The 144,179-nt window shown below is 46.5% G+C and overlaps 1 long non-coding RNA gene across 5 annotated transcripts; it reads right to left on the minus strand.

Annotated features, from left to right (window-relative positions):
• Positions 1-53,700: 53,700 nt before the first annotated feature.
• On the minus strand, positions 53,701-99,784 carry LOC128332166 (uncharacterized). Of its 5 annotated transcripts, none has more exons than XR_008310590.1 (6): positions 99,525-99,784; positions 96,944-97,199; positions 89,534-89,603; positions 85,819-85,862; positions 85,657-85,710; positions 53,701-55,386 (listed from the first exon to the last, which is right to left on the minus strand). It is a non-coding gene; the product is annotated as an uncharacterized LOC128332166 (long non-coding RNA). The 5 variants fall into 5 exon arrangements; XR_008310587.1 differs by lacking the exon at positions 99,525-99,784 and adding an exon at positions 98,401-99,301; XR_008310589.1 differs by lacking the exon at positions 99,525-99,784 and adding an exon at positions 97,902-98,360.
• Between the last annotated feature and the right edge of the window lie 44,395 nt (positions 99,785-144,179).

The raw sequence follows: 144,179 nt of genomic DNA on the forward strand, positions 1-144,179 counted from the left end.
ATATGCAGACTGACACACTGATTAACACGGCAGTGAAAGGATGCCTGGCTGCAGTGGTAGCAACCCACTTCAGAAGTGTGGATGCTTGTGTGTGAGAGGGTGTGATTTTTGCCTTTCTCCCCTTCTCCTGGAAGCACTGAGCAGACTGAAATTATGTCCCTGAGGGTCATGCAGTCACTTAGTTGTAGAGTCTGAGAGTGTTCATGTATCATCACCACAGCCTCAGCAGCATGGCAAATGGGTGTGTGTGTGTTTGTCCTTTGCCTCAGGTAGCAAAATGTCTTGGTCCATCTCTGCTCTAATCACCAACCAGGGCTTGTCAATTCAGATATCACACCAAACCATACTTGAGCTTCCTTCTCTGATCTGGTGTAGAGTTGCCATGCCCCCCGAAATTCTGGGTTTCACCTGGATTTTAAGCATCTCACCCATATTGCTTAGCCCACCCAGATTCACCTAAGCTTTAGCCCTTGTAGAAGCGGAGTTATGGAGCAAAACGTGCAGTCACTATTCTGCTCAAAAATTATTTTCAAGCCAATTCACATAACTTGCAAATTAGGCACCGGATTTGGAAAGCCAGGATAAGCAACCCTAATCTGGCGTGATGTCAGAACTGGGCCACGGCTCACTTGTCAAGCAATTTGCTTGCTTGAAGCGATAGATAAAAGGATCTGCAGTGAAAGGAGGTCACCAATGTGGTGTTTCTGGTTAATCCATTCCTTGATCCAGGCCAGCTTTTGAATGGTGCTTTAGTTACCTTTATTCCGGTCCTGGGGTAGAGGTGGGGCTAACAAACAGCCAGCAGCAAGAGCACCGAAGGCAGACTGCAGTTGCCTCTCTGTAAATAATATTAAACTGTTAATATTCCTGATTCCACTCCACTGCCTTGTCCTTGCACCCCACAACTCTTTCCTCTTGATCCTACAAGCAACATTCAACCTCCCTCTTGCTTCTGGAAGAGGAGCTTTGGCAGGGATTCCTAGCTTTGAGGGACTGAGGGTTGCTCTCAAGGGCTCCTCAGGTGGGGCTTCATCTTCTGAGGACATAGCCACCTCCTCTGATTGGGAATCATTGTAGGGGTGTGCATGGAACCGCCACACTGCGGTCCGGCACTGGGGTGGGGGGTCGCTTTAAGAGCGGCGGGAGGGTTTACCTATCCCTCCCGCCGCTTTCCTGCCCTGGCGCCGTAATGTAATGAGTAATTGGGGCGGCAGGATACCTAGCTGCCGCCCCTTCCCCAATCTTGCTCTACAAAAACTCCCAGTAATCCTTTGCGTGTGTGCACGTCAGTGACGTGAAGCGTGCGCACAATGGATTACTGGGAGTTTTTGTAGAGCAAGATCGGGGAAGGGGCGGCAGGGAGGTATCCTGCCGCCCCAATTACTCATTACATTACGGCGCCAGAGTGGGAAAGTGGCGGGAGGGGTAAGTAAACCCTCCCGCCGCTCTTGAAGCGACCCCCCACCCCCGGACAGAACCACCCGGGTCTGGACCGGTCCGGAGGGTCCGGACCGGTCCGGAGGGTCCGGACCGGTCCGGAGGCCTTTTCAATGGCCTCCGGACCAGTCCGGGCCAATCCCTAAATCATTGAGCTCGGCGGTTGCCCAGGGTTGGGCTCTGACCTTTTGCCGTTGTACAGAGGGGCTCTGCTTACTCAGGGCCTGAGCATGCAGAGTATCGACTATTGCCAGCCAGACTGGATGGCCCTTGTGAAATGAAGTTTGAATTTAGAGGCACAACTACCACTTCTCCACCAAATTACCCATGATTAGAAATTATAACAACATAAAACTATTGTTTTTGTGTCCCTGTGGTCTGCTTTGATTGGAGCTGTGCAGGCTGAATGGGAGAGAGCGTACAAACCTGTCATCTTTGGGAGGCGGTAAACTGAAATACAATTTTTAAAAAGGAGAGAGGCTGTAATTACTGTGCACATCGGCTATTCATTTAATGAAATCACACACCAGCTTCGTGTTAATAGGGGGGTCTGGAAGGATCTAGGGGCACCAATTAAAATGATAATACACAGCTTTTGTTGATAGCTTTACATTGGGTTTGTTGTCTTTTTCTCTCTTTCATTACTGCCGTCAAGCTGATTTTTCCATAGTTAGCTTGAACCAATTGCAAGTTTACAATGGAAAGGAGATTTGCAGTGAGCATAAATGGGACTCCATTTTCCTTAAGGTTGCCAATGGTTCTGAAGCCAAGCAGGGGATGGCTACTGGGGTGCCAGCAGGGCAGCAAGATACACCCCCCCCCCCGGCCGGCTACTGCCATTGGACGAGCTCCTTGGGACCGCTGTAGCCCTTGCAAAGCTTGAAAGAAGCACGAGGAAAGGAGAGGAGGCTGCTGGCAACCTTCCCTGCTCCCTAACGCCATGGCACGTTCAAAACTTGCAGGGGTTGGTTTTGAAAGGGGGACTGGCCCTCGCCGGGGTATGGGGCAGGACAGCATTTGGTGCCTCGCGTCAGGTGCCACAAAAACTCAGGCTGCTGCTGAAGTCAGGGCTTTGCTTAGCAACAGAGCATGTTTTTTTGTATGGAAGAGCTCCAAGCTTCAGCCCTGCAGGCGTACCCCCAGTCAAAGAATCTTAGGCACAAGGTAAATGCTACTTTAAGCCTAACACTGACAGGGAGTCTGATTTGGTTCAGGACTGTGGCAGTGGGAAAGAGGTCTTTTCATTGTGGTCAGTGTAAAAGCACCCCACCTGTAGTTTTTTTTTCTTAAAATGGACCTACACAGTGCTTAGAACCTTCCTGGGACTGTACTATTTCAGAACGTGAAAGGGGAAATGTATGTTGGAACGTTCACCCCTGTAAAAAGAAATTCTCTGTATTAACATGTCAGGAAGACTAGGCCAGAATGCTTCTCCCTATCAGATTCCTCCTCCTCCTCTCCTCTTCCCTCTCCTCCTCCTCCTCCTCTGATATTAAAACAAAATTTGCTACATTTAATTGAAAATGAGGGTGTTCAGGTGTCTGTTGTTTTGTTTACCAAAAATGTGTGGGCAGACCAAAGAGCTCGCAGCTTTGAGGGACAACAGACCAGAGAGTCAAGGTAGTGGGAAGATCAAAGTGGCATTAGAGGTAGGGTGTGTTGTGCATTGCCTCCTTAAGAGGCAAGCCCAGAAGAAGGCCTCAGAATGACAATGGCCATGTAAGAGAACTGGGGAAACATTAGTTAAGACTAGGAAGGGAAGGGAAGAAATGAATGTCAAAATCTGGGCTTTATTTTTCTTATACCTTTAACTCCAAAATTAAGTTATAAGAAAAAATAAATGTGGAGACTCCTTTAGAGGGCTAATATCTTTAAGTATTAATTTTAAGAAATGATAACAGCTGGCACACTTATTTCTTCTGTGTAAGTATGCTTATGTTTGAATACTTAAGATTGCCCTGCTTTGCGCAAGGATTGCCAGATGCTAACCTGGAGACTCTGCCAATCACTTTAAGATCGGGAGGGGGGGGGGAGAGAATAAGCAGACGTGATCCCTCCAGCCCCATTGCTCTAATGAGCCCTTCTTCTCTTCTTTCCTGCCTGCCTTGGGGTGCTATTAGACTCCGTCTTGTTATAACAGGCATAAGAGGAAGCCAAGCAAAAGGACCAACATTGAGAGATGAAATGTTGCTGATGCGTAGTGCCTGGAATAAGGGAATTTTAGAGCTGGAAGGGACCTTGAAATCTTCTATGCCAGACTGCTGCTCAGTGCAGCAGCTACACCATCCCTGAAGAGATGGCTGCCCAGCCTCTATTTGAAAACTTCCAGCAAAGGAGAGCCCACTGCTGTGTGAGAGAGACCTTTCTACTGTCAAACAGCTCATGCAGTTAGGAAATTCTCATGTCTAGCCTGTGCAATGAGAGCAGCCGAACAGAACTTTCCCACTAACTGCACTGGTGTAGGGGGGAAATGGTAATTTTTGAAGCCTTCCCCTTCTCCCGGAAGCCCTCTGTGCCACCCAGAAATATGTCCCTGAGGGCTGTGCAACCCTCAAGGACATATTTTCAGGTGGCACAGAGGACTTCCCAGGGAAGGGGAAGGTGTCAAAAATTGCTGTTTCCCTCCCTGCTGCACCAGTGAAGTTATCTGGGACATGCTATTAGGCTGTTTTCTCACTGCACCGGTGCATCTTTGCTCTGTATGTCAGCCACTGTATTTATAGTCTGTCCCTTAACCTTTGATTTTACTGTGGTACATGCTTGCTCATGCTCTTTCTGTCCGGGGGTGGGGGGTGAAGGGGCGGTGGGGGAGAGACAAACGGAGCTTTTGCATAACAGGACGTAGATGTGCAGGCATTAACTAACCTGGAGGAGGTCCCAGATGTTGAAGTTGGGGCACCTGCCTGTCCCTTCACCACACAGGGACCATTCCAACTACTGGCAGCATGTGAAATCTCCTCGAAATGTTTATTACCATGGTGGTATTATATTTTTGATGTTGATATGAACGTAGAGTTGCCAACTGACTCAAACTATTCCTGTTTTTCCCCTTCCTGTCCCCCCACCCCTTATTTTCCACCAAATCAAGCCATTGCAATCTCCAAACTTACTCTCAAGAGTCACCACACCAAAAAAATCCTCTTTCCTCCCCAGCCCCACTGACTGTTTTCACTGAACATTTTATAACCTGCCTCCCCTGACTTCTGCAATTCCCACCCCCCTCAATATTTTTTTTAAGGCTGGCTACAGGCCTGTGGAGACTCCAGGTCTATCTTGGTGGGTTGGAGAGTGGGTCTTGTGGAAGCAAGCATGAACTGCCCCCTTTGCTAAGCTGGATCCACCCTGGTTTGCATTTGAATGGGAGACATGTGAGTACTGTAAAATATTCCCCTTGCGTATAGGGGCAGCTCTGGGTAGAGGATCTGAACGCTTGCATGCAGAAGGTTCCAAGTCCCCTCCCTGGCATCTCCAAGATAGGACTGAGAGAGAGAGAGACTCCTGCCTGCAACCTTGGAGAAGCCGCTGCCAGTCTGTGTAGACCATACTGAGCAAGGTGGACCAATGATCTGACTCAGTATAAGGCAGCTCCTTACGTTCTTCCTATATTCCTTTAGGGGCAGCACATAAAATACAGGCACTTTCCTCCCCGCCTCCTTCCGAGTCTTTCCTTGGGGGAGGAAGGATTGCTCAAAGAAGTAGGGACGTTGCAGCGAACGGCCCTGGCTCATTCTGCCCAAGCAGTGTGAGGTCAGTCTTAATTTCCTTCGTATTTTCTCTCCCCAGGAGGTTGCCAGCAACTCAACCAAAGAACAGCTCTCTATAGAATTCCTGTTATTAAAGATGGCTCCTCTCCAGTAGTACAACACATGTATCTTAGAGACTGTTCAAGGAATGAAAGAGAAGGCATTTCTGGCTTGCATCTCTTTTTTTAATTAAAAAAAAAATCCATTGCACTTCCTTGTCTCCTGAGCACAGGAGAGGTGACCTTTTGGTTTCTTAGAAATAAACATAGCACAGGGATATCCGCTGGACCTGACAATGAATTTGGGGTTCAGGTCTGTCTTCCGCCGAAATTTAAGAAATGCCGCCAATATTACTGGCTTTTGACTGGCAGTCATGATTCCATATCTTGGGTCAGTAGTATAATCAATATGCTGTATCAGTTTTTCCACAAGTCATGCTTAAATCTCTTCTGAGTTTCTCTTGCATTATTTATGTTGACCTCTGGCCATTTGAGAAAGAAAGAGGAGGGGCATTTGTAATGCAAATGAGTACTCTGGAAGAGTAGGCTTTTCAGCTGTGTTATAAACTTTACTGGAAAAAGACCCGCTTTATTTATATTTATATTTATATCCCACTTGTCCTCTAAAGGGACCAGAGAGATGTACATGGTTATGTTTATCCCCACAACAACCCTCTGAAGTAGGTTAGACTGCGAGATAAGTGACTGGCCCAGAGTCACCCAGCAAGTATCATGGCTGAACGGAGATTTGAACTCGGGTCTCCTCAGTCCTAGTCCGACACCCTCATCACTACACAATGAGACTATTCACATGAGCAGCCCAACCCAGGCCAGGGCAACCCAGAGTGGGTTGGACTGCTCATGTGGAGCTCCAGGATCGCTCCTGTTCCTAGTGCTGTGGCACCGGCTAGCCTGATTTCTTAACCCAGCATTTAGTCGAGGTTTGTTTAGCCAAGGTTCGTGTGCGCGATTGCCGTGAGGTAAAAGTCCCCCACCCCCGCCCCGGCCAACTTCCATTTCCAGCAGCAAGCTGGGGGAAAGGAGTGGCCACACTTATGCCGCATGGCATTCTGGGACGCGGGAGTGGGGGGGTCCTTCCACTCCCAACATTGCCACACCGTTGCTTGTGTGGACGCATGGTGCGGCAGATGGGAGGGCAGCCACTGCTCATCTGCCGGGGAAGGCAGGCAAACTCTTGTTTCCCCTGCAGCCCTTGGCAGAGGCCGCCAGAGGTTGTGTGCACGACCTCCATATGCGGGCACCATTGCCAGAGAATTTATAGCTGGGATTCCTCATGCACCGTAAAAGTAATGACTGTGACAGCTTTGGAAAATATTCTTCATTCACAACAGCACTCTCTGAGCCACGGAGCAGCTCAATCTTTAGGCTGATTAAAGCTAAGTAAGTATGTGAAATGTACTCACTCGGTTGTTTGGGTGTGGAGCTTGCTGCTACAGATCAGCTTTAGCTTCAGCAACACAATCAACAACTAATAGGTTTAGGACAAACAGAAGGAAGAACACAGTCTGTCACTGGAACTCATTGCCACAAGATGTGCTCATGGCATTTTGCGTAAATGGGTTTTATGGAGGATGGAATGAATGCACTGAGGATAGGAAGTGTTAGACTTTTAGTTATGTAAGTCCCAAGTGAAGCTGCAGTTTCCCTCCTATCTCATGCTTGGTGTTGATTATGTTGTGCCAGCAGTAACCCATTTCTCACGCCTTGCAATGACATCTGTTGCTCTGAGCCACAAAGATCTTTGCTCTAGCAGAGCAAGAATGTTCCATGTGGTAGAAAACAATGTGAGAAGGAGCTGTACCTTCTGTATCTTGGTGTTTGACTAAAAGATAGCACAGTGCATCTTCCAGCAGATCCTGCGATTCCTGGCTCTGCTGTCAAGGTTTTACTACCCTTTTCTGTGTTGTAGTTGAAAACATTAGCTATTGTTTTAACCAAAGCAACTTTGTGAGACTTGCAGGCTCCAGAGGGCTGCTGTAGACTTTTACAGGAAAAGTCAAGCATTTAAAAGCAAGGGTCATTCTAAAGGTTCGGTCTTTATTTGGGGACAGCTTGAGAATGATTTAATAAGGTTAACTTCTGAAAGACAATCTAAAGTCCTCCAGGAGAAATATATGGGCACCACTTCCAGAGAGTTTATAGCTGGGATTCCTTGCCCACCGTAGAGGTAATGACTGCCATGACTTTGGAAAAGATTCCCCATTCGAAACGGCCGTCTCTGAGCCACAGAGCCTACTGAATCCTAAATCCACAAGGAGCAGCTAAATCCGTAGGCTGATTAAAGCTAAGTAAATCTTGAGCCAGGTTCTGTGTTGCCCATTCTTCTGCCTTAACTTGAAGAGAGCATTATGAATGGTGTGCAGTGTTAAGCCCAGTCTGAACTATGCCAGTGGAAATGGAAAAAATGGAAAGGAAGCCTGGAATATGTACCCTGGTGAAAGCCTACAAGGTATTGAAGGGGAAACTTTGATTTTTGGGTGCATTGCAGTGTGGGGAAACAAAGAACACTTTTAGAAAGAGCTTGGAAGAATCACAGCAATCCCAGGTCAAGTTGACCCAACCAGAGGTGACCTAGGTCAGCTGCAACCAAGATAAAGCTGGGAAATTGGATGTAATTTCCTTTGCCAGAGATCTCTGTGTGGTTCTTTGTCACCCTGAGGTGGGCTTCTTCCACTTTTCTGGGAAGTGGGGTTGAATTGTCATGATGGGCAACCAGCCGTAGCATTATCTGGACTGGAGTTCCTGAAGGCTGGTGATAAACTGATTCTGGGCCCAAGAGTCCAGGCACAGGAGGACACCCAGTATTTAGAGTCTTAAAATTATGCAGGAAGCAAAGACAATCTTTATATGGCAGGGGCTCTTAAACTTGGATCCCCAAATGTGGTTGGACTACAACTCCTATGGATGGCCTTCCACTATTGTGGCTGAGGTAGGGATGTGCACGAATCAAATTTTGCTGTTTGATTCAAATTTGAATCGAATCTGCCCTATTCAGTTCAAATTCAAATTGAATCAGTTTGAAACAGGGTCAATTCAGTTCAAATTTGACCCTCTTTTGGCACCTTTAAAGCCAATTAGGGAGCCAGAATGGTTTTTAAAAGGCGCCAAAAAGGTTGCTGAATCTATTCAAATTTTTTTGGATTTGAATCGGGTTGATTTGATTCGAATCGAATGGTCCCTTTTAGGGATGATTTGGTTCAAATTCAAATAGCTCATATCACCTAGATTTGAGCTGAATTGTTTCAAATTCAAATCGATCTGCACATCTCTAGACTGAGGATTCTGAAAATTGTCGCCAACAACATCTGGGGACCCAGGTTTGAGTATTTTTACCCTATAAGATCCCTCTGGGATGTCATTCTGGTCCAGTTGTCAATATACATATACATATACAGCCCTTAATGGCTTGGGTCCAGGCTATTTGAGAGAGCGCCACCTTTGTTATAATCCCTGCTGCCTGTTAAGATCTTCTGGAGAGGTTCAGCTATTGTTGCCACCAGCCTGTTTGGTGGCGACTCAGGACCGGGCTTTCTATGTGGCTGCCCCAGGGCTTTGGAATAAGCTTCCTGCTTAAATAAGAGCATCTCCTTCTCTGTTTGTTTTCAGGAAAAACCTCAAGCCCCTCCTGTTCTCTCAGGCTTTTAATTAGAATTAATTTTAATAATTTTAAAAACTTGTTTTAATAATTTTATTCTGTTGTTTTTATTGTCATGTATTTTAATTTGCGACTTTTAAATATTTTAAATTTTGTACACTGCCCAGAGAGATACATATCAGGCGATTTAAAAAAATGAAAGAGAAATAAATGAATGAATGAATACATAAATAAATATTTATTTGTTACCACAAGTGGAAACAGAACCCTGAACCTATTCCATGTGAATATGGCAGCTGAATATTCTGGTGAGTTATGAAAAAGACAGGCAGTAAGGGAATCTTATGTAGAGGCCTAGTGTTGGGATGAATGGAATGCTCACAAATATTCCAACATGAAAGGGAAGAATCAATCATGAAAAGTTAATGATATGTGTAGTTGCTGTGAGGGAAGTGAATGGTCATTTTGCCTGGAGGAAAATCTCCCACTGAACTTAGAGAAAGGTGTGTGCTGCTACTTCCTAGATGCTGATAAGCAGGGAGGTAAAGGGTTGGGAAGGTGGGCGGGCAGAGGAATCAAGGGCATAGGAACTAAGCCAGAGGGGTCCCAGGAGTCAAGGTGATGAAGGAAGGGGAATTCGCAGTAGGCAGAGAGACATTACCTGAAGTGGGTGGACAGAGCAAAGGCAAAGTGGGTGGAGAGACTGAGGCAAAGGAGTCAAGATGGAGGAACCAATGAGGGGTAGGGGACCTGCAGACAAACACATAGAAGCTTGAAAATGGGGAGTGCTACACATGTTACTGTGTGGTGAGAACATCAAGAAAGCTGCTTGGGAAGGAAGGGAGAACTGAATTGCACCTACCAGTCTGAAATAAGTTAAATCTTTGCTTCCATGTCTAGTAATTAACCCTTATAGGGACAACTGATCTTGCCAATTTTGAAATTCATGTATCCACCACGGCTGGTGTTCCAAGCAATCAGTTTTGCTTTCTGAAGACTGTTACAACATTCTGACATTAACCTTATTATTTATTTATTTATTTATTTAACATATTTTATACTGCCTAAAACTTACGTCTCTGGGCGGTTTCCAACAAAATAAAAGCAACATTAAAACATTAGTTAAAAACAAAAACAAGAAATTTTTAAAAAGACAATTTAAAAATTTTAAAACAATATTCTAAAACAACAAACAAAAACAAACTCCTTGAACCAACACAAACCTTATGTGTTGGTTCAGGGAGCAGGACCTCAGGATAGACTATGAGGCCATTCATACAATCAAAAACTGTTCTACCCAGGTTTGGGAGTTGTGAGTGCACTCAATTTTTGGTTGTGTGTAAGCAAAGGTAGGAGGAAAAGCTACCCAGGTTTTCCTCCTATCTTACTTCCATACAATCACTTCTACCCAGGTTTTTCTCCTACCATGCTTCCACACATCTGAAAATTGGGAGAGCACATAGCTCCCAAACCTGGGTAGAGCAGTTTTTGATTGTGTGAATGGCCTCAATGTCAGTCTAGTGCAGAATTGGACCTTCCACGAGAGATTGACCTCTGGTGGAGGATTTTGGGTGCCATGAAGGGTGGCAGAGTGGGAGATCAGATTGTACTCAGGTGGTGCAGCTTAACATAAGGTTCTCCCAAGCAAACCCCATCACAGTACTGATGCTAATGCTCTTTCTCATTTCAAATAGGTTTACTCAGGAGAACTTCTCTATAGAGCCAGACCCAGATTCATCAGTGGTAGTGAGTGGAGGGGGCGGAGCTGCCATTCAGCTTTGCCATGCCAGCCATCAATATCTATAACTTGGGCCAGCCCTGGTGTGGTGCGATGCTTACACAAGTGTAAGGACCCTGGCAACTACATTGGTATATCAGGCGTGTAACTGGGTACCAAAAAGATTGGGTGCCCACAGCCCTGCTCTTGATAATTAAACTCAATCATCCCTCCTCCCCTGAATAATTATGTTTTTTGAGGTCTCTAATGTTATAATACAGCACCTATGAAGGTGGGAGCAGCAGAGAGCTAGTTGAGGCTAGGAGCTGGGAAGATAGGAACACAGGAAGCTGCCATATACTGAATCAGACCAGTGGTCTATCTAGCTCAGTATTGTCTTCACAGACAGGCAGCAGCTTCTCCAAGGTTGCAGGCAGGAGTCTCTCTCAGCCCTATCTTGGAGATGCTGCCAGGGAGGGAACTTGGAACCTTCTGCTCTTCCCAGAGCAGGTCCACCCCCTGAGGGGAATAACTTCCAGTGCTCACACTTCTAGTCTCCCTTTCATATGCAACCAGGGCAGACCCTGCTTAGCTAAGGGGACAAGTCATGCTTGCTCCCACAAGACCAGCTCTCCACTCCTTGTTCTGTGCAGCAGCCTCCACTGCTGCACTTCCTTTCTGGAAGAGACCATGGAGGAGGGAGGTGGCTGATGGGATTTGAAGCTCTGAGCAATTCACGGGGGGTCCATGCTTCATGGGCCACTCCTAAAGGCACCCTTGCACGTTTCCTCAGTGTTGTTCTTGGAGGATAGGGCTGTCAGTAGTGAGAGCTCAAGATGGGCTCCCTATCAAAACTGGCCTGATATATTTCCTCAATACAATTTCAAAACCAAAGAGGCAAGTTTGACTGCTGAACAACGAACCGGGCAAGCCAAAGATGACGACATCCATGTTACGCATCTTTCTATTGTGCTGCGGAGTTTACTGTCCCTTTTTGGAAAATGTTTTCTTTTGGTGAGGAATAACGGCGACCTGTGATGAATCCTTTCATCTTAGCCATGCCGTGTTCACTATGAACTGCAGGCATTCTGTTTCCTTCCACTTTAAAACAGGCTGTTCATTGAAAGATCTAAAAAGTGTAAACAAATAGTTTCATGTTGCTGGCACACTTTTTTTTTTTAAATGCAGACATCTGGGTTAGAGATGTGAGAAAAAACTTTAAGAATCTGGGAAGGTTCAAAGGCTCACATTATTAAAGTTTTAATAATCTCCTTTTCTGCCCAGACACAACCCCCTGCTAGCTTTTAAATCTCAAAGGAAAATGCAATCTCTGAAGATTACAGTTAATTAAGGTAGAATCTTCCTTGTGAAAACCTGTAGAAAGAAGTACTGGTTCTTTTTTAATTTTTCTTTTTTTTTTTTTGGGGGGGGGGGAGGAAGAATCCAGAGAGCTATATGGAAGGAGGTGAGTGCCAGAAACCTTTTTAGTGCAATGTTTTAATTGAAAAACTTCAAAAGACCCCTGTTAGGTTGCTAAACTGCAAGGTGCAGGGTTTAACATAGTTGTTGTGGTCAGCTAATGGTCTGGTGGTAAAACTCCATCTTGACCATAGGCCAACAATGGTCTGTTGGTGCCCTTGACTGCTAAATCAATTGTATCTCTACCTTGATGGCACTCCCCAATTCAATTTGCCCCACTTTGAACAGCTGACCCTTGGGCCACTTCACAGTCTTCTTTTGGAATATATCTTAGGGTTCTGTGGGAGCTCCTTGGTTGGATCTCCTGAAATGTTTCTTTTTTAAAAAAACAACTGGGGGGGGGTCTTATCTGGATCAGGGACACAGCCTGGGGAGGGTTTGCCAATCCTTTCACCCCACGCCACCGTTGAGCAGCCCTGGTCCAGATTCATTCCCTGCCTAAGCTGCTCTAGCCACAAAGGAGAAAGAAATGTAGACATAATCATTTTGAGCCCGTATCAGGGGCATAACTACAATTAAAAGTGGGAGGGGGGGAGGACAAATGTCCCTGGGCTCCTGAGGGACCCCACTGGCTGGATGACAGCTTGCTTTTTGCTCTCCTCTGCTCACGTCTCTCTTAAGAAGAAGGTGGGGAGAAGCAGGAGCCCCTCTTCACTTCTTGTCCCAGGGCCCAGTCCAACCTCGCTATGCTTCCGGCCTGTATGTTATATGAATACGGATATGGTGAATATTTATATACCACTTTTCAAGAAAAGTTCCCAAAGCAGTTTAAAGGTAAAGTTGCATCGTCTAGTCAGTGTTGACTCCTGGCGACCACAGTGAGATGTGGTTTCCTTTGGTAGAATACAGGAGGGGTTTACCATTGCCTCCTCCTGCACAGTATGAAATGCTGCCTTTTGGCACTTTCCTATATTGCTGCTGCCCGATATAGGTGTTTCCTATAGTCTGGGAAACATACCAGCAGGGATTCGAACCAGCAACGTCTTGCTCCCTAGGCAAGTTACTTCCCCACTGCACCATTAGGTGGCTCAAAGCCGTTTACATAGATAATAAATAAATAGAGAGCCAGCGTGGTGTAGTGGTTAGAGTGCTAGACTTGCACCGGGGAGACCCGGGTTCAAATCCCCATTCAGCCATGATACTTGCTGGGTGACTCTGGGCCAGTTACTTCTCTCTCAGCCTAACCTACTTCACAGGGTTGTTGTGAGGGGAAAATTAAGTATGTAGTACACCTCTCTGGGCTCCTTGGAGGAAGAGTACGATATAAAATGTTAATAATAATAATAATAATAATAATAATAATAATAATAATAAATATAAAGGACAGTGAAGAAGATGCACTTAAAATGGTCAATAACGAGAAACTATTAAACACCAATTAAACAAAGCAGGCCTACAAGAAAGAACAAGTCAAGAGCTGAGCAGAAAAATGGAAAAATAAGGCACTGCATGGTCAATATTTGCACAATATAACCAGAAAATCAGACATCACCAAGACCTGGCAATGGCTTAAGAATGGCAACTTGAAGAAAGAAACAGAGGGTTTAATACTGACTGCACAAGAACAGGCACTAAGAACAAATGCAATAAGAGCAAAAGTCAAAAATCCACCACAAACAGCAAGTGCCGCCTTTGTAAAGAAGCAGATGAAACAATACCAGGGGATAGCAGAATAGTAGAAAAAGAAATAGAAAAAAATCACCAAATACAAAGATCTACAAATGGAAATTGAAAGGCTGTGGCAGAAGAAGACCAAAATAATCCCAGTGGTAATTGGTGCCCTGGGTGCAGTTCCAAAAGACCTTGAAGAGCACCTCAACACCATAGGGTCCACAGAAATCACCATCAGCCAATTACAAAAAGCAACTTTACTGGGAACAGCCTATATTTTGTGATGATATCTATAATAATAACAACAATATTGATAATAAAATTCAGCCATCCCAGGTCCTTGGGAAGGACTCGATGTCTGGATAAAACAAACCAGTCAATAACACCTGTCTGATTGTGCAAACAAGAAATAATATAAGAAAATGCCTCACTGTCCTCAAAGGGCTCACAGTCTTCAAAACAAAACAAAACAAAACAAAACACGATAGACATCAGCAACAGCCATTTGAGGGTAGGGATGTGCACGGAACCGCAGCGGGGAGGCTCGAAGGTGGCAGGGGTTTATCTTTCAGAGCAGGGGAGGGTGCACTTAGCTCTTCTGCCGCTCCCCCCCCCACCGGCGTCCCTGTGTTTCAAAGCCCACCGGGGCGGCAGCATACCTCCTTGCCGCCCCGTTGCCCTAGTCTTCCAGATATGACCCATAAAGGGCCTCGAAACTGCTTCTGTGTACATTCCTATTGGAGGGATGCTGTGCTGGGGGTGGATAGGGCCACCCCCCGCTAAATAAAGCTCCCCGCCTGCTAAATAAAGAGAATCACCGCTATAAAAAGGTGCCCCTCTGCTCAGTTATGTTTCCCCCTACATGGTTAATAGCACCTTTCGAGGGGGTGGGGGTGGGGCGGGTGAGGCATGAGGGCCCTGACATGAGGGGAAAGGCTAAAACTTATCCCCTTGGATCATTGGGGCGGTGGGGCCATAGCCAGGGGCTGCTTCCCCATGAGGCAAGATGAAGCGACAGCCTCAGGTGGTGAGTGTGCCATGGGGTGGCAAATGGGAGCGCCCTGACCCCTGGCAGCACCCACTTGCCTGAGGCCGCTGGCCCCCGCCTCACCTCTGCTGCCGTTGCCTACTCCGTTTCCTTGCTCCTTCACCATCCCACACCCCGCCTCATGGCCCAGGCACCACCCTCTTTCCCCTTAACCGCTGTGTTGCTGTGGAGCTTGTGTCTGGTAGTAAGATCAAGAATTTTAGGAAATTTAGGACCAACAAAGGGAAATACTTTTTCATATGATGCATAATCAACTTGTGGAACTCTCTGCCACAAGATGTGGTGACAGCCAACAACCTGGAAGGTTGTAAGAGGGGTTTGGATAACTTCTTGGAGGAGAGGTCTATCAATGGCTACTAGTCGGAGGGCTAGTAGGCCACCTCTAGCCTCAAAGGCAGGATGCCTCTGAGTACCAGTCGCAGGGGAGTAACAGCAGGAGAGAGGGCATGCCCTCAGTTCCTGCCTGTAGGCAGCACCATCCCTTGGGGTTTTGACGATTTCAGAGCAAATGCCGGTCAGCGCTGCGCCAGTATTTGCTCTGAAACGAAGCGCACGTCCCCGTCCCCTGTGTCAGGCGCAGGGGGCACAGGGCTTGCTTTCCTCCCTCCCCCAGGCAAGCACACATGGTGATGGCGGGTAATTGCAGTGGCCGCCACGTGCACCGCCACCAGGACCCGAGCACGCGGGCAGTCTGCGAGGCTACCCGCCGCTCCCTGACACAGCGGGGCCCCTCCAAACATGGGTCCCGGGGCTGCCACTCTGGTCGCCCCACCCTAATGTAGGGCCTGCCTGTAGGCTTCCAGTGGCATCTGGTGGGCCACAGTGTGAAACAGGATGCTGGACTAGATGGGCATCCTTGGGCCTGATCCAGCAGGGCTGTGCTTATGCTTTTATGCTCTTAATTCCAATTAATACTTGACCAGCAAAGTATAAAAGAATCTTATTTAATTGACAATATTAGAACAATTATGAATCAATCAATATAGCCATGGAGGGCAATAAAACATATATGAAGCCTTCTTAAATAAACTATATTTAACAAAGCTTGTAAAGAGAACAGAAACAGAGTTGTACCATATATGTAGAACTCCAAAATGTCCTGAAACTCCAAAATAGAAGGATCTCAAAAGATGTTGCCCATGAAGTTCTGAATTCATGTGGTTCAGTTCAAGGAGATTCTTTACAGGCTTCTGACGAAAGCCACTCCAACCAAGTTTCTCTGTGTAATATGAAAAAATGCATGGTTGGGGTGTTCCGTGTATATTTTTATATTGCATAGGCAGACTTGGTGGGAGTATAAGGAACACGGACCTTTTTTGCCTGGTGCCTTTGAAGAAGACCAATCACAGCAGAAATGCAAAGCAGAAATGCTCTTTTTGTTGGAACCCTAAAAGGTTTTCTGTCTGTAGAGAGCTTGGGTCTGGTGGCAGTGACTGCCAGAGGGGCAGTTCCTTCGCTGACTGCCCTCTGGTCACTGGCTGCCACAACGCTGCCCAAGCAACAGTGCTCTCTCTTTTGCTCGCTTTTTCTCTTTCTTCTAGCACCAGCAAGCTTAGTATGATGAGAAAGGGGAGAGAAAGATTACTCAGTGCTGATGCTTGCACAGCACACTGCAGCTAGGAACAGAAGCAGCTGCCTTATATGGAGTCAGCCCCTTGGTAGATCTAGCTCAGGCCTGCTCCACCTAGGCCCCCCCTCATCTGTTTTTGGACTACAGCTCCCATAATCCCCAGCCACAGCTGAGCAGCCTTGATCTAGCTCAGTGTCAGTCTACACTGACCGGCAGTGGCTCTCCAAGGTTTCAGCCAGGGGTTTTCCTCAGCCCTATCTGGAGATGCTGCCAGGGAGTGACCCTGCGACCTCCTGCATGCAACACAGATACTCTGCCCCTGAGCTGCGGCCCCATCCCCTAAGGGGAGCATTTTTCAGTGCTTACATATTGAGCCCTTTCTCACAGTTGACAAGAAAGGGCTACAGGGTGAGCAGGGAGGAAGCCTTGAAATGCTTATCTCCCCACAGATGATCCAGGCGGCTGGTCTGGGTGTGGAGATTGCATGCCCAGAGGTGCAGCTGCCGGCCTCTTGGGCAGTGCGGAGGCTTGGGAGCTGGCGCGTGTCGCCCCGCCCCGCCCTCTGGAGCTCCCATAATGCACCGCACGAGTACATAGGAACAAGGGAAGCTGCCATGTAACTGAGTCAGACCGTTGGCCTATCTAGCTCAGTATTGTCTACACAGACTGGCAGTATCTTCTCCAAGGTTGCAGGCAGGGATCTCTCTCAGCCCTATCTTGGAGATGCCAGGGAGGGAACTGGAAACCTTTCTGCTCTTCCCCGAGCAGCTCCATCCCCTAAGGGGGATATCTTCCAGTGCTCACACTTCTAGTCTCCCATTCATATGCAACCAGGGCAGACCCTGCTTAGCTAAGGGGACACGTCATGTGTGCTACCACAAGATCAACTCTCCTTTCCTGAAAATAATGATATACTGAGTAATAATATACCAAGTAATAATAATATACTTTGCGAGTGTGCGGTGCATTATGGGGACCCCCCCCCACAATGCCGGCCAGGAGCTCCACAGTCTCCCAGCCCCAGCGGCTTCCTTAGCATGGTTTCCCCTGCACGTGAGAACAGCCGCATAGTCTCCCATTCAACTGAAAAACAAGGTGGACCCTGCTTAGCAGGGGAACAATGCCTGCTTGCTACCACAGGACCAGCTCTCTCCCCCTTCAGCTGCCGCTGCTGCTGCTGCTGAGCTGCCACAGTCCCACATGCGGACTTGGCCACTGCTTGCAAGCTGGCCTGGCAAGGTAAAGCATGGCGGTTAGGGTAGCGCCATCTCTCTCTCCCCTTTCTTACAGCATTAAGCGTGTTGGTGCTGGAGGAGAGGAAGAGAGGAAGCCAGCCAGAGAGCACTCCCTGGTGACTGGGCAGCACTGTGGCAGCCACCAGTGACCAGAGGGCAGCTGGCCCCACCATTGGAACTAGTTCCACAGCGGTGCAGCCCAGAAGCCCGGCAGTTAAGGGGAAGAGGGCGGTGTGCGGGCCGCGAGGCAGAGGTGGAGCAGCATGGGAGGTAAGGGGTGGAGCTAACAAGGGAGCTAAGGGGTGGGGCTAGCAAGGAGTTGGGCTGGTGGTGGGGCCGGTGCAAGGTGAGAGGTGGCTTGTTGCCATGGCCTCAGGTGATGCCCAACCATCTCAACCTGGTACTGCTAGCTGAGTGGCAGGATATCTCTCTAGCATGCAGAAGGCCTCAGTCAGGTTTTATTCCTGGCATGTCCAGGTAGGGTTGAGAAAAGCTCCTGCCTGAAACCCTGGAGAGCCGCTTTCAGTCCGAGTAGACAACCCCGAGCTTGATGGCGCAAGGGCCCGACTCAGTAGGTGGCAGCTTCCTATGTTTTCTGCAACCCTAGTTTGAACTGGGCTGTTTGATGGATCCATTTATAAAAAGAACAATAACTGGGAAACCCCACCACAGATCTTTATCTTGTGCCACATATAAAGGCAGTTCACATGATTGCTAACTGGGTAGGAGCTTTTCCTTCTACCTCATTAAAAGGCTGGGTACAAGTGCTGGGTAGGATGGTACCTGATCACACCCCCTCCTCCTACCTAGGCATGCATTTTTCTTCCTATCTATCTATCTATCTATCTATCTATCTATCTATCTATCTATCTATCACATTGATAGACCGCTCCATCCAAAGGCTCTGGGTGGTGCACAACAAGTTAAAAAAGACATTCAAACAAACACCATTTAAAACACACTGCTTAAAACAATATGAAAACAATCTTAAAACAATTCAAAACCATGTAAAACCAATTAAAATAAGCTTTGTTTAAAAAGCTTGGAAGGTCAGGCCAAACAAGCAAATCTTTAGGGCAGTCTTAAAGGCCAACAGCGAGCCTAAATTGTGGATATCTGCCGGAGGTGTATTTCATAGGCCAGGAGCAGCTACAGAGAAGGCCCAGTTCTGAGTCGCCACCAGATATACTGGTGGTAACTGGAGACGGACCTCTTCAGATGATCTCAACGTGCGATGGGGATCATACAGAAGGAGGCGCTCTCTAAGGTAGCACATGATCAAAAAGATCAAAAATTGGGAATGCACTCAAATTGGGATAGTCCCAAATCGGGATAGTCCGACTCTCTGTACAAGAATGTGAACTGCCTTATAGTTTGGTTCTCAGTTTCAAAAGCAGTTTACCATGCACCATAGGGTGGGGGGTGGGGGGGACGCTGTTCAATCAAACAAGTCTAAAGCCCTTTTGGACTCATGGAACTAGTTCCACAGTTCTCTCAATCCTGACCTTAGTTTGGTTTTACCTGGCTGTGAACTCAAAGACGCAAGTGCCAAAAAGTGGTGTCAGAACCCACCTGTGGTTGTACAAATCCGTTTGTAATCCAAACGCTGTTTAAAAACTTCCTCTTTAAACAGAAAGAACAGGGGAGGCAGAAAAGTTGCCTCAAGCTGTCTTTTATTTAATTGTTTTGTTTAAATAACTTGTATGTTTCTCTCTACTTTATTTTTTGTAGCTTGTAAGAAATCTTCAGAGATCGTTCTTCTCGGAAAACAGAGCTTCAAATTATTTAGTTTTCCTGGCTCAGGAATTCTATATTTATATGATTTTCCTGTCCTTTACATGCTTTGCTTTATAATAGCAATAATTCTCTCCATCCCGCCTCCCCCCCCCCGGCCCCCGCCTCTCTACTCTCCTAACAACCAATTAGCAGCTGCCTAGAGCACTGAGCATTCTTGGCTACATTGCTGTTCCAGTCGCTTATTAAGTTGGGGGTGGGTGGGTGGAGTGGGGGACTACTAACAAACACACTTTAGAAAAAGTAAATTTGATGTTTAGAAGTCAGCCTTGCCTTACGGTATGAAAAAAAGAGGATTTCTTCACACACACACACACACAGCCAAATTGCAAAGTGTCCAGGAGCTTGTGATGTGGCTAAAAGTTTGGAAGCACTTTCTCTCGCTAAGCGATTCCAACATTTTCTAGCTGCACAATTTATTAGTTTTTGCAGAGGATTTTGGTTTTAGTGAGTCTGTAAAACTGGATCTTACGGATGCTTTCCAATCCCATGTTTACTCCTTGGCTTTGGCAACTAAGCTGAACCTATTTTCACAGGAGGCACTCAGACAGGATTGTTTTGGGGTTTTTTTGGACTACTTGCTACTGATAATTGGAAGAAGGAGGTGGTGAGGATCCCTTCATATGTTACTGGACTGGTGTGGGGCCTGCCTGCTTTCCCTTATGGCAGGGTTAGGCAAACCTGGCTCTCCAGCTGTTGTTGAACTACAGCTCCTATCATCCCCAGCCACAATAAATTATGGCTGTGGGTTATGGGAGTTGTAGTTCAACAAAAGCTGGGGAGCCAAGGTTGTTAGCTGGGCCTTATGGCTTCTTTCATAAAATTGCACAGACACAGGGTTTTTCAAACTTGAGACCCAGATGCTAGGAACATAGGAAGCTGCCGTATACTGAGACAGACCATTGGTCTATCTAGGCCAGTATTGTCTTCACAGACTGGCAGCAGCTTCTCCAAGGTTGCAAGCAGGAGTCTCTCTCTCAGCCCTATCTTGGAGAAGCCAGAGAGGGAACCTGGAACCTTCTGCTCTTCCCAGAGCAATTCCACCCCCTGAGGGGAATATCTTACAGTGCTCACATGTGGCCTCCCATTCAAATGCAACCAGGGTGGACCCTGCTTAGCTAGGGGGACAAGTCATGCTTGCTACCACAAGACCAGCTCTCCTGTTGTTGGACTACAACTCCCATGGGCATTGTGGCTGGGGATAATGGGAATTGTAACCCGACAACATCTGGGGACTCAAGTTTGAGAACCCTTACAGTAATGTTTGAAAGCTTGGAACCATGGGGGTGGGGCCAGTTGCTCGGATAGTTCCCAGCTATCATTCTCCCTGCTGATTGGGCAGTGGTAGGATGAAAAGGAGAACCGATTCAAATGGACCTGCCCACATGGTTTGGCGCTCCCAGACATTTCCATGGCAGTGGGTAGAGGCAACATCCTAAGGGGCCCATTCGGATCCAATCCCCATTGTATCTGTTTAATACTTCACTGTTTTTTGCTGATGAAAATTTTAAAGGAAAGAAAACTTGTGCCGTCGAATCGGTGTCAACTCCTGGCGACCACAGAGCCATGTGGCTTTCTTGGTAGAATACAGGAGGGGTTTGCCATTGCCTTCCTCCCGCGCAGTATGAGATGATGCCTTTGCCTTTGTCACTGAAGTGAGCATCCGCCTCCAGCACCTTCCTATATCGCTGCTGCCCGATATAGGTGACTACAAATATATGTTCACTAGGCACAGTCTGGGAAACACACCAGCGGGGATTTGAACTAACAGCCTCTTTCTCCCTAGGCAAGCTTCTTCCCTGCTGCGCCACCACAGCTGATGATGAAAGTTTTACTGGGACTCAAACTAACTCAGTGGTGAATAGGAATGAAGTTATTTGCTGGAACATCATACAATCTTACCGGTATCCCATACCTGCCCAACCCTGTCTGTGTTCAACCTGGGTGTTTCTCTTTTCCCAAAGTGCACAGTTCCTCAGGCTTCCTTAAAGCATATGCCATTCATCTCCTTAATTTTCTTCCCTCATTCTTGAGATTTCGACTGGGCCATCCTGTGACAAAGCTGTGTATAAAATCTCTGGCATGCAGGCACATAGCTAGAATCGAGCAATGGGAGAGAAATGTCCCTGGACTCTTGAGGGGAGTGGGGGGGGGGGGGGCTGCTGGTTGGGCAGTCACTCACTTTTTGCTTCTATCCTGCCCCTTTACTCCCTGGCATGCTGCTGGCTCCTGACTGCAGGACTCACCTCAGCTTCAAGCCAAGGTATATAGATTTAAAAAAAAAAATGTTTCCAAGCCAGGGAAATGAGTGTGCAAGTGTGTGTGTGTGTGTGTGTAAGTGTCTGCATGCATGGCGAGTGTGTGAGTCAGAGAAAGGGTGTGCCCAAATGTTGTTGGTTTTCACCGCATCCTTTCAGTTATTCTGAAGCAAAGATATGGAGTGGCCAGGCCGGGGGTGGTGGAGTTGTATCTTTGGTGAGGGGCCATCTTCAGTTTTTGTCTCAGGGCCCGCTCCAACCTTGCTATGCCCAGGGGCCTAGTTATAATTGAGCAGATGGGTTCAAAGAACCTGGAGCCCCCAGCTCCTGAAGGCCCCCAGCTCCACACCTCCCAATTTTCTTCATTATCTTCCTCACTCTGAGGGGCTGCCAGGGAGAGGGGCGAACACGGGCCTCCTTCCCCCCTAGCTTATCCCCTGGCTATGCCCCTGCTGGCATGTTTGGACTTAAGTCACAGTGTGTCTCAGCATATAACTCTCCATAACAAGGACAACACAGTTTCCCGCAAAAAGTGCAACAAGTTTCCTTTTTGTGCAAAGAGAAAACACACATCTAAATAAGGATGTTGAGTGCTGACCCATCAATACACAGACCCATTGTGCTGCAATCCCACCCCCCCACCCCGGCTTTTATTAAGAGCTTCTCAGAAAGATAGACACAACCCTTTAAACACAAACACCCCTTCTGGCAAACTGGATCTCGTTTTGAACTTCTGCTCCTTTGAAATATTAGAGTAGTGGAGTGACGTAATCTCATGGCCCGAGCCGTATGAATGAACGGGTGGCAACCAGCCCAGCACGAGAAATACCTGACTGCGTTGCTCATTTACAGTAGGAAATATTTGTACTGTTAACAGCCGTGTTCTATAACAGCAGAAAAACAATCTTGTCAGAAGGCATTTTTCTTTATGGGCTGCAGTGTATATCAGGGTCACTTCACACATCTGTGTAAATCACTAGATCCCTCAACAGCTGTTGGTTTGCAGTGGAATGTGGGAACTGGCTCCCTGGAAAAGCACTGGCCAGTATGCCCACTACCTGTGTGAGTGGCAGAAGGGGGGATTTTTGCTGGTCTCTCCTTCCCCCAGAAGGAGTGCTCTTGGACCCCTAAATATGTCCGTGACATATTTAGGTCGCACACTCTGGGAGACAAATTTATAAGTATCAAAAAGGGCTTCTGGGGCACAAAGAAATTGGCAAAAATTCCTGCTCTTTGCAGCAGGACTCTGGATTATTAAACACTGAGGAGGCGCTTTTCACACAGTGTTTCTGCCCTGTTCATGGAGATACTTGCCGCTGTGTTTGAGGTGACAGTGTGAAGTGATAGCCTCATCCATGTATTAAGTGGAATGCAGGTGGGACTGGGGAGGGTATGGGATCACAGGTGCTCTTCCTGCTGTTGACCTCATTCAGTTTCACATCTGCCCAGAGCCTATGCGGCCAGAGCTTCTTCTGTGAAACCATTTAAAACTAGCTGGGCCCAGCTGGTTTTAAATGGTTTCACAGCTAGTTTTAAATGGTTTCACAGAAGAAGCTCTGACCGCATAGGCTCTGGGCAGATGTGAAACTGAATGAGGTCAACAGCAGGAAAAACAAGACTATAAAAATTATGCAATTAAAAATATTAAGCTAAAATATAAAAACATAGTTCTGACTAAAAAGAGTTAAAATATAAGCATAAGAACTGTACGAAATACAAAGAAGCAGCAGGAGAGACAATCATATAAAAGCCTGGGTAAAAAGCCAAGAAATCAACATGCTTTCTAAAAACTGTGATGGAGACCGAGGAGCGAATTGCCACTAGGAGAGCATTCCAGAGTTTACATAGCAAAAGGTATGTCGAAATGGTTCCCTGTCCCCAAAAGGATCATAATACAATCTAACACACACACACACACACACACACAACAGCAAAGAGAGAAACTGTGCTGGACTGAATAAGGATAGTTGCGCTTCCTCTGCTAAATAGAACAGAGCCGCCATCTATATATTTACTTCTCCTAAACGTACCCGTCGCTAATCCCATGTGTGGCAGCTCTCGTGAGAGCAGCTGCCTGGGAGATAGCGACAGGGACAGGAGACAATGGCGGCGGTCGGCCAGAGGAGGCAGCAGCAGGCTGGCCCAGCCCTGGCTCAACTGGAGGAGGCAGTGGTGGCCGGCCTGGCCCTGGCCCGGCTGCCAGTTGGCCGGAGGAGGTGTGAACCACCTTGGGATTGTTTTAATGCAGAGGCGTAACTAGGGAAAATAGCGCCTAGGGCAAGCACTGAAATTGCGCCCCTGTCCAAACTGGAATGATGGGACTTGTAGTCAACAATATCTGGAAATCCTTGTTAAAAGGAACACTGTACCATCTAGACATGGTTGTTGATCAAAACCTGAAATATGAGCCATCTCTGTAAAAGACTTAGAACAACAGTCAGGAGTTATGTGAGGATTCCAAGTGTCATTTTCTCTGTCTCATCTCATTCTTTTTAAAAAACATGACTTTGTCCTAGAGGATCACCTGCCCAAACAGCCACTAGCAAAATAGGGGAAGAAGAAGGTGGTGGTGGTGGTGGGTCTATAAACCAGTGAATGATTCTTGCCAGCCTTTGTCTTATGATGACTGTTGGCTCATGATGGGGTATATGTGCATTCACCACACCAGTGCTTACTTTGACACCAAGAGGGAGGAGGATACATTAGTTTGCCACACTAGACAGAGGCATTTGCAACAGGAGCAGACAGCCAAGTTCTGCCAGGGCCAAAACCAGCCCCTGCCAGACTAAGAAATCATTGTAATTTGCCCCTTCCTGTCACAAGCAGTGTGCTGTTCTTTTATTATTGACTCTAACTCTCAAAGTCATGGATGGAAAATTCAGGGTCAATTTACAAGAGACACATTTTCTACATGGAAGTTTCTTCTGTGCAGGTGTTGTGCAGAAACCCATGTGTAGTGACCACCAGGGGCATAGCAAGGTTGGAATGGGCCAAGATGAGATTTTAAAATGGGCCCCCAGCCCCTCAAAGTCCAGGGCCTCCACACATCCCAGGCCCCCAAGGATTTAAGTCTGATATTTCAAAATAAGTATGCTGCCTGGAAATACATTTCACTGAATACACACATGCACACTTCACAGTATATAGTGATATCCATTGAGTACTATATATTTGTGCTATTTTTAATGCCTAGAACACACTAGCAATGCTAATTATTAAAATGGCCCCCTCGCTGCAGATTAGCAAAGGAGACTTTCAACCATGCAGGGTGAGCCTATGTTTGTTTTCGCAGAATTCTGAACAAATTCAGTAAAGTTTGATTCCAGGAGGTTTTTCACACGGGGCTTTTAAAGCCCTTTAACACACATCTCCTCTGGAATGGAGGTGCTGCATTCACATGTTGGCCAGATTTACCCTGAAGTCCCTGCAAGTTATTGGAGAGCAGTTCACACACAAGAAAAATACAATAAAATAAAAGCACAGCACATGCTTCACAGTTCTCACTCAGACCTTCTGGGTTGCAAAACAACTTGAACATAAGTGCATATATAAATGAATGAAAGAATGAATGAATAAATAAATATTTGTTCCAGAAGTTTTTGTAATTTTCTGACATGAAACAAGCCACTTATAGGCCTTTTTAGATAGTTTTTGTTTTTAAAGCCAGCACATTTTCCAGTCTGTTTTAAATTAAATATTCAGAGACTTCTCAGTCTCGCCCCACCCACCCCCATATCAAAGCCCTATGGCAAGCAGATCCCTATATACGGGGGTAACCACAAAAAGGAATTCACAGCCTACCTTGCAAAAGTTGTGCTGGATGGTCTGGTCTGCTGCAGGGAGGGTCTGCTGCAGGGAGCTCTGCCAGCCTCCTTCCTGGCTTGCTGGGGCCTGCCAAGTTCAGGCTTCAGGGAGGCCTACTTGGAGGCCTCTCTGGAAGCCCCGCCTACCCGCCGATCAGCTGAGAGGCGGGGAGAGAGAAGGAGCTCTAGCAGCTTGCAGGCTGCTCCGATCCTAGTCCGGAGCTGGAGGCAAGTGGCTGAGGGGCCCTGGGGCTGGGCAGGTGGGCAATGGGGTGGGGGTGGCAGGAACTGGCGTGGTGCCCCCACCTCAGTGGCGCCTAGGGCACATGCTTTGCCTGCCCCCCCCCAGTTCCGCCTATGTTTTAATGAAAGGTGGTATACAAATTTAATAAATAAATAAATAACTGGTTTGAGAACTTCTGTTGAAAAGCAATATATACATATCAAGATTACTTTTAATAAATAATGAACTCCGGAAGCGCAACGTTCCTGATTGTTTCTAAGCATGCATAACTTTCTCTCACTTTAGAGAAGTCTGGAACCCTGCCAGACAGTGATTTTACTTTGGAAGCGCAGGTGTGCATTCACATATCATCCAGATCTACATCGAAGTCCCTACGAGCTGTCGGAGAGCACACAATTTGGGTGTTTCATTGCGCATTGGAGCATAGCCCAATTTATGTCTGGGTTAAAAAATTTCCCCCTTTTTTGCATTAGGCTTTTGGGGCAAATTCGAAATATGAGATATGCCCCGTAACTCACAGTATTTCACCCCTCTTAATCCCATGGTAAAGCCTGCTATCTGGGAAAGGCCCTGGATTGGAATATGGGAGCTACACACAGACCTCTCCCCCCAATCATGTCCTGTTGCACTGTCTGTGTGCCTGGCCATGTGCATAGGCAGGAGAGGGGGGAAACCATGGCTGCATTGAATCTTATTGGGATCCTTTGCCAGTGGTGTGAGAGGATAATATCCATTATCAGGGGTGCAGATCCCCCCACAAACTTTTGGGGAGTCCCCCCCCATTTGAACCCCCCAACCAAATATCCCATCTCTGCCCCAAAAGTGTCTTTGCTCCCCACAAAAAAACATATAAAGGGAGGAGTTGTTCTTCCAGTGTTCCCACTGTCTGCACCTCTGCCCAAATAAATAAACACAAGATACTGTGAGGCACCAGTTTTCCTCCTTAGAAAGAAAATTATGTGGGAAATAGGAAGCAATACTCATGAGCAGAGAACAATGCATATTTATATCATCTTTAAATATCCTTAACAAGACTCCAGGGAAACTTTTAAAGCTGCATACAGCTTAAAATCTCTGGTTACATTTTGTTTTTCTCAAACACTGAAATGCAACCATCTTCCCATTCCATTTGCTATGAAAGCCACTTGGATATATTTTCTTTCTTGAAAAGTGATATATGTATATTCTAAAGCAGGCGTAAGGCAACCTTGGCTCTCCAGCTGCCTCCGAACTCCAACTCTTTCCCAGCCACAATGGCCAACAAGGAAGATGGGAGTTGTAGTCCCACAACATCTGGGGGCATCCAGGTTTGAGAATCCCTGCAGAAAAGGTTCAACAGACAATGCAGCACACACAGCAACTGCATAGAGTTCTGCATCCATCAGGAGAGAGGAGTATGCCAGTCTCTGTCAGGGCATCATGGATCATAATCATGGTCCTCTTCATGAATCAACTGAATTTTTGAATTAAGTATATATGGCAGGTCAACATGCCAGACACTCTTACTCTGGGTCACACTGTGTAGAATAATGAGAGTCATTTGTAGCCAAATACTTGAAATTTATATGGCCATACAGTCATCCCTCACCAACCACTAGGGTTCCATTCTGGCAAAACCTTGCCATTGGCAAATTCGCAGTTGGTGAGGCATTACAGTCTATGGGAAACAGGGGGTTAGGGGACCCACAACTGCAAAAAGGCCTAAAAATAAGGGGGGGGGGATACAAAAAGATTGCTTAAAAATAACAAAAAATCCTGTAATATTGCCAAGAGCCACCAAGAAGAATGAGCAGTTGAACCTCTGGAAAAAAATTTTGGACCCCCCCCAAATCAAATTGGCAAGGGGAAACAAGGTCAGCAAGGGTCACCAAGAGGAATGAGCAGATCCAACCTCTGAAGGTAGCTGAACCCTCCCCTCCCCTCCCCAAAATTGCTGAACCCTCCCCCCATCACTAAAAACCTCACCAACCACGGATACTCGGATCGCGGTTGGCAAGACTGGTCACCATTTCCCATTCGCATATACTCAAAACTGTGGTTGGTAAAACGGTGGTTGGCAAGGGATGAACTGTACTTCAGTATCAGTTGTGTGTGTGTGTGTGTGTGTATGTGTGTGTATTCTACAATATACAACAGGCCATTCAAATCATCTGATCATCAGCTCTATCACTCCACAAAAACCCAACCAACCACAACTTACCTGCACTCTGTCTCTAGTTTTTAATTCATTCAACAGACAATGCCTAGGACTGGGCCTAGGACTGTTCAAGCTCCTGTGGAGATCATACAGGGCCAACTACTCACACAGGCTTCGGCTATAAAAAAGAAACTATTTCCCCAGTTCTTTTACATGGCCTTTGTCATTCTGAGGCTTTCTTCTGGTTTTGAGTCTTAAGGAGGCAGTACACAACACACCCTACCTCTAATGCCACTTTGATCTTCCCATTCCCTTGACTCCCTGGTGGTCCTTCATCCCCCAATCTGCAGAGCTTTTTGGTCTGCCCACACATTTTTGGTAAACAAAACAACAGACACCTGAATGCCCTAACTTTCAATTAAATGTTGCAAATTTTGTTGTAATACCAGCAAAGAGGGAGAGGAAGAAGAAGAGGAGGAGGAAGAAGAACCCACCTCCCCTCCTGGATTTTGGAGTTGGGAAGAGAGTTTGACTTTTTTGACCATTTGGGATTCAAGTGATCATGAAAACTGAAGGGGCAAAAAGGGCAAATCATTAACTACGAAAGGCCCTGGAGTGGTTTAATAATTGTTGTTCCAAGGCAGAAAAGGATCTGCATATGGAAGGGATGGAAAGGAATGTTTGATAAGTGCAACTGTAACCTGCATCCTGTCTGAGCTATTAGCAGAAAGAGAAGCCTATTAATCAATTGATCAGCAAGACACCACAGACAACTAGCAGCTTGAGATCAAAGGATCCTTTCCGCTGCACAAAAGTAATATAAGAACATAAGAACAGCCCTGCTGGATCAGGCCCAAGGCCCATCTAGTCCAGCATCCTGTTTCACACACTGGCCCACCGGATGCCACTGGGAGCCTACAGGCAGGAGTTGAGGGCATGCCCTCTCTCCTGCTGTTGCTCCCCCTGCAACTGGTACTCAGAGGCATCTTGCCTTTGGGGCTGGAGGTGCCCTATAGCCCTCCAGCTAGTAGCTGTTGATAGACCTCTCCTCCATGAAGTTATCCCAAACTCTCTTAAAACCATCCAGGTTGTTGGCTATCACCACATCTTGTGGCAGAGAATTCCACAAGTTGATTATGCGTTGTGTGAAAAAGTACTCCTGTTTGTTGGTCCTAGATTTCATGGCAATCAATTTCATGGGATGACCCCTGGTTCTAGCGTTATGTGAGAGGGAGAAGTATTTCTCTCTATCCACTTTCTCCACACCTGTGGGCTCCAGGCAGATGTTTTCTTTCTGGGTCTCTCATGCCTCTTAAGCGTCTGGGGCTGCCGAGTTGAATTCTCTCTCGAAAATCCTGCCGCCACTTCCTTCTTGACAGCAGGGCTGTCCTTAGAGAGCCCTGTTGAGGTGTGGGGCCTGGGGGCAAATCAGCCAGTGTGGGGCCTCCTTCCAGTTCATTCTAATGGGGGATAAAAGAGCGGGGCCCAGGGCAGTCGCCCTGCCTGCCATGCCCTAAGGTCAGTCCTGGCAGGCAGTGCCTCGATTTGATACTTTCAAAACCCGGCCCTGCATTGCAGCATTTGCCCTGAGGGGACAAGTTTTAACCTCAAGGCAGTGGCCACCTGTCCACAGCCGGCCCTAGGGTTGTTGGCGTCCTAAGCAAAGTTTGACTATGGTGCCCCCAGGGGCATAGGGAGCTTGGCGGGGGCTGGGGGACAAAGTCTGGCTGGTGGCTCCCCCATCCCTTGAGTGTTCTTTCGCATGTGCGAATCACATGCAGGCCCCAAGCGATGCCTCCCACACCTGATGTCATGCGCGGGGGGGGGCAGGATCAGTAAAGAGTATGGGGCTGTCACAGCCCTGGCATTGTTTCATTTCCCCTGTCAGTGGTAGGAGGAATCACTGAAAGGGAGCTCCTTTCCCTGGATTCCGCCAACCACTGACGGGGGAAAATGCGGAACGGAAACTATGCCGGGGCTGTGATAGCTCCGTTCTCTGCACTGGCCCCGCCCCCTTTTTGTCTGATGTCAGATGCAGGGGAGGGGCCAATGCCTGGGAAGAGAGGAGAGCCCATCCCGCCCGAGCCAGCATGAAATGCTGGCTGGAGAGGAGAGGGGTGTGCCTCATGCCTCTGGGTCTCAGCTGGTGAGTGCTTTGCAAGGGGGGTGGCGCCCTGGTGGAGGGCAAGCCTTGGGGCTTCCCCAGACCTTGGGGCCTGGGGACAATTGTCCCCCTCTTACTCAACGGTCACTATGCCCCGCCCGGTGCCACCCCCCAGCCAGGAAGTGTGGAGCCCCAGCTTTAACTTGTGCCACAAAGGCTGCTCAGTCGGGAGGCTGAATGACCTTCCCATGTGGACGACCAGTAAGTGACGAGCCCACGCTCATTTGAGGATATCGTGGGAGAGAGTTCTATTATGGGGGCAAAACTCTGACACTGGAAGGAGAGGAAAGGATCTGCTGTTAATCTGGAACTCCAGTCCGAGCCCATCTCTTCCTGGAAATGGATGCTGAGGCAGGCAATTCCTGTTCAAGAGAGGGAGTGCAGCTTAGGAGACTAGCTGTTTACTGGGGGCTGAGGTGCAATGAACAAAGAAGACTGTGAATTCTGGGGTGCAGAATGTGCAGGCCTTTTGGGGAGCAGGGTGCAGAATTACACATTGCATTCTTATACCACTGTGCAATGCAAAAAGGAGAGAAAGAATAATGGGCACTGCTATATTCTGGCACTGCCGATGCACCCCCAGGATTTGGTGCCCTAGGGGTCTGCCTAGGCCAGCCGAGTGGATGGGACGGCCCTGCACTGTCCGAGTGTGACATTCTGCCCTGAGTCAAGTGTGGCTCCTGCTGACCTCCTTCATGGTGTGGCTCCTGCTGACTGTTGCAGCCACGTGGTGCCAACAGGGAGGTGTGCCGTTAGCAAGAGGACCTCCTGGATGATCTGGCTGATCAGTGTAGGAAGAGGCTGTAACTGTTCCTGCTAACTGAGCCAAGAGACACCTTTTGAAGTGGCGGTTCTCTTCTATTTAGCAGGGGGAGAACAACTGGCCCTTTCCAACCCCAGCACAGCATCCCTCCAGTGGCTGTTGCTGGCCTCTGCCTTACGTTTCTTTTTACATTGCAAGCCCTTTGGAGATGGGGCATAATTGTGTATTATTTATTCATGTATTATTTATTTTTCTATGTAAACCACTTTGAGATCTTTGGTGGTGGTAGCAGTAGCAGCAGCAGCAATTGTTCCTGCAGCCACATGGCATCCCAGCTGCATCTCTGTGGTTTCTGGCACCATCTGAATTGGGCCTTAGGGCTAAAAGAGATAACAACACTGAATTCATTCTTCCACTACCACTATGAATATGTCTATACCCCCTTTCACAATCACTCCTCAAAGTGGCTTACACTTAAACAAAGAATCCATGATGGTTCTCTGTCCCTAAGGGGCTCACAATCTCAAAAGAAGCAAGAGGTAGACACCAGCAACAACCACTGGAGAATACTGTGCTGAGGCTGGATAGGGATAGTTGCTCTCCCCCTGCTAAATATAAGAGAATCACCATTTTAAAAGGTGCCTCTTTGTAAAATAAAAGTGAAGTTGTGCCCTCGGGTCAATGTCAACTCTGGGCGACCACAGAGCCCTGTGGCTGTCTTTGGTAGAATACAGGAAGGGTTTACCATTGCCATCTCCTGCGCAGTATGAGTCAATGCCTTGCAGCACCTTCCTATATCGTTGCCAGGGGCGTAACTATAATAGGGCAAGGGGAGACAGTTGTCTGGGGGCCCACTGCCTTAGGGGGGCCCCCAGAGGCAAGTCACATGACTGACTCCTCCAGCCACGCACCCGCCCGGGCTTCCTTCAGTTGTATTCATCCTCCGAAATTGATGTGAGTGTTAAGACCTGGAGCTACCAGAACAGCATGTCTTTCTCTAGTACCATTACATGACTTGCATCCTCCACAATTTACAAAACCTTTTTAAAAATAATTAAGGATTATGTTCTATTGTGGCACATTTTGTGTGTGTGTGTGTGTGTGTGTGTGTGTGTGTGTGTGTATGTAAATTTTACTATGCTTTTTGTTACCACTATTCAGCCTCATTTAAGATTTCTTCACTTCATGAGCTGAGTGTCAGTAAGGGGGGGGGCATTTTAAAATCTTGTCTCTGGGCCCACTCCAACCTTGCTACGCCCCTGATCGTTGCTGCCCGATATAGGTGTTTCGGGAAACATACCAGCGGGGATTCAAACCGGCAACCTCTGGCTTGATAATCAAGTCATTTCCCCGCTGCGCCATTACATGATCTCTTTGTATCTTTGGCTTATTCTTAGTTTAGCAGCCACATGGGGCAGGGGTGCAGATCTCTCCTGCACACTTGAAGAATCTTCCCCCACTTGCATTTTACTGAGCTCCTCTCACCAAACCAAATAACCCTCATGTCCTCCTCCAATGTGTCTTCCTTCCTCACCCTCAGAATCTAAGTGAGGAGGTTCCTCAATCCAGTTAGGACTACAGGGTAACATGTGCCATCGAATGTGTCGACTCCTGGTGACCACAGAGCCCTGTGGTTTTGGGGGGGTAGAATACAGGAAGGGTTTACCATTGCCTCCTCCCACGCAGTGTGAGATGATGGCCTTTCAGCATCTTCTTATATCTCTGCTGCCCGATATAGTACGAGCGGGGATTTGAACTGGCAACCTTCTGCTTGTTAGTCAAGCACGGTAGGGATTGTTTAACTCTTTACTTCTGTGCTGGTTCCCCACCAACACTGGAGGTGCTCTGTAGTGGGCCTCATAGCAGGGGGATGGGACGGGGGCGGGATTTTCATGAATAAAATGGCACAGAAGTAAAGAGTTAAACAATCCCTACCTTTTGATTGTGGTCCTGATCTAGAACAGGACCCCACGTGGCTGTTATTTTCAGTTAAAATTAGCCCAAACCAGACACCATTATGCATTTCATATCATTTCTACTTTGTCTCTTAGATATGGGTTGCCATGCACCACTGGCCCATAAGTGTTATCCATAGCAGCTGGCAGTAACTCTGTAGGGGCCTTTCCCAGCCTGGTCATTTAGGACCCTTTAGCTGGAGATGATGGATGGGACTTGGACCTGGAACCTTCTGCACCCAAATGGTATGCTCTGCCACTGGGCGAATGTGCCACCTCCTTCTCTAGGGTAAATCCATAAGGAGAGGAGATCGGGTCTTGTGGTAGCAAGCATGACTTGTCCCCTAAGCTAAGCAGGGTCCGCCCTGGTTGCATATGAAAGGGAGACTAGAAGTGTGAGCACTGGAAGATATTCCCCTCAGGGGATGGAGCCACTCTAGGAAGAGCAGAAGGTTTCATGTTCCCTCCCTGGCATCTCCAAGATAGGGCTGGGAGAGATTCCTGTCTGTAACCTTGGAGAAGCCACTGCCAGTCTGTGAAGACAATACTGAGCTAGATAGACCAATGGTCTGACTCAGTATATGGCAGTTTCCTATGTTCCATGCCATTTCTTTCTCCTTTGCCTTTTTCATAGGATGTTCTTATGCTCAAAGCTGCCTGTGTGAATAGCCTCATTCTCTATGCTGTCTGTCCTGCTTCATTCCCAACAAGCTGAAGCAAGCTGATATCTGGCTTTTCATCTGCCACCTTGGAAGCTCGCTGAACGATTCCAAACCAAAAAGAGCATGGGATGTAATCTGACATGATTTTATATGACAAAACCTGAGGTCCCAGCTCTGTTTGAGGTCTACTGTGCACCTCCGTGGAGGTTATCCCTGGGGCAGGCATGTCTGTTGGCTTGCTTCACCTTCGTTAAGCTCTTAACAAAGCACACCACAGGATAAATGGTGTTGAGAAAAGGCCTGGGAATGTTGAGGTCTGGTGGATTATTAGGGATCCCAGGATCCTCCCACGCAGAAAGGGAACAAAGTCAAGGGAATTTGTGGATGGTGTAAATTCATATGGCTGGATTGTTTGGGAAGCAAAATGTGGAAGAATCAAATTAGAGGGAGCAGGATGGGTTCATGGGCTGTAGGCCACTGGTGGGGTGCCTGCCTTGCATGCAGAAGACCCCAAGTTCAATCCCTGGCATGTTTCAGTAGGGCCCTGCTTGAAACCCTGGAGAGCAACTGTGAATCAGTATACTGTATCAGTGTAAACCAGGGGTGGGCAAACTTGGCCCTCCAGCCGTTGTTGTTGAACCACAACTCTCATCATTCGCAGTCACTGTTGTTGAACTACAACTCCCATCATTGTGGTTGGGAATGATGGGCGTTGTAGTTCAACAACAGCTGGAGGGTCAAGCTTGCCCACCCCTGGTGCAGACAGTACTGAGCTATATGGACCAATGGAGAGGCTAGGTAGAAAGCAGCTTCCTATGACCAATAGGGCTGTTCACATGGTCATTAATGGGGCAGGACAAGCATTCTACCCAGCTTCGGGAGCTGTGTGCACTCCCGATTTTCGCTTCTGTGCCAGCAAAGACCTAGGTGGGGGTGGGGAGTAATTGTTTGTGAGACGGGAGCTGGTTACGATGGCTTCTACCTTGTTAAATGCTGGGCACAAGTGCTGAGTAGGACAGCACCATCCTGCTGCCCAGTTCCTCTCTCACAGACTATAACTCCTCCCTCCTATCTAGGCTTGGTCTAGGATACGGCCGAAAATTGGGAGTGCGCTCAGCTCTCAAATCTGGATAGGACACTTGTCCTGCCCTATTAACAATCATGTAAATTGGTTCGTTGTGTGTGTGTGTGTGTGTGTGTGTAGTAATTCAAAGGGGATTCAGGAGTGGATGTTCTGTGAGGTTATACAGAACAGGTAGAATAGCATGCCGCCACTTTTCTTTTCACAGGGTGGGTCTGGAGCACTGGTGAAGTGCTCTGAGCACAGATGCCCAGGAGAATTTATTGGCACATCTTGCCGGTACACTGCTTAACCCACATGCCCGCAGAACAACTGATAAGCCAAGCAGTTCCCAGCTCTTTTCAAGAGATTGCATCTCTGCAATTTTGGAAATGTCAATTAGCTTCTTTGTGGGACAGATATTCATCTGCAAAACAAGGGTGAATATAGTTTGCTTTTTCACAAAAACAGACCATGGGAACAAATAATTTCATTAGTCTCAAAATGAGGCTGCATAAAAACAGGGACTGTTATAAGACTATTTTAATCCGGTCCCTAAATAGCTTGGAAACAGGGTCCAACCCCCCAACCCCCACCATAAATCGTGGGGTTTCTTCGAAAACATTTGGGGGACAACTTTATATGACCAAAGTTACCTAAAAGCTGTCTCAGAATCTACTTATTTTTAACCACTCTGCTCAAATGGACCACCAGAATTGATGGCTGACCCATTAGGGGAGGAGTTCCTAAGCTTGGGCATCCAGATGCTATTGGACTGCAACTCCCTTTGGTCATTGTGGCTGTGCATGATGGGATCTGTAGTCCAGCAATGCCTGGGAACCCAAATATTGTTGAACTACAAATCTCATACTATCTCAACATTTGGCATTGTGGCTGGAGGTTACGGGAGTTGTAGTCAAACAACATCTGGGGATCCAAGTTGAAGAACTCCTGCATTAGAGGACCATAACTCCATAGTATGTTGTGTGTGAAGTTCCTTTTTAATTGGAAATGTTGGATTTCAGTTACTGGGGCAGGGAAAGAAACCCTTTTCTGAGGCGCAACCTCCCCTGTCAGGCTTGGAAACTGGGTTCAGGAAATGGAATTATTTTCATTCAAAAAACAAAAACAAAACACCAACCCTGGAAAATAGCTTGTTATTTTATTCTGAGCCAAAGTGGATCCTGTCACATGTGTTGTCCAGCGATATCCATGGGAGCATGACAGGATCTGATCCACCCCCGCCCCTCATATGCCCAACTGAACAATAAAGAATGCCCCCTTCCACCTATCCACCTCCCTTCCTCCAAACTATTCTGCACCTAAGTTGCAGCAGCAGCAGCAGCAGCAGCAGCAGCATCATTCTCCCTCTCCCACCCAGCACTGCTCTGGCTGCAGGACCGGTGCCAAGAATGCTGGGAAATATAGTTTCCCTAGTTATACTGTAAAACTTCTTTTTTTAGCCCCGCCCCTCCAGCACCTAGCTTGCCGCTGAAGCAAGATGGAGGGCACACAAAGCCAGGGAGCGGGACCTCCACTTTTCTTCTACTCTCACTACAGTGAATGTCCAAGCCTTCTCCATCTTTGTATAATTCTCCCATTGATACAAGAGTGTGTGGGAGAGAGTTGCCAGAACTGGGGCCTAGTTAAGAGCCTCGTTCAGCAGCTTAAGCATTTGTGGCTTTGGTGGAGTGAGAGAGAGCTCAATTGACTTGGTCACCAGCAGCACCAGCCTTGACTCTGGAGGAGACAAGAATGCCACTTTGATGGAGGCTGTGGGCATTCCAGGTCAAGCAAATGCCAATGGGAGGGCAGCAGGGATAAGCAGCATGTTCCATGTCCGGCACGCAGCTGAACGGCGTCACCCATTTAATCTCCGTAATAAATACCTATTTGTTCTCCCAGATCAGTGGGTAGCTGTTGGCACGACAACACCCCATCACGCTGCCGCCGGGGAGACTTTGGTTCAGCATCAGAGGAGGGGAGCGGAGAGAATGTTGCCTCAAGGAAATTAAAAAATAGCATGTGTCTGATTAGCTTTTGGAGTTGAGTGGCCCTGCATCCTCATCGAAGGAAGGCGGATGCGTGGGGAAAGCTTCTGCATGCAATGCCTTCCTGATTGATTTCTCCTAAGAATCACCCTGTAAGCAAATGCTTACAATGCACAGTTAGGCTGTGCCAGTTGACATGGAATCAGAGGATGGGGCCATAGTCAGTGCTAGATGCAGAAGGTCCCCGATTCGATCGCTTGTATCTCCGGGCAGGGCTGGCTAAGACTCCTGCCTGAAACCTTGGAGAGCCCCTGCCAGTCACTGTAGGCCAGGGCTGCTCAACTTTGGCCCTCCTGCAGATGTTGGCCTACAGCTCCCATAATCACTGGCCACTGTGGCTGGGGATTATGGGAGTTGTAGTTGAAAACCAGCTGGGAGCCTCTAAGTTGAGCAGGCCTGGTGTAGGCAATGCTGAGCTAGAGGGGCCAGTGGTCTGACTTGGTAAAAGGCAGTTTCCTGTGTTCCTGTGAAAGTGAAATGTCTCTTGTAGCAACAGCTGTGTTCGGAGAGCAGGCTAGAGAAGAGGTGCTTCTGAAATCTCTTGCACCGTTGGGTCACGCGTGAATTGAATGAGTTGCAGTGTTGACTGGTAAAATAGCAAAGAGGCTGGTGGCACCTTAAAGACTAGAAAGTGTATTGTGGTGAAAGCTCTGGAGCCCACTTCTTATCAGATGCATAAGAACCTTTTGCATTTGTACAGCACTTTTGGTGTTCCAAGTTCTTCAAATGCACCATCTGCCTGTAATCCTTATACCAGGAGTTCTGTCCTCAGATGTTGTGGACTACAACTCCCATCATCCGTGGTCTTTGACTATTGTGGCTGGGGATGATGAAAGTTGTAGTCAACCACATCTGCAGAGCAACACTTGAGAACCCCTGCTTTGTAACAACCCTGTAAGGTAGGGCTTCCCAAACTTGGGTTCCTGGATGCTGTTGGTCTACAACTCCCATCATCTTCAGCTCCAATGGCAGAGGGCCTCTGTGGCTGGGGAAGATGGGAATTGTAGTCCAACAACATCTAAGGCTGAGAACTACTGCTATAAGGCAAATACATATTAGGGCTGTGGAAAGCAGCCCCACTCTACTTTGGGGACTGGCTTGGAGCTTCAGAAGGGCCCCCTATTTGCTTTGGATCAGCTCTGGGTGAAACTGAAGCACAGTACTGGTGCTGAGCCCCACTCCTAAAACTTCTTACCAGGCACGGGGGAGGAGGCAGGCTGCTTTCCTCTCTCTTTGGTCTGAGTCAGTGCAAGGGAACAGGCAGCAGCCTTTCACAGCTTGCCTTTTTAAAATGGCCTCTTTTTTCTGTCCCTGAAATACTGGGAATGGCGCGGGGGCTGCTGGGGTTGGTATTCTTCTCTGAGGTTGCAGTCATTGTAGCACCTACATAAAGAACATAAGAACAACCCTGCTTGCCGAAGCCCACCTCATGAGTTCAGGGCAGAGGTGAGATTCAAACCAGGGACTCCTTGATTTGTAGCTCACTCACTTACCCACTACCCTACGCCAGCTCTTGAGCAGGAAGTGCTGGCCTCAGTTGGTAAATATACACATAGGTACAGACTGAAGTGGGGGGCTATAGGCCCTGCATTGCTGGGCCTTCTGGAAGGTCATTCCAGAAGGCCCAGCAATGCAGGACCTAGGTGCCTCCCATGGTTATGCAGAGAATGGGTGGAACTATTGCCAAGGAGGGTCTGTCTCCAAGGTCACGTTTTGGAAGGGATGCTTCAGCTTGTGCTTTTCAGATGCTGCAGCTCCTCCAGGAGAACTGTGCCCCCTCCCACAGTCCGGCATCCACAAGGCGAGCAAGTCAGGATTGCAGAACCCTGGAAAGCTCCCAGTGAGCAACGTGCTTCCACAAGGATCAGAGGTGGGATGGAGTCTTAAATGCCTCCATGCGCAGACTACCCCTCCCAGGCTCCGCCTCCCTGCTTGGGGAGTAGAGGGGTTTGAAGGGGAAGTCCTCTTACCTGGAGGCTAGGGCTCTTCTTCTGTTCATTCCTGGCCCATTGCTGGTGCTGGTGTGCAGGCTTGTGGGAGTCTAAAATGATTGGTGTGGAAGAGGCTGGCTTATTGTGGGGTCCACACTCAGTCAATGCCAGTCCCAGGGTCTCCTAGCTGGCATATTCAGGCTTCAGTCTGGTGCGAGGGCTTGGTGCTGGGCCTGGGGCTGGCTACTCAAGCCCAATGGCTCCCTGCACCTCAGATTCAGACTGCTCCGGGCTGTGGCCACGAGAAGCTGAGTACTTGTCACTGCTGGACCAGCCAATGAGTTCCTGTTTCAGAGGTATCATCATTCTCCATGAGCACTCACAATGCTTCAGAGAGTTGCTGGTAAAAAGAGATTCTTATCTCCAACCAGTGTGACTGTGTTTTATAGCTGCTTCCCTCACAAACACAAAGTAATCTTCTGTAGATTTAACTAAGAGTCTCTGTCCCCTGCCAGAAACAACATTTTCTCCTTTTCCTCTCCCTCCCCTTTCCGTTCTAACGCCACCCCCCCCACCCCCACTCTCTACAGCAGGCATCCCCAAACTGCGGCCCTCCAGATGTTGCTGAACTACAACTCCCAGCATCCCGACACAATTTTTTGTGGCTGGGTATGCTGGGAGTTGTAGTTCACCAACATCTGGAGGGCCGCAGTTTGGGGATGCCTGCTCTACAGGATCCCCACTGGGACAAACTTCTAAACAACGAAACATAAAAGGTTACTGGATAAAATACCTCAGACTATTTGATGTCCTTTGGGGTGGGGAAGATGATGGGGTTGTAGCTCAGTAGTAGAGCAGCTGCTTTGAATGCGGAAGGTCTCAAGTTCACTCTCTGGCATCTCCAGGCGCAGGGCTGGGAGAGACTCCTGCTCAAAACCTGGGAGAGCGTCTGCCAGTCAGTGTAGATAATACTGAACTCGGTGGACCAGTGGTCTAACGGTATAAGGCAGCTGTGCTGGGGTGGAATAGGGCCAGTTGCTCTCCTGCAGCTTAATATAAAGAGAATGGCCACTTTGCCTAGATAGCAGGGGTTAACGTTAAAGGGGGGGAAAGGTAGGAGAAAAAGATGTTGCTGCTGGACAACATGGTGGAAATGCAGTATGTTAACATCTTGAAATTGTAATTCAGAAAGGTCTTTGCAGGCCAGGTTAGATTAGATTCTGTCATGAACAAAAGATCACAGTTTGCACCAAGCTAGGGGTGTGCACGGAACTGCTCTGGGCAATTTGGTTTGATTTTGAACCTAATTTGAACTGAACGGCTCGATCCACGAGCTGGTTTGTTAGAACTAGCTAACAGTTTGGTTTGTGCCTAGAACCGGGTTGAACTGGTGTGATCTGGTTCGACCCGGTTCTAGTGCTTGCAAAGGGGAATCCGATAAGGATTCCCCTTTATAAGCATTGGAGGAACCCTACAGGGTTGGAAAAGGGTGGGCCAGGTGTGGTGGTGGTGCAGCTCTTCAGCAGTGGCGGGCCAGCATTGCCTCCCTTAGGCCCCACTGGAGCTTCCCCCCATCAGCATAAGCTGGCGGGGGACCAGTTCAGGCCTCCACACAAGCACGGAGGCCATTAGAGTGACCTCCAAGCATGCACAGAGGCCATTTGCATCACGATGCAAATGCACAGAGGTCACTCCAATGGTCTTCTGTCCTTGTGCGAAGGCCTATACTGGGCCCTCACTCGCCAAAACTAGGCAAGGCCTAGGGGAGCCACCACTGGTCTGCCACTGCCGAGTGGCATAACCTCCCCCCTGCCCCCCCTGCCCTTTTTTACCCCATAGGATCCTCCCAGTGCTTGTAAAAGGGAATCCTTACCGGATCCCCCTTTGCAAGCACTAAAATGGGTCGAAGCAGGCCAAAACGCTTAGGACCGAACTGGGCCCGGCTTGGCTTGAACTCAGAACTGCCCCCCTTTTTGAGGGCCAGTCCAGTTCAAGCTCAGACTGGTTGAACCAGGCTGGTTTGAACCGAACCTGGGTCAATTTGAGCTGGTTTGCACACCTCTACACCAAGGCTAACTGGAACAAAGGAGCAATGGATGCTCTATTTTTGAACCTCTAGGCTAAGTGGCATTAAAACCCTTGTCTCCCTTGTCCCACCCAACACTGTAACCACTGCATCACACTGCATCTTGATGCCTTAGCGTAGCCCCGCAGCTTGTGAACACCACTGCTTTGTGACTTTTGTTTAGTACTGTAGTAACAAAAGCATTATTTCATTGATTGGTTTGAATTTGTTCAAATGGACCAACCTGGCTTGCTTGCTTCCTTGCTTCCTTCTTTCCTTTGTCTTCCATCTATCTTTTATTCCATTGTTTTGTTACAAGGGAGGGCAGAGTTTCGGCTCTGTTGTATATGGCCTGTAATGTGCCCTAGATAACAGTTTCTTGTGATTTTTGGAAGGCTTGTAGCTCTACCAGATAAACTGCAGAAGAATTCATAACAAAGTACTTAATATATCTTGCAACGTTCCAACAACTTGACTGTTTTCTTTGATCATTAAAAAAGAGATAAATAAATGCAGTGTAGTAATTTAAATGAGAGGGGAAAAAACCCAAGCTTTTCCCTTCCTGAAAAAGAAGTATCATACTTATTTAAACACTGTAGAAAATATTTAACCTATCTGCAAAAGGTTAAGTAATCAACTGATAAGATTTGTAGCTAAAGCATGTTTAAATGTACTCATTAAACAGAGCGTATGCTGGGCCATTTTTCAAAAGAACTACTTCTGTGCATAAACCATTAGGAAGTGGAGCGGGGGAAAGAAAATGTCGAAAGAAACCCCAAAGCGTTCCTTGTGAACAAATACAGTTGTGCATTGTACGGACGGCTGCTAATTTATATATCAGAGGGTATGGAGTAAGTCAAGAAGTCAAAATAACAAGACCAGGAGAATGCCATAATTGATACAATTTACTCTTCAGCGTGAGCTAAAATAACAGATGCCAAGCACCTCGTTCTGAAAGGAAGGGCCAAATATTTTCACTTCCCTCTTAATTTATGTATAAAATAAGAGAAGTGGGGAAGAGTGTACTTTGTAAATGTTAAGAGGCAAACATACATCTATATATATATATTGGTGGAGTTAAGTGCCCCCCACCTCTCTAGGAGTGAGTGGGGCCCCAGTTCTTATGCAATGGGAGGGGCTGCCATTCCCAAATAGGAGAAAGCATGTTAGCAGCTGAGGCAAGATGATGATGTTGTTGATGATGTTGATGTTGATGAGGATGAGGATGATTTTTTGGTATTACACAGTGGGTTACAGCATCTGGCCCCAAGTCCTGTGGTCAGGGATTCGATCCCTAGGGTGTGCCCAAGGAAAAATGGGCCAGTTAAAATAATAAAAATTCATCAATGGCTAGCAGGAATAACTACCCAGCCACCTGTGCAGCCTTGGAGAAGTTGCAGAGAAAAGAGCAGCTTCCTCCAAGAAAAGGAGGAGGGAGAGGAGGAGGGCGATAGAGGCAGAATAGCATTGGGGACTAGGGCAATAGCTCAGTGGCAGAGCATTTGCTTTGCATGTAGAAGGTCCCTGGTTCAATCCCGGGCAGCATCTCTAGGTAGGGCTGGGAGAGACCAGAGGCGTATCTAGGGAAAATAGCGCCTAGGGCAAGCACTGAAATTGCGCCCCCTGTCCAAACATCTGACACCCATCTTTCAGATAACTTTACCATAATATCAGCTCAAAAATAGAAGTCAAGCTCATTATTCTTTTAATATTTCAAAAAGTATTTAGCAGTGGACGTAGCCAGACCAAAAAATGCTGGGAAACTACAAATTTCAGTATGTTGGGGCTCATGAAATACCCAAATACTATGTGGAAGTATACTTGGAAAACTAAACTGACGTGCCTGTCTAATTCTCTACTCTGCATTGTAGCATCACTATTACATAAGTTTTAAAAATAAATGGAGAATTTGACTTTTCCCAGATACTCTGAAAATAATTAAAGGATATGCAGAGTAAACTGTGTCACCACTTGGAATATATTCTAGTATTTCAGAAAGACAGTTAAAATGAGAGAAAGAGAGCAAGAAACTCCCAGTGGGCCTTATACTAAGGATTTCACACTGATTCAAAGACAAACTCACCATTTCCCCTCCCCCCGCTGGCCTCTTAATTCACCGCCACAGCCTGTCCCGGGCTGATTTTTGGGCCTGTTTGGGCCTGCAAAGATCAGCTTGGTGGCCATTTTGGAAGCTGCAATGCATGTTCAAATGGCCTCTGTGAGGCCTGGCAAGGCCTAGGGCCTCACAGGGACCATTTGAGCACATGCAGTGGCCATTTTATTTTATTTTTTTTATGGCCTCAGAAAACAAAATGGCCACTGTGCATGCTCAAATAGCCTCTGTGAGGCCTGACATGGCCTAGGGCCTCTTAGAAGCCATTTGAGCATGCATGGTGGCCATTTTGGTTTGGGCGGCCATTTTTTTAATTTTAAGAAATGGCGCCCCCTTCAAGTTGTGCCCGGGGCATGTGCCCTGCCTGCCCCACCCTAGATATGCCACTGGGAGAGACTCCTGCCTGCAAGTTTGGAGAGCCGCTGCCAGTCAGTGTAGATCAGGCCTGCTCAACATAGGCCCCCTAGCTGGTTTTGGACGACAGCTCCCATAATCGCCAGTCACATGGTCAATAGCCAGGGATTCTGGGAGATGTAGGCCAACATCTGCAGGAGGGCCAAAGTTGAGCAGCCCTGGTGTAGATAGACAGTACTGAGGTAGATGGACCAATGGCCTGACTCGGTATAAGGCAGCTTCCGATGGCTCCATGTACATCGTGCTTTTCAACAGAAAGGGTTCTCAAAGCAGTGCACATAGAAAAAGAAATAAGATGGTTCCCTATCCCAAAGGGGCTCGGCTCACCATCTAAAAATATACACAATGTAGACTCCAAGAATAGCCACTGGAGGGATGCTGTGCTGGGGTTGGAAAGAGAGAGTTGCTCCCCCACCCCACCCCCGCTGGACTTATTATTTTAAATATGAAAGAATCACAACTTCTTTGTCACAAAGGTGACACTGACTCACCCCTCCCCCGCCCGAATATCTACCTTGCACAGTTGTGAGGATCTCATGAGCATACCATGCTCATGAGCATACCATGAGCATACCATGTATGCCACCCTGAGCTCCTTAGAGAAAGGATATCAATGAAAGTATTAAAACATAAATTAAAATAAATGTGCAGAATGCGGAGAAAAAAAGAAAAGAAAAGACACAATTGGTTAAGGGAGAAGAAAGCATTCCCGGTTAACATTTTTTCCAGGGCAATTTTACTACCTAATGAAACAGTTCTTTGAAATGACTCTAAATTGCACTGATAATATAAGGGGGTATCTAAAGTGACATTTTAAAACAAAATTTACGCCACTGATTTAATTCCGCTCCCTTCCTCAGTTCCGCTTGACATCTGAGAAGAGAGACCACAACTGCATACCAGTTAGAGATCGGCCTGATTAAAAACAGTTTTGCTTATAAGTCACATCATGTATAAGACACAAGGTTTCTGTCAAGAGCCCTGCTACTGCAAAAAAATAAAAATGTTCTGCTGCTCTTGCTAGTAAGATCTGGTAACTAGATCCATAGCCTGCTTCATGCTAACTTTATAATTATACTATTTTAGTGGTAAGCCAGACATTTTGGCCAAGAGTAATTTAGATATTCTAGAGCTGTATTCAGTTTTTCCTTTTAATGTTCATCTTGACTGCTTCTAAGTCTTTGTGCAACATATAATCTTCCTGCATTTCCCTCCCTTCCTATGGTTTCCGCAGCCCTTTGGTGTAACAAGACAAATGCATCTTGTTTGGCATAATTCTACAAAGTCCATAGGAATGTCGTTGTATCATAGAAGACCATTTTGTCTAGAGATCCTTTCCTGGTTCTGTTTCTTATGTGCAACATTAAAGCCCTTCTTGCCCAAGATGATAGCTGCAGGAATTCTCATTTCTGTCTCCATATACTCTAGTTCACACTAAGATTTCTTCCTGTGGTTGTGTATCCACTTAAAGAAACCATATGGAGAAAATAAATAGGCATTGCTGTTACGGATATGAACTGGCCCTTTGTTTTGCAAGGGTCCTGAGAATGCTCTGTAGAGCATCCGGTGCAGGGGTAGTCAGCCTTGGCGCTCCAGCTGTTATTGAATGACAACTCCCATCATTCCCAGCCACAATTTATGGATGGGAGTTATAGTTCACCAACAGCTGGAGGGCCAGGTTTGCCCACCCCTGCTATAGAGCAAAGAAACCCTTGAATGGTTGGAGGTGGTGGAGCTGGATGAGCAATATTCCCATTGAGGGAATGTCCTTTCGTGGCGTAAAACACTGTACAATCTTACCTATATTGGCAAGTAAGGAATATTGGTTGATTAGTCGATGGCAGGGGTGAGGCTGATTGTGGACCCGATTCAGAATATAACAGAATAACCTGATTCAGACATTATGCTGTACGAGTATACAGATGTCGGTGCGCTCGTACACGTGTTTGTGTGAATGACTGTAACTGTGTTTGTTTTAAAAGTGAACCTGGATGCAGGGCCTTCAAATGTATAATACAGACAGGAAGTGTACTTCTGTACCTGTGCTCAGCATAACCTGTTAATGACTGTACCTGTGTACAGACAGATGTTATGTTCAACACTCATTATATGAGTACTGAACATAATGGACTGGGTCTCATGATCCGTGAGACCCGGTTTGGGGTGGTGAGCGGGAAGAGCGGGCTAAGCCCACTCTCCCCGCTCAGGAGCAGGGAGGGAGCCCTGGGTGGCTGAATCGGCCGCCCACACGATTGCCGGCTCTGAAACGGAGGCGGCCGGGGCTGGGGAGCTTGGGGGCCACATGGCCCCCAGAAGCCCCAGTATGCCCTGCGTGAGTGCGCAGGACATACTGGGGAGACCCCTGGAGCTGGGAGGTGGCTTTTCCCCTCCCCTCCAGGGGTCTACTCATGAGTAGGTGCGGCACGAAGCCGCGCCATGGCTACTCACGATTAAAAAAACCAGGTTTGCGGAGTGCTCGCTCTGCAAACCTGGATTTGGGGCAGGGGTTCTTGAGCAGGTTACCCGCTCCAGAACCACCGGGCTCGCAGCTGAGCCTGATGGTTCTGATGATCTGCAAAAATCGGGCTAGGCTCTCCTAGCCTGATTTTTGCAGATCATGGGAATAGCCCCATAGTGTGAATGGGCCTAATAGGAGAGCTGAAACAGAGGGAAGGACAAGGCGATGGAGGGCTTATGACAGGAAAGACATGGAGCTTGTGTTGGATGCAGAAGCAGTGGGTGACCCCAAACACTTTGCTGGCTGAGGTGAAGGACAATTGGATGCTGCCCCCACCAGCCGATGAGGCAACACATGAGCACTCTGGGATTATGCCACCAAGCCAGACACTAGCGGTAGAAGACCTAGCTCTGGTCTGCGAGGCAACAAAGGCATGCCCCAGTGGGGCAAGGAGGGGAAAATGAACAGTGGGCCCCAGCAGAGTGAGGAAGGGTTGTGCCTGTGCTGGCCGGAGCCTGGCATTGGCGGCCCCCATGTCTCTTCCTGCATTTGCACCTGAGGCAATTGCCCCACCCTGCCTCATGAAAAGGCCGTCCCTGGGAAGAAGGCATGAAGCCAGTGCTTAACCGGCAGAAGACGCTTGCTTTTCCTGCTTCACGGTAAAACCAATCACTGCTAATCAGGGGTGTCACGAAGCGGGGACCTGCAGGGACGGAGCCTCGATACTTCTCGGATTCTCTGGCTGTTGGGGTGGGCATAGCCACAGCATGGCCATGGGGGCCATCATGGGGAGTGCATGCCCTTCTGAATTTGCAGCTACATAAATGTACTACTGAATTTGCAATGACATAACCTAGAGATGTACATATCCGGCGGTATAGAAATATGATAAACAAACAAACGAACAACTGCTGCTAATGATGCAGGTCGAGCTTTTCCTAGTAGCATGGAAGCTGTGATATGAGAGCTGATCTTGTGGTAGTGGGCATGAATTGTCCACTTTGCTGAGCAGAGTCTGCCCTGGTTTGCATTTGAATGGGACTACATGTGAGCACTGTAAGATAGTCCCCTTAGGAAATGGGGCCACTCTGAGAAGACCACCTGCATGCTTGCATGAAGAAGGTTACAAGTTCCTTCCCTGGCATCTTCAGATGGGGCTGAGAGAGACTCCTGCCTGCAACCTTGGAGAAGCTGCTGCCAATCTATGCAGTTAATACTTAGCTAGATGGATCAGGTCTGACTTGGTATGAGGCAGCTTCCTATGTTCTTAACCTAACTTTATCATCATATACATAGTCAGAAATAACAGAGAGAGAGAGAGAGATTATTTGGTTATATTCGTTCTAATCAGCTGGTATAGTGGTGATGAAATATACATCATGACAAACTTGCAACAATACTCCTTTGAAGAAACCTTTTTGGATTAATTTCCCTTTTCATATAGTAAAAGAAGGTCTTCAAAGGAGTATATTTGTTCTGTCAAAAATATAGTCAGAAATGAGAGAGAGAGAGAGAGAGATATTCTTTCTCTGGTCATATTTGTTCTGTCAAATATATTACTTGTTTCTTTCCCATATTTTCAATTTTTTTCTATTTTAATTTTTGGACATTATAAAATTTTCATCAGCGCCTGCATTTCCTGCATTTCCAAAGAGAGCCATCCAAGGCATTTGTGTTTCAGCCATACTGTTTCCCCAGCTGGCTGTAATATGTTGAGGAGTCGTTCACTGTGGACCAGATTTCTTTACAGCCTAGCTGGAACCAGAGGGATTCCTCCCAAGCCTTTCAGAGCCACCACAACAAAAAATACCGACCCTGTGCACAATGGGGCATTGTTTGCTTTCGCCAACAGGGCTAGTATGATTTCTCTCACCATTTTGTTCTTTCCTCCCTATATGTGACATTTGGAAAGAAATGGAACTTCTGTGTCAAAAATACAGTATGCTCATTTGTCGTTGGAAAGTACTCTCTGCAGTGTGCAGCTCATTAATATGCAGTCTTGGGATCTGGTAGATCCATGAGCCAAATGTTGAAGGTCCAACATTCTTTCAAGTTGATCCATCTAAAGTCAAGATGGGAATGGGGCCATAGCTCATAAGAACATAAGAAAGTCTTCTTCCCTTTTATAGCTTCCCTAACTCTATTTGTTAGCTATGCTGGTATCCTCCTGAACTTGGTGGCACCTTTCCTCCTTCTTGGTATACATGCCAACTGATCTTCTATTATTGTGGGTTTAAATAAGTCTTATTTATTTATTTATTTATTTATTTATTTATTTATTTATTTAACATATTTTTATACTGCCCCAAACTTATGTCTCTGGGCTGTTTACAACAAGATAAAAACAAAAGTAAAACATTAGTTAAAAACAAAAACAAGAAATTTAAAACACAACAATTTGATTTTTTTAAAAACAATATTCTAAAACCAACATTAAAACAATCAAAACAATATCAGTTAAAAGCTTGGGAGAACAGATGCGTCTTTAAAGACTTTTTAAAAGTTGTCAGAGATGGGGAGGCTCTTATTTCATTAGGGAGCACATTCCAAAGCCTCAGGGCAGCAATGGAGAAGGCCCGTCCCTGAGTTCCATGCTGTCTGGAGTTATTTGACCCTCCTGACTTTCCGTTTCAGCTTCTTCTTTTTTTAAAACCAATCCCCTCATTTTTGAGAATTTTCCTCTTCTGAAGTCCAATGCATCTGTGTTGGACTTCCTTGGCAGTGCTGAGGAATAAGCTGAATTGGATCACACTATGCTCACTGTTCCCCAATGGTTCTGCAACTCTGGCATCTTGCACCAGGTGCTGGGCACCACTCAGGATTAATTCCAAGTTCACCTTATCTCTGGTTGGTTCTACAACCAGCTGTTCTAAGGCACAGCCATTTTGCATATCTAGAAATTTGCCATATCTGTCAATACTCGCATGACAATTTGCCCAGGCTATGTGAGGGTAATTGAAGTCACCCATTATTCCACCTCTCCCTCTCTCTTTGATGCCTCTTCAACTTCAGATCACTCTCTGCATAACACATTTCCTTTCGGTCCACATATTGTCACCCGTAATGATTCTGTGGAGGACTTCGGTACTCCTAGGTTTTCTAGCTTTTTGGATTCTATCCCTTCTTTAATATACAGTGCTGCTCCACCCCCAATCCCCCTCCCCACTGTCATTTCTGTAGAGTTTGTATCCAGGAAGAATAGTGGTTTCCACCAGGTTTCTATTATGCCCACTATATCTATATTTCCATCAGCAACCAAGCACTCCAGCTTGTTTGTTTGCATGCTTGCTTCTCTAGGGGGGAAAAAAAGTCTGCTGCCTCCCCTGGTATGAGTCTTGTCTTCTCAAGAGCTGCTTCCAAATGTCTACCAAGCTCAGGGGTAGAGCATCTGCTTCTTTACAAGCAGAAGTTTCAGATTCACTGCCTGCCGTCTCCAGGAAGGGCTGGGAGAGACTCCTGCTTGAAACCTTGAACAGCCACTGCCAATCAGTGTAGACCATACTAGATGGACCGATGGTCTGACTCAGTATGAAGCAGCTTCCTATGCTTCTAACCCTTACATGATTGTTAGTATCATTACTCATTTATTTATGCAGTACCATGATGCAGTGGCGGAGGGAGGCTGGTGGCGGCCCATGTTTGGCCATAGCCGCAACCCCCTGGCCCCGCCCCCTGTGTCTTATGTCAGACACAGGGGGCCGACTAGCCATGCCCCCTGCGTCTGACATCAGACGTGGTGGGCGTAGTCTCCCTCCCAAATGGGGCCACACAGCCCCATTTGGGAGAAAGATCGGTCCTGCTGTGTTGGCAATGAGGCCAGGAGCGGCTCTCCCTGACTTAAAAAGGCAGGGAGAATCACTCTGGCCACGCTGCCAATGCAGCGTGGGCTGATTTCAATCCCAAACGGGGCCAAATAATGCCCCCTGCATCTGATGTCAGGCGTGGGGGGCATATCTGGGGCCATGAGGCATGGGCCCCTGGTGGCAGCGGCCTTGGTTCTTTGAACCCATTTGCCCAGTGGTGGCTCCACCCCTGCGTACATGACACTTCACATAATTTGATAAGCAAGATCCCTGCACTCATGGAGCTTACAATCTTTCATTGACATTGGGAAGAATGATGGGGAAGAGGGAAATACAAGGGTAGCAAGGCATGAATGTGAGCAATACATGCTTTATTTAGAAATGGGAATTAGCATCAAGGGGTTAATCCATTAGCCCTCCTTAAAATGTTGGGTTGTAAATCCTATTTATTTCAATGGAAAGGAGCAAATGAAGCTTAAATATGCTGAATTTAGGCATTTTAAGATAAACAAATACACTTAGCATTCAGAATTGTTTTCTTTTGGTGGCTTATTATAGTTCTTTAAGGCTGCATCCAGACAATCACGACAATCCTGGTTAGTTAACTAGGATCTGATTGTGAGAATGAAGAATTTCCAGGCAATCCTCATCAAACTGCTATCTGATCCTGGCTATCTGTTCTGGTTAAATGTGATTTAACCACAGTGGTTTGACCAGGATTATGCAGAAATTCTGCGTTGTCACACTCAGCTCCACAGGGCTCAGCTATCCTTGTTAAGTCTTTATTTAACAGCAGGCAGAAATGCAACTGATGAGCATCCCTCATGACTGCCTCTGCCTACATAATTTATGCCAGTCCTGTAAGATGAAATATTTGGTGGCTGCTGTTCAGTAGCAATATCTCTCTATATGCATTATCAGAAGTATTTGGAAATGGGTCCAATGGTTTTCTGAATGCACTGGGAGGGAGTGCTTTTATGCTGCTAATGGGGATTACAGAGGTAACTGCCTTCTGCAGAATCAGGCCATTGGTCTATCTAGCTCAGTATTGTCTATTTTGACTGGCAGCAGTTTCTCCAAGGTTTCAGACAGGAGTCTTTCCCAGCCTTACCTGGAGATACCAGAGAGTAAACTTGACTTCTGCCTGCTGATGCTGTGACCCTGAGCTATAGCCACATCCCTTAGTTTGTGCCCAGGATGCCTGAAGGAATTCCTTCTTCCATACATTTCTCCTGTTGAATTAGGCTCTGCAGAGGGCTCATCACCTTCAGAGTTAACTTGCATGGCAATAAGGAGCAGGGACCTTTCTGTGGTGGCACCTGCTCTTTGGAATTCTCTCTCTAGAAAGGCTCATATGATGAGTATGTTTAGGAAGTTGGTTAGAACCAACAGTTGGTTAGAACTGTTCAGGAAGGCATTTGGCTGACTGGCTAATGTTGCTGCTTTCTATCATTTTTGCTGTTCTTATCTGTATTTTTTTGCTATGTATTATTTGGTTGTTAGCTGCTGGTGTAAAAAATATTTATTTATTTTCTTTATGTATTTATCATATCCAGGTGGTATAAAAATATGATAAATACATAAATAAAATAAATAAATATAGTAAGAACAGCAAAAATGATAGAAAGCAGCGAGTTGGAGGGGTGGCTGATTACTACAGGAGCATGTTCCAAAGCCTCAGGACAGCCACAGAGAAAGCCCAGTCCTGGGTTGCCACCAAATGAGCCGGTGGCAACCGTAACCAGACCTCTCCAGAAGATCATAATGGGTGGCAGGGTTCATGACAAAGGAGGCGCTCTCTTAAATACCCTGGGCCCAAACCATTAAGGGCTTTATAGGGAATAACCAGCACTTTGTATTTCACCAGGAAACATATCGGCAGCCAGTGCAGCTCCCTTAAAACCGGTGTTATGTGGCCCCTTCGAATTGTCCCCGAGACCAATCTGGCTGCCGCATTCTATACCAATTGTAGTTTCCGGACTACGTACAAAGGCAGACCCACGTAGAGTACATTACAGTAGGCAAGCCTGGAGGTTACCAGCATATGTACCACTGTTTTAAGGTCATTTACTTCCAAAAATGGACTTGGCTGTTGTATCAGCCGTAACTGATAAAAAGCGCTCCTGGCCACGACCTCAACCTGAGAAACCAGGGTGAGCTTTGGGTCCAGGAGCACTCTCAAGCTACATACCTGATCTTTCAGGGGGAGTGTAACCCCATCCAGAACAGGCATATCTAAACTATCTCTCAGGTCCCAACCCCCCACCCGCAATCAGTACCTCTGTCTTATTTGGATTCAACTTCAGTTTGTTATCCCTCATCCAGCCCATTACTGCCTCCAAGCAGGCATTTAGGGAAGATATGCCGGTTCCAAATTAGGTTGGCAAGGAGAAATAGATCTGGGTGTCATAAGCATATTGATAACACCCAGCACCAAACCTCCTGATAATCTCTCCCAGAGGTTTCATATAGATGTTAAAAAGCATTGGAGACAGTATGGAGCTTTGTGGAACACCACACTTTAGTTCTTGCTTTGCAGAACAGCAACACTATCTGGAATCTACCAGAGAGGTAGGAACGGAACCACTGTATAACAGTGCCACCCAATCACACCTCCTTCATGCGGTCCAGAAGGATACCACGGTCGATGGTATCAAAAGCCCCAGAGAGATCCATAAGGATCAGCAAAGTCACACTCCCTCAGTCGATAGCCAGTTGGAGATCATCCATCAGGCCAACCATGGCAGCCTCAACTCCATAGCCCACACAGAAGCCAGTTTGAAATGGGTCTAGATAATCTGCATCATCCAAAACTGCCAAAAGCTGAGGGGTCACCATCCACTCAATCACCTTGCCCAACCATGGAAGACTGGAAACAGGTCTGTAATTAGCTAACTCTGAGGGATCCAATGCTGGTTTCTTCAAAAGTGGTCTAATAATCACCTCCTTGAGGCAAGGAGGCATCCTGCCCTCCCTCAGAGAATCATTTATAATATTTACCAGACCCTCTCTGATAATATAATTACCAGATGAGATAAGCCAAGTTGGACAAGGTCAAGAGAACAGGTTGTAGGACAGTCCAAAGCAGTTTGTTTACTTCCTCCGGAGTCACAAACTGAAAATGATCCAGTCTAACCCTATAAGAGGAGTTGCTGGACACTTCCACAGCAGACTTTGCAGTAGCTGTGGAATCCAGCTCGGCCTGAATCTGAGAGATTTTATCTGCAAAAAAAGTCATTAAAAATGTCACAGTGAGTGACCGATTCAAGGGGGAGGGGGTACATACTAGCCCCCTCACAACTCTAGACAGTTTAGCTGGATGTGAATTTGTGGAAGCAATGCAGGGAGAAAAGAACCGCTTCTTTGCTGCCTGCACTGCCAGAGCATAGATTTTCAAATGTGCCCTGTTTTGTGCCCAATCAGCAGGTCTGCATATATTGAGGGTCTACACACAGGCTTCCCTGGTCCGGGTGAAGAGAGAATGCAGCGTAAGAGTTAGCATGTTGGACTAGGGCTGGAGACCCACGTTCAAATCCCCATTCCTCATAAAACTCTCAATGGGTGACTCTGGGCCAGTCACTTCTCTCAGGGTTGTTGTGAAGATAAGCATAACCACGCACACTGCTCTGAGAGCCTTAAAAGAAGAGCGGGAGATAAATCTAAAAATAAATAGAAATGAAATAAATGTCATGTAGCTTATTTATTATGGACATTTCTATTCTGCTTTTTGTTTTGAGACTACCGAAGGCAGCCCACTCTGAAGTAGAGATGTGCATGGAACTGGCACAAGGAAGTTCGAAGGTGGCGGGATGACTTTAAGGGTGGGGGAGGGTGCTCTCACCCCTCCCAGCCGTATCCTCCCCGCCGGTGCTCCATTGTAAACCTGTCCGGCGAGGCGGCAGGCAGCATACCTCCCTGCCGCCCCGTCCCCTCGGACCAGAAGTAAGCAGAAGTACTTGGCACGCGTGCGTGTCAGGTATGCGCACATGAGTGAGCGCAACATGTGCACACATGTGCCTGATGTGCACACGTGCGCCAGGTACTTCCGCTTATTTCTAGTCTGACGAGGGAACGGGGTTAGGATACCAACGAGGGGACGGGGTTAGGGCAGGGAAGTAAACTGTCGCCCTACTGGACTGATTTACAATGGAGCGCTGGCACGGGGGAAGCGATGGGAGGGGTGAGTGCACCCTCCCCCACCCTTAAAGTCACCCTCCCGCCTTCAAAACAGCAGAACCGCTGGTTGTTTGAACCGGTTCGGAGGCAAGGGTCTCCGAACTGGTTCTGTGCATATCCCCACTGCGAAGCTCAGTATATACATTTTTAAATTTGTTTGTTAGATTTATATCCTGCTCTTTCCCATAGACTCAGAGTAGCTTATAGCATTTTAAAAATGGATAATCTTGTCCCCAAGGGGTTTATGTTTAACATTCCCCAATGTTATCAGAAGGGAGGGTCCAGAAGGCAGTTGATCCTCAGCCTGATGGAGGGACCTTGTTGCTTTGCCTCACCCTCTGCTGCAGCCAGATGGTAAAAGGAAATGTAAACAATAAATAAATGATGGCACACATAACAATATCAACATTTTAAATCAAAATAAAACATTACAAAATGAAATAAAACATTTTTTAAAATAGCAGCAGATTAAAGGGTGGTAAAAGGAAGACTGTTGACTGAAGTCACATGTGGCAGGGAGGGAGCAGAAATACGCAGGGCACACTTCATTTGCCAAACTTTTGAGCATTGCTTATTTTAGTTACAGAACAGCCATTATGAGGAATAGAGTGTGGAAGGAGTGGAAATGAATACACGAGAAAGCATTCTGGTGTTGTTAATCATACAGATGGCATTTAAAGATGAATAAATACATTTAGGGATCAGGATCATTTTCTTTGGGTGGTTAATTACTGTTATTTTAATGGGTGTCAACTTCTGGCAGTGTGAACTATGACTCTGTCAGCTTGATAGCAGGCAGAAATGCAACAGATGCAGACCGTTCCTCACAAACACCTCTGCATGCAGAATTTCTGCCAGTTTATGATGAAATACTGCCAGTCCTGTTTTCACGACCACAGATTCCTGGGCAGGACGGGGTTAACCAAAGAATCTGTGGTCACCTGGGGAACCAGATGGCAGCTGGGTTCAGAGGCCTCCTAACCCAAGAGTTCCAAATCTGGGTAGCCCAGACCCAGACTGAAAGTGAGATAGGAACGAAGAGAGATGTCCTACTTCTCTGTTTGGGTCGTCTGCAGCACCAGTGCAATTTGAATGGTTCCCAGGCTGCTGGTGGCCATGTGTACCATAAAGTTCTGTGGAAAGCAGGGCCAGGCAGAGTCAAGCTTCTATATAGTGGGTGCTGCTTGTGCAATGCATTGTGGGATATGTGGAGGCCCTGGTTCCCAATTCCTGCTGCTGTGTTTGTGTGGGCTCACGAGCTTACAGAGTCCAAATGAAGCTCTGGTCATCTGGCTGGCACAAGGTAGAAGCACGCCTTCCCCCCGCCCACCCCTATATGGTCATGAGAAGGATCCCACTATATGCTGTTTGTGGTATGACATTTCAATATGCATGTTCAGAAATGCCTGGAAAAGAGTCACTCGTACATGCTTCGGTGTGCATTAAAGAAGACAGATCACTTGGGGGAAAACCGCAACCCAGCACCCCTCAAATATTTGGTATGTAACAAGCATGTGTAAATTGTCCTCACTAGTACATGCTTCTGTGTGGACAGAAGGAGACAAATCCCTTAGGGGAACCCGCCCGCCCCCATCCTTGGTATGTAGCAGGCATGTGCGAATCCTCCTCAGTTATCTGCAAATATTGGATAAACCCAAATCCTTTCACAGGAATTATTTTTAATTTTCTAGAACACACATCCATTTTTTGTTCTGAGATAACCAGTGAAACTGGAAAGATGGTTCCTCCACGTGCATTGGCTCTAGCCAGCTTTGTTAGATGCGTAACTCTTTGAGTCAATGCTTTACAGTTTTTGCTTGAGAAATTGAGCTGGAATAGCTGCTTCTGTGGACTGTCTCCCGATCCCAAGCCAGCCAATGCTTCCTCTGGAGACAGCTGTTTTCTATTTCTGGAGTCTCAACATTGCGGCTTTGTTGATTGTCTTTTCACCTCCAGATTTAGTTTTAGTTCCAGCGAAAACATAACGAACCATTTTCGTAAGTTATTTAGTGCCGCTGTTGGAATGCGTCCAGCTGCATGTCCTCTCAGTCCTTCTCTTTCTCTCTCTGTGTGTGTTTTGCTGTGAAAGATAGTATCAAGAGTGAATTCTGCAAATTCACATAGAATAAATCAAAGGAACATTTGCCATAAAAAGTTGGCGGGAAGGAAGCCCAACATTTTCCCATTAGCAATGGCCTATATAGAAATGCTCTCTGCTCTGGGAAGTTGAACTGGTCTCGTGGTAGCAAGCATGAACTGTCCCCTTTGCTAAGTAGGGTCCGGCTTGGATAGCATTTGGATGGGATATAAGATATTCACTTTAGGGGAATGGGGCCATAGTTCAGTGGAAGAACATCTGTGTCCCAAGCTTACTCTCTGGCATCTCCAGGCAGGGCTGGGAGAGACTCTTGCCTGTAACCTTGGAGAGCCGTTGCCAGTCTGCGTAGACAATACTGAGCTAGATGGACCAATAGTCTGACCGGTATAAGACAGTTTCCTATTTTCCTATGCTTCACTTAAAAATGCTCTCTCTCTCTCTCACATACACACTCAAACCCACAAGAGAAAGATGGAGCCTAAAATTAAACATGGTGGTATTAGAGGAAATCTTAGGCAGGGCTTGACAAATTTTCTTTGAATTTAGGAGCTGGCACCAAAATTTAGGAGCCAGACAGCGGACACTTGACAAATTGACCAGATTTAATGATGGACATTGTGGGTGGGGAGGGCAAATGGGCTTCTCTTTACTCGCATTACAAGTAACACAGATTTTTTTTAAAAAAAAAATGAGAGCTGGGGATCCATGTTAGGGTTAGGATATGGCAACTTTGAATTCCCATTGTTTCCTACAGTGGAAATGTTCAAAATAAGTAAAAACTAAAAAAAATCATTAAAAGTCAACCAAGTGTTCCCCTGCCTTGAAATTTGGGTGGTAGGTGGCACCCATGGGGACGTACCCATCTCCCAAATTTGGTGCCCCTAGGACCTTGTTAAGTGGTCCAAATTGGTCCAAATCTAAATCAAAACAAAGCAAAAATAAATCAAATCTGGGGTGATTTGGGGGGGTAGATTTGGATACAAAACAAATCAGGGGTGATTTGTTTGGGGCACAAATCAAATAAAAAAATTGATTTGTGCACATCCCTAGCAACAACCACTGGAGGGATGCTGTGTTGGGGTTGGAGAGGGCCCGTTGCTCTTCCCCTGCTAAATATAAAAGAATCACCACTTTGAAAGGTGCCTCTTTGCTCAGTTAGCATGTGTGGTTAGTGAGAATCTTGTGAGGACAGAACTCTTGTCTTGCTCCATCTTCTTAAGGCTGCACGGTGAGCCAATGTGAGCCAACATTGTTTGAAAAACATCTGCTGCTTAACCATGAACCCTTTTAAAGTTGGTTAAAGCAACAGCCACTGGACAGATGCTGTGCTGAGGATGGATAGGGCCAGTTGCCCTTCCTATGCTACATATAAGAGAATCTCCACTTTAAAAGATGCTCTAAGCAACATCAACTCTACCTCGGAATATCTTAGTCTAGGTGCCATGGTGAAATTTCTAGGAGCCATGGCTCCCTGGTGACTCAGATTTGCCAAGCCTTGATCTAAGGGATTTTCCTGCCTGAGGCAAAGGACAATATGATTCCCCCCCACCCCTGCCCCATGCTTGTGGGTACTCAGCAGGCTGTGTTACTGAGGCAGTGGTGGCATGCAAACACTCTCAGCCAATGCCACCCAGCGACAGATTGCAGAGGAACTTAGGTGCACCTAGTTTCCCTTGGATTGTGTTTCTTATACCAAAATGTGCTAATTCATGACAGATACACATCAGTTCAGCTGGTGTTATCATCCCTGAGTATGATCCCTCAGTTGGATGCTGAAGGTGCAGGATCAGCCTTCGATTTAGCCTTGGGCCCTCATACCAGCCCAGAGTGTGAAAGAAACCCAGAATTAGAGCCCCTCAAAGCAGCACCCTCAGAGCCTGAGAGCCGTCTGAAATGGCACCCTTTGAACCCAAGTCCCATGAAGAGCCACCCGCTCCCATATCATCATACTCCCTGATATCTACATGCCAGTGCTGGCAACAGGCTAGGCAAGATCAGATAAAGAGAATAGGCCTAGACTGGACCCGAATGCTGCCTCTTTAAGAATTCCTCTCTCTAGGCAGGTAGGTGGAGTCTCGGAGGGACAGCCTGAGCTTGGAGGTAAAAGCCCAATCTACCTTTGACTGCCATTGGAGCAACTTGCCCCATGGAGCTGTCTGTGAGGCTGCAGCCTGCCTTACCTTGCCTTGCCAACAAAATACAATGGTACCTTATTTTGACTTTTCTTGTTTTCTGAGTACAGTGCAGTGCCTTTATAAAAGTTCTTCCTGGGGTTCTCAACCAGTGGTACTCCAGATGATGTTGAACTACAACTCCAATCACTCCCAGCTACAATTTATTGAGGCTGGGGATGATGGGAGTTGTAGTTCAACAATATCTGGAGTACCACAGGTTGGGAGGCCCTGAGCTATTCCACTTCCTCCACAGTTATTAACACATCTAGCGTGGTGAACATATCTAGCGTGACATTAACATATCCAGCGTGAACCAGCGTGGTGTAGTGGTTAGAGTGCTGGACTAGGACTGGGGAGACCCGAGTTCAATTCCCATTCAGCCATGATACTTGCTGGGTGACTCTGGGCCAGTCACTTCTCTCTCAGCCTAACCTACTTCACAGGGTTGTTGTGAAGAGAAACCTAAGTATGTAGTACACCGCTCTGGGCTCCTTGGAGGAAGAGCGGGATATAAATGTAAAATAAATAAATAAATAAATAAATAAATAAATATCATTATTGCCTCAGCTGGCCATGGTTTTTACTTAAAAGTACATTATAGTTCGTGCAACAGAACTGTGTATATGTTCTGTGTGATTCACAAGTGTAGTGACGTTGGCGGTGGCCTGGAGCTAGATTTTTAGGCAGCTGGCATTGCTGCCACTAGCCACCGCCAACCAGCCTGCCTCCCTGGCCTCCACTCAGTCAATGTTTCACCACTTTCCTACCCATTGTAGTCTAATGACATCACCATCCAGCATGTGGTGCTGGGTGGTGAAGTTCTTTGGCTGCATTGCTGCTGGTAAAGAGGTGAACTGGCAGTGATGCAGCCAAGTGGGGGCCATGGAGGGAGAGTGACTGTGGAGGCAGGTGTGGTTTGCCCCATCCTGGCCCCACTGGGTGGCCTTGGTCCTCTGCACACAGTCACCCAATGGTCGATCCACCCCTGGTGTGATTGCAATCTATTGTAAGTCACCTAAAGATGAGTTACCTCAAAACAGTGGTGCATCGGCTGGTAACCTCCAGGCTTGACTACCGCAATGCATTATGTTAGTTAGTTGTTTATTTACGATCTTAGATCAAACAAAATGCATTATGTAGGGCTGCCTTTGTATGTAGACCAGAAAGCTCATTTGGTGTTCTGGGCCCCCAAATGGGGTACATGATGACTGCGAATGCAACGAATATTTCTATACCGCTTTTCAACAAAAGTTCCCAAAGCGGTTTACATAGCAATAAATTAAATTGAATTGAATTGAATTAAGATCTGTCCCTGTCCCCCAAAGGCTCACAATGTAGATAAGAAACTTAAGATAGACACCAGCAACAGCCACTGGAGGGATGCTGTGCTGGGGGTGGATAGGGCCAGTTGCTTTCCCTGTGCTCAATAAAGAGAATCGCCACTTTAAAAAGGTGCCTCTCTGGAATGGGATGGGATGGAACATGGGGAGCAGAGGTCCCTTCCATGAGCAGAGCTTTTCAGGAGGCTGGCAGGGGCTGCTGCTGTGGAGAGAAGTGGGGAGGTTCACCGGTGTGGACTCCATTCTGCTAGCAGTTCTTAGGATCCTGCCCTATGTTTTGACTGGAAACAGGACTTTGCCTGGCTTATTGTAAGGTTCCATTCTGACTGAAACAACATTTTTATTCAATATTTCATTTCAGTTCTACTCTCAGAAAGAGCTTTTGAAGCATCTTGGTTTAGATGGAATGGAATGTAAAATGGAGTGGGGTTATCTATTCAGGGATTTTACTTTTCTAGTTAAAAAATAGTATCTAGTGACAGATGAAAAGAAATAAATCTACAATCTCTGGCCCGCTGCCACAAAGCCTGACCACTGTTTTACTAGATACATGACATATTCCTCTTGACCTCAGTTATGTTAACCTCTTTTTATAAAGGAAATGTATCCTGAGATCAAAGATGTATGACAGCATTTTAATAGGAAGTCAACTATACTGAGGTGGAACAGTGAGGATATTCTGAACACTTTACTAGTCAACTCTAATTCATAAAAGCAGTTTCCATTGGCACCAGTGTATAATTTTTCTCCTTTCTGTGCAAGTTAGATTGCAGCCGGATTCATGAATGAATGAAGCCATAATGCTTAGGTTTCAGCCACAGTAGCGCAATGAAGTGATTTTCAATTTTATTTCCCATTAAGAAGAGCGTCAAGCTTCATTTAGCAAGGCTTAATTCATTCACTGAAGCTGCGGAGGCCGAATCAGGGCCAAATCAAAGTAGGCTGCTTTGTTCAGCTTTGACCTGATTTGATCTGATTTGGGGCAAATTGAAGCAGCCCTGATATGAGTACTTCTTGCCCTTCCTCCTCCTCACCTCTCTCCAACCCTAATTTACTTACTTGGATGAAGAAATGAGACAAGGCTGGTTGCAGATGCATACAGAGTCTGTAACTGAACAAAGTGGAGGGTGGGTGACAAATGTCTCCCTCCGGGGCAGAGCCACCATTGGGCGAATGGGTTCAAAGAACTCGGGCTGCTGCCCCTGAGGGGCCGCGCCTCGTGGCCCCGACAACCCTGAGTCTGACATCAGATGCAGGGGGTGCTGGTTTAGCTCCCAAGCAGGGCTGCTTGGCCCCTTTTGGGAGTCAAATGGCCAGCGCTGGCCCCAATCTAGCTCCTGAACGGGGCCGCGCAGCCCCATTTGGGAGTTGGACAGTTAACGCTGCATTCGCAGTGTGGCCAGAAGTGGCTCTCCCCTGTCTTTAAGGCAGGGAAGAGCCGCTCCTGGTCATGCTGTGAATGCAGCGCCAGCCTGGCTCTAATTCCCGAACGGGGCTGTGCGGCCCCGTTTGAGAGCCAGATCACACCCCTTGTGTCTGACGTCAGACGTGGGTTGTGGAGAGAGCAGGGCCGTGGTGGTGACTGGGCACGGGCTGCTCGTGGTCTGGCTCCGCCACTGTCTCTCTGCCTGAGAAAGGGGGCCCACTGGCTGGCCAGCAGCTCACTTTCTATTTTCCACCCCTAAACCCTAAAATAAACCTGATTCTTTTTCTGAATTTCAAACTCTCTATCCGTTCTTTCCAAGACTGAAGCTTTGAACAAAATTATTCTGAGGTGGACTGCCCCATTCAAGCTCACTAGTTCCCCACGCAAGCCTAAGACGTAGCCAGGGATATTTGCCAGTTCAGTGGTAAGGCATCTGCTTCGTATACAGAAGGTTCCAGATTCAGTCCCTGGCATCTCCAGGTAGGGCTGAGAGACTCCTCCCTGAAACCTTGGAGAGCCACTGCCTGAAAGTGTAGACAGTACTGAACTAGATGGACCAATGGTCTGACTTGGTACAAGGCAGTTTCCTTTGTTCTCTCCCTCCCTCCCATCTCCCCAACTGGCATGCTGTTGTCTTATAATTTGAGGCTTGGCTTCAAAAAAGATGAGCCCTCTTCAGCAGGTATGTATGCAGGTAGAAGGTATATATGTAAAAAAAGTAGATTCTGAGCTGGGGGATGCACTTGGTCAAGTGCATGTGTGTGAAAGTGTTTGTGTGCATGGGGAGTGTGTGATATTACTTTCATAGGAGTGAGATCAAAGACGTGCCAAGAATGCTTTCTTCCCCACCATGTCCGTACACTTCTTCTGCAGCAAATTCGTGGGGCAGGGTGAGGAGGAGAATAAGGAGGGACTGGTGTGACAGTGGCCATCTTCACTTCTGACTCCTAGGGCTCACTTCAACCTTGCCACACCCCTGGCAGGTTGTGCTCCTAGCAGTGAGTGCTTCCACAGCTTTAAAATTACTTCAGGTAGGATCCCCGCCCCCACTTCATTCTCTGCACTCCAGGGAAAGATGCAAAGTACCTTGGGAGTTGTAGTCTTTTCCAGGGCTGCAGAGGAAAGAAGACAATACCGAAACAGGTGGTCCTTTAGCATTGGGAGCACAGTCTGCCCTGTCTCCTAACCATTAGGTAAACTAGTGGTTGGGGGAGTGATGAGGAGCAAAGAGAGTTGAAACTTTTGTCTGCTTCGAAGTAATTCCTTTGAATTGTCCAGAGTGTATGGGAACCCTCCTGGAATGCCAAACTGAATTGGGGGCCCCTCTGAAGTGCCTGTTAGAGTTAGAAAGGGTTATATTATTTATCTTCCCCACCTTCAGCAAAAGTGCACAAGTAAGAAGAGCACTGCTAATTATTATTGTCTGGAGACATGGAGTTAAATTTCTAATTAAATTAGCTTGTTTAGGAAATACATCAGATAGATAGAAAGCCTAGTGCCCAGCTGCTCTCTACATCAGGAGGTGGGGAGGAAGAAGACAGAAGTCTGTCCCTCAGGTGAAAGAGTGAAACATGATAGGCCTGTACAAATTTTATTTTATTTTATATATTTAACATATTTGCATACTGCCTAAAATGCAAGTCTCTGGGTGGTCTACAACAAAACAATAAAAACAACAAGTAAAAAGGTTAAAACATTACAACAACTTAAAATTTAAAACTAAGTTAAAACATTAAAAACCATCAAACTATTAAAACAGTATCTAATTAAAAGCCTGGGTGAACAAATGTGTCTTGACTGCCTTTTAAAAAGTTGTCAGAGATGCGGAGGCTCTTATTTCAGCTGGGAGCGCATTCCAAAGCCTCAGGGCAGCAATGGAGAAGGCCCCTCCCCGAGTAACCACCAGACGAGCTGGTGGCAAATGCAGACGAACCTCTCCTGATGATCCCAATGGGCGGTGTGGTTCATAGCGAAGAAGACGTTCTCTTAAATACTCAGGGCCCAAGCTGTTTAGGGCTTTAGAGGTTATAACCAGAACCTTGTATTTTGCCTGGAAACGTATCAGCAAGCAGTGTAGATCTTTTAAGATAGGAGTGATATTTTATCTCTGAGATGACCCAGAGATCAACCTGCGTGCTGCATTCTGGACAAACTGAAGTTCCTGGGCTATATACAAAGGCAGCCCCACATAGAGCGCATTGCAGTAGTCAAGTCTGGAGGTGACCAGCAGATGTACTACTGTTCTGAGGTCATTTATCTCAAGAAACGGACGCAGCTGACATATCAGCCAAAGCTGATAAAAGGCACCTCTGGCCAGTGCCTCAATCTGGGACACCAGGGAGAGGTTTGTGTCCAGAAGCACCTCCAGACAGAGTACCTGTTGCTTTTGGGGAAGTGTGACCCTATCCAGAACTGGCAGATCAAAATCATCTCCCGAGTTCCGACCCCACACAATAAGTACCTCTGTCTTATCTGGATTCAGTAGCAGTTTGTTATCCCTCGTCCAGCCCATCACTGCCTCCAAATAGGCATTTAGGGAGGTTCTGCTTTCTCCTGTGATGTTGACATGGAGAAAAATATCTGAGTGTCATCAGCAACTCTCCAACACAGAGAACAACTCAGAGTGCTCTCCAACACAGGGTGCCATGCTACCCGCTTGCAGCCTGGTGCCAAGCCAAAGCACCTTTGAGACTATGCCAGCCTGCCCACCTGCCTGCTTGTCTGAAGCCAAGCTCCAACCAAACACCAACACCACTGCATATCATCACCAATGGTCTCTGGGCTCCACTGACCAACTAAGTTTTCTCCAAAACAGGGTGCTTTGCTCTGCACAGTTCCATGGCTGGCCAGCCTTTCCTAAAATGTTGAAGGTTGCACTGACAAGCAGGGTGGTGCTCCATGCATTGCCCATTTTTGGCATCTTTTTCTTCAACACTTTTGCAAATGGTTTCAAAGAATCTTTTAATGGTTTGACTGATTTCCTTGAGGAAAGAAGAACTCCAGAGTCCTGCCATCAAGGACTATCTCTGTACCCAGTTTCATAGCTCTATGCTCAGCCATTTCAGAAATATGAGTTGGCATAATAAAGTGTGCTGTTACCCCTTTTCTTTCTTTCTTTCTTTCTTTCTTTCTTTCTTTCTTTCTTTCTTTCTTTCTTTCTTGTTGATAAAGGTGCATTTCAGTGAATTGAATGAGGGTCCAAGAGGAGGGCTTCAGTTCCAGAGATTTTTTTGTAGTTCTCTGCCTTGGAACAAGCCAGGGACAATCTGGCAATTCTTAGATTTATTAAAAAAAAAAAATCTGCAAAAAACACACAAAACCCCCCCCCCAAACCCCACAGGATTAACCAATCTGCTTCAAATTGCAGACATTGAGCCAGGTCTCATGATCAGTGAGACCCAGTTTAGTGGGGTGAGGGAGGGAGCCCTGGGCGGCCCAATCAGACGCCCACATGATTGCTGGCTCCATGGCAGAGCCGGTGGGGACTGGGGGGGACTGGGGGCCAACCGAGAGAGCATGCAGGACATGCTGGTGAGACCCCCAGAGCCGGGAGGTGGCTTTTCACCTCCCCTCCGGGGGTCTCCTCGTGAGTAGCCGCAGCGCGGAGCTACGCTGCTGCTACTCATGACCAGAAAAACCGGGTTTGCAGAGCACTCGCTCCACAAACCCGGTTTTAGGGGCGGGCTACTTAGGTGGGTTAACCGCCTGGGAGCTACCGGGCTTGCCTGGGAGCCCGGTGGCCCACACGATCAGGCAAAATCGGGCTAGGCTCCCCTAGCCTGGATTTGCCTGATTGTGAGAATAGCCCCATTGAGGCGATTCTCACAACCTCCAAAAAGCGGGCTAAGGGAGCCTAGCCCACTTTTGGGGGGCCGTGTGCTGCTACGGGAGCCACACAGCTCCCAGCAGCAAACTCCGCTAATTCCCTCTCCCCTTAGCCCAAGTTAGCAGAGTGAGCGCTCTGCTAACCCAGTTTGGTCGTGTGTTGCCACGGTGCGACTCCCTTAGCAAGCAGGTTACCCGCTTGTAAACCACGGGGGTTGTCTTTGAGCCCGGTGGTTTACACGACCCGCAAAAATTGGGCTAGGCTCTCCTAGCCCGATTTTTTTCTGGTCGTGAGAATAGCTTCATTGTCTCAGTTCTTTATATGAGGCATGCTTGTCTGTATTTGAATGTAGCTATGTACTACATTAAGGTAAATCACCTGAGCCATTTTTGGAAGGGTAGTATAGAAATAAAATAAATGTATGTTTGTATGTATGTATGTATGTATGTATGTATGTACTGGCTTGGGGGATGGAGTCACAGTTTGTCTCCTCTCTCTTACTTGCTGTCCTGAATTCAAACTGAGAGGTTCTCCCTCTCTCTGCATAAGAGACCATTAGTATGTTTATTGTTTTCTTAGCCAATGTTTCAGTTAATAATAAATATCAAACTCTTTTTTTCTCAGTTAAAGTGGCTCCCTGTACAATTATTTATAGAGGATAAGTAATTTCTCTGCAACACATTCTACAACTAGACTTGGTCCTGGCTTGTACTGCAATTTCTTCCTCTTCCAAATCCAAGTCTAATTGAACTGTGTGACATGGCAATAATAATAATAATCCAGGAACACAGCCTAAACCTTTTGTCCCATGTGTGGCTTGGCTTGCTTGACTTATCCAGCTGTTTGTAAAAAGTGGAGTGGTTTCCTAAAATAATTGGAGAAAAATGGTATCCTTTACTATACAAAGGGCCAGTTTGGATGATTGTCCCTGGCACATGTGATTACATTCGGGATGTGCCAAGAACACATCCACCCTGATGTCACTAATAGACATCCTGCTTCACTCTTGGGGTGTCTTTTAATTGTGTCAACTGTGTGTGTGTGTTCATCTGAGTTGCTCCTCTACATATGCTCCAAAATCTAGGTTTTGGAACTTGTCCAAAGATATGCTGTGAACTGTTCAACCCACTAGAAGTCAACCCACTGAAGGAGCTACACTGGCTGCCGATACGTTTCCAGGCAAAATACAAGGTGCTGGTTATAACCTACAAAGCCCTAAACAGTTTGGGCCCTGGATATTTAAGGGAACGTCTTCTTCTGCATAAACACCACCACCCACTGAGATCTGCTGGAGAGGTCCGTCTGCAGCTGCCACCAGCTCGTCTGGTGGCCACTCAGGGACGGGCCTTCTCCGCTGCTGCCCCGAGGCTTTGGAATGCGTCCCCTAGTGAAATAAGAGCCTCCCCATCTCTGACAGCTTTTTAAAAGTCTTTACAAACACATCTCTTCACCCAGGCTTTTAATTGATGTTGTTTTAATGGTTTCAATGCTGTTTTAAAATATTATTTAAAAATTTTTAAATTGTTGTAATGTGTGTGTCCCCCCTCCCCCCATTTTTGTCTTAATGAATGTTTTACTTTGTTTTTATTCTGTTGTAAACCACCCAGAGACATAAGTTTGGGGTGGTATAAAAATGTTTAAATAAACAAACAAACAAACAAACTCACATCTGCTTTATTGCAATATTTATTTCTTTTTTAAAAAAGAATGCAACCAATATCAACCAAATCTACCAAATATACGGTCAAATTTAAGGTTGAGGGGTAGTGAGTGGCTTAAAGGGAGTTGGGCAATGGTATTCATTCTCTGGTCTTCTCTTCTATATCTATAGGTTCTCCCTTGTAACACACCGTTTCTGAACATGTTGTGGTTTCCCCCACTTCTTGCCTCACCAAAACATCAGTAACAGGAAAGTCAGACATGCTCTTTGTAAGTATTTTGAACAGTGAGTGAAAAATCCATTTAATTTACCAACGCTGTTGTAGTCATTTTGAATGCCTTTTGCTTCAATGACTTTTTTTTAAACTATGAAAATGAGTGCTTTCCTCTTATAATCCTGCCCTGCCCTCCTCACGTCCATCTTGGATTGTAAATATCACTTGAATAATTCTTAACTGACATATCAGTGCCAATACTGAAAGGATATTTTGCTACACCCCACCCCCATTGTCCCACACAGATAAGTAGGAGTCAGAAACATGGCCCATCTCTGTCAAACAAAAGAACTAATGTCATTAAGTAGGACTCTGTGATGCTTCAGAGGCCTATTTGGCCCCAAATTATATTGACCTGATTCAATTCAATTGAACCTGATTTGCCCCAAATTGCACTGTTGTCCAAATTGAGATGAACTGGGCTTGAACTGGGATCAAATAAGTCACAGAAGGTCCTCCACACCCTGTACTAACTGGGTTGGCCTCTCTTTAACTTCCTTTTTGCTCTTGCTGGTGGGGGAGAAGCGATTGCAATAGCTTTGCTTTGAAAAAGATGTTCCCAGAAGAGGTGTTTCTTGTTTGTTTTCAGGGGGAGAGTAACAGGCCCTATCCACCCGCCAGCACAGTACCTCCAGTGACTGTTGCTGGTGTCTATCTTATGTTTCTTTTAGATTATGAGCCCTTTGGGGACAGGGATCCATCTTATTTATTTATTATTTCTCTATGTAAACCACCCTGAGCCATTTTTGGAAGGGCGGTATAGAAATAGAACAAACAACAACAACAACAATAACAACAACAACTTGCATTCCTGGGAATGACACTCCTGGGAGTTTCTTGGGAATTGTAGTCTTTTCAGTGGCTGCTGCAGTGGCAGAAAATCAAATTGGCAGGGCCATCTGAAGTACCGTTTTGAATCAGAGCCAACCACCTCCAAAGCACCAAAATGACCTCTGGATCAAACAGAGGCTGCTTTACACAACATCAGAGGTGTATCTATGGAAAATCGCGCCTAGGGCAAGCACTGAAATTGCACCCCCTGTCCAAACATCTGATACCCATCTTTCAGATAACTTTACCATAATATCAGCTCAAAAATACAAGTCAAGCTCGTTAATCTTTTAATATTTTAAAAGCTATTTAGCAGTGGACGTAGCCAGACCAAAAAATGTTGGAAAACTACAAATTTCAGTATGCTGGGGCTCATGAAATACCCAAATACTATGTAAGGTGTACTTGGAAAACTAAACAGAAGTGCCTGTCTAATTCTCTACTAGGCATTGTAGCATCACTATTACATAAGTTTTAAAAATAAATGGAGAATTTGACTTTTCCCAGATACTCTGAAAATAATTAAAGGATATGCAGAGTAAACTGTCACTGATTGGAATATATTCTAGTATTTCAGAAAGAGAGTTAAAATGAGAGAAAGAGAGCAAGAAACTCCCAGTGGGCCTTAATACTAAGGATTTCACACTGATTCAAAGACAAACTCACCATTAATAGCCATATTATTAAGACATCACATTTAACTCACTTATCACAAGAAGCAAAGTAAGAGCAAATGAATACAATCCTAGCTCATAAGCTTCAGCTCAGTATTCACAAGCCCTGATTCTCTGTACATAGTGCCAAACTGAATATGTGTACAGTGACATATTATAGTAAATGTTTTTTAAAAAATTAGCTGTAGCCCCTTCGGGGGGCTTCCTAAAGGCTGTGGCAGGGGGTCTGCAAAGGTTATCTCTCCCCCTGCTGGCCTCTAGGGCCTTGCAGGGACCATTTGAGCATGTGCAGTGGCCATTTAAAAAAACATTTCTTTGTAAAAAATGGCCGCTGAAAATGAAATGGCCACTTCACATGCTCAAATGGCCTATGTGAGGCCTGGCATGGCCTAGGGCCTCACAGAGGTCATTTGAGCATGCATGCTGGCCATTTTGTTTTCAGCGGCCAGTTTTTAAATTTTTTAAATTTTTAAAAATGGTGCCCCCTTCAAGTGGTGCCCGGGGCACGTGCCCTGCTTGCCCTATCCTAGATATGCCCCTGGACAACATTACTATTAAATATTCTCACACCCAGAATATTTTCACCCTAATTAATCCAAGCTATTTATAGAAGCTTCAGAGCTGAGAGAAGGAAGGGAGGGAGGGAGGAAAGGAAAGGAAAGGAAGGAAATGAACGAGTTACTTTCTGGGAGCCCTCAGATACAAGAGAGTCAAGAAAGCTTGTAGTAGCTGCCTTCAATGTCACCCTCTTGTTTCAGTGCTGCTTTCCATGTTATCTTCAAATTTTTCCCATCAAGCAGAACCTGACAATCACAGGAGAGCTGGCAAAGGGCTATCAGTGGCTGGTTTTGTGGTCCTGCATGTTAATTGGCCTTATTGGTGTCTCTGGCTATGCATCAACACAGCTGGGCTCCTGAAAACCAGTCAGACAACATACAGAGAAAGTAATACCCCTTTCCCCCTTCAGTGCAGGATGCCCTAAGAGCTTTCTAGTCAGTTCACTGGCAGTCCGTTTCCTCTGATCATCTTAAATGGATCCACTTTAGATTCACAACTGCCATGCCTTTTGCCTGGATTGAAAGTTTGAGAGCATTCGGAGAGGCAGCTTTTAAGCTTTCAGTCAAATTGATCCTAGAAATAGCAGTCAGGGGAGACAGAAATGGAGGCACCCCTTTCTTCTCAAAGAAAAAGAAACTCCTCAGTAGAGGAGAACCTGAAAATAAACTGTATTTTAAATTTTTTGGGGGCTTACGTATTGTGCAAAGTTCCATGCATATTTTGAAATAAGGTCCATGCAGCTGTGCAGTAGCAGTCTTTGGGCAAATACAAAAAATGTACAAACTGAGTTGTGTGATATATGGCCATTGGAAATAATGAGGCTATTCCCACAATCCATGGAAAGCAGAGCTTAGCCCGCTTTCCATGGATCGTGTGGACCACCAGGCTCGCAGGCGAGCCCGGTGCTCCCAAGGTGGCTAGTCCGCCTAATTCCCTCTCCCCTTAAATGAGGTTAACAGAGTGAGTGCTCCGTTAACCTCATTTTTTTTGCTTGTGTGTTGCTGTGGCACGTGGTGACACATGAGAAGACCCCCAACCGGGCTTGGGGGTCTTTCCAGGATGCCCCGCACACTTGCATGGGGCTTCCTGGGACACCCGGGGCCGCACGGCCCCTGATCCCTGCAGCCCCTGCTGGCTCTGTGATGGAGCGGCAGACGGAGCCAGCAGCTACGAGCAGCTGCTTGTCTGCGGGAAGAGCGGGCTAAGCTTCATAGAGTTTCTTTCCCTCTCTTAAATCTGATCCTATCCTTTGCAGAGTTTGAACTGTTTGCGGAGTTTGTACTGTTGTAAATGAAATCTTCCAGAAACGTTGCCCATAATAGTTGCACTGGCTGGCTTTCAAAGCAAGTCTGTTGGACTTCTCTGTATTGTAGGCCAGGAGTTCTCAAATTTGGATTCCCAGATATCATTGGACTGGAATTCCCATCATCTTCAGCCAAACGCCATCCAATAACATCTGGGAATCCAGTATAAGAACTCCTGTCATAGGCTATTCAAAAGTGATGTTGTGTAAAAATAGTTGTGATATGCCTTCTTTGTCAATTATATAGAACAAAAAGAGAGGGAATAACATAGCACCTTTTAGACTAACTGATGTTTTAATGCATAAGCTTTCATAGGTTATAACCCACTTCAGATGTAGTGTGAAAGCAAGAATAATCGATTTACAGAGACACAGAGAGGCTATTCCGACGATCAGGAGAAATCGGGCTAGGGGAGCCTAGCCTGATTTCTCCTGACTGTGAGAACCACCAGGCTCGCAGGTGAGCCCGGTGGCCTCCAGGTGGTTAACCCGCCAAAGTCACCCCTGGGGTTGCAGACAAAGCAACCCCTGCTAACTGGGCAAAGAGGCACCTTTTACCGTGGTAATTCTCTTTATTTAGCAGGGGGAGAGTAACTGGCCCTATCCACCCCCAGCACAGTACCTCCAATGACTGTTGCTGGTGCTTATCTTATGTTTCTTTTTAGACTGTGAGCCCTTTGGGGACAGGGAGCCATCTTATTTATTTGTTATTTCTCTATGTAAACTGCCCTGAGCCATTTTTGGAAGGGCGGTATAGAAATCAAAATAAATAAATAAATAAATAAATAAATAAAAACAACCCTCCCCTTAAACCGGGATGGTGGAGCAAGCGCTCCACAAACCTGGTTTTTAAAATCATGAGTAGCCGTGGTGTGGCTTTGTGCCATGGCTACTCATGAGGAGACCCCCGACTGGGAGGCTTAAAAGCAGCCTCTCGGCTCGGGGGTCTCTCCAGCATGCCCTACACACTCGCGCAGGGCATACTGGAGCTTCTGTGGGCTGCGTGGCCCCCAAACTCCCCAGCCCTGGCCGGCTCCATGATGGAGCCAGCAGTCGTGTGGGCAGCCGCCCAGAGCAGACTGCTGCTCGTCTGCGGGGACAGTGGGCTAAGCCCGCTCTCCCCGCAAACCCCCTAGAGGCTCTTCTCAATAATCGTGAGAAGAGCCTCACTGTTGGCAACCTTTCTCCTTTGCTACTTTGTACATATAAAACCATTGTAAATGTCTCTTTAAAGATAGAATGTTTGCTATCACCTGCTGTAACTATCTTTGCTTTCACCCTACATCTGAAGAAGTGGGTTATAATCCGCCCCAGTCTCCTGATCACAGAAATGGGCACAATCAGGCTTACAGCATTTTTCTCTTCAGATGAATGCTGCGCTAAGCATGAAGAGTAGGTCAGGAGACTGAATGATGGGCTGTGGGCGGGACTTCTGATCCACTTCCAGCCCTGTAAGCATGTTCGGCAACTCTCTGAATGCCTGAACCGGGCTTGTGACTTCTCCAAACAAGGAGGCTATTCTCATGAGCAGCAGAAATTGGGCTAAGGGAGCCCAGCCAGATTTTGCTCGCTCGTGAGAACCGCTGGGCTCGCAGGCGGATCCAGTGGCTCCACGACGGCAAGCCTGCCTATCTAGCCAGCCTCTTAAATGAGGTTAAGGAAGCGCGTGTGCCGTTAACCTCATTTTTCGGGTCGCGTGTCTGCCACAATTGTGGCAATCCGTGATTGTGTGGAAGCAAGGTAGAAGGAAGACCTGGGTAGAAGTGATTGTGTGGAAGCAAGATTGTCCCCCTCCAACACCCCTTTTCATTTCTGTGATGAACTCACAGAGGTTATATCCACTCACCTGAATGCCTGTGACTGAGCCAGACGTGCCTCAAGTTAACAAGGCTTATCTTTTTGCCCCTAACACCAATGGCTGAGCTCCTGGGATTCAGCTTCGCAAGCCGCAGCAGACTTACTTTCAAGTTAAAACGGCACTACCTGAATCAGCAGCTGCTCCTCATCATGCCTGTTTGAAGTATCCAGCTAAACGAAGGAACTCCTTGATGGGCCAGGCCAGGCCAATTTAGGCTGGATAATTCAAACCGGTCTATGTGTCTGGAACCTGGTATTTTCAGAGGCAAGAATGAATCTGGTTTTCTTTATCTGAAGTCACAGACACATTCAGGAATGGGAGATCTTGACTGTGTTAGGCCCCTCTTAGAATGGCTGGTAGATTTTCCCTGTCACAGAAACGCAGAGCGAGAACAGTGGGATGTTAATAAAGCCCTCCACAAGGCCTGTGTAGTGACTGTTTTTTCTTTCAACACACATCAATCTCTTCTGTGACACTATTCATCTCTATAACACTGTTTCCCAACCTTTTCCATTCTGGGGCGCACTTACATAAAAAAAAGAAATTGGGGCACACTGCTAACTGAGCAAAGAGGCACCTTTTAAAAGTGGCGATTCGCTTTATTGAGCAGGGGGAGAGCAACTGGCCCTATCCACCCCCAGCACAGCATCCCTCTAGTGGCTGTTGCTGGTGGCTGCCTGTTTCTTTCTTTTTTAGATTGTGAGCCCTTTGGGGGCAGGGAACCATTTTATTTATTTATTTATATCTACGTAAACTGCTTTGGGAACTTCTGTGGAAAAGCGGTATATAAATATTTGTCGCATTCATCGTTGTCCCCAACACAGACACTGCAGGGAGAGCAGGTGAAGCTCACTCCCCCACAGATGACCCCCAGGCTAGCCCTGGGCGGCCGGATTGACTGCCCGCACAACTACTGGCTCCGTCATGAAGTCGTTTGGGGCGGTGGGGATTGGGGGGGCCACCCGGCCCCCGGAAGTCCCAGGATGCCACATCTGAGTGCGTGGGGCATTCTGGGGAGACCCCCCGAGGCTGGGAGGCTTGCTCCAGCCTCCTGGTCAGGGGTCTACTTGTGAGTCACCACGGTGCGTGGCCACACTGTGGCCACTCCTGATTGCCAAAGCAGGGTTAGTGGAGCATTTGCTCCGGTAACCTCATTTAATGGGGGAATTAGGCAGTCTAACAATTGGGAACGGTGTGGCTCCCTGTGGTTCATACGTGTGAGGGAAAGCGGGCTGGGCTCCCTTAACCCGGTTTCCTCCATGTGTGTGAATAGCCTCATTCTTTGGTTTTTTGTGGCAACATCTATCTATCTATCTATCTATCTATCTATCTATCTATCTATCTATCTATCTAATCTATCTATTTTTTATTTATTTTATTTTATTTTATTTTATTTCACTTCCTTCCTCATCCAGCCTTGCTTGTGTCCCTCCTGGATGCGCGCGCGCGCGCACACACACACACACACCCACCCACCCCGTTATCTTTCCGGATGCATAAGGGAGCGAATCAGCTCCAAAATTGGGGGGCTTAAACTAACTCTCTTCCTAGTGCATTATGGGATGGGATTATGGGCTGGGCTGGTGCATTATGGGTTTCTGATGCATTATGGGATGGATCTGACTCTCATCCTGGTGCATTATGGGATGTCAGCTCCCAAAGCAGAGCGTTTTGGAGCTTTTAGAGATGACTCACTCTCTTATGCACTAGGAGGGATTTACATCCTTCCTGGACCATTATGGTATGGGGCAAGTTTAAACTCACCACTTTTGGAACAGTCACCCCAGGACACTATTATGCTGTGGCACACTGGTTGGGAAATATTGCTTTGTAACACCCAGATCTGCAGGACAAGGTTAGCTTGATTATAAAGGCAAACTAGTTCCTTAGTTTAGCCTTTCAGAGAGGCACCATTCATGTCTGCTGTGCTAGAAGCACATCCAGAGTCCTGATCTGGTTTATCCATGGCTGACTTCCTTGGCAGACAGAGAATTTGACCCAGAATCCTTTGCAGCATTGCCGGGGGCTTTGGGGCACACTCTTCATTTGAGAGGGATCATCGTTGCTCCACCTCCTGGTGGTGGCAAAAGATCTTGTGCCTACAGGCTTGCTAGGCCAGCAGCTTCCTCCATGCTTTGTGAGGCTCTGCAGCACACACTTGGGCACCTGGATAGAGTGGCAGGGGAAGGCGTAGCCCTTTCCTCCTGTCTAGTGGCTAGGTATGTATAACCTTGTCTTTTTTCTCCCAGAGTCCACACTCCAGAGACCCAACACAGAAATAAATTCAGAGGGAATTAAAAGTCATCATGTATTGTTAAAGAATGAGGCTGTTCAAACAAGCAGCCCTATTGGGGTAAGGCTGCTCATTTGGCCAGGATCGTGGCTGGTCCTGGCACTGCCCCGCTGGGTAATGGCTGTGTCGTGAATGCAATGCTGGCCATTTAACTTCTGAATGGGGCCGTGTGGCCCCACTCGGGAGCTAAACCAGCACCTACTGCTTCTGACGTCAGATGCGGGGGGCGTGTCGGGGCTGCGAGGCATGGCCCCTGAGGGGCAGCGGTCTGGGTTCTTTGAACCCGTCCGCCCAATGGTGGCTCCATCCCTGCCTGAGCTTTTACCAAAGTAGAAGGGTGCAGGTGCGCCCTCCCCCCCCCCCAGGTCCCCAGCCGTGTTTGCTCCTGCTGCAGGCAACCTGAGCAGACCCAGAACAAGGCTCCTAGAGTGCCCAGCTGAGCGGGAAATCCCTCGACACACCCTGCTCTTTGCACAGTGCATTTAGGGATATTTGGAGGCTGGGCTGCATTGTCCCGGCCTCTGGGACACCCACACTGCCAAGAACAGCACAGATTGTGTGCATGTGTGAGTTACATGGCCCACGAAGAAAGGAAGGTCGTCTGGGGGGAGGGTAGGAACGCTCCTGCCCTCTTCACCAGCCCTCCCTGCCTTGCTAAAAAGGTCGTGTGAATGGCTATAACATTTTATAAACCAATTTGAACAAATCATTCACATGTATTCATAACTGCCCCTCCACATATACTGTATAAACCTTGAACCTTAATTGCAATCCCTTAGGCCCACTGCACATAGCTATAGCGGGGCATTTTTATAACATCTGAAGCTGCCTAGAGAGAGAGAAGAAACTAGGTGTTGTGTAGTTGAGAATACGGGAGTTTAAGGAAGAGAATTGTAGCAATAGGTGAGAAAAAATGTCTCCATCTGCAACTATATCTTGGGAAGGAAGATAACCTCATCAGTTCTTTGCAAGGCGCTTTCCATTTCTTTCCTTAGGAACATAGGAAGCTGCCATATACTGAGTCAGACCATCGGACCATCTAACTCAGCATTGTCTACACAGATTGGCAGTGGCTTCTCCAAGGTTGCAGGCAGGAGTCTCTCTCAGCCCTATCTTGGAGATGCTGCCAGGGAGGGAACTTGGAACCTTCTGCTCTTCCCAGAGTGGCTCCAACCCCTAAAGGGGAATATCTTACAGTGCTTACACTTCTAGTCTCCCATTCATATGCAACCAGGGTGGACCCTGCTTAGCTAAGCAGACAAGTCATGCTTGCTACCACAAGACCAGCTCTCCTCTCCACTAGCCCAGAGCGTCTCCATCCCCTGAGGAGAATATCTTACAGTGCTCACGCATGTAGTCTCCCATTCATATGCAGCTAGGGCAGACCTTGCTTAGCAAAGGGGACAATTCATGCTTGCCAGCACAAGACCAGCTCTCCTTCTCTTATTTCCCTACCCTTCTTTCCCTCTTCCCCCTGTCTTGTTTATGTTCATTCTTATTTCCTCTTCCCAATCATGCCTTAGCCACGAACACATTAGAGCTGGGCTTGACAATTCTGGGTCTCTAGACTACAGCTCCTATCATCCCCAGCCACAAGGGCCAAAGGTCAATTTCATGGGTGATAATGGGAACTTTTTACTCTTGAATAAAGAGTAGCCACATAAGGAGGGCGGTCCAGACTGGGACAGAGTGGGACAGAGGGATAAACCTTCTCCCCTCATGCCACAGCCTTGATCTGTGGAGGACTCATTCTGGCTATTATTTACTGAATTAGTAAGAAGCATGCTAGCCCCAATCACGTGCTTAAAATAGCATCTAGTTTAATCCCAAGATATTCTATGGGAAGTGTTTTGAATGCTCAGCCTTACTGTAGTGAGAGGCACTATGGTGTGGTGGTTAGAGTGTCGGCACAAGAAGATCTGTGTTCAAGTCTCCATACAACCCTGATGCTCGCTGGGTAATCTGGGGCCAGTCACCATCTCTCCACCAAACCTACCTCACAGAGTTGTCATGAGGAAAAAATAGGTGGTAGGGGACTGGGGAGAACCACCTCCTTGGAGAAAAGTGGGATATAAATAAATAAATATTATGATTTCCCTCTGGGTGAGCCCTGTGCTCACCATGGACAAGCAGCTGTGCATTGACTGCAGGCTGCTCTGGTCCCTTGCTGCGTCTCTCAATGGGACTCTGCCTTTAATGTTGGAGATGAACTTCCAGTGCATCGACCTAATTCCAGTGCATCGACCTAATGACCACTAGGGGGCATTGGGAGTAGAGACAGTGAGTCAGGGTCTCCCTATCTGTCCCTACTCTATGACCCCTGAACTGACTCTGCAGCACTTCCTGTGCTGAGTCACAATCCTTCCTTTACTCCTAGAGAGCAGATGGAAACATCTCTCTCTCTCCTTACCTATCCACTATATAGTCCTTTAGATTAGAGATAGGTCTTTCCTGTCTAAGTGTATTTAACCAATAAATGTTTAGTGTTTAGTCACACAAGGATCTCCATGTGTTTTCTCTAAATAGCTGCAATATCCAAACCATCCTCTGCTACCTACTCTGTAACTGGAGTGTGTGCTCATTCCTTAGTGCTCTGCTGTTTTACCTATTGTGGGTAAAAATCAACAACCTCTAACATTTAAGACAGTGATCTTCCCCATTTTTCTAGCAGGGTCCACCTGGGGAAAAAAGCCTTCAGCGTGAGACCCATTTCCCACATTGATGATCTCCACACTGTACTGTGCTTTTCTCAATGCAGGGAGGACCCTTTAAGAGAGATGGAGCCCTCTCTCAAGAGCTCTATGAGGAAAGCACAGGGAAGGCCTACACTAGGGATGTGCAAATGGGTTCGAAACTGAACTGGTTCGAAGTTAAACTGGTTCGATTTGAAGGCTCAGGGTCGAGCTGAACCACTCCCGGTTTGATTCGACCCCGGACCGAAACCCACCTCCCCGCCACTTTCGGGGGGGGGGGCGGGTCGTGAACATTTAAAAAAAAAAACTTACTCCCTCTGAGGAGGGGTTCCTCAGAGGTGGCGGTGGTGGTGGTCCACAGAGGTTTCCCCTCCCCCCGCCAGCCATCCCTCGTTCAAAAACGCCCATTTGGCCATTCTTTGGCCCACTTGGGCTTTTTCCCCAGTGCGGTGGCCATTTTGGAGGCCACCGAACCTGAGCAATGGGCATCTCATGGCCCAGGCATGACCCAAGCCATGCAGAGACCCATTGCGCAGGCACGGCGGCCTCCAAAATGGCCACTGAGCAAGGGGAAAGGCAGAATGGCCGAATGGGGCTGTTTTTGAAGGTTGGAAGGCCAGCAGGGGAACCTCCATAGACACCCCCCTGCTGCCTCGGAGAACCCTCCTGGAGGGGTAAGTTAGAAAAAATTAACCCTCCTGCTGCCGTTCGTGAACACCCCCCCCCCCGGACTGAATTGGACTGTGGGGGCGGGGGTTCTAGTGGGTGCCGGACCAAACTGGCCCGGTTTGGTTTGAGGGGGTTCATGCAGACTCGTAGAATACACTTCCCTACACTCCTTCCAAGATGGTGCAAGGACTCAGGAGGGCTGTTTCCTTTAAAGAACACCCACCCCCTGCCCCCCAGTGCTGTGCAAAGCTCAGCAAAGCTCAGCACTGCATGGCAAGAACGGTCCCCTCCACTTAGTGCCAGAGGGGCTGTGCCGAGTCTTCATCTTTGGCCCCAGTGCCACACAGGCCCAATGAACAATTAGTCAGGGAGACACACTTGGAGTTGTTGTGGGGGTCGCCACCGGCACTACTTGAAGAGCTTTTTATTCAGGGCTTTATAAAGAGAGCTTCTGGAAGGAAAGACATTTCTATGTTTTTGTGGCTGGGTGCGGGGTGGTGGTGGGGAGAGCAGAGAGAAGGCCTGGTAGACTCCAGCCACACAAGCCGAAAACATTCTTGCTACACCTTTTAGCTGCCCTTCCCTCTCTCGAGCTGACAAGCCACGTCAAAATGAGATATGTAATTAACCTTGCTTTTCTCCAACCGAAGGGCATGCCCCCCCCTCCTTTGTCTGACTGTCATCCATGTCCGATGTAATGAGTAACTGAGCTACGCAGCCCGCCTGAAAGGTAGTAGCCCATAGTTTGCCTCCGGGCAGATATTTACTGCTGCATCTGGCTTTGCTTTGGCATACTGTTAACCTCCCCTTTCCCTTCGACATTTGTTTTATTTTTATTAAATTTCCCGTCTGGGTCCTTGAGTCTGTATTCCTAATGTCAACAACTGCTTTTATCGCAGATAATAACTTCCTCTTACCATAGGGGAGGGGGGAACCAAATCCTTACCATCCTCCATGCTTTTCAAATTACACTTTATGAAGCAGTGCTGAAGTCCTCCAGTGTTGGGCAGTGCCTAGAAGTCACATATATTTATAGGCATCTAATTCTATGGTGGGAGAGCCAAGAGGCAGCCCACTGGCCCGCCATTTTCCGAAGCCTGCCCCCCCGCCCCCCAGCCATGTGGCTCTTCCTGACCATAGCTTTGGCCTACATTGGAACGTGAGGCTGGAGAAGATCTTCAGGAAGAGAATGTTATGGTAAGCGGATGCTGGAGCTGCTAGTGTTGCAAACCGGCCAGCATTTCATCTTCCTGGCCAGTTGCAGGGAGAGACAGATGTAAAGTCACAGGAAACAATATACAGTCATTGTTTTTGGTACTTTAGAAAATGTGTTATGAGGATTTTTTTTTTTAAAAACCCGCTCAGAGGGCATGACACCCACTTAGGAGCTGTCTGTCTTTACAATGAATTTTTAAAAATCTGTTTTGTGTCAAAAGTGTAAAGCTTTCTGCATGTTCTCAGAGACACTGTTACTCTGAGCACTATTTTTGACAGAAGGCGGTTGCTTTCTCAGCAGAAAGTCTCTTTGCATACGCCTAAGGTTGTGCTGTTGAGTTGGTGTCAACCCCTGGCGACCACAGAGCCCTGTGGTTTTCTTGGTAGAGTACAGGAGGGGTTTACCATTGCCTCCTCCTGCACAGTATGAGATGATGCCTTTCACACCTTCCTATATTGCTGCTGCCCAATATAGGTGTTTCCCATAGTCTGGGAAACTAGTCTGGAAAAATATCAGCGAGGATTCAAACCAACAGCCTCCTGCTCTCTAGGCAAGTTGCTTCCCCACTGCGCTGTTAGGTAGCTGCTGCATATGCCTAGAGGCACTTTATCCATAGGCCACATTTGAAATTGGAAGTTGGATCCTTTTGTAATGAAAAGGGTAGTATATTAGTAGTGTAGGAGTTTTGCCTCTAGGTTACTGACTAAGTCTACCTGTCTTTTATGTGATTGTGAACGACCCAGAGACATACGCTTGGGGTGGTGTACAAGCAGAATGCATGCATGCATGCATGCATTTTGGTTACTCTTTGTTAACCCATTAATCAATAAAACAATGCTATCTGGACCTAATGGTATGTGCATATTTTACAAAAAGTATTCTGCCTGTGCTCAGAGGAATTATCGCAAGAATAAAGGTTATTGTGGCTGACAATATGCGCAGAGTAATGTGAGCAGTTCTCAAGCTCCTGCTCTGCTTCAGGGGCCAAAAGCACTGCCTGCAGTGTTGCCCAAGTGTGTTTTTGCACTAATCTTTTAAATGGGAAATGACCCATGTGGCATCAGGGAACTGCCATTGCAAAGGTGAGCAGAGGCTGGAGCTGCAACAGCAACTTTAAGTAGTAGTTCAAGAGCGCTCTTGCACAATACCATGAGCGGTGCTTTCGCTGCCCTCAGCAGCATGGGCAGTTGAGAACCTCTCACATTTCTCTGCCCAGGAGGGAGAGCACAGGCAGAGGGCCTTTCATTGAGAAAAGCTCCAGTTTCTGATTTTGAAATTTTAAGGATAAACTGCTTCGGAATGTTGCTCTACTTTGCCTAATAATTAATGTGGCAAGTTGATGGAGAATATTTACTTTTAGCTATTTTATTAAATCAACCAACCAACCAACCAACCAACCAACCAACCAACCAACCAACCAACTAACCAACCAACCAAAACACCTCAATGAGGCTGTTCACGCAACTGAAAACTGGGTAGGACACTACTTTGGGAGCTGTGTGTGCTCCCAAATTTTGGTTGTGTGGGAGCAAACAACTAGGCAGGAGGAGGGAGAAGTGATTGTGTGGGAGTCAGACACTGGGTAAGACAGTGTCATCCTACCCAGCTGTCATATGCTGTCATAAACCAAATAAACCAAATAAATAAATAAATAAATAAATAAATAAGCAGCATTTGACCAAGGTAGGAGGAAAAGCTGTCCTCCTCAGCTCCTGTCTCTCACACAGTCACTTCTCCCTCCTCCTACCTAGTTATTTGCTCCCACACAACTGAAAATTAGGAGCACACACAGCTCCCAAACCTGGGTAGTAGGACACTTGACCTACCCAGTTTCCGGTTGTGTGAACAGCCTCAATATGTAGCTATTTAACAAGGATAGTAATGTTTGTACTATCTAGTAACAAAACAGTAACTGTGATTCCATGATTTCCTATGGCTCAGCTAGATCTACTTATTTATATTGGCACGGAATATGATGACCTCTTAATAGGTCAAAATCAGCATCTCAAAGAGTGTTTGGAGCCATTGGAACAAGGATATTTAAAATACACCAGCTGTCAATCAGTGTCCAGTAGTTAGTTGATTCCCCAGGGCCTGAGATGCCCCCAGCTTGCTAATCATCACAGAGTTCAAAGATTTCCATGGTGACTTTATGGCCTGGGCAGCTCTGGGGAAGTTGTGCAGCAGAAAACACAACCTTGGCCAAGATACACACACTTGAAAGGGCTGCTGCGTTGTAAATGGAAACAAACATTTGCATGCACTCGTAAGCAGGGTAGGGAACCAGACCTTGGCCCCACTCAAAACAATTGAGTTTACTTAGTAAATTAGAGTCTGTTATGGAGAAGTTGGATTCCCTGCCTATAATATTACAGGGCAAGACTGCTGAAGCAGTGGCAATAGGGAATGGTTGGAACTAGCCTCTCTACATGGAATCATAGGCTGATATCTGGAGAGATGAAGCCCAAATGCTTTGTGAAGAAGCACCGCTTCTGCTGATAGGAACATAGGAAGCTGCCATATACTGAGTCAGACCATTGGTCTATCTAGCTCAGTATTTTCTTCACAGACTGGCAGCGGCTTCTCCAAGGTTGCAGGCAGGAATCTCTCTCAGCCCTATCTTGGAGATGCTGCCAGGGAGGGAACTTGGAACCTAGATGCTCTTCCCAGAACAGTACCACCCCCTGAGGGGAATATCTTCCAGTGCTCACACTTCTATTCTCCCATTCATATGCAACCAGGGCAGACCCTGCTTAGCTAAGGGGACAAGTCATGCTTGCGACCACAAGACCAGCTCTCCTCTAGAACGCATCTCCTCTGATGCGTTCTGCACTAACTCAGCACTGGCACTTGTGCAGGGTGTGTGTGCGAAATTCTGTCTGCCCTTTCCCCAGAAGCACCCTGTGCAACATGCAGATGCACAGGGCCAGTGGTGTCGTCGCAAAGCCAGAGGTGTAGGCAGTCTCCATGATAGCCCCCATAGCCAGTAGCGGCCGGTAGGGCAGCCATGGGGAGTGGGTCTGGCTATGGGGCCTGGCTGTCGGGTGGTGTGGCTATGGGCAGTAGTAGCAAGTGAGAGCAGTGCCAGGGTGGTGAGAGGCACCTTTAAAAATAAATTAGCAGGTGCCTTCCAACGTCAGGGCAGCACCCGCAAGCTGCCGCAAGCAGCGGTGCTCCTCCCGGAATCCCATGTGGGATGGTGGTGCCCCACCCAGCATCTCTGCGGGACGGCAGTGTGGCCCTGGCCTCTATGCATGCATGGAGCCTCCACACACACCCAGAGGCCAGGGCCATGCTGCCACCCCGCAGAGATGCCAGGTGGCGTGCCACCACCCTGCATGGGATTCCAGGAGGAGCACCGCTGCTTCTGGCAGCTTGCAGATGCTGCCCTAACATTAGTAAGCACCTGTTAATTTATTTTTAAAGGTGCCTCTCACCACCTCCACCCCCGGCACTGCCCCCACTGGCTACTACTGCCCATAGCCCACCACCCCAACAGCCAGACCCCATAGCCAGACCCACCCCCATGGCCACACACCCCACTTGGATAGAGGCAATAATTTGGGGGTGGGGTAATATCATATCATATCATATCATATCATATCATATCATACTTAATTTTTTTGCCTCTCCATAACAAATTGTCCTTTGGGCGGCTCACAGCACACAGCATTAAAACATCATGTAAAAACACATAACACATGAAATCACAACACACCTAAAACCATAAAAACAAAACATAAGAACATAAGAATAGTCCTGCTGGATCAGCCCAAGGCCTATCTAGTCCAGAATCCTGTTTCACACAGTGGCCCACCAGATGCCCCTGAGAAGCCCACAGGCAAGAGGTGGATGAGAGCATGCCCTCTCTCTTGCTGTTGCTCCCCTGCAACTGGTACTGAGAGGCATCATGCCTCTGAGGCTCGAGGTGATCCACAGCCACCAGACTAGTAGCCATTGATAGACCTGTCCTCCATGAATCTGTCTAAGCCCCTTTTAAAGCTATCCAAACTGGTGGCCATCACCACATCCCATGGCAAGGAATTCCATAGATTAATGATGTGAAAAAGTACTTCCTCTTGTGTGAAAAAGTACTTCCTCTTGTCGGTCCTAAATTTCCCAACCTTCATTTTCATGGCGTGACCCCTGGGTCTAGTGTTGTGTGTGTGAGAGAAAAATTTCTCTCTGTCCACCCTCTCCACTCCATGCCTCAACAACAACAACAATAAGCCCCTGGTGGCGCAGTGGTAAAACTGCCGCCCTGTAACCAGAAGGTTACAAGTTTGATCCTGACCAGGGGCTCAAGGTTGACTCAGCCTTCCATCCTTCCGAGGTCGGTAAAATGAGTACCCAGAATGTTGGGGGCAATATGCTAAATCATTGTAAACCACTTAGAGAGCTCCGGCTATAAAGCGGTATATAAATGTAAGTGCTATTGCTATTGCTATTGCTATTGCTAATAACAAAATACAATACAAAGCCATTTACAAACGTTGTAAAAAGTCAGTTCTAAAAATCAATTTTAAAAATCAAATTTTAATTTTTGATTCCTCCCCATCTCCCCCATGATATGAAGTCAAGGATAGTTTTCTAATCCTATGAAGCTTGAACCTCAGGTGCTTATTCACCCAGAAGAGCAGTCTGGATTGTCAGCCACAAAGGGTGGAGGATGCTCCTTGTAACAGAAGACAGGAAGGATGGTAATAAAGTCAATTGTCATCTGATATTCAATTATGTAACAAACTGTTGGAATAGCAAAAGCAGCATATTATTTCCATTTAGAAAGCAAAGGGCTTTGCATCCCTGCTGAGACCCTGGAGGGAAGAAAGTACCTGTACCTGGACTGTATCCCTGCCTGTCCCTGCAGCATGACACCATTGCACAGGGAACATCTTTAGTGGGCAGCAGGGATATTGGATTTAGCAAAAGTTGAATAGCAGGTAGTGGCCCATGGTGGAGGATTGTTGCCCTAAGTATCTTCCCTTGAAAGGTTCGTTGCGATCCCTTTCCTCTGGTCCTTTCTCACAGCCCAGCCTAGAGCAACTTCCTTAAATGATACACAGTTCTATATGTGTACCACTTTCCCCCAGCAATAATAAGCGGTAGAAACTTCTTGATTTTCTGTTTTGCTTTGTTTTTTTAAAAGAACAATGAACATCTAAAAAACACACACATAACAACAGAAAACTGAGATTTCCAGCAACAACAACAGAAAACTGAGATTTCCAGCAACAACAACAAACAACAATATAACAACAACAACAACAACAACAACAACAACAACAGAAAACTGAGATTTCCAACAGGAGAAAGTTCTTCATCAGAGATACAGGAAAAGAACTAATTTTTTTAATTTACCTTTTTTATCCCGCTCTTCCTCCAAGGAGCCCAGAGCAGTGTACTACATACTTAGGTTTCTCCTCACAACAGCCCTGTGAAGTAGGTTAGGCTGAGAAAGAAGTGACTGGCCCAGAGTCACCAAGCTAGTATCATGGCTGAACGGGGATTTGAACTCGGGTCTCCCCGGTCCTAGTCCAGCACTCTAACCACTACACCACGCTGGCTTTTAGTGCAGATGTACAGAACACACACACACACACACACACACTCAGAACCAGCCTTGGCTATGAGATTCATCAGTCTCATTAGGGATGAATACCAAGAAAATGCTGAGCTAGGGGTTCCCAAGTGAATGGTAAGGCTAGGGATGCGTTTGATATGTCCCCTCCTGCGTTCAGAGGGGAAGAAAAGGAGAGCGCTAGGGAGGCCAAGGCATTAGAAACAATGTAAATAAGAGGCAAAGCGATAAGATGGAGTTTCCTATGATCTCATCATTTAATTACAGAGGCAAAACCAAGAGAGCTGCCAAAGTAAACTGTTCTGGAAAAGCTAGGCAGCTAGACACTCTTGATAAGAGTTTATATTTATCTGCAGGAGAAGCCAGGAGAAAGACTGGAGCTTTTAACCAGTACTTGTATCTTATAAACTGCACATACCAGGATTGTTTACTGCATGTTTTGCATTATTTGTGTCTCTAGTTTGGAAGTCCCATTCAGATTAATGATAAATGCATGGTGTAGGAGATATCACTGTCCCTGTTCCCACTCCCAACTGCTATACCAGGGTTTCTTAACCTTGGGTCCCCAGATGTTGTTGGACTGCAACTCCCATCATCCCCAGCCATGGCCTGTGTTTCTGGGGATCATGGGAGTCTTAGTACAATATCTGGGGACCCAATGTTAAGAAACCCTGCTCTATACACTCATCTGATCTTTGTACAGACCCTGTATGAGTACAATGTGTGCCTGAGTACGCTCCCTATGCATGACCTTGTGCCCAGAAAAACGCATACAATTTGTACTCAGACTGGGCAAGGTAGTTAGAACACTGGCATAACAAATTTTTCAGACACTAAAAAGCAGAAGCATGGAGCCTGTTCTCATGACCATGTGAGGGTGGGCTAGAGGGGAGGCACAGTCCTGCCTTGTGCCTCCCAGATGACCCAAACCATTGGTTGGGTTAACTTGCCCAACCCCCAGATGACTGGGCTGCTGTTTGCTCCAGGAGGGAAGAAAACCTGAACTGGGTCCTCCATGACCCCACAGTGCATTGCATAAGCAGTCGAGTGGCAGCCCTCAATACTGCAGCAGCTCAGCTCTGTTTGGCTCTGCAAGCCCAGAACTCTATGAATATTGCAGATCGCACACACAATCACAGAAGGCGGTAAGACGGACTTGGTTGCCCTCCTACCTCACTTTTAACCTGGGTAGTGAATCTAGGCTACCCAGGTTCAACTCAGCTAGGTCAGGAGGGCTCCTGGTTTCCCAGACAACCAGGTTTAACCCTCTCCTACTTAGGGATTTCTGGTCGTGTGAACAGCCTCATTGATTCAGAATTATTTGGAACAATTAGACAGATTGCATCAGCTTGCCATTTACTTTGATGGCAGAAACGAAAAAGCTGGCTACTTTCCTTGTGACACAGGCCCGGGTATCAGTGAATTAAAAAATGGTATAGAATCCCAAAGATCTCCCAGGACAAACCATTAGCAATGACTGAAGAAATACATCGTGTAAACCACTGTAGAAATTACCAAAACAAACAAAAGGGATAAAATCTCCCACTTCCCCAGACCCAAATGGATACAGGCATTCTTCAATAGGAATGGTATAATAATTTAAATAAATAAATAAATAAATAAATAAAACAGAGGCGCTATCCAAAACGTCAAATGACTGTGTGGAGGTTACGAGCAGAAATGGAAGGTATGGTTTTAATGCTTCTCTCCACACGTTCCCTTGTCAGCTGAATAGGGCTATTATTATTGGATTTGTATGAGCAGTGGCTCGCAGTGGACCCCTTCTGACAACTTAGTAATATATTGTTAACCATTTAAAGGAAAAGTCCAGTGTGTAAACTTAAATTGATGGGAAAATAACAAAACCAGCACAACTTACCTACAGTACAGTTTCCAGTTTTTAGTCCATCTGGATCTAGGACTGTTCAAACCTCTGTGGAAATAGTAAAGGCCAACCACTCACACAGGCTTCTGCTGCAGTACAGAAACTTACCCCTGTTCTCTTTCATAGCCTGTCTTCCTAAAGGCCTTCTAGACTTACCTCTTAAAGACCCAGCATACAAGTTGTGAACATTCCCCACATTTCTGAAAGTAAAACAACATTTATTGCTTGTTATGCTTTTCTGGATTCAAGCTGGAAGCGCGCTTCACCTTTGCATCTCCTAAACTTAACTTCAGAAGGGGTACAAGTAAGAATGATTTGCCTTCATAGCCCAACCACCTGCAATATGAGCACAATACTGCACTGCCTTACAGGATTGTTGTAAGGGTTACTGAGACAATGTACATGATGCACACAGGAGACAAATCACAGAAAGCAAACAAATATTTTCTGAAAACAAAGCAGGCCTGGAACGCAGAACCCTTGGCACCTTTTAACCCTCGTCTTTAAAAGGCAGGGGGCACCCAATGAGGTTCTTGGAAGCCTGGGTTCTGTCTCTCTCTCCTATCCCACCCTACCTTGGCATTAACGAGAGCTGCGCTGCCTGCAAGCTGGCCATTGGTCATGTAGAGCTGTATGGGTTGGCTAATCATTGGCCAGCCCACACAGTTCTACCTGACGAATGACCCGCCTCCAAGCAGGGTGGTTCTCATGAATGCTGGGGCAGGCTAGGAGAGAGAGGCAAACCGGGGCTGCCAGGAACGAGAGGATGATGTGCATTGTTTGGCATCCCCCAGCTCGTTAGGATGAGCTGCTACTGGCTCTTGGTCAGCTGCTGTGGCCCAGTGTTCCAGCAGAGCCTACCTACCCATGTGTGCCCTTACCCACCACCAGGGAAGAATGGGCTTGGCTACTTTCTGGAGTGATTTGACCCTCCTAACTTTCCCTTTCAGGTTCCTTTTTACTAGTCCCCTCATGTTTGAGGTTTCATCTTCTGAAGTCCAACCTATCTATCTATCTATCTATCTATCTATCTATCTATCTAATTTTTATACCACCTGATATCTACAACTCTAGGCAGTGTAAAAAATTTTTAAAAATTAAAAATCAACACAGATTAAAATACATGGGACACACAATAAAATAGTATAAAACAGTTATTAAAACAAGTTATTAAAATTATTAAAATTCTAATTAAAAGCTTGTGAGAACAGGAGAGTCTTGAGAGTCTTCCTGAAAACAAACAGAGAAGGAGATGCTCTTATTTCAGCAGGGGGCCTATTTCAAAGCCCTGGGGCAGCCATAGAGAAAGCCCGGTCCTGGGTTGCCACCAAGTGAGCTGGTGGCTACCGTAACTGGACCTCTCCAGAAGACTGTAACAGGTGGCAGGATTCATGACAAAGGAGGCGCTCTCTTAAATAGCCTGGACCCAAACCATTAAGGGCTTTATAGGTAATATCCAGCACTTTATATTTCACCCGGAAACATATTGGCAGCCCATGCAGTGTTATGTGGCCCCTTCTTATTGTCCCTGAGACCAATCTGGTTGCTGCATTCTGTACCAAATGTAGTTTATGGACTAGGTACAAAGGCAGCCCCATGTAGAGCGCATTACGATAGTCAAGTATGGAGGTTACCAGCATATGTACCTCTGTTTTAAGGTCATTTACCTCTAGAAATAGACAAAGCTGACGTATCAGCCGAAATTGGTAAAAAGCACTCTTGGTGACTGCCTCAACATGAGAAACCAGGGAAAGCTTTGGGTCCAGGAGCACTCTCAAGCTACATACCTGATCTTTCAGGGGGAGTGTAACCCCATCCAGAACAGGCATATCTAAACTATCTCTCAGATCCCAACCCCCCGCCCGCAATCAGTACCTCTGTCTTATTTGGATTCAACTTCAGTTTGTTATCCCTCATCCAGCCCATTATCACCTCCAGGCAGGCATTTAGGGAAGATATGCCATTTCCTGATGAGGTTGACATTTAGAAGTAGATCTGGGTGTCATTGGCATATTGATAACACCCAGCACCAAACCTCCTGATTATATCTCCCAGTGGTTTCATGTAGATGTTAAAGAGCATTGGAGACAGCATAGAGCCTTGTGGAACTCCACACTTTAGTTCTTGCTTTGTAGAACAACAGTCTCCAAGCAACACCATCTGGAATCTACCAGAGAGGTAGGAGCGGAGGCACTGTAAAACAGTGCCATCCAATCCCACCTCCCTCAGGCAGTCCAGAAAGATACTATGGTCGATGGTATCGAAAGCACATCTGTGTTTGACTTCCTTGGCAATGCTCCACTCACATATAAGCTGAACTGGATCACACTATGGTCACTGTTTCCCAATAGTTCTACAACTCTGACATCTCACACCAGGTCCTGGGCACCACTCAGGATTATGTCCAAGATCACCTTCTCTTTGGTTGGTTCTGTGACCAGCTGTTTTAAGGCACAGTCATTTAGCATGTCTAGAAATTTGGCCTTTCTGTCAATACCTGCACATGAATTTCCCAAACTATGTAAAGGTAATTGAAGTTTCTCTGAGAATAAGGTGAGTCTCCAGTAATTTAAAATTAAAAAATGCTGCTTCAGGACTTTTCTTCTTCTTCTAAAGGTGGAGGAGGATATAATCCTTGCAGCATTGTTGACCTGGCTTTGCTGTTAGGGAACTCTTTCGAAACCTTTCAGCTGTCCGGCTTGGTGAGCGGTTGAGGAATGGCATAAGTAGACATTAACCTTGTGACCTCCTTGTTTATACATCTCCCGTAATTCTCCTCTGCTTGTACTTCTGAGGTTACTAAAGGCAAACTTGTGTGCATAGACCCTGAATGGCTGTTTGTGTACACTGGAATGTTTTCTATCAAGACCACTGATAACCACATCCCTTCCAAACAAAGGCTTCAAAGGAGAACCAGCTACTGAGTCTACATGAGGATTTGGGTTCCCCTACCCCCAGCACAAATTTTGTGTACATACTTATGGGTACATGTGTATACATAAAGGGGGAATGGGCACTCGCTTTATAGCTGGTTGCCAAATTTGTGTGAATTGAATACGAACACTATTAAGGAGAATTCAATGTCTTTGCTTGGCTCCAGGCGAACCTCAATCTTTAACATACTATCCCCTCCTCTTAATTTTTTAAAATTAAAATCTTCTTTATGTTCTGGGGAATGGCTGAAAAAACACAGAGATACATCTGTGAATGTTGACAGTTATCAAAATATCTTGTCAATATTTGCAGGTGTATGTCCAAAAAGTGGGGATATGGCTCTACTTTTGAGTATTTACAAAATGAAACTGGAATTGTTCACATTCAGCTGTGAATGTCAACATGCACCACATTTTGACGATTTGCTAAGTAAAAAGCTGATTGTTTACCCCTAGAATTGCCACTGTCCGAGGGGGGTTAGCATACTATTCATTTATTTGATAATAAAATATACAGGAGGACCTCAGTATTTGTGGGGGTTCCATTCTCTGCAATTACCGCAGATAACAAAACCACAGAATCATTATGTTCTATGGGATCGCGGTGGGTAGGTTCCCGGAGGTCAGAAAAAAGTCTTTTAAATGTGTAAAATGGCCCTAAAAACATGGGGGAAGGTGGCTGACCATGTTCTGCGGGTCCCCAGCAGTCCAGCAATGCCCCTCAAGAGTCTCGATTCCACTTTTTTTGGCAGAAAATCATGCGTTCTTTAATTTTTTTTCTTTTAAAACAAGCCACAAAATGGTTCATGAGCACAAAATGGTGGCCAGAAATGACCTCTGAGGTCATTTCTGGCCACCCTCGAAACGCCGATATGCAAATGTAACCTCCCCCCTCCCCGGATTCCTTCCCATGTATACTGAAGTTGGGTGTCACTTACCATGGATATATGAAACTGCGGATGCTGAATCCATGAGTAACAACGTCCTTCTGAATACAGCAACTTTTTTCTGCAAAGCAGACACAAAGCACTTTATAGCAATCCTGGTAAAACAATATGACAACAACATAAAGTGCAATAAATGCACTGATCATTGAGCAATCAATCTGTACAACATGCAAACTACTTCTGCACGCTCTACATACACTTCCACTTCTAGCAAATTTGGTTCAAATTGGTTAGGCAGTTCACAAGTTAGCCCAATTGTGCCTCAAATGCTCACACATCTGCCATATTGAATTGGGGTGGATGACAGCATCACAAACCACACTATTGAGGTGTCCCTGTGTGTTACTCACTATAGCTGTACCAAACTTGGTTCAGATTGGTTAGGCAGTCCACAAGTTAGCCCTCTTGCACCTCAAACATTCACACACCCGCCACCACACCATTGAGGTGTCCCTATGTGTACCTACAGCTGTAGGATATTTGGTTCAAACCGGTTAGGCGGTTCACAAGTTAGCCCACTTGCACCTCAAACGTTTACACGTTCACCATCTTGAATTGGGGTGGATCACATCATCACAAACTACACCAATGAGGGGCCCCTATGTGCCCCTACAGCTTTAGCAAACTTAGTTCATGGTCCTGGCATTGCAAAATTGATGGAGGGGAAACACACACACGGACACATGGACACGTCACACACACATGGAATACCGGGTGATATCATAAACCTACTGCAAAGTAGGCTAAAAAGGAGTGAGAAGGAAAGATGAAAATACACCAGTTGAGGTATCAGCATGTTCAGGTTATATGATGCCCAGGCACCGTGGTCATTGAGGAGAGAGAAATATTTATAGTGCACGAGCTATTTGCATGTTGTAATCATTTTGTGGTTTTTATAGATTTATTGTCCTCTTAGGACAGTGGGCATCGCATTGGGTAAAAATGCAACTTTTACCCAATGCAGTGCCTGCTGTGGTTTGTGGTGTGGGTTGTTCTCCCACAACTGTGACTCTCAGGACTCTCATGACCTCCCCCCCGCTCCCTGCCAGTGGTGCCATGAATTAGGCTCACTTAAGCTTTTCTTGGAGAAGCAAGCAGACGCCATCCAATGGTGCCATAGCAATTGCAGCTAGTTTATTCTTCCCCACGCGCAATAGAGGTACCTAGGAGACTTGAGCAGCGGTGCATCTATGGTGCAGAGGCAGCATCAGCAATGGCAATAATATTGCTAGAGCAACTGGCAAATTCAGATTGTGGCAGCAGGGGGAAAGTGGCTTTGGGAGAAGGACCCTCCCTTGCACAGCGGTAGGACTGTATCATGTACCCTTTCCCTTCAAGCATCTTTGAAGCATACACTTTGCTTTCTTGGGGTTACTATTCCTTAACTCGGGGATTCTCAAACTTGGGTCCCCAGATGTTGTTGGACTAAAACTCCCACCATCTCCAGCGGCAATGGCCTTTGGCCATTGTGATGTCCTTTCCTGATGTCCCAGCACCATCTTGGTGCCTTTGGCCATTGCGGTTGGGAATGATGGGCGTTGTAGTCCAACAACTTCTGGGGAACCAAGTTGGAGAATTCCTGCAATATTCTCTAACTAGTAAACTCCTCCTGTATTCTACCAAAGATAACCACAGGCCTCTGTGGTCGCCAGGAGTCGGCACTGAGTCAACAGCACTCTTTACCTTTACTTTACTATTTCAGGAAGCCACCTAATGGCTCAGCAGGGAAGCAACCTGCCTAGAGAGCAGGAAGCTGTTGGTTCAAATCACTGCTGGTGTGTGTCCCAAAATATGGGAAACTCCTGTATAGGGCAGCAGTGATATAGGAAGATGCTGAAAGGCATCATCTCACATTGTGCGGGAGATGGCAATGATAAACCCTTCCTGTATTCTACCAAAGATAACCACAGGCCTCTGTGGTCGCCAGGAGTCGGCACTGAGTCAACAGCACTCTTTACCTTTACTTTACTATTTCAGGAAGCCACCTAATGGCTCAGCGGGGAAGCAACCTGCCTAGAGAGCAGGAAGCTGTTGGTTCAAATCACTGCTGGTGTGTGTCCCAGAATATGGGAAACTCCTGTATAGGGCAGCAGTAATATAGGAAGATGCTGAAAGGCATCGTCTCACATTGTGCGGGAGATGGCAATGATAAACCCTTCATGTATTCTACCAAAGATAACCACAGGCCTCTGTGGTCGTCAGGCGTCAACACCGACTCAACAGCACAACCAACTATTTCATGAGGTTTATTGTTGTCCAGGGCCAGGCTGCATACAGGGAAGTTCCTCCTGACCCCTTTTCTTTTTGAAAGTCTCTCCCCTATCTTTTGCTGCAGCTGCTTCCTGGCACTGTCATTCTTTCTCTTTGATGTAACTATGGAAAGATGAAGTGAGGTCAGTTTTTCTTTTTGGTGTCTAGCCAACCATCAGGCCTAATTGTAGAGGTCTTAAAGGTAAAGAGAGATGATAACTTTCATAGATTATTTTTACCTATGGAAGGTTTGTCTTTCAGAACACACGTTTCCTGGGCCCTTGGTTCATAGTTCTGAGCAAGAGCCCTCCCATTATTATTAATACTTAATTAATAATGAATAATAAAGCCCTAAACAGCTTGGGCCCTGGGTTTTTAAGAGAATGGCTTCTTCGTAATGAACCTCGCCGCCCATTGAGATCATCAGGAAATGTCCGTCTGCATTTGCCACCAGCTCGTCTGGTGGCTACTCAGGGACGGGCCTTCTCTGTTGCTGCCCCGAGGCTTTGGAATGTGCTCCCTAGTGAAATAAGATCCTCCCCATCTCTGACAGCTTTTTAAAAGTCCTTAAAGACGCATTTCTTCACCCAGGCTTTTAACTGATATTGTTTTGATTGTTTTGAATGTCGTTTTTAGAATATTGTTTTAAAAATTTTAAATTGTGTTTTACATTTCTTGCTTTTAAATTTTTGTTTTGTTTTGCTTTTGTTTTTAATTAATGTTTTACTTTTTTAATCTTGTAAACCACCCAGAAATATAAGTTTTGGGCAGTGTAAAAATATGATAAATAAATAAATAAATAATAAAAATAATACAAATATTTAGGAATCACACATGCAATGAGGAGGGGTGATTTTCAGCAATTTCCCCTCTCCTCTGCAACCTGCTCTGTCCCCCCTGCAAAATTTGCGTATGAGGAACAACAAACCTTAGGAACATATTTTCCGGCTATACAGGGGACTTCAGGGGAAGGAGGATGGTTATCTATCCTGGTTAAATGGTGGTTAACTGTAGTGGTTTGACTTGAAATTTTGCTTTCACACGATCAGCTCCACTGGATTCATTCATCCTGATAAATGTTTTAACCAGGATCCTTGTGATTGCATGAAGCCGTAGAAATGGAACATGCAGTCAAAGACAATTCAGCAGCCACATGGACAAAAAGGATTTCATCTGTCCAGCAGGTTAAAAGCCTTGCTTAAATAGAAATGTATTGATGCAAAAATCCCCTAGGGAGGGAGCAAGGTGGGCCCTCTGGAAAGGGAATTCCAGTATCTGGCACAACCACAGAGAAGGCCCTCTTCAAAGTCTCCGCCAGATAGAGCTTAGAGCTTTGTGATATAAAGTGATCAGGGGGCCTCAGATCACACCAACTTAAGGCAGCGCTGCCCAATATTTTCATTCAGGAAAACATGCAAGAATATCTAGCAGAATGCCGTTTGCTCTCCTTTTCTTTTCCCAGGAGTCCCTCTTTCATCTGTAGTTATATTTATGCACAACGATTTGTGTTTACATGTGGAAACAAACAAAAGAATTCCCCCCACTCCCACCCTTAGCTTGCCATCTCTGTAAGAACTCTAAATCCGTACTGGCAACACTTTCTCTAACTTTGTCATAAGTCTTTGACCCATCACATGCTGTGAATGATAAACAGCTGAAGTCAACAATTTCTTTTAAAAATGGCTTTAACTATTAGAAGTAGTGCGTCAAATCTGCTAGCTTTTGAAAAACCTGGAGAAAAAAACCATCGGCTTCAACTGTACCTATTTACTAGGGACAGTCCCTATTTCCTGGAATCTGTCCCTGGTAAATCAGTCTCTATTTTTTCCCTATTGTCAGGGCGACTCTAGAACAACTTGTCTGGGGAGCAAAGGAGTGGCAAAGAACATTATTAAGGGAATGAGGATTTTGCTATCCATTAAATACATATAGAGGAAAGGTACTTAATATTATTAGTTTATCTACCTGCTTAATGACTCTTGCCTGACATTTTCAAACCTATTCAGAAATGGGCCAGATTCCTCTTAGAAAATACTGACGCTGTTTCTCACGTGCAGCCTAACCCAGCCCAAGGAAGTGCAGCCTGGGTTAGGCTGTATGTGAGAACTGCCAGGATTGGGGCTGATCCCGGAGGGGCAATGCTGCCTAGCCTGGCTTTTAGTCGGGGTTACGGGCACCAGCACATCATTAAACCTGTATCCTTGATCATGTGCAAGCTCGGGTCACTTCAGCTGGGCCGCACACAGAGAGGGGTGCCTAGAGCTGCCGTCTCCTGGCGAAATCCTCCAAAGCACTGTGCTCAGCACACGGTGCATTGTGGGATACCCAGAGGCTGGGACACATCATCCCAGCCTCCGGAGCTGCGCATTGCTTGGAGCCGCACTGCTGCATGCTGCAGCCCCCCCCACCGTGCTCCTTATCCCGATTGCCCACCCATGGCTGGTATTTAAGGTTTAAAAATCAAGCACATTTGCCCCAGCCACCAGAGCTGCTCACCTGGCCCGATCACTGCATTCACACGTAACACAGAACTGCAGTTGAATAGGCCTGCGGTTCCGCAGATGTTATGTCCATATTTGGGGAACCGCAGTTAAGCACAGTGACGGAACTGAGGGTTCAGGATTGGGACTCAGATCTGAACCCTCAGGTTGTAATGAGTTTCATTGCTGCAACCTAAGGATCTAGGCAGCTTAGGGTATGTATGAATTCAGAACTGCAGGCTGCTGGCCCTGGAACTGGAGTTGAGAGAGGAAGTCAACTCCTCCCTCAGCTCTGGCCTGATTGGCTGTGTGGGCTGTCCTTCTGTCAAGAAGGAAGCTCACACTGCCAGCTCCCCAGTGGACTGCAGAGAGGCAGTTCCCCTGAATGTCCAAATTCAGATGGGAAAGTGGGGGGAGGGGGGTGCACAACTGTAGGTCCATTGGAATGCAGCCTATTATGTGTATTTACATGCAGCCATGCATGTTATTTCTGTGCTGCTACAGTTATAGTGCTTTTACTAGTGTTCTCTGTTGCATTGTGTTGCTTTAGTATGTTTTGGGAGATGCTTCCCAGACCCCACACCCAACCAATTTGCACTCTGGAGCTGAGAAAAAGTTGGATCATTGAAGAAAAAAAACAACCAAATAAATGAAATTAATACATTAAATTAAAATAAATAAATAAACGATCCTGTGTGTGTGTGTGCTATTACAGCCATATTTAGTGAAATCCAATGAGCTAGAAATGGATTTCTGGTGGATTAAGGAGCTGGAGAGAGAGAGAAAGTGTGCAGCACAAACAAATTACTTTACCAGTGTGCTTATGGTGTTGCATAACAACATATGGATATGTATGTGCAACAGCAACCAATGGAGAGTATGTGAGGGAGAGGAGAGCTGGTCTTGTGGTAGCAAGCATGACCTGTCACCTTAGCTAAGCGAGCTCCGCCCTGGTTGCATATGAATGGGACACTTTATGTGTGAGCACTGTAAGACATTCCCCCTCAGGGGATAGAGCCCTCTGGGAAGAGCAGAAGGTTCCAAGTTCCCTCCCTGGCTTCTCCAAGATAGGACTGAGAGAGATTCCTGCCTGCAACCTTGGAGAAGCCACTGCCAGTCTGTGAAGACAACACTGAGCTAGATAGACCAATGGTCTGACTCAGTATATGGCAGCTTCCTATGTGCTGCTAGCACTGGGAAGGGCCCACGGGTGTGTGTGTGTGTGTGTTGGAGTGGGGCATCACAGGGATTTTCCATGTCAAGTGTCAAAATGTTCCTGAACCAGCCCTGTTGTCACAACAGCAAGCAAGGTGAAGAGGTGCACAGGACTGGCTCCAGGTTCCAGGAGAGTGAGCATGAATTGTCTCCTTTGCTAAGCAGGGCCTGTCCTGGTTTGCACTTGGTTGGGTGACCACACGTGAGCGCTGTCTTCCGTAAGATAGTCCCCTTCTGCTTTGCACGCAGAAGGTCCCAGGTTCACTCTCTGGCAGCTCCAGGTAGGGCTGGGAGAGACTCCTGCCTGAAAACTTGGAGAAGCTGCTGTCAGTCAGTGTAGACAGTGCAGAGCTAGATGGACCAATGATCTGATGTGGTTTAAAGCAGCTTCCCGGGTTGTAGCCACCATTGGAAAAGGGAGGGCAAATGCTCCTGGGCCGCTGGATTTGGGGGCTATCATGGCACCTCATTGCCCTTCCCCAGGGCACCCCTTGCACTAATCAGCTGGGAGCGTGAGGCATGGCCTCTTTCCTTCCCAGCCAGTGCTTCATTAAAGTTCATTAAAGTTCTCCAAGTGAAGCGAAGGAAGAAGCACCCAACCAGTGCTTGAACAAAGCACCGACTGGGAAAGAGCCCCTCTTTCAGCTACTGGCCACACCTCCTGTGCCTGACATCAATGCAGGGAGCGTGGCTGGCGCATGCATTTTAGCACATGCACAGCAATGATTGGGGAAGGGGCCACTGGTGGGAATGTGTTGCCCCAATGCTCCTGGCAGCGATCCTCTTTCCCCGTTCCTCTCAGTAGTGAGCCCTTCTTGCCACTCCAGGCCCTTGGCAGCTGACTGACCATTGCCCAACAATGCTAGCCCTGGCGCTGGCTCTGGCAGTGCACCCCAGTGCTAGCAGGGCCACCAGTTACTTGAAGGGCACCATGTCCTTCTGCTGGGAGATCAGCGACTGCTGTTTTGGCCACAACAGGGACATTGCTTCCTTTCATGCTTTGGAATATGTTTGCACCCAAAACATGAACGCATCAGCCAAAGAGAAACAAATCATAGCCTTGCCATGGCTCCAGGGACAGACGACAAGCTCCAGCCAGACTAGTCTCTTGCAGAAACCAGCCCCCACATGGCATGCGGGCCCGTGTGTGTGTGTGTGTGCTGACTCCACCCTCCAAGCAAATTACAGAAAGAGCCCTTTAGTAAGAACGGCTTGGCTGGGACTCAGGAGGGATGTGTCACTCAAAAACATTGTATGCTTGGAGACACTTTGTCTGCGTCTTTGGTTTAAACAAAAGGCAACCATTATTAATCTATTACGTTCTGAAAGGTTCTTCTGCCTTTGAGAGGTTAGGCAAGCCAGTGTGGTAATGACGATTGCCTAATACTCCACTCAAGACACTTAAGCACCAAGTTAACCCAGCCCCTAGAGAGAGAGAGGGCACTTTCCGACTGACCTCTTTGCATGCATCTTTTATGCACATATCTTTTGCACTTGGACTGTATTACGTCCTTCTGAAATGGAATTGGCTTTGGGAAACATTGCTGGGGCACAAGGCCACAGAGGCTGGCTTGATTGCATCTCCGGTGCATTCAGCACAGGCCGGTTCTCATCATTCTGGGGACAGGCGTTGCTGTTGTGACGCATCCCTCTTAAAGTCACAGGCGTTCTCCTGCTGTTAAGAAGTCTGGTTCGCCCTGCAACTTTCATCACTGGAGAAAGAGACAGGAAAGAACAGATGGAACAAACCCTGAAGGCTGATTAAAAATCCTGCACAAATAACTTAACAAAAGAGACAAACACTGTTGCCATGTTCAGACATACAGGCTGAGAACATTCATACGATCGGTGTATGGTGTAAACAGGTATCGATCTGTACACAAGCAGGACTAGCCCACCCACTAGGTGCCTAGGGCACCAAGCAGGCAGGGGTGGCGACACCCAGGGTCACATGGGACCAGGGCTGGCCTGTGCCTTTCCCCCATGTGGGTGGGTGCACGGGCAACTGGGTGCCCCTTGTGGGTACTTCCCGTTGCCCTTCCTCCCTTGCAGCTTCCTCTGCCTACCACTTTCGCACATGACAATGCCTACACCACCAGGAAGTTTTTCATACGGGGTTTTTAAAGCCCTTTAACTCACATCTCCTTCGGAATGGAAGGGGTGTGTTCACATATCGGCCAGATTTACCACGAAGTCCCTGCGGGTTATCGGGGAGCAGCTCACACACAATTCGAGTTTTTCACAGAGCTTTAGCGTGTAGCCTGATTTATATCCGGGGTAAAAAATTCCACAGTTTGCATCATTTTGGGGGGACAACTTTGAGTTTGCAGTAAAGCCTCCCAGTAAACTAGCAGCAAATAAATAAACAATAAATTATAACTTGCCCCAAAGAAGAGAGTTAGAACGATGTTTACATGCAATGCAGCAACATCATTATAGCTCACTGCAAAATTTGTGGGTGGAGGGTGTGGCAAAGGAGGGAGGGTGAAACATTATGTTGTATTCTGTCTAGTAATCTTTTATGTTTTGTTGTTGAGAAGTTTGTCCCAGTGGGGATCCTGTAGAGAATGTGTGTGGGGTGGAGTCAGAAAGGAAAAGGGAGGGAAAGGGAATGGAGAAAATAAAGTTGTTTCTGAATAAACGCTTAGTTTAGCCAGCATAGCGTAGTGGTTAGAGTGTTGGACTAGGACCGGGAAGACCCAAGTTCGAATCCCCATTCAACCATCAAACTCACTGGGTGACTCTGGGCCAGTCATGTATCTCTCAGCCTAACCTACCTCACAGGGTTGTTGTGAGGATAACAATAACCATGTACACTTCTCTGAGCTCCTTGGAGGAAGAATGGGATATAAATGTGAACAATAAATAAATAAATAAATAAATAAATAAATAGTTAAATCTACATAAGCTTACTGTGTGTTTATGAGGGAAGTAGCTATAAAACATATTGCCTTGTTTCCAATTGAAGCCAGCTACAAGGGATATGTTTGGAATCAGCAACCAGGGACGTAGCTAGGGGAGAGGGGGCCTGTGTTTGCCCCTCTCCCCAGCGACCCCTTGGAGTGAGGGAGATAATGAAGAAAATAGGGAGGGGTGGAGCTGGGGGGCCCACAGGAGCTGGGAGCCCGGGTTCTTTGAACCCAGCCGCTCAATTATAGCTATACCCCTGCCAGCAACCACATTGCTGACATAACACATGGACAAGGCCTACTACGCTGCTTGACAAAATGGCTGCTTTGATTACAAGGTTTATTGTAAACAGTCTTGGAACAAATGTTACTCATGGGCCCTCTTCCAAGATTTGGCGTGTAAGGAATTTAAAATGGATTTTCAATTTTACCACATTGTTGTTTCAAATGAACAAAATACATCCCATCTATTGGAATGAAGGAACTATTTGAGGTGATATTTTAAGGACCCGGACAGTGAAGATGGACAGTGGAACTTATATTTCTTTTCAAAGCCCATTTGCATTTCATGAGTGAGCATTGGGGGCAAAATTGGCTGCAAGCCAGCAGCTTCCCCACACTGAAAAAGGAAGGAGAAGGAAATGAAAGAAGACACAGAGTGTGAGAGGAAAACAGCTATAAAGGAAAGCGACAGATGAAAACAGGAAAGAAGCTGATTTGAGGCAGAGAAAGACAAACAGAGAGGAAAAAATAATTTTTAGAGAATCCATTTATATTTGATTTGGGCTCAAACTTAATATATAAATTATTGCTCTTCACTGTTGTTTTCTTTTAAAAAATCTAAAGTAGTTGCCCAGATTGCAGTTTCCATTAGGAGACTGGAGGCGAAGGAGAAGAAGGAGAAAGAGAAGAATCTTAACCTCTCTGCCTGTTTTCTAGCACCAAATTGGTGGAAACAGGTACCTATTTCCTTTCCTCTATGGAGCTTATGTCGAACTGGTTTGGTTCGACTGTTTGGGGTTGAACTGAACCACCCCCTGTTTGCTCCGACCCCGGACCAAACATCCACAAATGTTTGGGGGGTTCGCAATCTTTATTTTGTTAAAAAATAAATACACTTTAAAAAACCTTTTACTTCCCTTGGGGGAGTTCCTGGAGGTGACTGGGGTGTGTGTGTCCTGCGGAGGTTCCCCCTCCCCCCACCAGCTTTCAAAATGACCCCCTCGGCCGGTTGGGCCGCTCTTTGGCCGGTTTTCTGCCTTCACCCGGCGGCCATTATGGAGGCCGCACGCCTGCGTACATGGCCTCTGTGTGGTCCAGCATATGGGGACGGGACAGAAAGGCAGTTTTTGCTCTTCTTCCCTCCCCTCTGTTGGGGTTTGTGATTGTTTAGCAAAGCACCAAGGAAGCTACTACTCCAGGTACAGAGTGCAGAGTTTAACTGTTGCAGTTATTTAAGTAACAAGCATGGAGATCACGGTAGTGTCTAAACGAAATAGGTTTATTAGTGAAATACATTTGAGATAGGAAAGACCTATCCTAGCAGCTACATAATGGATAGTTAGGGGGAGAGAGAAGTTTCCATCTGCTGCTCTCTAAGAAGAAAGGAAGAGGCCTGACTCACTACAAGAAGTACCTGAGGAGTCAAGGCAGGGGTCACAGAGTAGAGGCAAGCTGGGACAGGTAAGGAGACCCTCACTAACTACCTCTACTCCCAGTGCCCCTAGTGGTCATTAGGATTGTTGGTGCAAAAGGTCGATGCACTGGAACTCCATCTCCAACACCCTCAAGTGCCCTTTTCATTGCCAAGAATATGTCCCTGAGGGCTGCGTGGCTACTACTGAGCTACAGCCTCTCCCCAGGGTACCTATCACCAGGCCCACAACATCATACTATTGCCTCATATATGGGGGAGTTGGTAGCCAAGGTATGGAAGGAATGCTGAAAAAGAGATGCCAAGACTCTAGTCATATGAAGTGCCTTATACTGAAGTAGGCCATGGGTCTATTGAGCTATTGAGTTCGAGATTGTCTAGACCAGGGGTCTACAGCATGGGGAGGCAGGAAGGCTCTGAGAACTCCCTGAGAGCCCTTCAAGTACCCCTAGGGGTACTAGTAACCTCTGTGAGAAACCCATGCTCTAGATGAGCGCTGCTGAACATCAGCCCTCCAGCAGTGGCCCTCAGACAGGGGTCTTTTCCAGACCTACTGGAGATGCAAGGGACTGAACCTGGGACTCCCTGCATGCAAAGCAGGTTCTCCACCACTGAGCAACATTGGCTTTCACAAATGGAGTCTAGAGCTTGGTGTGATAGTTCCATGGTGCAAGAAGAAAGCATTGCAAGTCCATGCAGACATACAACCGCAGATCTCCTCTCTCATTCATTCACTCAACCTGAACATTTCTCGAATTCTTCTATAGCAATAGCAATAGCAATAGCACTTACATTTATATACCGCTCTATAGCCGGAGCTCTCTAAGCGGTTTACAATGATTTTAGCATATTGCCCCCAACATTCTGGGTACTCATTTTACTGACCTCGGAAGGATGGAAGGCTGAGTCAACCCTGAGCCCCTGGTCAGGATCGAACTTGTAACCTTCTGGTTACAGGGCGGCAGTTTTACCACTGCGCCACCAGGTGATTCTACTGTTTCTTCTTCCTGTCACCCATCCTTTCTTTCTTGGTTTCACGAAATACCATTCAAATATTCCCAAGGAGGAATCACTGTTTTGTAGCATATGCTTGGAAGAGATGATGGCGCTCTCTCTCTCTCTCTCTCTCTCTCTCTCTCTCTCTCTCTTCTAGTGCTGCAATTCCGGGGTTATTTTTTCCCCTTTGCAGATAAAAGCATTCTGAATTAATAACCAAGAAACATCTGCTTGGGAAGGACAAAAGGAGATGCGGGGAGAGACTGAGTGATACATCTCCATGCTGGTGGTGCATTATGAAATGACACATCTCTCTCTTGGTCAGCTGTTTATAGCCTACATAACCACAGGAATAAGCAGTACAACATAGTAAAATACTAACAGGGACAAGTTAACACATGGAAAGCATTTATATCCTTAAAAAAAGAAAAAGAAACCTTGATTCCAAAAGTAGTACCAGATTGTCTTATTACAGTGCTTTTTATTCAGGGCGTTTTATAGTTAAATGCTGCTGGAAGTCAAACAGGAAAATTAAATTGAAGATAAATCTGAGCTAATTACAGATGCGACACACATACACACACACAGACACACACACACACACCACCACCCCTTTCTGCTTTAAGCATAAACATATTATCCAACTTCCTTTACAGTAAGTTAAGCTAGTGCTCTGTAATTTACACACACATTAAGGCCGCCTTTGGACGTCACGCCAAACCTTAGGCAACCATGCCAGAGGTTCGGGTTTCTGGTTGTCCGAATTCAGGAACCCTCGGTTACGTCTGAAAAGTGACCCGAGGTTTCAGCTCACAAACCTGAATTGTCACCTTTGGTTGCTCTTTGATTTCGCAGCAGCTAATTCCAGTTAGAAAGCAGTGCTGTGTTGTCTGAAGGCTGCTGCTGTTTCTAAACTGGAGTTGAGGGTAGGAAGCTCCTCCTGCTCTCCTCATCCAGTTGGCTGCTGTGGCTGTCCATCATTAGATGGAGGAAACCCACATAGCCAGTCCCATGCAGCCAGTCCCTCCACCTCCCTAGTCTCCCAGACTCCAGATTGGATTGTCTGGGAGTGCAGTATGGGGGCAAACAGTAGATCCACTGGACCCACAGTTTCCTGTAATGTGCAGAGGCGGCCAATGTTTGCTTGTTAAATTTGCTTGATTTTTTTGTCTGAAAGAGCACTGAATGTGAAATAGTTATTTTTCCTTGGGTCAATGGATTTGGGGAAAGGATTTGGGGCATTTTTTAAAACTGCAAAAAAGTTTGTGAAATGTAGTTATAATAAAACGTTATTCAAAAAATCTGCAAAAGACAAAGGTGAACATAACCCTGGACAGAATCCAACCAAAATTAAGCATGTATACATATTAAGTGCTTTTAAAAAAATAAGTAGAATCTCCTATGCAAGGTAAATTATATCTTGTATGAGTGGACTTACAAGATATAATGTATGAACCCAGATGATCTTAAAAATAGATAACTCATCCATTGTTGCTGGTGCTTTTCTATTCCAGTAACTAATTGAAGGTAGCCAATAAATAGATCTGCTTTCCACTCGCCTTTTAAATCTTGCATATAACTGGTAAGTTCATCATAGCTGTATATTCAAACAATTGTTGCCCCATTTCTGTCACACTTGAAAATAACATCTCAAATACTTTTCATATAGTAATTTTCCTCCAGTGACCTATAGGATTCTAATTCCTTATATTCTCTTGGGATATTTTTGTATAAGTGAGGAAGAATATGAAGGGATCTAAACTCAAAGGATTTTCTCACTAGGGGTGTGCACAGAACAGCTCCGGGTGCTTTGTTTCGAGTCTAAACTGGACTCAAACTGAGCTGCCCGGTCCGTAAGCTGGTTCATTAGAACCAGCTGGTGGTCTGGTCTGTGCCTCGAGCCCGGTCAAATAGATTTGGCCCAGTTCGGGGGTACTTGCAAAGGTGAATCTGGTAAGGATTCCCCTTTATAAGCATTGGGAGAACCCTACTAGTTGAAGGGGGGAGGTGGGCAGGTGGGAGGTCATCAGACACACCACGGTGGCAGCGTGGCTTCTCAGTGGCATTGGGCTGGTGGCTCCCTAGGCCTCACCAGTGCTTGCCCCCATCACTCTGGGCTGACAGAGGCCCGAACTGGGCTCCCACTGGCCCGTGTTGATGGTGGGGAGAGCCAGAGGGGCCTAGGGGAGCCAACGCCAGCCTGCTGCTGCGGTGCATCAGGTGACCTCCTGCGCAGCCCTCCCCCTGCCATTAGTTAAACTAGTAGGGTTCCCTCAATGCTTGTAAAAGGGAATCTTTACTGGATTCCCCTTTGCAAGCATCCCTGAAATGAGTTGAACAGGACCAAACCAGTTCAATTTGAACTGGCCTGATTTGGCTTGAGCTCAGACCAACTCCTCTTTTGGGAGGGCCATTCCAGTTCGAGCTTGAACTGGTCTAACTGGGTCAGTTTGACTCGAACTTCAGTTTGAGTTGAACTGTTTTGCACACTCCTAGTTCTCACAACCGCAGTTGGTGGGGCCAGGGAGGGTGAGGGGAGAAGGCAGGATTGCACCTACCTTTCCACCAGATGATTGCCATTCCTATTTGCCCACACCACTCATGTTCCCACACAAACCACACTGAAGGGAGTGGCACAGCCATTTGGAGGCCAATGAAATTCCGCCTCCAGAAATCCCACAATGCAGTGCACAAGGAATGTGGTGCATTGGGGAATTTCCCCACTGCTGGATGCTCTAGCTGCCTGGCTCTATGAATGCTTGGGCTGTAGGTAGTCTAAGGATTCATGTGACCGAGGCCTGGGGTAGAAATGCACGCTCATGCCTTTCTATTATTTATTATTTATTATTAAAACTGTTATACCGCCCTTCCAAAAGGCTCAGGGCGGTTTACATTAAAACACCATTAAAATCAGTTAATAATTAAAACAAAAATTATAAAGCATAAAACAATGATTAACCATTAAAAACATCATAAAACAACAATTGAATAATCAGAACAATTTAAAAACAAGTATTAAAAAGCTGAGAAAGCCTGGTTGAAGAGATGTGTTTTCAGGTGTTTTCTGAAAATTGTCAGAGATGGGGAGGATCGTATCTCAGCAGGGAGTGCATTCCACAATCTTGGGGCAGCAGCTGAGAAGGCCCGTCTCTGTGTAGCCACCAAACGAGTTGGTGGCAACTGGAGACGGACCTCCTCAAGTGACCTCAATGGCCAGTGGGGCTCATAGCAAAGAAGACGCTCTCTTAAATACCCAGGGCCTAAGGCGTTTAGGGCTTTATAAGTTATAACTAGCACTTTGTATTTTGCCCAGAAGCCTATTGGCAGCCAGTGTAACTCCATCAACAAAGGAGTAATGTGGTCTCTCCGAGATGACCCAGAGACCAACCTGGCTGCCGCATTCTGAACCAACTGAAGTTTCCGGACTATGTACAAAGGCAGCCCCACGTAGAGCGCATTACAGAAGTCCAGTCTGGAGGTTACCAACAAATGTACCACTGTTTTGAGGTCATTGATCTCGAGAAATGGGCACAGCTGGCGTATCAGCCGGAGCTGATAGAAAGCAACCCTGGCCACTGCCTCAACCTGAGAAACCAAGGAGAGATGTTGATCCCGAAGTACTCCCAGACTGCGAACCTGTACCTTTTGGGGAAGTGTGACCCCGTCTAGAACAGGCAGATCAAAATCGTTGCTAGAGTTCCGACCCCGCACAATAAGTACCTCCGTCTTATCTGGATTCAGCTTCAGTTTATTCTCCCTCATCCAGCCCATTACTGCTTCCAGACAGGCATTTAGGGAGGATATGCCAACTCCTGAAGAAGTTGACATGGAGAAGTAGATCTGGGTGTCATCAGCATACTGGTAACACCCAGCTCCAAATCCCCTGATGATCTCTCCCAGCGGTTTCATGTAGATGTTAAAAAGCATTGGAGAGAGTATGGAGCCTTGAGGAACACCATACTTAAGCTCAGATTTTGAAGAGCAACAATCTCCAATCGACACCATCTGGAATCTGTCCGAGAGGTAGGAGTGGAACCACTGTATAACAGTGCCTCCCACCCCCCCAGACGTTCCAGAAGAATACTATGGTCGATAGTATCGAAAGCCGCCAAGAGATCCAAGAGGACCAACAGAGTCACACTTCCTCTGTCAATTGTCAATTGGAGATCATCTGTCAGGCTGACCAAGGCAGTCTCCACCCCATAGCCCGCCGGGAAACCAGTTTGAAATGGGTCTAGATAATCAGTTTCCTCCAAGACCGCCTGGAGCTGAGAGGCCACCACCCTCTCAATTACCTTGCCCAGCCATGGGAGATTGGAAATTGGCCTATAATTGCTCAACTCTGAGGGATCTAATGCAGGCTTCTTTAGAAGAGGTATAATTATTGCTTAAGACAAGGAGACATCCTGCCCTCCCTCAGAGAAGTATTTATGATTTCTACCAGGCCACCTACAACAGCCTCCCTGCTAGATAGAACAAGCCATGTTGGACAAGGATCAAGAGGACAAGTGGTAGGCCTCACTGCTCCAAGCAGCTTGTCTACATCATCAGGAGTCACAAACTGAAATTGATCTAGTTGGATCATATAAGAGGAGTTGTAGGACACCTCCAGTTCAGACATCAAATTAATTGTGGAGTCTCCATCTAGGTCGGCCCGAATCCGAGAGATTTTGTCTGCGAAAAATTCATTAAACACACCACAGCGGGTAACTGATGCCTCCAAATGCTGGTTCAAGGGAGAGGGAGCAGATACTAGTCCCCTCACAACCCTGAACAACTCCGCCGGATGTGAACTCACAGAGGCAATACGGGCAGAAAAGAACCGCTTCTTTGCCGCACGTATCGCCTGAGCATAGATCTTTAAATGTGCTCCATGTCATAATCTGTTGGATTCAAGTCGAGTTTTTCTCCACTTGTGCTCCAGTCGCCTAACTTGCCACTTCAGCCCCCGTAGATCTTCTGTATACCAAGGGGCCAATTTTGAAGCAGGTCGGAGGGGACGCTTAGGAGCAATCGTGTCTACTGCCCTGCTGAGCAAGTTGTTCCAGTTCTCAACCAGGGCATCAACAGGATCCCCAGCAGAGCCAACATTAAATCCCTCCAAGGCTTCTTGGAATCCTACCGGATCCAGTAACCTCTTCGGGCGGACCATTCTAATAGGCCCCTCGCCCCTGCAAAAGTGGAAAGTGGTTGTAAGTCCAACCTTAACCAGATGGTGGTCCGTCCATGACAACGGGGAGATCGTAGGAGTCCCCACCCACGGAACACCACCCTGATCAGAATAAAAGACCAAATCAAGCGTGTGACCTGCAATATGCATCAATCCAGAGACCGCTTGGGATAGGCCCATAGTCATCATGGCCGCTATGAACGCCTGAGCTGCCACGGATAAATTGGTCCCAAAATGAACATTGAAGTCCCCCAGCACCAAAAGTCTGGGAGACTCCAACGCAAGTTCCACGACCAAGTCCGTGAGCTCAGTAAGGGATTCCGCTGGGCAGCGGGGCAATCGGTGCACCAACAGAAGTCCCAATCTATCCCTGGTCCCCAAACATGAGTACACTCATCCGATATGGTCCGATACCCTAACAGGGACCCTGGTAAGGGAGATGTTATCCTTATAGACAACAGCCACTCCACATCCCCGCCCACGTCCCCTCACCTGCTCCTCTACAGAATATCCTGGCGGGAGAAGCTGGGACCAAACTGGACCACTAGCCTCCCCCAACCAAGCCTCAGTAATACACATCAGGTCAGCCCCTTCATCCATGATCAAATCATGGATGAGTTCTGATTTATTTTGGACCGACCTGGAGCAAGGTAAGGTTATGTGGGATGTTGGCAGTGCTCCCCAAGGTCAAAGAGCTGGCAGGACAGCCAGAAAGGGGGATAGCTATTAGATTTCTGACCACCCTTCCCCTGGAACAGCCTGCTGACCTGACAGCGTTTCTTCTTCTATTACCCAACACCACTGGAATAGCTGCCCTACCTTCAACGAAGGCACTCTCTGGCTCCCCATCTCCAGACAAACCCACACACATTACAACTTCAACCCAACCTCAGCACAACTTAAAACGGATTAAATAGAAGCCCCACTATTGAATGCCTCCCTCTATACAAATGGTTGGACAAAGTGTCCAGCCCTCGCCCTCGTTTCTCCCCCAAAGGGGCGACCCCCTTTGGTGTCGCCCCTTCGGTGGCGGGCCCGCCGCCACCGGCAGTCTTCCTATATAGGCTGAGCAGTAAGCTCAGCAGGTGGAAGCAGGAAAAACTGCCCAGTCACCCTTACAGCCCCAGTCCTGCAAAGTTTCTCCGCAAGCAGTCCTGGAGGGAGGCAGATGGAAACCAGGGAGGGCAGAAGAGAAGAGGCAGGCACCCCAGTCTCACACCCTGGGGGAGATGGTATCCTCTTCTCCTCTTCTCCAGCAGGCTTCTCAGTATATTGATTGATTAATTAATTAAGTGCTGTCAAGTCGGTGTCAACTGTTAGCGACCACATAGATAGATTCTCTCCAGGATGATCTGTCTTAAACTTGGCCTTTTAGGTCTCTCAGTGGTCCATTCATTGCTGTCGTAATCAAGTTCATCCACCTTGCTGCTTGTCGTCCTCTTCTTCTCTTTCCTTCAACTTTCCCCAGCATTATGGACTTCTCAAGGGAGCTGGGTCTTCACATAATGTGTCCAAAGTACGATAGTTTGAGCCTGGTCATTTGTGCTTCGAGTGAAAATTCTGGATTGATTTGTTCTAAGATCCCTTTGTTTGTTTTCCTGGCTGTCCATGGTCTCCCGGGTAAAAAACCCAGGCTACCCCGACGAAGAGCAACGGGTTTGGAACTAATCTCGGTGCTCCACACAACGTCTGGAGACTTAGAGGCTGTTCTCACGAGCAGCCAAGCCCAGGTTTAAGCAACCAAGCCTGCGCTTGACTGCCAGTGAGAACCACTGGGGTCCACATGGATCCCTGCAGTGCTGCAGTGCCAAATCCAGCGCCATAGCCTGGCTCTTAGTCGAGATTAAGGGCATATTTGTGTCCTTAACCCCTGCTCTGGGATCTTGTGTCAGCACGAGCTGCTTGCAGCTCATGCTGCCACAGAGATGGGCACCTAGAGCACCCATCCTCTGGGGGAATCACCCAGTGCACTGAGCTTGGCACATGATGCACTGTGGGATTCATGGAGGCTGGAACGATGAGTCCCGGCCTCTGCTTATCAGCGCATCTTGGAGTAGCACGGAGAGTCATCTGCGCTGCTCCCAGCAGCACTGGTCATGAAACTAGGTTGACTTTCTTTGAGGCCCTCAGTTGAGTGAGCAGGAGCAAAATATCATTTTTCAGCAGGGTGTGGAGCAAAGAGACATGAGGGACAAGATACACAGTAGGATTCAGTGGAAGAGCATCTGCTTTGCATGCAGAAGGCCTCAGGTTCAAACCTTGGCACCTCCAGGTAGGGCTGAGAAAAACATCTGTATGAAATCCTGGAGAGTCGCTACCAGTCAGTGTAGACAATAATGAGCTAGATGGACCAATGGTCTGACTCAGTAAAAGGCAGCTTCCTACATTCCTGATGTATTTTTAAAAGCCCACATGTGGTGATTTTATTTTGTTAATACCTCAAAATAATCATAGAGGCTACTGGCAGAAGCTAAACAGTTATTTACCATTTTTTTCAATCTCAATGGATATATTTCTATGGCACATGCAGGAGATGGGCCACAACTCACTGGCAGAGCACATGCTTTGCATCCAGAAGGTCCCAGGTTCGATCCTGGCATCAGTTGCTCATGCCCCTTCCATTGGTCCATTCAGCTTCTCTCTTTCTTTCTTAGCATCTGCCCTGATGGTGTAATTCAACATGCAGCTTAGCTGCAAAATCCATCATAGTCAAACCTCTTCCTTAAGGGCACGCCAAAGGATGCCAACATGCTGAAATTTGTGCCCTCCCGTTGGATTATTCTAATAACATTATACATTGTTTGGGTATTAAATGTTTAATGCCCCTGTAGGTTTCACTTGATGTTCAGACAACAAAAACTTCTGTGACTCCAGGTTGGTGTTTAGCGAAAGCACTTGATCAAAATTCTTAATAATCTCCCGATTAAGCAGTTTAGCATTTAGCAGATTAAACCTGAACAATGAACCTTTGCAAGTATACTCCTGCCTTAAGCTTCAGATCTTTTGCTATAACCCTGGATAGGAAACTTAACTTTCATAACCGGTGAGAGCTGTAATACAAAAATGCATGATTATGTTACATGCCAATCCTTGAAACAGAGAGAAATCCTGAAAATCCCTTCTCTTTGAGCATGTGTTCATGTACTGACTGGAAAGAACTGAAAGTCACAAATATGCCAACAGGGCCATTCCAGAAACGGCCAGTCAAATCTCATGCCAATGGCCAATGGGTCAGCTAAATAGTCAAAGAGGTCCCTTTTAATGTGGTGAGTTGCTTATATTTAGCAGGGAGAGAGCAACTGAAGATACAACTTTTTAGAGACACTTTTAAATATTTTATCCGCTGCTTATATCTGGCAGCTTTCTTAGTGGTTAGCTTTTTCTTAATAACTTTTAATAAAAATTTGTCATTCTAATTGTGGTTTTAGGCTGGTCTTTTAACTTTTTTAATTTTATTAATTTTTTAATTGTTCTATATCATATCTATTTTATTAATGCAAGCCATCATGAGCAGTAGTGCACTGGAGGGTTGGGGTATAATAATAATAATAATAATAATAATAATAATAATAATAATAATAAATGTGTGCGTTGCAATGTAATGCTTGCACAGTTGTGCAATAGTGCTATTTTGCTAAATGCAAGAACTCTGCAAACTCTGCTGCAGAATTGATGGCCAATAATGCCATCTATCAATGGCTACTAATCTGATGGCTATTGGCCACCTTGGCAAGATGTCTCTAAATACCAGTTGCAGGGGAGCAACAGCAAGAGAGGGGGCATGCTGGACTAGATAGGCCTTAGCCTGATCCAGCAGGGCTGTTCTTATGTTCTTATGCCATCAGTTGCACAACTGCATTTGAGCAATTCTTGCGTTTAGTGCAAGAGCCCTCTTGTGCAGCTGTCATTGCGTCTATTGCTATGCAGTATGTCAGCCCTACACATTACAAGACCCACATGTACCACACAGACCTCACGACATCCCCCTGTAAACCAACCATGTCTGTGAATTCATTCTTCTTTAACACTTAAAGCTATGGACAGCAGAGCAAAGAAGACACACAAGGTGCTAAGGGGGAAAGAAAAAATAATCCTGTTCTTTGGACAGGCCTTCACAAAATGGTTGAATGATTTCCTTGGAGTATTATGCCTTGATGTGGCTAAAAAGAGAAGAATGAAGCCGAGCAGGGGGTTAGGAGGATCATAAAACAGTGATTAAAGCTGTTTATATCTCTGTGTTAGCCTGGACACAATCAAATGAGCTCATTAAACAGTTTAGGTTTGGAAGCTGGCTGAAATTGGATTTGGGAGCTAGAAGCCAGAAAAAATATCTACTGCTAAAACAAACATGGAAACGCACACTATTGGTCAGATGCTTTCTAAATTGAATTACAAGAGGCGTATCCCAGTCTTGACACTGTACATGGTGTTCCAATCATTTTATGCATATGATAAGAGAGGTATAATTTCTCTGAAAATAGGCGTAAAATATTAACAGTAGGGGGAAAATGGCCAGTTGTACCCCCAACCCTTGTTCATTCATACCAGCAAAGGTAGCCTACCCAAGACTTATGGCTGGTGCAGTGGTTAGAAAACATTTATGGCCAATGGTGGTGTGGTCAGAACACATTTTAAATCTCCCCCCCCTTCTCAGCAGCAGAGCTGTGCTGCTTAGGAATTATTTCCAGTGAAACATGCACGGGGGTGGAGGTGATGTAGACCAGAAATGACTAATTAATAGGACTGCAACCATTAATGGATTAATCCATTAAAAATCTTGAACCAGCTAAAAAAGGGCCCATGGTTAATTAGGCAGCCGATGTTTTTCAAACAACATTGGCTCACACGCTGCACAAGCTTAGGAGGATAGAGCAAGCGTTCTGTCCTCAAAGATTCTAACAGCATGTGCTAACTGAGCAAAGAGGCATCTTCTAAACTGGTGATTTTCTGATATTTAACAGGAGGAGAGCAACTGGCCATATCCAACCCCAGCACTGCATCTCTCCAGTGGTTGTTAGTGGTTGCTTGTTGCTGATGTCGACCTTGTGTTTATTTTTAGAGCATGAGCCTTTTAGAGATTTTTCCCCCATTTATGTGAGAAATGAGTTTTGTTATGAGTGGCAGTATCAAGGCAGTGTGTGTGCACAACTGCACATGCATTCAGAATGCTGCCTTCCTGATTCAAACTGAGTAACTCTGTGGACATCAGCACATTTTTGAGAGTGCAGGCATGTGCGCACCTTAGAAGGAACACTGCAGGGAGCTAGAGCTATTGATTATTTTTCTATGAAAAGTGCTTTGAGAACTTTTGTTGAAAATCAATATATAAATATTATCCATACTAGTAATAGTAGTGAGGCTTGCTGCACAGCTGCAGTGTGTGGGCAGGGGGAAGGGAAAACTAGGGGAGCTGTGCAACCCACATGGATATCTTTCTGGAAATAGGAATGTGCACGAATTGAAAATCTTGATTCAATTCGAGTTCCAATCCAAATGTTCTGTTTTGATTCGAACATGAATTGAATCAGCCCGAAACAGGCCGATTCGATTCTGACTTGATTCGATTCGAATCAAAGCTGAATTGATTTGACCTGTATGGGGAAAGGGAGAGCCTCTTTCAGCATTTTTTTTTTAAAGAGAGGGATGCTGAGGCACCGGGAAATAACCTTTGATGTGCGGAGCCCAAAGTACATGTTTTGGGGGGGGGGTGATAGGCGGGTCGGGTCTCCGCCTCCCCCTGCATCTGGCCACTGCTTTTAAAAACAAGAGGGGCGAAGGCACCTTTGAACTGCTTCTGGGAGTGGTAACTGCAGAGCGCGAAGTGACGGGGAGGCAGCGGCAACCACCTCCTTGCATTTGTTTTGCCAGAGTTTATGGTCCTTTCTGTTATCTTCATTTGGGCAAGATTTCCATTTTCTGCAAGATGTCTTCTTCCCTTTAATAGCTTCCCTATTTCCTTAATGGGAGAGCTTCCCCATTCCCCTTAGAAGATGGGACCATAGCTCAGTGGTAGAGCATCTGCATGCTTGCACGCAGAACGTCCCAGGTTCACGTCATGGCATCTCCAAGTAGGGCTGGGAGAGACTCTTGCCTGAAACCTTGGAGAGCTGTTCCCAGTCAGCATAGAGACAAAACTGAGCTATATGGACCAACAGTCTGAGTAGTAGAAGTCCCCTCTAGTCCACCATTCTGTTTCCCACAGTGGCCCACCAGACGCCTAACTCGGTGACGACAGCAGAATTCCATCACTGAATCTGCCGTGTCTTTAAATCTGATCCCTGGGACAATTCGGATCATGACCACAGCACTGGGAGAAGAGAGATCTGATTGTGGAACCCTGCCATCTTGTCTTGTTCGGCTTTTAGTGACTGGCCTTGGCTAAATTACTACCTCTTAGCTAGTTGTTATTTACCTTTCATGATGGTTGTGAGGCTCACAGACTTCTCTGAACTCTTTGGAGGAATAGTGGGAGACCAATAAAAAGATAGTGCCCTAGCGTAAAACCAGCGATGAAGGAGCTTCCTGCCTGGACGGGTTCTAACGGAGGATGTCATTCTGTTGCTCGTTACTCGCCAGCCACCTTCCATTACTTCAAACATTAACATACCTTTCTCAGACAAACTGCACAGTTCAGTTGTTGTCCATCTGAGTTTACAACTCTCTGTTCTTTCTCATCCCCACTTCCTATGCACGAGAGCTCCCTTCCTTGACAAAGCATGTCTTCACCCTGTATGCAAAAGGACACAATATCCTTCCTCGGCTAAACACATTCTTCTTTGACACAGCACACACTCAACAAACTATATGGACTGACAGTTTCCCATGAACTAATTAATTGTTTTAATTGTGTTTTTAATAGTTTTAACATTTTAAATCTTAATTGTTGTCATGTTTTAATCTTTTTTATCTGTTTTCTTATTGTTTTGTTGTAAACCGCCCAGAGAGTTGCGTTTTGGGCAGTATACCAATGTGTTAAACAAGTAAATAAATAAACTACACTTCGCTCAGAGGAAGAGCGAGATATAAATGTAAATAAGTAAATAAATAGTTTGCTTTGGCATTTTATTGTTATTTTTACTGTATTGTTAAATTTATATACGGCCTTTCATTAAAACAATCCCAAGGCGGGATTCAATCCATGAGGAAGGGGTTTACAATACCTATCATCCGCAGCTTTAATGGCTGTAGCTAAGTTATCAGGTGGGGAGAAGAAAGAAGGGTGGGAGACATTGCCCTTAGTGAATGGATTCCATGGCCCATGCACCTGCTGCAAGATTTGAAAACTGCCCTCTGCATGGACTATTTGGATCATATAAAGAGAATCCATCTCCATGCTGTGCCAGTCATTACCAGGAATCAGGCTGCAGACACACACACACCCTGGCAAGCATTTGAGGAGCTCCCCCCTTATTTTACTGAACTCTCCCAAAACATAAGGGCCCTTTCTCCCCCCACAAACATACTGTGCAGCATTCCACATGCATTTCTGCACACCGCAGGCACTGCTATGCCTTCAGTGCAAGCTGTGCTAGAGCACACATGTGCAAATGCCAAAACCATGTGAGGAAGTTGCTCACTTGCACAGACATTGGAAATATTGACTGGGCAGGGCTGGCCCTAGTTTTTTGGAGCCCTGGGCAAAGTTTGACTTTGGTGTCCCCCAGCTGAGGAGTGGGAGTTCCTGCTTTAACTTGAGCCATGCAGGTTGCTTGTTTGCCAGGTTGAATGAACAGCCTGCACAGATCGCCAGGGAATGAACATAGGGACATAGGAAGCTGCCATATACTGAGTCAGACCATAGGTCCATCTAGCTCAGTATTGTCTACACAGACTGGCAGCGGCTTCTCCAAAGTTGCAGGCGAGAATCTCTCTCAGCCCTATCTTGGAGATGCTGCCAGGGAGGGAACTTGGAACCTAGACACACTTCCCAGAGTGGCTCCATCCCCTGAGGGGAATATCTGATGGTGCTCACACTTCTAGTCTCCCATTCATATGAAACCAGGGCAGACCCTGCTTAGCTTAGGGGACAAGTCATGCTTGCTACCACAAGACCAGCTCTCCTCTCCACTAGTCCACATTGGTTTGGGGATATAGTGGGAGAGAGAAAAGAACTGAGAAGCTCGGAACCTGTGTCCCCTCTAGCAGGAATTCCCGGATGTTGTTGACTACACCTCCCATGCTCCCCAGCTGAAGAGCATTGTAGTTGGGAATGCTGGCAACAACATCTGGGAATCCCCGTTACAGGGAATACTGCTTGGAACCTACCCCATGCATGCTCAACCTTCCTCTTTTGCTGCTGCCTCCCCGCCATCAGCAGTGCAGGGTCAACCAAACTCTCTGTCTCCCTGAAAGGCAGCATTTAATGGTGCTCCAAGGATCTACCTTCTGCAACCAACTAAGCCCAACCACAGCCAAGCCAACTGCCACACACACCACTTACTTCCTGTTTGGGGTCCAGGCCCCTGAAAAACCAGGATGGAGGCTTCCACCTGGGCGGCGGTTACAGTAACAGAACAGAGTGAGGTAGGAGAGATGGTGACAGATGGGGAGGAAAGCAAGCCAGAGACCAGCAAGGGAGGTGGGCCCTGCCCTCTCAACTTCTGTCAAGGTTGCTGCGGCACCCCACAAGAGTCAGTGCCCAGGGCAACCACTTAGGTCTGCCTGGCAGACAGACAAACCCTGTGGTTGAGCGATCACACAATTCCCTCACGCAGTTTTTGTATTTGTGTAAGTGTGCTCTAGTGCAACTAGGGTTGTCAACATTCCATTGCCTGAGTATGGGACACAAGTGGGGTGTGTGTGTTTGTGTCTTGGGGGCGGTGTCATCTGTGGGTGGGTTCATCCTAGAAGCCTGAGTAGCAATACATTTGTAACAACCACAACAAAACAAGCCCCATGATTTCACAAAGCTTCTTCTTCACACAGATCATCCCAAGTGGACATAGAATGAGTCTCAGGTGAAAAATTAAGAGAACCCCCCCAGGTTTACACACACACTACATCCTCGTATATTCCCCACTGAAAGCCTCATTGAAAGGCTTTTTTATCTGCCAGAAGTGGTGAGGTGGTTAGCGGGAGTCTGTAGGTCTATTTACATTTGATAAGTAAACAATTAGCACCTTGCAAGATGGAAATAAAACCAGGCAACTGCTCCTGCAAGTTTGCAGAGCAACTGGGACTTCTTTTATGAACTTTGTTGATTCTTTTACATTATGATATGGAGTTCACCCAGACTTCAAAGGGCTCAATGCAAAATACATTGAGGGATGAGGGAGAGCCCCAGGCTCTGCCAATAAGACGGGAAAAACAGCATCCCATTTGGGACAAGAGATTTTTGCCTCAGATACCGGTAAAAGTAAAGTGTGCCGTCAAGTCAATTTTGACTCCTGGTGCCCACAGAGCCCTGTGGTTTTCTTTGGTAGAATACAGGAGGGGGTTACCATTGCCTCCTCTCACACAGTCTGATATGATGCCTTTCAGTATCTTCCTATATCGCTGCTGCCTAATATAGTCCCAGCAGGGATTTGAACCGGCAACCTTCTGTTTGTTAGTCAAGCATTTTCCTGCTGCACCACTTAAGGTGACTTATACAGACTTCCTGTATAATCCGGGACTATTGGGAATGCTAATCTCAACTTGTATTCGGAGGATGCCGCAGCACTCGTGTTGTGTAAAACACATGCAGGACATTGTGCAGTGTGTGAGCCACTAACTTTAAAGCACAATCTACCATGATCACAAGCCCCACTGAAATCAGTGACAGAACTGCCTGAGAGTATGATCGTGCTGCTGTGTGGCTTTCATCCCTTTCAGTGGCGCTGAATTTCCAAGTGGATTTTACCCGTAGCCTTTCTAATAAGCGCAATTGGGTGCATTTTGTGTCTCTTCTAAATATTACTGTCTGAGAGTTGGCCTCAGCTGTTGCCACAAATAAGCATCCCTTTTCTTTCCTGCAAATTTAATCCCATGGTTGTTATTATAACTACATCCAAAGTTTGCCAGAAATAAAAGTAATTGCAAATGTACAGACTGGCACCTTTCTGTCTGCCGCTTGCAAATATTTAACTCCAGGTTTGGCTACCTAGCACTTTGGATAATTAGTGGGTCAGTGGTATTTTTCCACTACCCACAGGTACTAGAGTATAATTATATCTGTATTGTGTAGAGGCTGCAATCCTTCACAGGGATAAATGGATACCACCATTACATTGATTATTGATTTCCGAGAGGAGGTTTCATTATTGGCTGTGATGATGGAGCTGGCATCTTGAGAAACCTTCCAGGCATGAACTGGGTCTTCCAAAAGTGCCCAGGAAAAGTGCTGAACAATCTTTTTTTATTTCTAGGGAAGAGCAGAGCCACTGGGGTCTACTCTATAAATAGCTGGCAGAGCTGGACTTTTCAACTGGATTCTTTTAAACGTAAAAAGTAAAAGTAAAAACCCTTGCTAATTGGGCAAAGAGGCACTTTTAAAAATGATGATTCTCTTTATTTAGCCGGGGAAGGGGGTCAACTGTCCCTATCTACCCCCAGCAGAGCACCCCTCCAGTGACTGTTCCTGGTCTCTGTCTTATGTTTCTTTTTAGATTGTGAGCCCTTTGGGGACAGGGAACCATCTTTATTTATTTATTATTTCTCTATGTCAGGCCTGCTCAATTTCAGCCCTCCTGCAGATGTTGGCCTACAACTCCCATAATCCTTGGCTATTGGCTACTGTGGTTAGGGATTATGGGAGCTGTAGTCCAAAAACCACTGAGGGGGCCTAAGTTGAACAGTTGCTCTACGTAATCCGCTTTGGAAACTTTTGTTGAAAAGTGGAATATAAATATTTGTAGTATTAGTAAACTTCCGGAAATGCATTTCAGAATCTGTTTCTAGTTCAAGAGATCCAGTCCTGTTATTGAGCCAATGAGGAGGTGGTGGCAGACGTCATCCTAACACTTCACATCCACAAGGATGTTGAGCTAGTGAAAGGCTGTTGCACTAGCTAGTGGTGCTGGCATTCTTGACTAGTGTCACACTGGTGCTTGCACAACAAGGTGCACAATTAGGACAACAAGGGGTGACAAACCTCTGCTGTTTTGCAGGGAACCTTTGCGCAGTGGCGCAGTTAATGATCTCTGAGGTCCTCCTATAAGATGGTTACCATGAAATATCATACTTTATTATAAAGCAGGGGTTCCTAACCAGTGGAACTCTAGAAGTTGCAAAACTACAAATAAATTGTAGCTGAGGATGAAGGGAATTGTAGCACAGCAACATCTGGAGAACCGCAGGTTGGGAACCCCTGTTATAAAGTATGATAGTGAGGAATGAGGAACGTTGGTGCTGGAGAAGACTTTTCAGGATACCATGGGCAGCCAGGAAAACAAACAAATGGATAATAGATCAAATCAATGCAGAGGCACAAATGACCAGGCCCAAACTATCATACTTGGGACACATTATGCAAAAACCCAACTCCCTTGAGAAGTCCATAATGCTGGGGAAAGTTGAAGGAAAGTTGAAGGAAAGAGGGTGACCAGCAGCAAGGTGGATGGACTTGATTACAACAGCAATGAATGCCCCACTGAGAAACCTTAAAGGCCCAGTTGAAGACAGATCATCCTGGAGAGAACCTATCTATGTGGTTGCTAAGAGTCGACACCGACTTGACGGCACTTAATCATTCAATCAATCAGTGAGGAATGGTAAAACAAAGTTCTGCTCACACTCTCTGCTGCAATGCATCATACTTTCTGCTAACTGGGTGAAGAGGTGTTTAAACTGGTATCTCCTATATTCAGCAGGGGGGAGAGCAGCCATCCTTTTCCAGTGGCTGGCGCTGTTCGGATTTCACATACTTGTACCATACTTGTACTCTCCCTGAGTGGTGTAGCGACATTGACAGCAGCCCATGTTCAGTTTTTGGGGTGTACCACCACCACAGCCACTGCCACCTCCTCTCACCCATCTCCTCTTCCCCACTGGGCTCCACTCCCAGCTTGTCTCTTGTCTCTGTGGCTGGCTTGCCAGCCTTGGCACAACACCAGGCCATATTGTCATTGTAGCATGGCACAGCAGCTTGCGGCTATTGCAGGGCAGGCTTAATGGTGCTGCTGTGGAGGTGGCAGTTGAGTGAGTTGTGGACCCCCAGGGAGGGAGGCGGCAGGTGAGGGAGCTTGTTGGCCCCTCTTCTTGGGGGACCTGGGGTGGCTTGTGTTTTTGGAACATGTCCACCCAGTTATCGATATGCCACAGATACTTCTCTGTTCACACATCCCCTTGTTCAAGCATGGACAATCCCCACCTCAGCTATGCCTATGATCCCCTGCCTTCCTCCCATTAACATGTATAAAAGTTAAATTCAGTTTCTTCTGCCTCCTTTTCTCACTGCTTGGCTAGAAGAGGGAAGACAGATGGATGGGACAGGAATCCTGAGGGTTGGATCAATCAACTGGCCACTGGTTGGACTGAGCCCATCTACAAAACCTCTTAATAGAGTGGGTGGAAGTAGCAGGCAGCCGGTGGAATTCCCCAAAGATCTCTTTGACCGCTGCAGGATGATGTATTTATTTAAGGAGTTTTTGTCGCTTAAGCAAAATATCTGTTTTTCCTCCAAATGACCACAAAGGAAACGACTAATGATACAACTCTGAGGATGTTGTGCAACATCCAAGCGGCCCGTCATGATCACTGTTAGACAGGCTGCATTTTCCAGTCTCTAGTTAACATAATAAGAAGAGCAGATGTAATAAATTGCCATCTTGAGGCTTGTGTCTCGATAGAGCAGGAGATTGTTGAGCTGGATTCAAAAGCCCAGGGAATGCTCAAAACTTAGCCTTGAAGCTCTCGTTCATGGACTAACACTTATAAAGGCTGCTTTTACAGAGGAACATAGGAAGCTGTTTTCTACTCAGTCTGACTATTGGTCTACCATCCAGCTCAGTATTGTCTTTGCCAGGGGTTCCTCCAACCTGTAGTCCCCCAGATGTTGCTGAACTACAGTCCCCATCATCCCCAGCCACAATAAATTGTACCTGGGGCTCAGTGTCCCCTTTAACAGGGATTCCCAGATGTGGTTGACTACAGCTCTCAGCATCAATATCCTTTGCTTGGGGATTATGGGAGTTGTAATCAACAACGTCTGGGAATCCCTGTTAGAGGGGACACTGCTAGGGATGATGGATTATAGTGCAGCATCTGGAGGGCCACAGGTTGGGAACCTCTGATCTATACTGATTGGCAGTGGTTCTCCAAGGTTTCCAGCAAAAGTCTTTCCCAGCCCTACCTGGAGATGGCAGGGATTGAACCTGGGACCTTCTGCATGCAAAGCAGATGCTTTACCACTAGCTATGCCCCTCCCCTCCTTTATAGCAGTCTTGTCCTTTTTGTCTTCTCCTGAGACCTGACAGTGACCTTGGGCTTCCTATCAAAGTCAGAAACTTGAGCAACTCACGATTCCTTTGTTGACACTTCTGTATGAGGGGAGAAGATGGCTGTGACCCCAGTGACAAGAGACACATTCTCTGCATGCATCACAGAACAGACCTCTGACCACAACATCCACGTCTCCTTTCCCTTGCATGAGACCTGCAAGTAGGAGGACAGGAAGCCCAAATCACTCCGGTTCCCTTCCTTGCCACTTCTGCAGAAGGTCTCCAGCCACTGTGGAATGACTTGTTGGTTTTTCTCCAGTGCTTTTGGCAGTTCTGTCATATCCCAGCCATGGTTAACCACATGCAGCACATTTAATATTTTAGACTTATTAAACTCATCCTGGCCTACAACCGGAGTGCATCCGATTTTCCTGGTTCTCAGGGGCGGCCCAAAGTATTGTGGCACCAGAGGTGAAGCGCCAAATGCTGCCTCGCCCCATGACCCTGGTGGGGGCTAACCGCTTTCACGACTGACCCTTGCAAGCTTTGAAAGTGACCCAGGACAGGGGGAAGGTTGCTAGTAGGCTCCTCTTCTCTCCTTGTGCTTCTTGCAAGGAGTGTGAGGAGATGACTGCCTTCTCTGCTCTCCCCATGCTCACTCCAAAGCTTGCAAGGCTATGTTTGGTCCTGAAGAGCTGCTCCAGTGGCAGCAAGCGGGGTGGATCTTTTCACTCTGCTGCCTCCCCAGTAACCCACCACCTGAGGTGACCATCTCACCTTGCCTCATGAAAGGACCACTCCTGCCAGTATTGCTATGGATTTACACCTGAAAGGATGCCATTTCATGGAGTGTGAACTCACTCACTGTCTGAGTACCTATTACTCAGACAGTGAGTGCTGGGGAGACCCAAGTTCAAATCCCCATTCAGCCATGATACTAGCTGGGTGACTCTGGGCCAGTCACTTCTCTCTCAGCCTAACCTACTTCACAGGGTTGTTGTAAGGAGAAACTTAAGTATGTAGTACACCGCTCTGGGCTCCTTGGAGGAATAGCGTGATATAACTACAGTAGTAGTAGTAGTAGTAGTAGTAGTAGTAGTAGTAGTAGTAATAATACTTCCTCAACCACCATCTTAAGCATGGGATTTTATAGTTGGATCTGGTGTTTGTCTTCTGCTGGTTGTCTGTTCATTTTTGGTTTTCTTAACATGTTGATTATTTTTATGTTGTTAAGACACTATGTTTTTATTGTTGACATCATTATTGTTTTAGCAGTCCTTAGGTTGCCTTTGCTAAGAATGGCAGTATAAAAATATTTTAAAATTAAAAATTTAGAAACTCATTTCTATGATTTAAAGAAAAAATATTTCCATAGACCATTTGCAGATCATATTTCACAGATATATTATGTCAAAATGCCATGTTAAAATAAAGCCTAGAATGACTGCCTAGTGAATATTTATTAATGTATACAGTTTCAATCCAACTGTTCTTTCTAATTTGACGAAATGAAAGCAGGCAACAACACAGAACAAAACATGTAATGAAATCCAGGAGACGATTCTCCTTCAAGCTCTTTCAGCAGAGACAGCAGCAAATTTAATTGTACACCCCTGCCTGAAGAAATATATGAAGCTGCCTTATAATGAGTCAGATCATTGGTCCATCTTAGGGATGTGCTAAACTTTTTGACATCAAAACTTTTCTACTCAAAATGGGTTGTTCTTAGTGTCTCAAGCTTGAAACAAAATGCCCTTTAAATAAAGGGCCTGTTTCGAGCTCGGAACTTAACAACTCCGTTTTGATTTGAAATGTTTTCATGTTTCGAGTGCCATTTTGGAGGCCTGTTTTCCCCTTGCTGATTGGTTTTCTGGCACTGGCTTCCGATTGGCTTGCAATCCTATGGGGGTTTGCGGGAAAGGTTAAAAATTTGTTTAAAATCACCTGCTTGCCTATTTATTTTGTGGGTTGGGTCGTAGGTAGCACCCATCGTGCCCTACCACCCAACCCACTTTGACATTCCTACCCATGGGGAACAATGGGGTGTTCTGATTTTCCCCATTGTTCCCTACAACCGAAACACTTGACCCATTTCAAGTTTCGTTTCGTTGAACAACCAGGTCGACTGCTGTTTTGACTAAACATTTCAGCCATCTGTGTTTTGTTTTGAGCTCACAACAAAAGACAAAATCTGCTTCGTGCACGTCCCTAGTCCATCTAGCCCAGTATGGTCTGCTCTGATTGGCAGTGGATCCCTAGGGTTTCAGATAGAGGTATTTTCAAGCCCTACCTGGGGCTGATTTGGATTAAATAAATCCCCCCCAGGTCCCAAACGAGCCCATGCAATTAAAATAGGGACATGCCAAGACTCTGCTTGTCCTCTCATCTTCCTGGTACATGTATTTGGGCCACATGTAAAGCAGTGGTTCAGATGAACCACCTCCCCACATGCAAAAATAGAAACATACCAGGAGGATATTAAAATGTTCTCAGTGCATCCCCATTATATTGTGTCGGCTGGTTTGCACATGAGTGGGAAATCTGTTCTAAACCATCCCCTGAAGATGCCAAGGATTAAACCTGGGAACTTCTGCATACAAGACTCTGAGTTGTGGCCTCTCCACGAAATATTTTAACCTGCTTCCAAAAAGGATGTAAAGTCAGGCACCAATGGGCAAATAGCAGCTGTAGGGGTGGTGGGGGGAAAGGAATCTGGATTGGGAATGTGGGAGGGGCAAAGGGTCAAAGTCCACCCACCTCCCATCCCAGGGATTCTGATCTGGATCCGAATACACCCCCCCCCACGGGTCTGGCTTTAGAGGGGTGGGAACTAGCACATGCTTGTTGTAACATGTATTTTGGCCCTTGTTGCAACCAAATCTTGATTGCAGCCACTGTGGATGAGGCTACTTTAAGATTCACATACTTGCCAGCCTCTCTAAGCCAGGGCTGCACAACTTCAGCCCTCCAGAGCTGTGGTTGGACTGCAACTCCCATCAGCCTTGACAACTGGCTGCTGTGGCTGGGGATGAAGGGAGCTGTAGTCCAACAACAGCCGGAGGGCTGAAGTTGGCAGCCCTACTCTAAGCAAATCTATCTATCTGTCTGTCTATCTATCTATCTATCTATCTATCTATCTATCTATCTATCTATCATATTCTTATACTGCTGGGTATATATATTTGAATTTTGCAGGCCAACAGGCCATTTTGTTATGTTTTCAAAAATATCCCTCTCAGGGCTCACTGCAAAGCAAGTTTATGAAATAAGATAATTACACTTTGTCTGAAAAAGCCACCTTTGCTTCTGCCTGCAGGCTAGTTAAAGGGACGCCGTGCTGTCTACGCTGTGACCTGGCAGTCCTGCCCATAAGTGCGACAAATCCATTCCTTGATCTAGACCAGGATTTCAAAACACCCTCAGTCCAGGTGAGTTCATCCCAGAACTTTGACTGGATTGGAAGGGCAAGGTGATTGTAGTGATTGTTGGATTCTTAACCTTGTAACCACAGCAAGGATGAGGTAGGTCCTGCTCCTTCTCCTGGAGGCTTTACAGACAGAGCTTCTACCTAGAATCTCCTTCGGGAGAGTGTGTGTGCATACACACACCAGCCAAACATGCTCCAAAGTCCCTTCGAGATCCTTGGACCCATTCCACACACAAATTGGGCTTAGTGACACTTTGTGATAGCTTATCTCGACGTATTTCTGGTTTTTTAAAATGCTGGTTTTAAGCTACTTTTTCTGAAAACGCCGGAACAAATAAGGAGAGGCACTAACGTAGAATCATTAGCATGATAAGAAGGATGCTCTCTTTACAAATGCAGAAATCATTCTTTAGGAAGCTCCCTCTCCCTCTCCACCACATTGGCTAGAAGGAAAACACAGAAGCATGCCATGTGAATTTGTTTCAAAAGAAAACATGAAAGCAGAGGGGAGGGGCTGCTTCCCTCAGTGCCACGAGCATAGTTCAAAGTGGCTTCACTCAACATTTACCCCGAAGGAGGAAGCCATGTGCAAAAAACTCCTTGATGGATTTTATTTCACAGGCAGATGATACTCAGAGTTGGACCAGTGGCCAAGGATCTATGGCTGACACACTGCATGGTGTTATGTGCCTGTTGTAATGCATTCGTGCTGCTGCACAAGAGTGCTCAAGCACAAAAATTGCAGATACACAGTTGCACAATGGTATGGCCATTATTTCCAGTGGCTGTACTGTTGTGCAACTCTGTTTATGCATTTTTGCACTTGTGCAAGAGCGCAACTGTGCAAATTCAGCATTACAATGCACACATAATGTTGCGCCCTATGTCAGTCCGTGTGTCCAAATTTCAGCAGCTGGGAGTTGTATGGGATGTGGCCAGTCTGCATCGGACCGAGGAGCTTGTCACATCCATAGAGATTTTCACTCCATCATATCCGAAGAATATACGGGCGTGCTTCAGAGTGGAGAATGTGAAAATTACAATGGAATCAAACACTCACACATTAGCTTGTTTTCTAGACTCTTGGTGCAGTCTTCTGTTTTCTTATTTCTTATTTGATTTATTTATTTGATTTATATACCGCCCCTCCAAAAATGACTCAGGGCAATATTCTCTGGCAAAGAGTGGGAAATTATTTCACTCTAATCAACTTAAAAAAAAAAAAAAAAGGAGCAGCAAAGAGTAAAAATAGGCTGGCAGAGCACCTGAAACTAGCAATTTCTGGATATGTATAGATGAGCCAGTCTTTTGGAAAAGGAGCAAAACAAAAGATGAAAATAGCTTGCCGGGATCTATGAAATTTCGGCACGGAGCACATTTTTGTGGCTTCATTATAAGTCTCTGGAAACAACATGGAAGTGCTAACAGTCCCTGTAAGCCGGAGTGCGGCTACTGGGTATGGCTCTAATCATAACCTTAATGGCAGTGTGTAAAGATACAAGCAGGCAAACTCCTCGGGGTTCAGCTGCTGCTCCCAGGGGGTTGTTGCCCAGCTCATTATTTTGTTCTCTTCATTCCACTAGAGCAACTCCAAGCCGTGACAGCAAATGGGGATAATTGAAGTGAAAGTGCTCCATCTCGACGGCCCAATCTTCTCATAAAACAATCACCAGATTGTTCCGGGGACTGTTGACACAACAAAACTTTGTACCGCCGATTCAGCCCCGTAATTAGCAAGCAGTTGCTGTCAGCCCCGTCAAATGGGTTTTTATGTGATGAAGTGAACAGAATAACAATTGACTGTCTTCCTTCACCATGGAGGAGAAGAAAGTGCCTTTGAGCGAAGCTGACAATTATGGAAAGGGAACTAAATGAATTTGGCTTCCAGTTCACACTTAGCCCCCACAGATGGAATATGGGACCTCTGAGGCCCATTTCAAGGTCTTTTGCTCCTTTGTACCTTCCTGGCTAAGGGCCTAATGAGGCACAGAGGAAACCAAGGCTAACCAAATTATTGCTCTGTTTCTGATTGTCTCCTTTGCTCCCTCCAGCCCCCAGCTCTGTGTGGAGAATCACGATGCTCAGCGATCCGTTGGGTTATCTGAGTCTGGGGACTGATGTTATCACTTCAAGACAACAGAAAACAGGAGTTAGCCTTTGCACACATCCAAAAGATGCTGATACGACGGCTCATCGAAACAAAGGTTTCCTCCCGATGGGTGAAATCGTGAAGCGATGACTTCTGAAGCTGAAATGGAAGATTATGTGTCTGCCAATGTATAAATAAGGTGGTGGACATACTGAACAAGGCTCTATCAGTCTAAGAACAGAGTATTTGCACAGCTGTGCAAGAGCACATACGTGAAATGCCCCACAATTGCTCAAATACAGTTGCACGATAGAGGGCCACTATTTCCAATGACCTTCTATTGCACAGCAGCATATGTGAAATACAACAGTCTTGCACAAACACTCCATTCCTAGGCTGACGGAGCCTCGTGCAGTATATATCAGTCACTGTACTTAAGTCTAGGCCTTGTGCACCACTGGTTCAGATCCATTTCTGGTAGTTATAATGGAAAAGATAACATAGATTCCACATCTATGCAGGCAGGACTGAACTCTTAACTTGGTTTAGACTAGTGACAGTTCAATGACATACTTATGGTTATGTTCCGTCCAACTCCACGTTTCTAAATGGTGAAACACTCTAGATGTGTAGCACTTCTCAGATTCCTCTTTCCCTTGGAGGAGAGATTACTGGAAACTTAATGGTGTCTTTGAAGTACTTTGATTATTTATACAAAGATACAGGTTAAGCATTGGAAGGAGTTGGAAGATGGCCCAACGTTCTTAAAAAGTTAGCAACAGATTACATCAGGTTCCCAGAGAGCAAACCCTGCCTGCACCCTAAAAGATGCTGCTCGCTTTCTGTCTGGCTGCTTCATATGCTGTTTCTTCTTACGCTGACCTAACACAACTCTCAGGAAAGGGGGAAGGGGAACATTTCCAATCCCTCATTTCAGGTGAGATATGCCTTACAAGATTCCTAATGACAACTCCCTTTAAACTAAGAGATAGCAGAGCCATCAGCAGAGACATTCAGGAACATCCTCTGGGCCAGTGATTAACTTGCAGTGATTATGTCACAAAAGAATTTGCAGGCAAACCCCAAATTCATAGCAATTTTATAGAGCTTTTAAAAATTGGCTTTTAAATTGGCTTTTAAAAATTGTCCTTCGAATTATTTGTGTATTTTGATGTTACTTATTAGTAGATATCTACATATTAACCTGTTTGATGAATATCTAATATTCAGGCCTGACATCCTGTAGTGAAGGAACCCCAAAATACACCAGTATATGTGGGTGTGGGTGTGGGTGTGGGGGTTGATGCAGGTACAGCAGAGCACCTCGGACCTGAAAACAACTAGTCTGATATGTCCAAGTTTGCAATTTTAAGGAAACTTATTTGGGAGTGAGCTTCATTGAACAATACAATGGGCTTACTTTCAAGTAACATGCATACTATTAGACTTGAAATTACTGAATTGTATGGAATATAAATCAAGTAAAAATTCATTGTATAAACATTGGGTTGGATCGTTAGTACTTCTGTGACAAGAAGAAGCTCCCTTTGCTGAAGGGAAGAAGGACATTTTTTGCTGATTCTCGTTTCCCTCTGCAGTCCCCTGTGCCCCCCAAACACTGCTCCTGAAGGCCCTCCAACCCTCGGGGGCAAATTTGGGGAGGGCATGGGGGGCTGCAAGTGAGGGGACTGGCTAAAATCATCCCACCCACCCCCTTGTGTGAAGGCAATTTGGAAATAGTGGTTTACATACAATGCAATACCCCACCGATCCAAGAGTGCTCCACTGATCCAAGCTCTAGGAGAGGCTGCATCACTAATAACGATTTATGTAATTGCTGTCGAGATAAGCCTCTCACTGGAAATAATGAGAGGCTTGTCACTAGAGTGATAACACAATCATTGGTAGTGATGGCGTCTCTCTGAGTTCAGTAGAAGTGAACACATGGTTTGGAGAAGCATGGTAGTACGAGTTCATCCACTGCGTTCTTGGATTGGCAGGGTACTGAACTGTATGGAAGCCACTAGTTGGGATACAGTCCATTAAAAATAAGTGCCTAGTGGTTGTTGAACATCTGAATGCCTTGCTCTTTGCTTGACATTTGACACAGTACTAGAAGTCAGGAGATGGTTTATTTCTTACTGATTAATTGGGAAGGATACTGCCCAAATTTGTCCTTATGACTCCATAAAGAAAAGAGCTAAATCCTTTTGGATTTTTAGTGAAAGCTGAAAATTCTAGAAAGGGGCCTAGAGGGGGCCAGGTCCCCACTATAGCAACAGACCTAAATGAAATTTGATTTCAATTGTTGACAGTCATTGATAGCTGATGTACATATTAGTTCAGTCAACTTCTAACTATTTGATAGTTGATATACCATGGTTTTTGGCATTTGGCAGTTTTTTAAAAATAGTAGACATACAATAACATTTAGGATATAGGTCCTGGATAACTCACATGCAACAGTATTTGACAGTTGACTGTATTTGGTAGCTGGCGTGCAATGGTATTTGGTGACTATGGTTGAATGTCTAATAGTGCCTGACAGTCCTTGATGGTTGATAGCTTAAGGTGCATGATATCTGACTTTGGACCAAAACCAAACAATCAAGAGGCTGCCAAGAAGTCTAAAGTACTTAGAGCACCCTTGCCTCTTCTATGAGTCTGCATTAGAGGGGTGTCAGGTTTGATATGGGATGGGGCCCTTGTGCCTGTAACAATTCTGTAGATGGCTGATCTTTTTTTGGGGGGGGGAATAGCTTTCTCAGAACAGCAGTATTAAGGTAGGTTTGTTGAAGCTCATAACAGTTCTCGAAGTTTACCTGTGCCATTGCCTTTATGCTATATAGCCTCCATGTTATTAGATATAGGGTGATTAGTACCTGGAAGCGTCCATATATATTCTCTGGGCTCTTACTAGTTATTGCCAAGTTTCCAGATATCTTCTATGAGTGTTTTGTTGAGTGCTTGGAGGTGTAACTCATAGGAACACAGAAAGATGCCTTATATCGCATCAGATTATTGGTCCATCTAGCTCAGTATTGTCTACACTGTCTGGTAGTGACTCTCTAAGGTTTTAGTCAGGAGTCTTTCTCAGCCCTACTGGAGATGCCAGGGATTGATGCTGGGACCTTCTGCATGCAAAGCAGATGTTCTACCACTGCACTATGGCTCCATCCAAAGGAGCTGCGCTTGGTGGTTCAGCACATGAGGAATGTACCAACATCTTACAGGGTGTCGGGATGCCATGTTACCTGGTCACTTGAGTGGCCCTGTGGAGGATGGAGAAGGGTGTGGCATCCCTCCTTTGAGACTTTCATCCCCTTTAGGGGCAGGGGGGATGAGAGGGACCCAAGCTGGTTGGATGCCAGTGGGGTTGAGAAGGCAAGACAGGGAGAGCTGCAGGAAACAGCTCTGGGGAAACAGCTAGGTTGGGTGTGGTAGGGAGCAGGAAGCAAGGCCAGAAAGGGGGCGGGGCTGGAAGTAGGCTATCATTTCTGTCAGCTCTGCACTGGGGTATTTAAAGACAAGGCAGCTGATGAGGAGGGGCTGCTTCTGAGTATGGGAGCCAGGAGTTCTCCAGGAGAGGGAACTGGCTGAATGTAGCAAGCCAGGAGGAAGACAAGCTAAACTCCTCCCCTGGCTGTCCCTGAAGCTGACCTTTTTGGGGTTGCTCCAGTCATTCTGAAGGGCTAGGAGCCCACCTCGTCCCTTGAGAGTCTGACACAGGGAAACAACTTACAGCTGACAGTGCTCACATGTAGTCACCCATTCAAATGCAAACTATCACACATGCCTTATGCCAGTGGTTCCCAAACTGGGAGCCTCCAACTGTTGTTGAACTACAACTCCCATCAGCCCCAGCTACTATTTGCTGTGGCTGGGGCTGATGGGAGTTGTAGTTCAGCAACATCTGGAGGCTCCCAGTTTGGGAACCACTGCCTTATATTGAGTCAGATCATTAGTCCACATAGCTAAGTATCTTCTACACCAGGGATTCTCAGTGTTGGGTCGCCAGATGTTATTGGACTTCAACTCCCATAATCCCCAACCAAAGGCCACTGGGGCTGGGGGTTATGGGAGTTGAAGTCCAATAACATTTGGTGACCCAATGATGAGAATCCCTGATCTACATGGCTCCCCAAGGTTGCAGGCAGCAGTCTTTCCCAGCCCTACTGGAGATGCTGGGGATTGAACCAGGGTCCTTCTGCATGCAAAGCAGATGCTCTACCACTGAGCTACAGCCCCATCCCAAGGAGCTGGGCTTGGTGTATGACAAGTTCGATCCCTGACATGCTATCTCCAGGCAGGGCTGGGAAGGACCTCTGTCTGAATCCTTGGAGTCCTGCTGCCAATCAGTGCAGATAATACTGAGCTAGATGGAGCAAGGGTCTGATTTATGCCTTATATGGCAGCTTCGTATGGAGAGGAAATCCACCAAAGGTTTGAGGTGCCATCATTCCCCCCTCAACGGAGTCATTGCGTTCGATTATTGCACCACAGCAATGCTGTAGCTCCTGTAAGATGAGCACACAAAAGTATCAGGCCTTCTCAAGCTTGTTATGTTTGGCACGGAACTGGTGCCTGATCTCACATCTGGAATAGTAGAAGAGAATTCAGTACACTCACAGGGCAAAACTCTGCTTTCACTCACACCTGCCTAGCCCCCACAGATGTCACTCTTCATTAAAGGCAATAATATTCCATGAAAAATATGCTTTAAAAGAGTAGTGCCTATTCAACTCTGCACACAATAGACGTATTCATACATGACACTGGATGCATGAACCAGTATCTGTATGCACACACACACACATTTTCAAAGGAATGCCTAAAATTTCCTTTTAATTTCAACGGGACTAAAGTAAAGTGTGCCATCAAGTCTATTTCGACTCCTGGTGCCCACAGGGCCCTGTGGTTTTCTTTTGGTAGAATACAGGAGGGAGTTACCATTGCCTCCTCCTGCACAGTATGAGATGATGCCTTTCAGCATCTCCCTATATCACTGCTGCCTGATTTAGGTGTTTCCCATAGTCTGGGAAACATACCAGCGGGGAGTCAAACTGGCACCCTTCTGCTTGTTAGTCAAGCTTATCCCTGCTGCGCCACTTAAGGTGGTCGGGACTATGAATACTTTCCCTCATAGTGGCTTGGATACTGTGCAGTGCCCTGCTGGTGTAAGAGTGGGGCACAGACACTGATTCCATGCTGCTGCAAAGCCTATTGACACCAGTGGCATCGGGAGAATGCCGCAGCCCCTGTCCAGTCCACCAGTGGCGGTCCCCGCTGCCCAAGCCACTCCCGCTGTGCCTGACATCGGACGAGCAGGGGGTATGGTCACGTTTGCAAATGGGGCTGTGTGTGCCCCCATCTGTGAGTAAATAACATTAGCAGGGCAGCTGGGAGCACCTTTCCCTGCTTGTAAAGGCAGGGAGACATGTCCCTGGCCAGGCTGGGAACCCAGCGCTGGCTGAAGCTTTTCAAAAATGGAGGCGCTGGATGTTATGCACCGGTTTGCAGATGCGACCACGCCCCCTGCACGTCTGACATCAGACACAGGGGTGTGGCTGAGGCGTCAGGGGAAGCCCCTGGTCATGGCGGCCCAGGTTCTTTGACCCCGCCCGAGTGCAAAGGTGGCGCCGCCCTGGTGGACACACTAGGAAGTGCAGAGCCACCATGGCTCCTAAGGATCCCCAGTGAGAAAGTCAGCACTATTGCTCTGATGTGGTTAATAATAATAATAATAATAATAATAATAATAATAATAATAATAATTCGATTTCTATACCGCCCTTCCAAAACTGGCTCAGGGCGGTTTACACAAAGAAATAACAAATGAGATGGCTCCCTGTCCCCAAAGGGCTCACATTCTAAAAAGAGCCCCTGGTGGCGCAGTGGTAAAACTGCCGCCCTGTAACCAGAAGGTTACAAGTTCGATCCTGACCAGGGGCTCAAGGTTGACTCAGCCTTCCATCCTTCCAAGGTCGGTAAAATGAGTACCCAGAATGTTGGGGGGCAATATGCTAAATCATTGTAAACCGCTTAGAGAGCTTCGGCTATAGAGCGGTATATAAATGTAAGTCCTATTGCTATTGCTATTCTAAAAAGAAACAAGACACACACCAGCAACAGTCACTGGAAGTACTGTGCTGGGTGTGGATAGGGCCAGTTACTCTCCCCCTGCTAAATAAAGAGAATCACCACGGTAAAAGGTGCCTCTTTGCCCAGTTAGCAGGGGAGCCGCAGAGGATCTCCGCACTCATCAACAGACTTTGCATCAGCACGGAGCCAGCGCACACCCCCCACTCTTCCATGGGCAGGGTGCCGCATAGTATGTAAGTCACTATCAACCATTGCATTCAGTGGCTGGCATCCAGACTAAGTTATTCAATATCACTACTTGGGAGTTACTCTAAAGGACGACTTTAACTGCCTGCAGTTTAGCAATGTGCTAAAACAAACAAAACTCAATTTCAATAGGATTGGTCAGCAGAGATTTGGTCTGGAATCTGGATGTCAGCCATTGTTTCCCCACCTCTATTGCAATTCATTGGTTTCCTGGGTTGTAGGGGGCGGATCAATACGAAATGTGATCTCATGATCGTTGTCCCCTCTAACAGAGATTCCCAGATGTTTTTGACTACAACTCCCAGAATCCCCAAGCAAAGGTTATTGCAGCTGGGGATGCTGGGAGTTGTAGTCAACAACATCTGGGAATCTCTGTTAGAGAGGACACTGATCATGCCATGCATTTCTTTCCCCACATATTACCATGGAACTGTAGAAGCAGGTGGTGGGTTGGCAGCAGCCATGTAACATGTAGCTGGGCCTTTAAGGTAAATAGAGGCTTCCCCTCCCTTGCTTATGGCTTCCAACACAGGCTGGACAGCCATCGGCTGGGGACACCCTAGCCTTGATCTAGATGGCCTACCCAGCTTCCTCCAACGCTGTGATCCAATTCTAGACTTAAGTGACATATTCTCAGAAGTTTCCACAGTGCCATCAGCAGAGTTCAGCTTTAATGGCACGGATGGGTAATGGCATGCCATGCAGCCTCACTTAATTACAATGACTGGAATGTAAGCCAGCGTCTAAGTGATACCCATATATGGGTAGGGCACAAGGAGGCCGAAGGGTGATTGTCTCCCGTAGCTTCACATTGCTGCACTGAAGCAAGCTTCAAGGGCTGGCACTGTGGTCCCACTCCATAAACACTGGTTACAGCATTACAACGCTGGGAAGACACTGCCCTGTTTTCAGAGTCTGTGATTAGCCTTAGTGGAATGAATAAATTAGAGGCTCTGCTGCTAACAGCACATCTAAGCTGGATACAGGGGCAGATCTACATTGGGTGGCCGTGTGCCTTGAACACAGGCTGCCCAATGGGGCCAGGACCACCCAATAGGGCTAGGGCCAAGGGAGTCAGGGGCCACCGGTCTCTGCAGCCACCCACCTGCCTCTCTTCTGCCTGCCTGGCTCTCTCCTCATAACTGGTGGCAGCAAAGAGCCAATGTGTGACCTGTGACATCATTGCCTGGTGACATCATCATCATCATCATCATCATCAATTCGATTTCTATACCGCCCTTCCAAAAATGGCTCAGGGTGGTTTACAAAGAGAAATAACAAACAAATAAGATGGGCTCCCTGTCCCCAAAGGGCTCACATTCTTAAAAGAAACATAAGACATACGCTGGGTGGGCTTCCTGTGGGTTTCCCAGAGGCATCTGGTGGGCCACTGTGTGAAACAGAAGGATTCTAGTCCTGTGTGGACTAGAAGGGCCTTTGGCCTGATCCAGCAGGGCTGTTCTTATGTACTTATGTGGTGATATAATTAGCCCCGCACGCCACCTCTCTGTTGCCACTGGTGACAGGGAGAGAGGGAGGGCAACTGCGGAGGGAGGGGGGCAGGTAGGTGGAAGCTTGCAGCAGTGGCAGCAGCAGTGGTGGCAGCAGTGGGAGCTGCCAAAACATCTGGACACAGGCCACCACAGAGGTCACTACGTTAGTGGTTGGGTACCAGTTGTCCATGTACCCCCAAAAGAAAAACATAGCAACTATAATTGGATTGAGGCTATGCTTTTGTTGAACTTTACCACTTGCCTGTTTGCACCTGATTTTTAATTGCTTAGCATATCCCTAAAGAAGGAACTTGCCTCTCTTATCAGGCCAGCCCTTCCCTGTAGCAAGATGAGGCAATTGCCTGAGGCAGAGATTATTGGGACGCCAGTGAAGCAGAAATGTGTCCTCCTGCTGAAAGGGGGAAGGAGGAGGCACACCAAAGGGGTGGTGATGGTATTTGGCACCTTGACTCAGGGATACAGAAGTCTTGAGCCACTACTGCCTTTAAAGGCAGTCTTATACATACCTGTTGGAACCAGCTGTCAAGTCAGCAGCATCTACTGCAGGGCTACTCAACTTTGGTCCTCCAGCTGTTTTTGGACGACAGCTTCCAGCATCCCCAGCCACACTGGCCAATGTTCAGGGATGATGGGAGTTGTAGGCTAACATCTGCAGGAGGGCTGAAGTTGAGTAACCCTGATCTACTGTCTCAAAATCTGCTGAAAGGTCTGCCAAGTTCAACACAGTCAAGCTTCCTCTGTCAATCCCTAGTTGCAGATTTCCACTAAACCTACTAAAGTGGCCTCAGTCCCACTTCCAGATTGGGAGGAACCTAGACTTCTGTCGATACCTCCAATACTATTGCTATCCCAAAGTACCAATAGATTTGGGGCAAACAAGCACCAAATGATCTTCTCCGTACAGGGAAGGGTTGAAACTGGAGATGGAGGCAGTAGATGATGGGAATTCCATTAATTCAGTAGTGCTATGCTGGGTGGAGTTGGGGATGGAGACCCAGTCTTATATAAGTACACCCTGCTGGATCAGGCCCTAGGCCTATCTAGTCCAGCATCCTGTTTCCCACAGTGGCCCACCGGATTCCTCTGGAAGCCCACAGGAAAGAGCAGAGGGCATGCCCTTTCCCCTGCTTTGCTCGCCTGCAACTGGTGTTTAGAGGCATCTTGCCACTGAGGCTGGAGGTGGTCTATAGTCATCAGACTAGCAGCCATTGGCAGACCTGTCCTCCATGGATTCTTCTAAGCCCTCTTTAAAGCATGAACGGATCCTTCGCTAAGCAGGTTTGGATTTGGATGGGTGACTACATATGAGCACTGTCTGTGATAAGATCCTTAGGGGACGAGGCCATAGCTCAGTAGTAGAGCATCTGCTTGTATGCAGAAGGTCCCAGTTTCACTCCCTGGCATCTCCAGTTAGAGCTGAGGGAGACACTCCTAACTGAAACCTTGGAAAGCTTCAGTTGGTCAGTGTGTAGGCAACATGGAGTTCAATGGACCAGTGGCCTGATATAAGGCAGCTTCCTATGTCCCTATGCGACCATGTATAAAGCTCTACTCACACATTATGTTCAAAGCACTTACAATCTGTGTACAGCGGCCGACACAGTGCACAAGGGGAATGGGGCTGAAAGACATCAAGGGCGCTGCTGCTGTGTACACAGAAGTCATGCTGCTGCTGTATTGGCTGGCAGTTTCTCAAGCTGTCTCCATGCAGTTCTGTCCATTCACCACAATGGGAGAAAAGGCAGGGATACAGCTTGTGCAGCTGCCATTTGGGACAGTGGCACTGCTTCTTCTGTGTACCCAGTGGCGTTGTCTTCAATGGCTTCCTAGCCCCATAACCCTTATGCACCATGGCAGCTAGTGCATACATGTACAGATCTGTACACACCTACATTACGTTCAACGCATGTACAGATGGAGTATACTTCCAATCTGCACCATGCCTTGAAGGGACCTGTACCCATGTTCCCTTTTCAAGTGAAACTCATTCATTCATGGAAAGACATGCACATGTGTACAGACACCTCTACAACAGGTGTTCCCAACCTGTGGTACTCTAGATGTTGCTTGTTTGCAACTCCCATCATCCCCAGCAACAATACATTGCCGCTGGGGATGTTGGGAGTTGTAGTTCAGCAATATGTGGAGCACCACAGGTTGGCAATCCCTGCTCTACAACCTAATAGGGCAATTCACATGATGAAGGATAGGGTAGGATACACCTCCTACCCTATTTCAGGAGCTATGCATACTCCTGTCTGCCAGTCGTCTATCAGTGAAAAACAAGGTAGACGATGCTGTCTGTGATCGTGTGTGCAGCAGCAGCAGGGTTGGAGGGCTTTCCCTTCTATATCATCAAAGACCTGAGTGTAGCTGCTGAACAGGAGGGAGCTCACCACCCCAGCTGCTGCTGAGCACACATAGTTTTTATATTTGTGAACCACCTTGAGCAGGGCTGCTCAACATGGGCCCTCCTGCAGATGCTGGCCTGATTGATTGATTGATTGATTGATTAAGTGCTGTCAAGTCAGTGTCAGCTCTTACTGACCACATAGATAGATTCTCTCCAGGATGATCTGTAGGCCTACAGCTCCAGTAATACCTGGCTACTTAGAGAGCTCCGGCTATAAAGCGGTATATAAATGTAAGTGCTATTAGCCATTGTGGCTGGGAATTGTAGTCCAAAAACAGCTGGAGGGCCGAAGTTGAGAAGCCCTGACCTAGAATAGATAGATAGATAGACAGACAGACAGACAGACAGACAGACAGATAGATAGATAGGGTTTTAAGTGAAAAGTGCATCCGTAAGAACAATCTGTGGGTGGGTATTTCAACCCAACGGTTACAATCAGGAGCAAAGCTTGTAAAACGGAGTTTTCAGAACTATTTGGTGGTGACTGAACCGGAGGCACTAATCTAGGTGATTCAGTGACGTGGTGACTGGAAGTGCCTGATTTACATTTGGGTACCATGGTAATTAAATTCTGGAAGTTCAGTACCAGAGCCAATGCCCAGCATTGTATTTTCCGCATCCAGCCCCTGAAACAGCCCCAGCGTGTACCTTGAGAACCATTAAAACATTTTTTTAAACCCCCTTAGTTTTCATTGAGTGGTACATTGTGAAAATAGGAAGAAAGCTATATATTTTAAAGACTGCTGGCCAAACATATTTTGCTAATACTAATAGAATAAATTAGGTTTCCTCTTAAATAAAGAAAAAAATCCCCAGGTCCCCGTGGTAGGTATTAGCCTTTGGTTTCCAGTTACTCAACCTTTTTACAAGTCTTACAGATCTCATAAACTTTGAATGTTGCAGTAAAAATATTTATAGGGCAAGTCAAAGAAAAACATAAAATTGTGTTTGAGAAGTTTCATCATGAGTCGTCTGTTTTTATCCACCTTCTTTCTCCCCCCGCTTTTATTTTAAAATAGTGAATTCCTTGGTCCCATTAGAAATGATAGCTATTTCAATAGAAGGGCTCAGACATGTTGTATTGTCTCCATTAGCATTTCCTCTTTTAGGGTTATTAATACATGCCTTGGGAAAGCCTTAAAATGGCTTTAATTGGATGTGACAGCCAAGCTGCGATAAAGCGATCACACAGTATTTATGAAGTAACTGCAAAATATTGCTTGGCAATTCAGCCATCTCATTTTGACATCAGAATGAAGTTGTCAAAGAACAAAGGAAGATCAGGTCTTGGGAGGCTGGTTCACACTTGTATGGGCATCACTTGACTGAGTGAAGACATGCATGTGTGAATGGGCTATCACAGATATAAAGGCTGTTCTCATGAACACAAAAAGGGTCAGATGAGTGCCCAGCCAGAGTAGAAGAGTTGTGGGCACTCCCAATCGGTGGTTGTGTGAATGCAAAGATCAAGGTAGGAAGAGAGGAGAGTGATCATGTGGGAGCCAGGAACTGGTTAGGACCTATCCTGGCCGGGCACTCCTTCTGCCTTGTTTAGGATTGTGTGATCAGCCCTATCATAGCACAGGTTTCTTCCCACCTCATATCATGAGTTTCATGACTGGAACTACTATAGTTGCAATTGTAGGAGCTGTAGTTATCGGTTTGTCCCCACACCTTGGAGAAGGTTATTGAGGCAGAAGGTACTAAGTTTTCAGACAATCTTCATGCTATATTGTTTCTTGATCAAGACCAGTGTGGTTTTTACCCAGATATAGACATTGGCCTTATTCACACAGTCATTCAGATCTAGATTTAATGTAGGTTACCGACTGTGATTGTGTCAACTTGCACCAAGTTGTGAATCTGAAATTCATCTTGGACCATAAACCATCTTGGCATGGGTTCATACAATCATGCTAATATTGGTAACGCACATGAAACCTCGATTCAAACAATTGTGTGAACCAGGCCATCATATTTATGGTGCCTTTGAAAAAATAGTTATCCTCAGACAACTTCTCGAAATCTTCAGCAATGAAAGATAAATATAAATAATTCCCTGTCCTTGTGTTTCAGGACAATTGCTGTCTGGGCTAAGGCCATTGTTTTAATGGAAACGATGCGCTCCAAATAGCCTACCTCAGTATGTATACTGAAACCACTCTGCACTTTAATTCTTAGCGAGCTCAGCACCATCTCTGAGACCAACCTGGCAAACTGTCAGTGCTGAGTCATGGGTACCCACTGGAGGACAAGTTGAAGCCTGAAGTCGGGACTGGGAGGGCCCAGTAGAGAACCAGATTAACAGACCAGAAACTGGAGTCAGGAAGCAAGCCAGGAGTCAATGCCAGAACCAAGGCTCAAAAGATAAAAAGCTGAGCAGACAAACCAGGAATCAAGGGTTCTCATAACATGCGATATGACAGCTCTTTAGAGAGGGGGAATCTTACATACTAGGCCACTGAACATATAATTAGATAAGTGAAGGCCTCATGTCATGGGTTATGGAAGGTGTGAGGTAGAGGAGAGGGTGTCATGACCTTGGATCCAGTAGCTCCTTGACTGGGGAACAAGGTGGATAGTTCAGGAGATGAAATGGGAGGGAAGAACCTTCAAGCCAGACCCTGGGTAACCCCCTGCCACTGCCCCCCCCCACAAATCAGGGGAACCAAAACCAGCACCTCCACTATGACCCAAGGACGCAACCCATGTGGTTCACGGGGGCAGGTTAGGCAATGTTTTTCTTCCCCACCACCTTTTTCCCCTTAGCCATATGCAGTAATAGAGTGAATGCACAATTCTGATGGCCTGCTGCTTCTGAAAGCACAACCACAGAGAGATTGTTGCACCATGATGCAATGCAAAGTGGCTTCCACACGGTAGTCATAATTTTATCATCAGCTTTGTGTGATGCCTTTCTCATAAGGAGCTCAGGGTAGGTCCATAGCCCCGAGGCAGAGTGCAAGTACATAGGAGGTTGCCTTATACTGAGTGAGATCACTGCTCCATCTAGCTCAGTATTGTCAACACTGGTGGGAAGGTTTCAGGCAAGAGATGCCAGGGATGGAACCTGGGACCTTCTGCGTGCAAAGCAGATGCTCTCTGTCATTGACCTATGGCAGCCACATGTTCTGATGTTTTCCTCAGCATCTCCAGTTAAAGGATCTCAGCTCGCAAGACTGGGAAAGACCTTGCCTGAGACTCTGGAGACGGGACACCCGTCAGACTAGGCAGTACTAGGCTAGCTGGATCGATGGCCTGGTTTTGTCTAAGGCAGCTTCATATGAAATGGCATGGATTTGCTCATTTCTATTCTTGGAACAACCATGTGAGGCAGGAAGCTAAGAGATGCTAACTGGTCCACTGAGCTTTGTAGAGAGCAGACTTTTAGATCTGGGTTTCCTTAGTGCAAGTCCAACATTGACCCATCTTTTTTTTTTCCTGTACGAAACAACCTAAGACAGAATTCTGATCACGGGAACTCCTTCTATCTATCTATCTATCTATCTATCTATCTATCTATCTATCTATCTATCTATCTATCTATTTGATTTGATTTTTATACCGCCCTTCCAAAAATGGCTCAGGGTGGTTTACACAGAGAAATAACAAATCAATCAGATGGATCCCTGTCCCCAAAGGGCTCACAATCTAAAAAGAAACACAAGATAGACACCAGTAACAGTCACCAGCAACAGGGCTGAGGCAAGGGAGGAGAGCTGGTCTTGTGGTAGCAGGCATGGATTGTCCCCTTTGCTAAGCAGGGCTTGCCCTGGTTTGCATTTGAATGGGAAACTACATGTGTGAGCACTGTAAGATGTCTTCCCTCGCTTTTTTGGGAGAGGTGGGAGGGGGAGAGTGAAGAGCAATCTGTCACTCAGCTGCTGTACTTGTCAAAGACTGTAAGAAAGTCTATCTATCTATCTATCTATCTATCTATCTATCTATCTATCTATCTCTCAGCTGGTGGGCCTCCTCTTCCTCAGGGGTCCCGGAACACTTGCCCCACCCCGGCACTTCCCCCATTGTTCAACTATAGCTACAATCCTGGTTTCTCCAGTTTCCACTCTCCTCACTTTCTTCACTCTGCAGTGAAATCAAAATTAAGTCCCTCTATTAAGTGCTACAGGAATAAACCGGCCCAGTAAATATCTTCTCTGAGAAGTTAAATAGCTGTTGCAAGGAGTTACAAGGATTTTTGTGAGCTGCAATTCCCAGAGGACAAAAGAGAGAGCTTTTTATCATCTTTCATCTCTGCTGGAAAGCACCAGGAGAAACAGCACGGCTGCCCCTCCAGCCATCAGCAGATCTTGTGAGGAGAACTCTAACAATGCCATCTTCTGATTGCTATGAATGTAAATAAAAAAGATATGAAGACAAAACAATCGCATAAACAGAAATGGCCCGCTTTTATTAATTTTAAGGCTTCAAAGCAACCAGTCTCAATGGACCAAACTGCTCTGTTGAAGGAGATGCTGCCTTGGATAAAACAGATTCTTTCATTCATTTTTACACTTACATTCTGCTCTTCCTCCAAGCGAAGCACACAAGGTTATATTTATTGTCACAATAACCCTGTGAGGTAGGTTAGGCTGAGAGATAAGTGATTAGCCCAGAGTCAGCCAGTGAGTATCATGGCTGAACGGGGATTTCAACTCAAGTCTTCCTGGTTATAGTCCAGCACTCTAATCACTACAGCACACTGCAGAGATGTCCCAAGGCCCAAAGAGTGCCAGTCTTTAAATACATGTACATAATTTCACCTGACTGTATTGCTTGTGGGTTTAGACCTGAGTGCCAGTGTGTCTTAATTCTGCATTTAAATGGGCCCAAGCTGAAGCCAAGTAAGCAACAATCATAGGAAAATTTCACAATGGTTTTCTATAAATTGCTAGACATAAATGCAATTTGTACTTTATGGAGGGACAGTTACAAATATTGATGTTTCAATTTCCCATCATGCAAACCAGGGGTTTCTAATCTTAGGTTCCTAAATGTTGTTGAACTACAACTCCCATCATCCCAGCCAGAATGGCCACAAGCTCCAACAGGATGTGAACAGGGATGTGCAAACAGGTTAGAATTCGAACCGAACCTGGGGCCGGGGTGCTGGGTTGAGCAAAACCAAAACCAAAACTGAGCCTACCCACCCTGGTTCGAATTCGAACCAAACAGGTCAAGCCAGTTTTGTGCACATCCCTAGCTGTGAATGCTTTCTAACAACTCCCCTATTTGTTCTGGCATTGGGCTGGTTCAGATGAACACTGACTGTCACACACGATATGCCTAGCGATGCACCAAGATTGTGCATGCCCGGTCACATTCCCGACACACGGTCAGGGTGGCCTTTAATTGAGTGAGGAGGGTGTTCATCTGAATTACCCTTCTGCATGCATTCTATAAGTCCATAATGCTGGGAAAAGTTGAAGGAAAGAGAAGAAGAGGACGACCAGCAGCAAGGTGGATGGACTCGCTTACGACAGCAATGAATGCACCGCTGAGGGACCTCAAAGACCAAGCTGAAGACAGATCATCTTGAAGAGAATCTATCTATGTGGTCGCTAAAAGTTGACACCGACTAGACATTTAATCAATCAATCAATGCGCTCTAAACCCCTAACCAGGTTCTGGAGTATGTTTAGGGGGCAATTCAGTTGAATGCCTCCCTCGTGTGATTAAGGGACGTCCTAAGAGCATGTCTGGATCTCCTCCTGTGATTTATTTCATTTATTTATTTTTACCTTTATATTTCACTCTTCCTCCAAGGAGCCCAGATGGATATGTTGATTCTCACGACAACCCTGTGAGGTAGGTTAGGCTGAGAGATAAGTGACTGGACTAGAGTCACCCAGTGAGTTTCATGGCTGAATGGAGATTTGAATTTGGGTCTTGGGTGCACTCTTGGCTTGTCCTGGAACTTATTGTGTGTGCCGGCCAGCAATAATATGAATTGGCCCAGTGTCAAAGAGATCTCCTTCCACTTGAATCCCTCCCCACTCTCCTTCCGTTGTGACTTTCAGCTTCAAAGTCTGAGAGCGGGAGAGTCTCTTTCTGTATTTCTGCTTATGTACATCGGTGTCCTTGCATCTTGAATTTCACTTGCAGTGAGCTACTTCGGGAGACCATTTCTGTGGGAAAAGCTGGAGAAAATATATAATAAATGAATTACAAGGGCCACGCTTGTAATAAAAGTAGTAGTGACATCCGTGAGCAGGAGCAAGTTCCACGACAGGAACTTGTAGCCCCAAAAATCAAACATACCATTAGCTTGTCAGGCTCAGCCAAGTGAAATAACAAGCAGCTGGTGGGTTCTTCAGACTGAAATGGAAAACTGTTGCCCCTTAACAGAAGATTTCCTCAGAGAAAATTAAGCAGGAGGGCCAGCAACAGACCTGGTTATTCATGAGCCTGGTGTCATTGGGAGGTCACTGGAAGGCCCTCCCTTGAAACCATCAGCTGCGCTCGGGAAATTTGGCCTGACTTCTGACGTCCGCAAAGCCATATTTGATGCAAAATCAAGATGAGCCAAGTGGCACAAAACTGCAGAAGTGGCGAGGCACCAAGTCCTCTGCTGTGTGGGGGTTTGGAGAAAGCAGGAAAAGAAGATGCCGCATTCAGTATCCCATCTGGCTGGCCAAATCCAGAAACAGTTGTCTTTGCGGGAATATAAAACATGGGCATAATGTGCTTGCCAGCTGGGCACAAATGTCTTTCAAATGGAAGCTTACTTACTGTTGTGATCAAGTGTTTTGATGCAGCAGAAAGGAGATAGGAACACAGGAAGCTGCCTTATACTGAGTCAGACCCTTGATCCATCTAGCTCAGTACTGACTACATTGACTGGCAGCAGGTCTCCGAAGTTTCAGTCAGGGGTCTCTCCCAGCCCTACCTGGAGATGCCAGAGAGTGAAACCGGGACCTTCTGCATGCAGACAGGCAGATGCTCTATCACTGATCTACAGCTCCATCCCCTATGGGGCATGTCTGACAGTGCTCACACGTAGTCTCCCATACAAATGCGAATTAAGATGGACCCTGCTTAGCAGAGGGGGAAATTTATGCTCGCTACTACAAGACCAGCTCTCCTCCTCAAGGCTAGTAGAATCTCAGCAGAGATTCTACTGGTGCAAACGGTGCATGATCTGACAGGGCTGTTGCTGGGGCACTTCAACCCAGGCAGCAGTGCACAGTCTGTGCGCAGCAATTCACCTTCCTTTCCATTCAGCCCAAGCTGCTTAGGATCTCCTGGGTACTTTGCAAGCGTGCTGCCTCAGCGTGGCAGAATGGAAAGTGGTCTGGGGGCTGTCGCAGGACGCTTGCTGCTTTCTGAAGAACGGAGTCCAAGTTTCCTTCCCTTCCCTTTTTATTGAGGCCTTTGAGGGATTCCATCACTGTGTTAAGAGCCTGGGAGTGCTAATTTCCACAAATTTCTCTGGACTGCCCTGGAAAACTGATCTTTATTTTGCCTACCACAGAAATGACAAGACTCTCAGCCCAAAGCCGCAATATCATCAGCCACAAATGTAAATGTATGATGGTAGCACTGGGCACTGTGGGAGGGCCCTTAGGTCAGTAGCTGAGCCCATGCTGTGCAAGCAGAAGGTTTCAGGTTCAGACCCTGGCATCTCTGCTTCAAAGGTCTTGATGGTTGGGAACGGCCTCTACCTGAAGCTCCAGGGTGCTGCTGTGAGTTAGAGTAGACAATATGGGCCTAGATAACTCCGCGGTCCCACTCAGGGCTATACACCTTTGGCCCTCCAGCTGTTGATGGACTACAACTCCCAGCATCCCCAGCCACAGTGGCCAATAGTCAGGGATGATGAGAGTCGTAGTTCAACATCTGCAGGAGGGCCATAGTTGTACGGCCCTGGTCTAACTGGATATTATTAACTTTTTAACTTGTAACTTTAATTTTTTTATAAAAAACTGAAGCTTGTTTTTAATTAATTTCCATTAATATTTTTTAATTTCATACTGTTTTAATAGTATATTTTTACCACGCCCCTGGTGGTGCAGTGGTAAAAATGCTGCCTTGTAACCAGAAGGTTACAAGTTCGATCCTGACCAAGGGCTCAAGGTTGACTCAGCCTTCCATCCTTCCGAGGTCGGTAAAATGAGTACCCAGAATGTTGGGGGCAATATGCTAAATCATTGTAAACCGCTTAGAGAGCTTCCAGCTATAGAGCGGTATATAAATGTAAGTGCTATTGCTATTGCTATTACTGATTTTGTGAGTATTAGTAGTAGTAATAATAATAATAATTAGCCATAGACACAATGAAGTTGCTGCAATGACCCACTGGAACCTCTGCAAGAATTAGAAATTGCTGGCAAGTAAGAATTGGTGGAATCATCTGACTGAGATGGACACAGAAAATGAAGAGCAAAAGATTCTTTGGGATTTTCGAATACAAACTGATAGGCATTTAGTGCACAATACGCTGGATCTGACAGTCATCGAGAAGAATCGGGTTCTGATGATTGATATCGCAATCCCAGAGGATAGACGAGTTGACGGAAAACAATTGGAGAAAATAACTAAATAGAAGGACCTTCAGATTGAAATCGAGCGGCTCTGGAAAAAGAAAACAATAGTAGTGCCAATAGACGTTGGTGCCCTTGGTGCAGTATCAAAATAACTTCAACATCATCTTGACACCTTGGGCATCAATACAATTACAACGCATCAGCTTCAGAAGGCCACACTACTTGGGACAGCACGAATACTATGATGATATCTTTAATTTTCCTTTAGTTATCCTAGACCCCTGGAAAGGGCCCAATAATGAAAGTACCAAATCCAGTCAACAACATC

This window comes from Hemicordylus capensis, chromosome 6, assembly GCF_027244095.1.
Source record: "Hemicordylus capensis ecotype Gifberg chromosome 6, rHemCap1.1.pri, whole genome shotgun sequence".
Taxonomy (NCBI): domain Eukaryota; kingdom Metazoa; phylum Chordata; class Lepidosauria; order Squamata; family Cordylidae; genus Hemicordylus; species Hemicordylus capensis.